Source organism: Ostrinia furnacalis, unplaced genomic scaffold (genome assembly GCF_004193835.3).
Source record: "Ostrinia furnacalis isolate ACB-3 unplaced genomic scaffold, ASM419383v2 OfSCF2378, whole genome shotgun sequence".
Classification (NCBI taxonomy): Eukaryota; Metazoa; Arthropoda; class Insecta; order Lepidoptera; family Crambidae; genus Ostrinia; species Ostrinia furnacalis.
The window spans coordinates 288,249-410,144 of NW_021132617.1; the positions used below are offsets into that span (position 1 = coordinate 288,249).

General features: G+C 35.8%; 5 protein-coding genes across 8 annotated transcripts; 2 read left to right on the forward strand and 3 right to left on the reverse strand.

The window, feature by feature from the left end:
- The first annotated feature begins 19,427 nt into the window (after positions 1-19,427).
- On the forward strand, positions 19,428-21,082 carry Ase (achaete-scute-like protein asense). Its single transcript, XM_028308049.1, has one exon. The coding sequence runs from the start codon at positions 19,603-19,605 to the stop codon at positions 20,785-20,787; it is 1,185 nt and encodes a 394-aa protein (XP_028163850.1). The 5' UTR covers positions 19,428-19,602; the 3' UTR covers positions 20,788-21,082.
- A 10,540-nt stretch (positions 21,083-31,622) lies between these two features.
- Positions 31,623-38,487, reverse strand: LOC114355300 (facilitated trehalose transporter Tret1). 2 transcript variants are annotated; one of them, XM_028308082.1, is made up of 4 exons: positions 38,310-38,487; positions 33,725-33,863; positions 32,196-33,465; positions 31,623-32,005 (listed from the first exon to the last, which is right to left on the reverse strand). In XM_028308082.1, the coding sequence occupies exons 1-3, from the start codon at positions 38,478-38,480 to the stop codon at positions 32,198-32,200; spliced, it is 1,578 nt and encodes a 525-aa protein (XP_028163883.1). In that variant the 5' UTR covers positions 38,481-38,487; the 3' UTR covers positions 31,623-32,005; positions 32,196-32,197. The 2 variants fall into 2 exon arrangements, with proteins under 2 accessions (XP_028163883.1, XP_028163884.1); XM_028308083.1 differs by having other exon boundaries at positions 38,267-38,469.
- A 6,290-nt stretch (positions 38,488-44,777) lies between these two features.
- On the forward strand, positions 44,778-60,198 carry LOC114355246 (uncharacterized). Its single transcript, XM_028307979.1, has 21 exons — positions 44,778-45,122; positions 45,465-45,662; positions 47,184-47,366; positions 47,565-47,634; positions 47,823-47,949; positions 48,091-48,277; positions 48,505-48,617; positions 48,833-49,070; positions 49,361-49,546; positions 50,424-50,606; positions 53,814-53,862; positions 56,082-56,296; positions 56,929-57,126; positions 57,583-57,765; positions 58,247-58,316; positions 58,393-58,519; positions 58,713-58,896; positions 58,971-59,083; positions 59,175-59,412; positions 59,499-59,684; positions 59,903-60,198. Exons 1-21 carry the CDS (start codon positions 44,912-44,914, stop codon positions 60,085-60,087), a joined length of 3,444 nt encoding a protein of 1,147 aa, XP_028163780.1. The 5' UTR covers positions 44,778-44,911; the 3' UTR covers positions 60,088-60,198.
- Positions 60,199-60,381: 183 nt separating this feature from the next.
- LOC114355271 (monocarboxylate transporter 13) lies at positions 60,382-81,985 on the reverse strand. Of its 2 annotated transcripts, none has more exons than XM_028308027.1 (9): positions 81,625-81,985; positions 79,657-79,780; positions 74,526-74,669; positions 72,549-72,824; positions 71,482-71,557; positions 69,833-69,980; positions 64,880-65,024; positions 64,284-64,472; positions 60,382-60,880 (listed from the first exon to the last, which is right to left on the reverse strand). In XM_028308027.1, the coding sequence occupies exons 1-9, from the start codon at positions 81,736-81,738 to the stop codon at positions 60,765-60,767; spliced, it is 1,332 nt and encodes a 443-aa protein (XP_028163828.1). In that variant the 5' UTR covers positions 81,739-81,985; the 3' UTR covers positions 60,382-60,764. The 2 variants fall into 2 exon arrangements, with proteins under 2 accessions (XP_028163828.1, XP_028163827.1); XM_028308026.1 differs by having other exon boundaries at positions 71,482-71,641.
- A 7,999-nt stretch (positions 81,986-89,984) lies between these two features.
- On the reverse strand, positions 89,985-121,671 carry LOC114355269 (uncharacterized). Of its 2 annotated transcripts, none has more exons than XM_028308020.1 (8): positions 121,330-121,671; positions 108,955-109,091; positions 104,224-104,494; positions 101,376-101,659; positions 98,504-98,860; positions 93,532-93,901; positions 92,088-92,279; positions 89,985-91,748 (listed from the first exon to the last, which is right to left on the reverse strand). In XM_028308020.1, exons 2-8 carry the CDS (start codon positions 109,066-109,068, stop codon positions 91,612-91,614), a joined length of 1,725 nt encoding a protein of 574 aa, XP_028163821.1. In that variant the 5' UTR covers positions 109,069-109,091; positions 121,330-121,671; the 3' UTR covers positions 89,985-91,611. The 2 variants fall into 2 exon arrangements, with proteins under 2 accessions (XP_028163821.1, XP_028163822.1); XM_028308021.1 differs by lacking the exon at positions 121,330-121,671 and adding an exon at positions 109,914-110,029.
- Between the last annotated feature and the right edge of the window lie 225 nt (positions 121,672-121,896).

The following is a 121,896-nucleotide window of genomic DNA, read 5'->3' on the forward strand; positions in this document are numbered from 1 at the left end:
TTATTTACGAGCTCTCCTACGATGGGAATCGTCTTCTTTCTATCCTTCCACACTTATTTAAATTGCTGTGTGATAAAGTCTAAAAGGATATTTCATTTTGTACAGTATCTATCCAGATACTCTGACACTAGTGTAAGACAGCTGACAGATCCTCAAATCTACATGATGTTCAAGTCACTTTCTAATATTTCTATGTTTAGTACTAAAGTAGGCATCGTTGTCTACATGAATTGCCTCTTGTACTTCAACTCACTTAACAAGAAGCCATTTACATGCTCGTATCGCACACATTATTCGGTTCTAAGTCTCTTTGCGTCTCACGTTCCGTTTGCGTTAACTCTTCCACGCCTCCAATAGAGCATCTAAAGCTAACGCAAACGCCCGCGTTTGTCATCGGGGCCTGTAATGGATATGATCGGAAACCTGCTGCGGTTACATATTATGTCCATAGCTCCCCGAACTGGTCCCAATCGCTTATTATGTATCGCCTTTGTGTTAATCATATCTTTCGCTCCGTATGGCAACTGTGGTGGCTACCGGTCGTCGGTCTATTAATAAAAGCCAGTCTTCAGCCGACGGAATGCTCGCAACCTGCTATTGTACTCTAGTGGTTAAGGAATTTGTCTTTTTAATCGCACTGCCTTCACTATGCCCAGAGCCTATTATTAGGGTTAATTGGAATTATTAAAGTTTTTTTTTCATAGCAGCTAGGAGTTTTAGCAGATAGTAGTGATGCATGCAAGATAGCTTTGAGAGTAAGGCGAGCTCTTAGATTAATTTATGGTTATAGTGCATGTTATGGAAATTTTAATAGAGTAAGCTTTAAGCTACTCGTGCCAAGGTACGTAATAATTCTCTTTCGCTTCGTCCTCGTTTTTTGTTTGCGTGTAATGTTTTAACGCACTTCAATAAACTAGGGCTGAGAATATCGTTTGTCAACGTGCGACTAGTTTATAGGTGAATTGTAAAACAGCTCATAATTATTAAGTTCAATAATGAAATGAACTAGTGATGCTACATCTTCATTGAGGACTCTCAGCTGCGGCGTAATATGTGCTTGAGTTATTATAAGTGTAAGTGGATGTCTTATTATAAAATTATGTAAAGTGAAAGAACAATTTGTTTCTATTATACTTATTGCCATATTCATAGCCCTTAAAATGTTATTTCTTATTTAAAATCTTAGTTATTTAATATATGAAACCTCAAATTTAGTCCCAATCAATCCAAATTAAACATCGAGAGTTCTATCGGTCGCTATTAATAATAAAATAAAATAATTTTATTTCGTTTACAAGGTTTCTTTAGTTTATAAGTAGATTGGAGCCTCCATTTAAGCAAAAAATGCCTGTGTTTGGAGGGTCCGCTCTTCAATAGATGTATACAATTATTAAACCTTATAATTAATTACATAGTTCTGTTCAATATTAAGTGTTATTGTGCAAGAGAATGTGAATGTGTGTGTGTGTGTGTGTGTGTTTATCTGCGTCGATTACACATAAAAAACAATTGAAAGAGTGTATTTAAATTGCAATCTCCGACTATTACAAAGTAAAAAAACAAGTAGCATTATAATCAAGAGCCAATAAATTGCGTTCAGTTCAGCAATCTCTTTTCACACGCCCTATATTTTTACACAACACTTTAATGCCATGCCACGTGCCTCTGGTAGAATGCGCGTGGGTCGGTTCCCTTTACGAGAAAAAATTGCCGCGAAAGTGCAAATCAACCTAGCATTTACAGGAGATAAATATTCATTCTTGGGTAGTTTTTGTGGTGCAGGACTAGCCCAGCTGCTCTGAAGACCATATCATAAAGTATGTGCAAAAATAAGAACAGAAGCTTTGCAAAATACACATAAATCAGTAAAAAAATAAGACTGAAAAATTCTTAATTCGTGATTGAGTTGATGCTGTAATTAGAATAACGTAACTCTAAAGTTTATTCTTTAGAGTTTTTAGAGTACTGTCTTATTTGGAAGTTACCAAAATAACATAAACAGACCTTAGTATTTAAGATCCATCAATGAGGCATTGACTGCGGTAAATTTAAAGAAACCTTTCGTAAGAAATGTTAATCACCTGTATTAATTGCACAAGTTTTCCACATAGTATTTACCCCCGAAGAGTTATCGAGGGCTAGTACAAGGTGTATTTATAGCGGCACAATGCTCAGACAGGCCGAGGTATTCGATACCTCTGTCATTTCCATGATTATCGACAATTAATCCGTAAAGACCGTGACGGTGCACATTATTAAGGCATAGGTGGAAGAGAAAAGGCAGGTATTGAATCGCACCAAAGAGACGCAAGTTCGTCTTCTTCTTCATTTCAACCAAAAAACGTCCTCTGATGAACAAAGTCCTAGAATTAGAATAGCGCTATCCTGCGCTGCCCGCGTCTAGGCTTTCCGTGTCCTTCAGACGATCACTGCTTCACCGAGCAGTTCAATCTTCCGGTTCACTGAAATAATATTACTTAATTTTTTTTATCCACAGCAAGGAAGCTCTTGGCCTGTATCTCACCTGATGGTAAGTGATGATCAGGCCGAAGGTGGAAGCGAGCTTCACACGGAATTCTCAACCACTGAGGAACTGGCTATCTTACCTCTAACTGCCGTAACACAACAATGCATGCAATGCTGTTAACATTATTGTTATTGCGACAGACTTAGGTAAGATGGTGGTAGCTAGCCAGGTGGATTAGGTGGTAATTAGATGGTAATAAAACATAATATGTAATGATGAATTTAATAAAATCTTTTGTAGGTACCTAATAATATTTTAAAAGAAATTTTAAGTAAGTTATGTATTTAGATGTCGTCGGTCCACCTTGTAGGTGGACGTCCCACGCTGCGTTTTCCGGTACGCGGCCTCCATTCCAGAACCTTTCTGCCCCATCGTAAAGGTAGCAGGGAAGCGCTGGACGCAGGCCGCTACCAATCGATCAACATGGAAAGCATTGGGGGAGGCCTATGTTCAGCAGAGGACGTCCTGTGGCTGAAATGATGATGATGATGATGAATTAAAAAAATATCCTGTCCTGAAGAATCAAAATGTGAGGCCTGTCCAACAACCTGGCGTTTTTGTTTGAACTACAACTTCACCAAGTTTATCGAATCAAATTGCCGGACAATCGAGTATTGGTCTACAATTAAGCAAGCGACGCGATGCAATGTCGCCGATTATAATCGAGTCAAGGTCCCCGATAACTATTACTTAGGTACTTGCCTATTTTATCGATGCTGCATTGGATTTATTTTCTTGAAAGTGCTCATCAGTAAGCCGACCGCGACATCGAAAATGTAAAAATTATATGCTAGTTTTTATTCGTGTGTAAAACGCATTTTCTTTTTTTGTTTCATTTTCTTTCCACTAGGGGCAATGGCATGACGATATTGGCTTCAAACTCTTCCTATTTTGTTCTAATTAATTGTATTAATTAATCTGAAAATTCTGGCTTTACAGGAGTTACAGCAGTGAGAACGAGATGTTGGAGTAGTCATAGTCATAAATTAATGTTTATTGCATTAATGTAGTAGTAGTCCCGTTAATGCTATGACAATGAAAACAGGAATTTTCCCAATGATTATGAAGAACGGTACCATGATACACTATCAGATGATTGCATAAATACTTACCAATATAAACTTTTTACTCTCCTCGCGAGAAGAGACATGTCACAGTAATCACACGTTTATATAAAAAGCTTAATTATACCGTAAAAGGCGAGTTATCACTTTATTCCTTTTAAATTTATTGCACAAATTATGTAAAGTAAGCAAATTATAATTATACCACACGGTATTTATCTGTCAATCTTATATATCGTACCCATTATATTCATTAACTAATACTCGCAAAAAGAACAACTATTATGAATTTAATACACTATATTATAACCTTTTACTATCATAACAGCTAAATCGCTTTACTGACCATAAATATGTATGTACTGACGAATATCTTATTACCTAGTAGGTTTTTAGTAGCACTATTAATATAAAAAATTAAAATATGTCAAATATTTTGATGGAGTATGTGAAATTAAAAACACAAAATTATTGAGAAATTGTAGAAGAGCATGCATGCATGCATTCAATTACAGAAAAAAATAAGTTTATAATAACAAATACAAGGGCTATTAAAGTTATCGCAGTTAAGCAAATACATTAATTTATATTCTTAGAAGTATCAAAAGCATATTTTTAAAGTTATTGAGGAGTCTTATTACAAGCTCACAAAGTTCAATATGGAAATCAATTTGGATTTAGAAAAACTTTCAAAGCATGAATATTAAAGGATAGAAACATATTACCTCAAGGCGACGGCGCTACAAGTTATCTATTAGAATCTCAGTCGGAAACGCTCTTTATCATTAACACAATATAAATATTTATTTATCGATGACCCATCTGAAGGTTTAATTCAGAAGCGGAATATGTAAAGGAGACTGTACACGACGCTTTTAAAGTTTCTCTTTATTATTTTTTAGCCATTAACTTCATATGAACATTTTAGTAAATTGCTCAGTATACTTACAAAGGCGAGATATGTATACGAGGAAGAAGTACATATAAAGGTCAGAACAAAAAGCAAATAACACTATGTATACGGTCATTACAAACGAGCATACATTACAGATACATGGACCTCCACGTCGAAAAGAAACACAGATCACTTTACATCAATAATCGAGATTGTCACACTGCTACTCGATGCGTCGTTTATTCATTCATATACTATTTCTGATGTTTACGTATCTATAACATTTCACAAACATTGCTATGAGGTCTCACAGTGCACGTGGAAGCACAGGGATGTCACACAATCACATAGCTCTATTCAACGCTATGCGTTCGATTTTCTGCTTCACTTAAGCAACCAAATTTTGTGAATACGGGCGTTAATTCATTCGATACGTACCTAATCAAACCATGAACGTGTTTCAACAAAGAGCTGGTTCTGCAAATTCTGAGTTAAAAAATATAATGATGACTTTTAAACGCCTATAACATACATATTTACGTATTAACCGCCGATGATGGCTTAAACAACATTGTGTATAATGTTGTAAGCATACAATACAACACAATGTCTTGCTCCCCCTTAAGACCTACTGCATCGTCTATGAGACAAGGCACGGTGTAGATGCAATCTCGGTACTAGCGCCTCGCTATCTCAATCTGCAATGCTGGGACACTTTCTTAAAGAATATGTCATGTACATCCATCGTTTTTCTAATCCTGGAATAAAACAGTTTCTTTTGAAAAAACAACTTGAAAAACGAAAACTTTCTACAAAAAACTATTAATCTTGCAAAATTTGCAAGTATTTTATATTGCTAAACATACTGTTCTTGTTACTAGGTGATGATTCATATTTTGTTGCTAAAATACATATTTAATTTATTGTTTGGCAAGATAAGACGAGAGAAAAAATTATACTATCGAACAGCGCAATATTTAGCTCAGAATATAAGGTAGCTCTATCAGAAACATACACAAAACACAATTGGAAACGGTCCTTAAAAACAAATGAAGCACTAAATCCAACACCTCATTAAAGATTGGAATGGGTTAAGCGCCCGCGGCGATCGATCGCGACTCTAAAACAAACATCTCTATTAATTCCCGATCCGACCAATCGAAATTACTACCGACCCAGTATCAATCATGCCATATCCAAGCCAACGCAATAATCGATACCGATTGTAACGATTATTCACATCGTGAAACACGGGATGTATCGATTAAGTAACTTATTAAAATTAATGGACATCACTGACGGCAGAATTAACTAAATATTAAGTACTTATACATAAATAAAGTAGGAAAGGTTACAGGGCAAATCGATTGACTTGGAAGCGCTTCGGAGATTATTTAGATGGGGCACATCTGAATAACAGATTTGATGAAGACAGGTTCCCATGACTATAAGTTTATGAGATCATTTAAATTATGGCTGAAACTAAACTCCGCGTTAAAAATAATTACGTTCCAGCAAAATAGTAATAATTAAGGTAAGAACAGGCATTAAAGTAATTTATTAACTCAAATTATGCACAAAATAGCGACTAAAGAGGTTGCTGAGCGTAAAAAGGTATTGGAACTACAATTATGTACTTACATTAGGTAAATGGAGTCTACGGACTAATAAATATTTACGGCCCGTATTTCCGCCGGTAACTGATTTTAATGATGTTTCTAGCAATAAAATCAATAGTTCCTACCGGAGTCAATAGTCTAAAAATACGAGTTTTCTGGAAAAGCTTTTAGTACTTTTTTCGTACTTACTTATTTTAGAATGTGTTTTTGGATGCTGCAAAAATGGCTATTAAAATTAGCGTTTCAATACTTTCAATAAAGTTCTTAAAATGTGATATCTTTAGTGGACGAAATTATTAGTCTTTAAGATAAGCTGCCGCCATAAAAAGAACTGATATTTTATGTTCTACTTAGCGCAAATTCCTTATTGTGAATCCTCGAGTTCGGAACTTCACAAAGTAGGTGTGAAATAACTCGCTAAGTCGGCTAAAGGGTTCATTATCGAATTTAGTGTCGGATCAAATTCGGTAAGCTTGACAAATCTACTTTCTATTGCCTCTTTAGTATGCCTCATTTTCGGCAATATTTAGGATTATATTCAGTAAAATTTATAACTCTGCTTACTGGATAAGTGAGTCTTTAGAAACGGATTTATTACATTTTTGGAGCGATCGTGAGTGAAAAATCATAAGCAGTCTTCAATAGTCTAACTCTACATCACAAAACTCGACAACTACTGTATTGTAAAAAAAACGATAGTGCAAACCTTCTCATTCCAATAAAAATTGCTGGCAGTGAGTTGAAATTCAATAAATAGGTATTAAGGCTTGTTTTAAAGAATTCATGTAAAGAGTAGTTTTATTTTGAGAGTCGTTTCATAAAATGGACCTATGTAAATAATAAAATAATATTTTGTATTTTAATGCATTCAACTTACAATACGCATCACTGTTTCCCCGCTCCGTACACAATCACATTTAAGTAACAATAAAATATTTACATACAAAAGAACGTAGCCGCCGGATGATATACGGATCATAAGAGCCCAAAGGCATCTGATATCAGTTCGGAACAAATCACTGTTTTATCGCTACTCCCATCGTAAAAAATATTGATATCGACATAAAAAGAGGTTCAAAAACAATAGACCGAATGGATTGAAAGGATTCCCGGGTCTGATAACGAGTGTTAGAAAAAAGATATGTATTAATAATAGCTTTGTCTATGGCTTGATCCCGCTGGTCATCTAGAGAGCCATTATGGAATCCAAACTCTATCGAGGCATAGCTGACCGTTTTTGGTACAATAAATATGTGGTTTTATAAGGCGCCATCGATCTGTGGCCATAATTGACACTTGTATAGCTTTAAGAAGGTGTTAATATTGCTTCATTTGTTTTTTAGGTGTTCCTTTTCGGACGAGAACTGACTGCCTCAATTGTCTTAAAGCTGTACGTTCTGATGAGTTGCCTTTTTAAATAAATAGGTTGAAGTAAGAACAATAATACCAATTTCCACAAATGGACGTGCTAATACGTAAACATTACTTACTTTTGGCCTAGCAACTGCTGGCGCCTTACGTCGCCATTTATGTCCATTCCTAATAGTTTTAGTCATCCAGTGTCCAATCATAAGGTCTGACCTTCACAAGCACAATTTCAATAGTTTCAGCCTATAATATCATTTTAGTGTAAAAATGTGAAAATTAACGAGTTATTTCAACGTGGTGGTTTTAAGTAAAATTAAGGATAACTTTTGCTAAATTACTACTTCTACCTGTGCTTCCACTTAACTGTCGAGTCTCTACTCATATCTCATTTATAAAAATTATAATTATACTCAACTTAATAAGAAAAAAAAACCCTAAATGATCAATAAGTTTAATAATCATAATAATACTCCAACAAAACTCAAAGCTATCTGTGAATCCAATAAATTGTAACTAACAAATTGTTATTTCGCAATAAAAGAAATAACCGGCATTAATGTATTCAAGTTCACGGTCCAAATATACTCAATAAGCGATCGAGGATATTTAATAGTAACCATTTGTAATAATTTATAGTGACCTACCTCAATTTGTCGAATGTTTATGCGGTGAGCCATGAGCTTGATAATAATAAATATGAGTCCATTAAAATAGCTGTAAAGAATGGATTCCGTATCAAATCTTTATCTTCACTAAAAAAAAGGAAAAATATGTAGGTCTGTTCTCTGTCTCCTAATGTTTCTATAAGGCTTATCAACAAGGAATATAAAATAAATGTGGTTACAAAATTTTAATAAAATCTTCAAAATATCAGTGAAGTAAGTAGTGAACGTTACATTAATGTTATCAGAAATGATCAACATAATCATTAGACTACGGAACTCTAAACTTAACACCTGTTAACATAAGCCACAATATCTACATCAGTCTTATAAAGATATACTCGTATGAGTATAGCTTCTAGATCAAAATAGATACATATACTTCTCATAAACCTTGAAATTAAAATTTTAGGATTCTGTGATCATACAACAGTATACCTTCTCAACTTTCTGATGATTCTTATTGGAAACTGCATCCAATGACTGCCTCAGACTGCTATCAGAAAAGTATTTTTGAAGAACTTGCTATAGAAATCTCACTCACTCTTTTATACGAAGAACTGTGTTGAATGGAAAATCAATTTTAATCTAAAACATCAGCTCTACCATAATAGACACGGACCTTTATAATCTATAGGTACTAATATTATAAATGCGAAAGTAACTCTGTCTGTCTGTCTCACTTTCACGCCTAAATCACTGAACCGATTTTGATGAAATTTGGCATAGAGATAGTTTGCGTCCCGGGAAAGGACATAGGATAGTTTTTGAAACAGGGACACGCGTGATAAAGTTTTTCTGTGACAGACAAAATTCCACGCGGGCGAAGCCGCGGGCGGAAAGCTAGTAATAACTAATTTGCTTGATTGGATTAAGACATCAAGCGTGCTCGATTTCACGGTCAGCAAAAAGATCATATATCTTTAATAAGGAATTTGTAACGGATACTCTGTTGAGCATTGATATGCATGAATTGATTTGTTTAGGATGATTCTGTTTTGGTTTTATAATAACCAATCAATTTTTAAACGTTTAATAATTAGATGCGTTTCGTTATTGTTTTATGTGGAAAGGTTGCATTAAAAACATAAAAAGAGCTTTAAAGCTCTTACTTAAAATATTATTTGTCCCGTTATTGTAGCTAATTACAAGCTTTTTTTTTAATTTCACTCTTCTCGAAAGAGTCAAAATGGTAAGTATTTTTTGTCTATGAAAATGGGAAATGGACAACTACAATTTATTAATAATGCATTTCGTTTTGGCCACATCTTTCCAATATCTGATTCTGTGTCTTTACTACAAAAGCTTTTTAATATTCAAACGTGTATTTTGTAAACTCTACCACATACCCTCAAAAATATTCCAAAGAGGAAATTCCATTCATAATAATTTTCTTAAAACATACACCTTGACGTGGCAAAGGCAGAACAAAACAGCCATTTACAACATAATTATATCAATCGGCGATTCCTATGCAGCCGATCATTAACAATGCAATTAGCGGTGAAATATCATTCATTAGACCTCGTTAGATATTTAAAACAGCAATGTTTGTAACGAAATGTCTTCATTAATGTAATTACTTCATAATTGTGTTGTCATTTTTTACAAAAACTTAGAGGATTATTAATGACAACTTCATCCGCACTCAGTTATATATTATTTTTATCAACATAATTACGAGTGCATTTTATTTTAAACTACAGTGACATCTAAAATGCGGTTACGGCAAATCGCTCGCCACCAAAGAGTCCTATCGCAAAACCAGAGGCTTATCAGCGCCTTCCCTTGTTCTTCGACGGCAATATATTTTTTAAATATGCCATAATTCTTTGCTTCCTAAGATCTGATCCAGATAAGCGTTATTAGAACACGGGTGGTAGAAACCTGTACGTTATCGCTGTTACAGGTGAACGACAAAAAACTGCCGGTCGCCTTTGGCAAATCGTTAAAATTGTCCCAAATCTTCTGGCTTGTTTGGTTTCTTATCGCCGTTTGTTTAGGAAATAATGAGCGGCCGCGAACTTGTTAACAACTCGCTAACTCGTGTGTTAGTCCGCAGATTAGCTTTACCGAAAGCGAAAATGTTAATTGGAGGCTCTGGAGTGGCACGACCATAAAGTGAAGCATCGAACGTTGTCTTTGGCATTACTTACGCCCACTCGCTTAGCTGAGTACTGTATTAAAGGCGAGTGGCCAGATATTGTTGATATTTGCATAAAGGATTGGCGGTTGAGGGGCCGCGTGTGTGGCGTGCTTCTGTACCGATATGTCAGCAGCCCAGCTAATTGAGGTTTCAGGAACGCTCGTTATGAAATAAGTGCCGCGCCCCGAGCAATGCGGATTTCATTGCGAACGCAAATGCAGCCTGTATTTAAAGTCCGAATCCATCATTTTGATTGTCGGATTTCGTGCTGCATAGATGTTTCGGCGCTAAATTAAGCTATCATCGTGTAACGAGTTAATACATTTCCATCATATTTTAAACATGAACGACACTGCTTTGACGACGGAAAATCGGGATTTCGTAATTGCTGTTTTAAGGGAGGGCAAAAAATTGCGGCGGGTTCCCGGGACGTTTATGAAACATTGTATAAGTGATGCAATAAAGATGTGAATGAATTACGATATCGATATCCAGTTTAGTAAATTAACGATGCAGATCGACGCATCGCGGTGATATTTATGAGGCGAATTTGTCTCCCGGTCGCGCGGCGTCTCATTACGGTCGCCGACAAAGAGCCTGCCGGCCGACATTTGTCACCTGAACAGTTGCAAATAGCTAAATACTTTATAACCAACAATTACAAACTGTGATTTTTACTGGTTAATTAGTGTATCGCGGTTTGCACTTAAGAAGTTGAGTCGGTGTGAGGAAAAATGTTTTAAATTTAAAAAATTGTGCCGCTTAAAAGTTAGGCGTGTGTAATTTTTTGGGTGAATTTTTTTACTAAAGTGGTGTAAGGAATTCGCTTATTAAGTGCGGTCGAGACGTCTATCAATTTTGGAGACGCGTGCCGTTTTAGCATTCGGCGCGCGCGCGGCCGACTCGCGCGCACTTCCGCGCTCCCTCATTATAGTGATGGACTCCTCTTAGCTTGTATCAATATTAATTCACAATTTTGTGAATTCATATCGCATCGCACATCTTATAACAAGTTCCGGAATAATAAAGCAATGAAATTTTATAGCGAGCGCATCAAATCACTGCATCGACTTACGTAGGTGTGTTTATGGGAAAATGTGGTGGCGTTGGTATTTTTTATAATATCGGCTTACTTTGACGACCTCTATATTTTTGCTTTATTATGTTGATTTACTTCATATTGTCTAAATATTTTAACGTCAATTTATCGACAATGTGGAGTCATCTCTACAGTCAGTAAGATAAGGCGGGAAGTAATTTCTCAATTAATTAAGTCCTCAACTTTCCTCCCGTTTTGGACGCGGCACGCGACTTACAAGTTACAACCGGCCATATTTGCCGATTTGCACCGGGAACGGTACTCGGTCTCATAATTTAAGTTAAACGAGAGTTATTATTTTTTTATTATAACCATCAGTATTTTTAAGCAGACATACTTAATGTTGGATAAGTTAATATTTTATACACACTGTCGTTATTACACTTGAATTCGAGTTTTGAGGGACAATGTTTTCGGGTATAGTTATGAACTTTCAACTAAATCTGCAAATGGTAAGGATTAATAGTCGTGATAAGACCATAATCTAACACTAGACGTGGAATGAACCCAATATGAATGCTTCTATAAAATGAAACTGATTGTCCAATGAATTTTATAGAGACGCCTAAAAAATCTGACAGCGGCCTATGTGAGCCAACACAATGGACCTATGACCTGCTGTAAACAAACCCTTACAATGGGGACTATTACCTGCACCGAGCGCTCAGAGGCCGCCATTTAGCGCGGATTCCCAAAGATCCCTCTGTAAATAAGCCTGTTTTATGCCCACGCCCTGAAGGCGGTATGCCATTGTGGCAGCTCTCGAACAAAGTTTATTGGCTAATTTTATTCAATTAAATTGTTCTGTAGCATGCGCACGACCAGCCGTTTTAACGCCTCGGAAATTATTGCAATAGATAACGTAATGGGTGTAGCACACGACGCGAGCTGACGCGCCTTTCTGCTAAAGTGTTGGGAATAGCATTTTGGAATTTTTCAAGTGGGTCTTGACGCAAATTATTTACGGATTTCTTTTTGCTGCTTATCCTTGTTGACAAGATTTGTGGAATGACCAGGGTAAGGCTACAGACACACAGCTATAGTAGCATTCCACGCCAGTTTTTTTTTTAAGATGAGCCGCGCCGCTTTGAACTCATAAGCCATTCGGACATACCAAATATAATGTCTTAATAAGAGTCCAATACCCATGAAAATGAAATAATTATCATTTATGAGCATAATAAGAGATAAGATTTTAATTAATGTCCTGTAGATTGGTGACAAAAATTATTTGAGGATCTGGTATCATAGAGTCATCTTGGTCATTAACTGGCTCCCAATATATTTTCAACGTTTACCATACTAATACAAATCATTGTCAGGCGCCGACAGGTTAGTGTCATGTCGTGAAGATATTCTGTTTTTCTTCTTATTGAAATAATAAAAATTTAGTTTGGCTTCCACTCAATTCAAAGGGTTGAAAATGATCGTAATATGTTAATTTCGGTCAACATTAAACGGGTGGTGGCTTCCAAACGGTGGATGCTCTGCCAACCACATGCTGGGAACACGAAGACGTTTCATCACATCATATTATTGTCAGAGGACAAAACTATTATGATCGACCGTTTTTTACGAAAGTTCATTTTACTAAACGCAGTTCGCGTCATGCTGACAACGCATTTCACAAATCGTTTATAATAGATTTTTATTTTAGCCCCGATGCGTATGCGCTTAGTTGATAGTATCGTGCTGTTATGAATGTTGACATGAATAAACGAAGCCCAAAAGGGTTCGTTGAATTGCTAGCAATTAATCAGCATGATACATTAAATAGCTGGGATTTATTTTGTAGTCATTATATTGTGCCAAAGTTAATTTTAACAAATCTAATGCATCATCCAGTTAAATCTATTATATTTAGGATTTTTAATTAAATGTGAAAAAAGTAGAGCAAAAAATTTACCACATGACATTGTTTTTGCGAAATTGTGATTCTTCAATAGAACTTATAGATGACAAAGAAAGATATCCGGAACAAACGAAAAAACGTAAAATAGTGGATCAGCGCTACCGTACAAAATCGCATCCTCGTAAAACATGTCAAAGCAGGCCGAAGTGTCCGCAAAGACAATAAATCCAAGGACATCGGCGGCCAGCAAGCCCTACAAAAACAAATAAAATTATATTTAATAGTCTCGTGAGAACTGTCGCCCACCACCCACTGCGGAGGTTCGTTAAATATTTTAATTGCGACGCTAAAAAGGTCCCAAAATTTTATATCTCGTAAATCAAAGGTGTGTCCACAGTAGTCCTGTTACCGGTATTTTTTTAAGTTGGGTAATCTGGCATGATAAACCACAGAACAGGCCGACCTTTGGTTCAATCGTACAGAAATTGGAAAGAAAGGTTTTTGGGGCTGTACTATTATTAGCTCGTCATCACTGGGTCGTGAAAGCAGACCGTACAGCGGCGGCATCGATTAGCATCGCTGCCTACTCCCCGTCAGCCCAATTTTTCGCTTCCGAAATTTCTAAAACATGATATGTTTACCGCGATTCGCTATATCGATGCACAGATAAAATTATGTCGTAATTCTGTCTCATTTTTGTAACATAATAGTTTAAATGCCACAATCAGACCTCCCAAGAGACCGCATAAATGAGTTATCATTTTCATCATTGTCTTCTGTCATCAATCGTGAGGATTTGCTAAAAAAGCAGTATGTAATTTTGTCCCATCAGTGTCGGAAGTCTCATTCCGCTGAGTTCGAGAGTCATTCGGAATCCATCATTCACTCCAAACTAGATGTGTAAAAACTGAAATTTCCGAGTCAATAAACGGCTCTGTTTGTTTTTCTAACAGGAAATTTATATAGTTCGGTAAAAAGACTGGTAAAAAAGGCGGGGACCGTGTGGGTTGCTGACGACAGTTTAAGTAGTAATGTGATACTAGTCCAGTTTGTTTTTCTAGCGCACTCAAAATTGTCGGGAGCCAATGAGTTGATTCCGTTTTGCTGATGACATGTCATATAATTTCGGGAATAGGTACTTAAGAAAACCATTTTATAGTATTTACGGAAGTGAGAACCATTTACTGCCACTAAGTTTTTGCCTTTAAAGTCAGTTTTAATTTTTATCATATTGTTGACAAAAGTCAATCATGATCTAGCTTATGTAATTATTTTTGTTTGGTACTTGCACCATAAATCTTTCCATCTATTAAATTATTAACTAGATATCATGTTTAAGGAAAACCACTGATTTCTACTTACTTTACATAATTATTTAAAATGTTCCAAAACCATTATGATAATATGTATAAATATTAACCATAAATAGGTTGGAAGTGGTAATAGGAGTCTTCATCAAGTTATCAAGATATTTATGAAGTAGTGAGGTAAATTTCTTTTTAGAATTAAATAATTGAAGAGATTTCGTACAATGACCATAAATCGCAGAGATTTTTTCCCGTGATCAATAAAATGATCGAGGGTTCCCTTTCTTTGAATGTGTGTGTGGGCGCAAGAGGTCACGTGGCAATACCCTCGTAGCAACCCCTATTGACACAGGGCGTCCTTTTCCTACTTACGGATTTTTTGATGTTGAAAAGAGAGAAAGAACTATGCTTGTGTGAGTAAGGCGGCGCGGGCTCAAACATCTGCCGCCTCTGATATTTTTTCGTTGGTAAAGTTAAAATGGAATAATAATACTTTAATCAAAGTTTTATTGCACTATTTCAATAAGTTGAATCAAGAATTTTCTTTTCTGAAAATGACTTTCTTTCTGTTGATAACTAACTTTGAAGGTATGTGATTTTCTGAACCCTAAATTCTAAATTTTTCTTCCATTAATGTAGAATTAGAAACGTTTTTGTTTTTATCAAAAGACAAAATTAAATATGATTCAATGCTTTCAAATAAAGCGCTGCTTTCTCGCAGGACAAAGTTCGGAATATTATTCCAAAACTGATCCTACCCCGAAATCATGTCCCCCGTGGTCCAGATCGCAAACCTGTGTTCTAATTTAAAATTCCTTTATTCCCATACAAAACCTAGCTCTCAGCATGTAACGGTTTTGCTATAGAAAACGAGACCAAATTGTGCGGTGTTCCCTTGCAGGACTTGATCTTGTATTTTACAAAATTATAGATACCATTGGATTTCAAACTCAATTGCTTATTAAATTGGAATAAGGTCTAGAATGAGATGCCAATTTAAATTGTAAAGGTAGAGTTAAGTTTGTAGGTACAGGAGCTTATTGAAAGTGAATGCAGCAAAAGTCCCAATGTAGGGGAGTCGTTCGTCTGGTGTAAAACAATATATGAAAAGCATAATTGTCTGGACCATAAATGGAATGGAACTGGAATGAAAGCGCAAGCCCGCCGGATATTTTTTGCGAATCCCGACTTTGAAAGAGTGCATAATGTTGCTATGAATGTCAATCTTTACGCCATTGAAGACCAGTCTGGAGAACTTGTATTGGGGTGTACTTACAAATTCATTCTATTCAAAATAATATGACATTTTGAGAGTTAATGTTACGGCTGAGTATCGTAGAGTTAGAAATCTTATTAGAAAACTACAAGTGAGTGAGATGTCACTGGGTCTTACACAAAAGATTACAGATTCTTAAGATTCTCTCAATATTTTGACTCCATGATTACATACGGAGACTTTCTACGCTGTTTTTGTAGACTAAAACTCGTCTCAACTTCAAACTTTCCACGCTCTAAAAATAGTCGTCAATTTTGAAATCCATAATACATCAAGTAAGACTGATAATTTTACTGTCCAATTTACGATAAAATGTAGGTAATCTTTTGTAATAATATAGTAAACAATCTCAAATGAACAATAATAAATGAAGCTAAAGTTTTGTGTAAAATCGCAAGAAAGGAGAAGTTGGGTAAAGGTCGGGATTGAATTCCAATTTGCGTCATTTAATTTTCTATTTTTGAACTTTTATTTTTCTCGTAAATAACGCTATTAAATAAATGTAGCCTGCCAGCATTATTAGAAGCGAAGTACTCGTACTCAATTGTTTTTGTGGCTGACTCCCATTCCCCTTGCATCTATTGAACGCTTAGCCTAGTCACCTAGACGGAGCCTAACCCTTTCTTCGGCGACCTTAGATTTCAAGTTGAAGGTCCCCCTTTATCCGATTCTAATAATGGCCCTGCTCAATGGCTAGTTATTTCAAGGCGACCTGCATTGAGATAGGTCTTAGAAAAAGGTCGCTCTTTCAAAATACAGCTGCCCGATTGACGGATGTGAATGCACAGGTTATGTTTAGATGTTTTGTACCTTTTGCTTCGTCTAGACGACGACTAGCCATTGTTTGTAAACAGTTTTATTAGGCTGTGATGATGATGTGATGGGTGTGTTTTGATTTTGATACTATACTTTTTTACTGTTTTTGAGTCCATGCTTACAATCTCGAAAAAAATAGGCATTTTATGCTCTTTGAACATTTTCAATTTTTAAAATGCTAATTTATTTAGATAAGTATAAATAAAACCTATTAATTGTGAGTATGGTCTAAAGGTACGTAGGAATATTTTTTTATGAAGTAGTAAGATAGAAGCAATCACTAACTTTTAAAATCAAACGGAAGAGCTCTTAAAACAAATATTGCAACTAAAAGGCTTACGGTGTTTTGACAGTCACTTTCTCGAACATGGCACAGATTTGCCCACCCCCCTTAATTCCCCATATGGTCTGGCTAAATTTAGCTCGCAGCATAACCTGACGCCAATAATGAGGCACCACATGTTGCCAAGATGGTGTACATCACCTTACGAGATAGAGAAAAAACCCACATCTTGAATTACAGGATGCACTTTCGAGTATTAGGAACAGTGCCCGAGTAAGACTCCCTAATCCTGCAGTGTTTTATTACATTGAGGATTGCAATAAATTTTAACTGAACGTTAAAAAGCTTAAGTGGAACGCCTTAAAGATGAAGAATATTAAAAACACAGTGCGTAACATTGCTTGCGGTAAACGGATAGGCGTCACGTTCCGTGGAAGAGTGCCTTATTTCTTGTGCCGCAATATGTTTTACAGTTGTGATAATTATGCCAATTGGACATGTTTAAAATATGTAACAAAGAACGTGTTTCGGCGTGGTAAATTAAGTTTTCTCCGATGAAATCTTGAGAATAAAATAATTACGTCACCATAATATTGAGAGATGACACTATAAAATTAAATTAAAAATAATTGAATTAAATTGCAGATTAGGTACTAATTTTATTAATTTAAATTCATTGCTTGTTCTTTCTAAACGAAAACTTGTGCAAAGAAAATTAACAAACGAAACCAAAGAGAGGATAATCAAAAATTTTTCTTTACAACAAAATTTCAAAAGTTAATACGTTACTAAAATCCTTCACTCACTAACGATCAGAGTCATTAAGAAAATTCCTAATCGCGTAAAGACCACGATTTCAAATCCAAACAGTCTAAATGCTCATCGTTAATCTTCTTCAAAGCATTTACTCAAAATGGTTCATACAGCATTGTAATAAAGTCTATTGCTATCAATTGATAGGCTACAAAGGACAGTGGCACGTGCCAATGCGCAGGACAAAAGCTAAAGGGCAGAGCAGCTGGCGTGGGTGAGACTCACACATGCATAGAAATGGAGATAGTTCTCTATACACACATGGTTACATTCAACTTCTAATGCACACTTGGGTGCTTAGATATTAGAAATGATAACGTTTATTACGCCATGTGTCTCGTTGTCAGCTGATGTTTACAATGATGTCAGTAAATGACGTTTTATTTACTTTCCCTTTGTACTTACACGTTTAAGAGTAATTAAAATCTTTCTAAGAGTATTATATTGATACAAAGATTAATATATTTTTTGTATCTATGTAGTAGTTACATGTCCACCTCAGACCAGACCCTTCATAAGGTCTTAGTAATGCTATTGGTAATATTTTTTTTATTGAATGGGTTATAAATTTTTATGTGTCAGAAAGGTTTGCAATTTTCATTTATTTTTTTTATTTTATGGGGCCGAAGAAATCTCTCACACAAATCATAACAACGTACCTACTAATAATGTTAACATTTGTTAATAGTTTTGTAGAAACAACTAAGATTAAATATCTGTATCATGAAGAGATCGTTTCCTAATAATAAGACCGCCTAAATGATGCATTTTCAATTAAAATGAAAGTTTTATGTGGTTTACAATAATGAGTACCTACCTACCTTCTATTTCATTAACTATCAATAAAGGGAGAGAGCTTCTTCTTCTTAAAACAAACATTAATCAAGAAACCTTTACGTGGACAAAAAATAAATGGGTTCTAGGCGCAGCGCCTGCAGTCGTAGCATTTCTTGCGTAGCGTATTCCCTTGAAATTCCACTGAAACACGCAAACGAATAAGTTTATCTAATGATGTGTGTAGGTAGAGAGATAGATTTAACAATTTTAGTCAAACGAAGATACATAAGTAAGTGCTTTCGACTTTACAATGAAGGTTCGTCGGTCACTTTCACAATAAGTACTCGTAAAATTTGGTACGTTACGAACTTAAGCAATGACTTCATACGGCAGCATACTATGTAATACCTATCTAATTAGATTTTAATTATTCGAACCACTTTCGTTCAAAACAATCATATGGAGCCGGCTCCGTTCGTTCATTTAATGCTTATCTACTATGCCTGCTACGACGACTACGTATATTTGCTGAAGCACAAAAGGTAGTTACACTACTTACTGCAAAATTAAGCATGTTTTTGGTAAAATAGTAGTCACATTGGAGTTTGTGAGAGCTTAGAATAAATAAAGTTACATGTAAGGTTGATGATGACATGTAAGGATAAGATTAAATTAATTACTTAATAATTTTTCTATGCATGAGCCTTGATTGGCTCTTCGATCGTGTTTTAAAATCTTGATACTGGATTGAGTCCTATCTGCCGCTAGGAAATGCATCAAAAGAAATCGTAAATTACAAACTGTATCGACGGTGGTGGGGCATGTTATTGTTATTGAAGCAACGCTTCCCCAATCCGCCCCTTTGAAAGAGCATGTGTGCAACTAGCGAGCGTAAGTACCCCTGTTGATCCCCCCGCGAGCGACCCAGGTGCGAGCCGTGGCACGCGCCATTCCCGTCGCGGCCGGCGATCCGACGCCACCTAAACTACCCTGACCTCACTACAGTTATCTCGACGTGACCACAATCCTACTCCACCACCACCGTGACTAACCTACAACAAACAATCAGAACATGTGAAATCGGCAACTCATCCCAAAATGAGCTCGATCGGCGTCGTAGTCTTCCGCAACTCACCGCTACAGGAAACCGTGAATAACACCGTGAACATATCGAACAATGAAGCCAATCAAAACGTCAGGCGAGAAATCATTATCGTGCGGAAGAAACCAAAGGTGCAATCGCCCGCTACAGTTTCAGTGAGTTCGTTAGTTCGCGCCATCGATACGAGTGCTACGACCGTAGTCGCGAAGAGGCCGAGATTACGTGAAAGCAGCACCGAGGAACGTACGCCGACGCCGCTCGCCGTAGCACGCCGGAATGCGCGGGAAAGGAATCGAGTGCGGCAAGTCAACGACGGATTCGCGGCGCTGCGCAAGCACATCCCAGATGAAGTGGCAGCTGCATTCGAAAATGCTAACTCGAATCGAGGTCCAAACAAAAAACTCAGCAAAGTGGAAACTTTGCGCATGGCCGTGGAATATATTAGGAACTTAGAAAGTTTATTGAACATTGGCCACGCAGATAAAGAAAACTCGAGTCGACCATCCATGGAATCTTTCCCGTCACCAGCTTCGTCATCGCCCAGGGAAAACAGCCAGGAGAGGAGTTATTATTCGTTAAATTCACCGGCGCTTGACGACGAAGATATGGACGAAGATGAGATGGATGGTACCTTGCAGCAGATACCTCAGATTCAGTACGTGGAACTGCCTGCTACAGAAACCTTCCAGTTGGTGTCGACCCCTCACTTATATGAAGAAGAAGACTGTACTGGACAGCCTTTGACTCCGTCCTCAGATCTCCTAGCACAAGAGGAAGTGAACTCTCACATTTTAGACGGACATTTCACCTTTCCAAATGCAGCTGAACAGTTCACTGTGATTCCTGAACAACCATATTTAAGTGAGTCGGACATACCTGTGAATGAAAGTGACTTTGAAGTGAAGTATTCTGACTCTATTCATCATCAGATGCACGGTTTCAACGGTGAAGCGGAACTGCCTTTAGAGACAATCAATGCTGAATTGATTTTGTCTCAGAATCAGTACAAGTTTAAGGAGGAAGATAATTTTATTGAAGATCAGCCGTACACTGATGTGGAGCTGAAGAAGGAGCTGCCAGATATCCAAGTGACGCCTGAAGATAGGGAGCAGTTCGAGGAAACCTTGAAGTGGTGGCAGGAAAAAACGAGGCAAACGCGTCCACTTGTTAAAAAGAATTAACGAAATTTCACTTTTGTATTGTAATTTATCTGTGTAAGTAGAAAATTTGAGATATGTATTGTGATGTAATTATAGTATGTAATGAAATGTACAGCTGTGAGTGCCAAAGTCGGTTGCGCGCGCGCAAGGTGTTCCGTAACGGTCAGTAGAATAATGAGCCATGTACACTTTTATTGCCATTTGAGTTAAGTTCAAGCTATTTATTTAATACCGATGGAATTAATTACCATGTTCAGTTTTTAATTATAGATTTATCTTTATTTCGAAAACTTTTAAAATGGTTTTAATATTTTGGCTCTGTAAAGTAAAATAATGTAACTTATATTCTAAGAAAAAAACATGTTTAGTCTGTATGTGAAATACTTAAAAATATTGCTCAGGAATTCCTAGTTATGTTACTATGTACATATTTGTATCAAAAGGGCACCTAAATATAATACAAATTACTATAGCTGATTTAACGTAGTGCCTTTTAGACTTATAAATTATTGTGATGTTAGATTTATAGTTATTTAATGCGACAATGTTGTCATCTTATTACAATAAATATCTAATCTTTGGAAAATATATTTTATTTAGTTTTATTCCTAAAACTCTAAGATTTTTAATAGTATATCTTTAAGTAATTTCAAAGATTTTTTAAAGGGAACAAAAACTGATCTTTTAAAGAATCTAATTTCACCACCACCAGCTAATGATTACAATCAACCCCATTAGAAACACATTCTCCTAATTTCATCCCCATTGAGACAAAAACCCCTATGGTAATCGGCCAAATTATTTGACTATGAATGACCTACTTATAACGCTTGACATCAGCCGCAAGGGCGGGTTATACAAAACGATGTTAACATTCTTAACAACCAGTTAGTCGAGGCCAAACTAAGCCAGCACAGCACAGTAATACACACAGTAGTATAAAATACAAATAGACACATAAAATTCATCCTAAAATATTAACTATCTTAACAAAAACATATTAATCACTCTTCTCTAGAGTCTTTAAGTAATTGAATTCATCATCTCATTTTTACCCGATTCCGCCAAAAGGATGGGGATATTAAATTATTGTTTAGTGTACGACACATATAACGTTAAAACTTTTTTATTTTGTTTTCTATGTCAAAAATCTTGGTGGCCATGCCTTCTAAAACTAAACCGCTCATACTAGCCTTCGTCTAACTTAACCTTTGGTTAGTAGAGCCGGCCCCAGCCGTTAACGGTAAGGCGATATCGCATTGTGATTGTAATGCGCCCGTTACCAAAACCCTGATCCGAGGGAGTCCCAAACGGGTCATTACAATTTCGGGATCGAGTTTTTGAGTTTGATTTTATGCGCTCCGGACCGTTTCTTTTTTAGGACCATTCAAAGTGCCTTTTGAGATGACGTATCAAAAAGTTTGTATGAACTTATTTGGGTGTGGGTAATTTTGCCTTGCAGGATGAATTATCATCAGAAAATTTTTTGATAGATTAAAATATCCCATGTAGAGTTCAAGTAATAAAGATCTTTAAAAAATACTCATTAATCCGTATTTGAAAAACAATTTATTGAAAGTTTCATTAAGACTAAGTATAGTCTTATCCCTTTTTAAACAGGCTTTATCCTTAATTATTCGTGCTAATCGGTAACTTCAAAGGAGTTAATAAGTTGTTGCCGATGCTTTAATAAATGTCGTAAATTAGACTCATCCCCTTCATCCTATCAAACCCATACATCATTTGACATTAGGAAGCCAGGCTGCATTCAGGAATGTGAGCAACGCAAATGTTGATGCAACTCCCATTTCTTGCTTCGTTCCGCACGCTCCCGCGTTTCCGGGTGGAATTTTAATTTCTCCCACAATTTTTTCACGAAATATCCATATTTTACGCACCAACCACACTATTTTGGCTTCCATTTAAATATTTTCCACTCCATTCGTCAGGCACTGTTTCAAATGATTAAACTTTTCGATACACGTGATAGAGCATGTCCATCAAATTTTAAATTTAACGTCATGTAATTCTATGTTAATAGCATCTATAATGGTGCCTAATGGACTCCCGTGGAACTACGATTAACACTTTATACAGCTCGGGAGCCGGTTTTTACCAGTTTTTAGAAATTAAAAGTTACGTTAAAGTTCTAAAATACGCCGAGGCGTCCAATAAGTAGTTATTAGCGTTCATCATGAAACAAGTGTCCCCTGAAGATGGCAGTTATCTCTGGCGCTCCAACCGAGCACGGTAGTGTGTTTACCATTTTAACCATTATCTGTCAGAGATTATTACTGTACTTAAAACACTCGAGCTACCTAGTACTTGTCGGCTGAAACTCGCTTCTCAAAGTTGCAATAAAAAATAATTGTTTCTTGTGACTGACGTTGGTTAATTGATCTGGAAAAGAAAGAAAGGTTACCTATTTAAACTTGGACACATATTATTGCAGATATAGGACAAAAATACAGACAATTAAACCCAAAAAGGCTACATCAAATTAAAAAGTCCTCCTGTCTTTTTTTTTTAATAAGCTCAAGTTGATGTTTTAAATAAAATGATTAGGCTTAAGATGTTTTAATTTAAAAATGTTAAGGCTTAATTAAATTTTAAGCACACGAGACGTTTATGTATTTGAAAGATCTTTATTCAACAATCTCAATAAACAAGTTCTTACATAAATTGTCGTCGTCGAAATGCATGTCTATAATATTTCCCCAAGAGAATAAAAAGGTATTGCACGTGTCTGATCACCGCCGCATCATTGTCAGTTCTACTTATGCGTGGGAAAGCGCGATCCTTTTGCATAACAAACCCGCCACCGCTAGGAAGAAACGCTGATCTAAGCGCGTAAAAAGTCCGTTACGTTACGAGCCGCTATGGCTTTGTCACGGACCTTATACTACGACCAAACGATTTAATCCTTGACAGATTTATTTTAGAATTTTTACACCCTTCCTTCTGATATTTAATGTACTATTACTAGCCATATAATAAAGATATAAAATATAGTTGTAGCATCGTAAAAGTAGGTTGTCATATTTAAGTTCAGTAAGAAAAATATAAGACCTAGTTAACATTTGCGTACTGTGTTTAACGCTGTTTACACCTACTTAAACACAGTTATTTTTGCACCTACATCGTCATTTCGCTATTTGCACCAACTAAAATTAACAGCCTTGACATTCGCGTAAATTAAACATAATTTCCTTTACAACTGTTAGAGTTTTGCTGCGTGTCTGCAACAAAGTTGCGTTCAAGCTTCAGGCAACTTGTGTCGTGGAGTTCGATTTGTAAGTTCGATTTGTGTAAAAATAACAAAAATAAAAAGTGACAGCTTGAAAGTATCAAGACTGTTTACGTTCCCAAGCAGCGATGTAAAGTCAAAGAAGCTACCCCTATTGTTGTGTAATATTTATTCTTGCGCGGATCTCCTTGGCGTTCAGTAAGGTCGACACCATTGTCACAGGGTTCATGGGAACGAGCAAAAAACGGACCTCGCCTTAAGGGAGCCACCGAACTAACGATCAAAACTGAATAACCACTTTTTCTATGCAGTTTCGCTAGGATCCACGTGTTCAAAGATTAGGTGGCATGTTCTATAATCTTCCTTATGAATGCGAACGCCAAAAAACCAGTTTAGTATCAAAGGAATTCTGTTTGTCTAAGTAATTAACAATGGATGTCATCTAACGCATCTTTGTTAATCTTATTTTATGTCTAAGAATGTTTAGATTCGTCTTCCTATAAAATCAAACTGGTAGAGTCGCGATTCACTGTTTACTTTGTCTGGAATAAATTCTGCTCTAAAAACTTTAAGCTCTTATAAATAGGAATCTATGGAGATGGACAAATATTCATTTTATCCATTTATTTGTTTTCTTTGTATTTTTAGGGTTCCGTAGCCAAAATGGCAAAAACGGAACCCTTATAGTTTCGTCATGTCCGTCTGTCCGTCTGTCCGTCTGTCCGTCTGTCCGTCTGTCCGTCTGTCCGTCTGTCCGTCTGTCCGTCTGTCCGTCTGTCCGTCTGTCACAGCCGATTTACTCGGAAACTATAAGTACTACAGTGATGAAATTTGATGGGAATATGTGTTGTATGAACCGCTACAAAATTATGACACTAAATAGTAAAAAAAAGAATTGGGGGTGGGGCCCCCCATACATGTAACTGAGGGATGAAAATTTTTTTTCGATGTACATACCCGTGTGGGGTATCAATGGAAAGGTCTTTTAAAATGATATAAAGTTTTCTAAAAAACATTTTTCTTAAAGTGAACGGTTTTTGAGATATCAGCTCTCAAAGTCGTAAAAAGTATGTCCCCCCCCCTCTATTTTTATAACTACGGGGTATAAAATTCTAAAAAAAATAGAGGTGATGCATGCTAATTAACTCTTTCAACGATTTTTGGTTTGATCAAAGTATCTCTTATAGTTTTTGAGATAGGTTGATTTAACTGTTGCTGCTACGGAACCCTTTGTGCGCGAGCCCGACTCGCACTTGGCCGGTTTTTTGCCTAACGTTGCGATACCTTTTGTTTCTTGGATATTTAAGTTTAAAATCTATATATAATCAAACTCAATTTAATCTCATAAATTATGTCTTGATTATAGTCAAAATCAACAAAAAAGCTTCGATTTATACCTACTTGAAACTGAATCAAGTTTTAAGCTTCGTTTTGCAACACGCATAGTCGCATAAAGATAGTTATGCCATCGAAATTAATTATGATAATACTCAAAGACTGACTCGATCAAACATAGAATAACATTTGACTATGATTTGAGACCTTATTCCTTACTTTCTACAACTCTACCAACCGTTGTGCAAGTAAAACATGTGTAGCCACATAATATGCATGTCTGTAAATTAAAGTTTTTTGCTTTATCAAGGCGTACAGCCAGATTGCTTGATAGTAGACAGAGAAATTGCGCCGGCGCACCATACGGCTTGCGCTGCGCCATCTGGTAGCCCAAAAAACACCAAATTGGCCCAAATAAGGCAGCGAAGTCACGGTGGCATATGCTTTTGTTTGCCCCTAATTATTTAATTCGATTCGAAGTCGATCGGAAACGTAAACGTGTGTTTTTAGTTAGCGTTAGACGCTGAAAAAACGAACAAACAATTTAATTAACGCTTGTCGATGGAGTCCATCTGGTAAATGAAAGATTGCAACCGAAATAAAACTAATTCTAATTATGACCAGATACTAATTTTGACAGAAATGCTAGTCAATACTATTGACATGATAAATAGATTATGTACCTATTAAATAGATATTATAAAAGTTAGAATTTTCCAATTTAGTAGAACTTGTCACTAGGATACTATCTCTACTCAATTCCTCAACCACCAATCATTGGGATTGTTCTTTGGAAGTTAACAAATACATACATTTAGTCACGTACTTAGTTGTTACAAATAGTAGATACCTACTATAGATTTTTACCTTCATAAACTAATAAATATGAATAGACTCATTTTAATACTCGTATAACCTACACAATTTAATAATGACGTTTATAATGCCAATCAAATCTTGCTTACCTCAAACAGTGTTTGCGTCTTGAACTTGTCCCTTCTATTGGTATTAGAATACTGCATTTCCTACTATAAAAGCGGATTGATAAGAAGATTCAAAATTTTGAAACATAATTTAATTTATTTTCCATTTATTCACAAATTAATTGTATTATTTTCTTTTTAGTAGGTAGGTATGACGTTTATGGTCAAAGTCGGAGTTTTAACAACAGATTTACAATCACTGTAAATCGATACTATCGTGATTAATCTGGATGTTAATTTACACGAGTTACGAAGTTGCTTCGCTAATTATTAATTAATAAGACAATGATCTCGCTTAATGTATTATGTGAACATTGTAAATATCATACATTGTTTCATATTAAATATGTATGTTCTAAGTTAATGTCGATATAGGCAATAAATGTAGAGTCATAGAGATAGATAAAGTACTTATCAAAATCTAGTACAATCCTCATAAAACCAATTAATTTCTTGAGTTCAAGTAAACAGCTGTCTATAAAGCGGTTCAAACAAAGATTTGCAATGATTCATCGAATACACATGTTATCTTTACTACACAAATTATTTCATCATGGATAAACAACAAAATAGTCAGATATTGGAGAAAACACTGAGTAATGGTGCCCTAGTTAGCTAATCAAATGTGTTTGGACTATGTAAACAGACACTATGTGCAATAAATGACATTTATGTGAGTCAGTTTTAAAAGTTTGATTTGTTGCTCTTGCTAAAAGATGACTAAAGGACAAGTATTATGCGAACATCAGGTACCTCAAACAATCTTTCTCTTGTATAAATAAAGACAGAGTATGATATGTTGTAAAAATTCAGAACAGAGAATTACCTAAAGCAATCAGATATCTATCACAAATGCCGGAATCTAAACAGAGAGTAATAGAAAACATTCCCATTTTTGCAATAGTTTAGGTACTACATGTTAATTAATTGGATGCAAAAATGTTTTTCTAGGTTAAACAACTATCTACAAAATGATAAGACACAGAGAAATCTTAAAAACACCCAAGGATATGTCTACAATCTATTAAGGTGAAACAGAAAAAAAATCATTGATAATTTTATCACTTCAGCCAATGACAGTCTACGGCTGGAAGGAAACCTTCCCCAAGGAACACCTTCCTGAAGTCACGATTAAAAAAAAGAACCAATTAAGAATAATCAATACTACAACTTTGGTAAACCTGTTTGGCCAGCATGAGGACTGTATGCTAAAATCCTCCATTTGACTCTGGCAAATTAAAGAGGATCGTACTCCAGTAGACTAACATTTTGAATGAAAAGTATTACGTAAAATATATAATCTACGAGTATCCCTCATGGGAAATAACTTACACAAACAAAGAAAAACTGAGATGTTATTCGAATGTCTCAAGCCACATGTGCATGACAAGACCCAATTATAATGTTCAAAAATAGAATGTTGTACACGCACAACATTATAAAAAATATCCTGAATGAAGTAAACAATGTTTTATGTACTTTGTTTCTTATCATACAAACATGCGGTTTCATGCATGTCTGAGTAGACATTGTACCTATACAGAAATGTGTTATTTTGACGCAACAGCCTTTAAGTACTTAAATTACCTTCAGAACTTGAATAAATACTTCTTCTTCTTAGCTGGCACTCTGGTCAGAGTGGTCGTGGTTGCGCTGACGAGGTACACAGTGGGGAGTTGTCATCTCCGAGGGTAGCTCTCCTGGCGATGTGCTTCCATTTCTGACGGTTAGAGGCGTCGCGAGTACACTGGACCATGGTGGACTCAGTAGCCTTTGTGCTACATGTAAGTATTCGACGAAATTGACTCAAAAATGCTACAAATATGTAAATAGCAAAAACATGGTTCATGCGTAATTGAACCCAGCAGTATTCCAACATTTCCAACCGGAATCACGGAGCCATATTCCACATGTCGTTTCAGCGTTTGAACGCACGTCAGCCCCGCTTCCGAAACGCATGTCATGAAATAAATTATTCAACAATACCATCAAGACTTGGTCAATGAACATAAGTAATAAAATGTTATGCCAATAATAAAAACACCAATACATGATAATAAAAATAGGTGAGTAAGTACTAAAATCCAATTAAAATTCGAGTCCATACATTTTAGTAAGTTTGGTTATTTGTTTGTAAGATTGTTTTTTGTGTAGGACCTCAAAGATTTAAGATGGAGACATTAAGAAGACGTTTAGTCTCAAATTCGAAGACTAAACTGGGAAGATTTAGCCCTACTTTCACTATTTCAGTAGTAAACCATGTATTTTTAAGTACTATTTATGTATGTTTTTACTAGGTATGTTGAATTACAATCACGAGTTTGCAAGACATTATTTAAATAATCTAGGTAAGATAAGTATTTTTATAATTTCTCTCGCCCAATATTTACTTTCTAAATATGTTTTATTGTAGAGTACTTGCGATAAGAAAGGAATAGTGTTGATTGTTCCCACTCTTATCAAACGTTAGAATCTTACTGTTAAGTTGTGATAAAGTAACGGCTTTAAAAAATCACATAAGGTCTATATTAGTCTACAACAATAAATGATGTGTTACAAAAATTATTCCTTTCAAAACGTTAATGAAACTCTCAAAAAAAGTTATAATAGGTGTACTCTAGTACCTATCTTAAACAGTAGTATTGTAACATTAAAGTTCAAATTACATCTGCAACTCATTTCTTTATGATAGCATCTTAAACTTTACCACAAATTTTACATCGTCCAAGTAGCGAAAACATCTTAGTTAGTCTAAAATCTCATATCTTTCTAAAAACAACATGCCATGACTTCTTAGCAACAGACACAACAACAATATCGTTTCCATACTGCAGGAAATGCTCATAACATTCATACTCTTCGTAAATATTAAGGGGTTAAAACATTCGCTTTCTATGATTATAAAGGTAGCAACCCCGCCTATTTGAAGGGCAGTCTATACAGTTTTTTATCTTCCATTTCTAATTGATAGCACGTGCATTACTTCCTCCGTGCCACGTGGCCAGCGGAATTATTAAAATATTCGTTCCACAGCTAACCGATATAAGTGGCCCACGCAAACAAAAATACGGGATATAGGAGCTGGTTTGTGCATACGTAAATGCATCAGGGATGTTATGGATATCCGTAACCGCAACCTAAACTTTCGGTTACTTATCCGAAATAAAAAAATATCCGAAACCGTAACCGTAACCGATTCATAAGTTTCCGATAGTTTCGGATGTAGACAGTTTAAATATCTTTTTGTGTATAGCATTATATGTAAAGGCATATGAGCCTGATTAACCTTTATAATGCCATCTAGTACCTATCAATTTTTTTTTTTACTTTTTATCCGACGAAAAGTGTGCGGCCATGAATGAACCCCGTGTTGGACAACTATTATAAATTGCATTCTAAAGCACAGATATCCGTAACCGTAACCGAAACTTTCGGATATCCGAAATAAAAAAATAACCGTAACCGAAACCGGTACAATATTATTCCTATATCCGTAACCGTATCCATAACCGAAACTACATATCCATAACATCCCTAAAATGCATTCTCAAAGACAACCTTCATTTGCCCTTATCTTATTAACTTAATAATGACCCACATTATGCCCAAACATTCAAGAACGTCTATTGTATGTACGCTATCTGTGAACTGATTAGATTGAACATGTCTTTGATGTCCCATTATAATAATAATTACAGCGTGATAATTATCAATTAATTGGACCGTTACCAGGTCAAACTAATAAACAAAATTTCAAGTTAATAGGCCTTGTTACAGTTGTTTGATTTGATATACGAGTATTTAATTCTAGATTATACATATTGTTTGTCAGAATTCAAATTGATTGGGTGTTTAATATCAATTTAAATGTAGGTATGTGATATTTCAAATGATTGAAAATTAATATTTATGAGGTTATTAATATTCCTAGACTTATAAAAAAGGACGACTACTACATTAAACATACTCGTATATATTGTCATTAATGAAGATAAGAAGTAAAGGTCTACCGTACTTCATTCTTTCGCAATAAGACTCATATTATTATTAAACGAGACTCGGGAAATATTTAAGTGAATTATTTCAGACTTGAATCCATTATGTCTTTGAGTAGTTTCATAGGATCCGTATTTTACTGAACGAAGCTCGAAACTCGATTCAAACTCAGTTATTTATAGATTCGGTCCTATATTCAAACAATCTATATGTTTTCTTCCTATGATTCAACCAATCTACGAGTATGCTTGCGATTGAATCTCGTTCGTTCGTTTTTCATACGGACCTCGTCTTGCTATTCATCACAACTTGACGTGCACTTTCATTAATAACTTCCTCGCTCTACTTCATAAACACGTCGAGCCGAAAATAGACGGCCCAGATGTTTTCCTGGCTTTTTTCGCTGTGACAAAAACTTGTCGCGGTCCTACGTGGGAACTTTCGGCTGAAAAAAACGCTTGCAGATGTTGGTAGGCCCTCAATAGATCCTCACGAGACCTCTCCATGTCCGATGCCACGTGTGTCACAGGAAGACAACGTTGCTATTTTTTTTTATTTTCTGCAGACGCGTGCCACTTGTCAGCTAACGGACTGTGAAATAGACCTGTTTTTACGTCGAGGGTGGATAGTCTTTTGTTTTACACGACCGTCAGTTGTTCTCGCTTGTAAGTACAAGTATATTTTAATGATGATAGTAAATAATTACAGGGCTCGTTAGGCACGTGTTTTAATTACTTACAACTTTCTTTCATGTTTATTGTCAATGGTTGAAGGAAAACGATGTAAGGATTTTACTGTCAAGGATTTTGGTGGGGCTAAGGCAAAGAAATGAGTATGTAAAGTCTCACTTTATATTTTCATGTTATTTATACAAACCTTAAGAAAAATCTACTTAGACTTACCCTAATGAAACACTACATATTTACAAAACTAGCAATCTGTATGTAATCTTAGAAGGTGACTTATAGAGTAAATTTTTCCACTTTTTATCATAATCTCATATGTATACAATCTTTTTAATGCATTTTGCATAATGTTTACATTAATTTGTATTTTGAGTTTCAAGATAGTGATAGCTTTACCAATAGTAAAATATTAAGCAGTCTGTGAACAAATACATACAACTGCTTACATAATGATGACCTCGGGTAAATTACTCATTCAAATCACATTAAACTAACATTTGACCCTTACGGATTCGAACCTGCTACCGTAGCCTGGCGTAGTGCTATAATCCGGTAGGCAGGTCAATCACTAGGCCAGACGGCTGTCAAAACTGACCTTGCTTTTTATTAATCATTGGAACAACATAATAAAAATACAGATAACGATTTCGTAATGATAGTAACTACCTATGTCAACATTGATAACTTATGCCTTAGGTTAAACTACATCCGAAAATTATAATTTAAAAACTTATTTCACAATGATTTCATGATATCGACTTTCTATGAACAATTTCCATTGAGTTTCTGATGACCTAAACATAATTAAGTATATGATTTTTACCTCGATTTCATATTAAATTAAATACCTAAAAGAATTTGATTCTACAAATCTAGTTTTAAAGCACGAAAACTGACTATTTTTTATTTGTTCTTATGTTCTAAAATTACAATTTGAATGCATCTAAAGAGATCTCGTTTAATTTCAAATGCTATTAAATTAGAACACATTCAGTGTGCCTACCATGAGTTTACGTTAGGTGAGCTCGCTAGCGAATACGTCAAAAAATTATATGAAGATTTTATTTCTTGAAAGTAGCCGCTAGGGGCGCTGCACAATATGTCATACATTTAAATGTCATTTTATTACGCAGTCGCTAGCGAGCACACCTAACGTAAACTCATGGTAGGCACACTGGTTAATTTCATACAGGCGATTTACCATTAATTTGTGTTTTTTCTTCAATCTCTTCTTTTTTCGATTTCCTAAAGTATTCTTCGATTTGTAACAAAGTTTTCCCTCTAGTTTCGGGGAGGTAGAAGAATAAAAATATCGTGCCTAATAAAGTAGATATGCCATAGAATAAGTAAGCCCCATTATGACCTATGCTCTCGAACATATACGGAGCTGTTTTTATGGTCCCAAAGAAAGCCACTGACGTCATCATCACACTTATACCCGACCCTAATCCCTTAGTTTCCGAGGCAAACAACTCGCCGACCATATTCCAAGGTAACGGCGATATCCCCAAGTTTGATACTATTATGTAAATTGCCATTAGACCTAAAGAAATGACCCTTGACATGTGTCTAATAACACGAGCATCCACCAAGTAGAGGTATACAGCTAAAGTTATCAATGATAAGGTTGTAAAAATTCCACTAAATAGGGCCAGAGGTCGGCGCCCACATTTCCTCAGTACGACACAGGCCGCGACCAGTGACGCACACCGCAAAATATCAACACTTAACATGGCGGCGTACGCAATAGACTTGTCCGTGTGCCTGCCCATTAGCTCCGTCATCATCTCGGTGGTATAAGCACAAATCACATTGATACCAGAAAGCTGCGTAATTAGGAAGAAGATCATCATTATAGCTAACGGCTTCCAAAATTCCGGTTTCTTGATATTTTTCGACAACGCCTGCATCTTTGATTGGGTTCTGTCTTTTTTACTTTGTTCGAAAATCATTCTATCTAGTTCAGTCTTCATTGCTGGACTCGTGCCTCTGTACCATTGGAATGATTTGATACAATCGTCGATTCTGTTTTGGGATGCGTACCAGACTGGGGATTCTGGTGCAAAGTATGTGATGATGGTGCCCACGAGAGGGAATATCGCGCAGAGCAACGCAGCGATGTTCCATCGAAGGAAGGTGCCAAAGAGATGTGATAGGAAGACACCTACAGCTATGCTTAGTGAGAGCGATGCGAGAAGGAACCCTCTGTAGTCTGGGGAGCTCAATTCTGCGACGAACACAGGACTGACAGGCCCCAGCCATCCTTGGCAGAGCCCTGTGATGAACCTTCCCGTCAATATCAATCCTAATACGTCATTCGAGAACGCGATGATCCCCCATCCCAACACAAAACATAGTCCGCACAGAAACTGCGACCTTTTTCGACCGAGTCTGTCCATTAGGTATCCAGATATTATGTTTCCAAATATTAATGCAAATGATGACATGGACGCTGAAACAAAAGGTTAAACGTGTTAATTAAAATTATTAAATTTTAAGCATCCGCGTTGCATAATTTGTTCATTAAATATGGGAAAATGCGGCACCACATTCTTATTACTTAGATAAGTCTTACTTAATAAGTCACCTTTTAATCGTGTGACGTTTCAACTAGATTACACTGCCCGTGGTCAAAGGCTGAATAGGCTTTAATTCTTTTATTAACTCTTAAATTTTAATTGAAGATACTTTTTTTAAACAAATCTTCTTACCTATCCATGATACCATGCCTATTGAATATCTGTGGTGGTGCCCTTTGCCATGTTGTAGTTGTGGAATGAGGATCGCAGAGAAACCAGCCGTCGCTCCGGCAGATAAGGTAAGCAGGAAATTCCCTGTTGAGACTAAAACCTGAAAATAATAAAACAATTTCGTTCTTATTTTGTTCCATGAAAGACTAAATAACCAACTCAGTAAAAGATGTTTTTATCGTACTTGTACTTTTATATGAATTTGAATCTATTTATTGATAGTTAACGTCCTCTAGTGAACATTGGCCTCCCCCAATGATAGCGGCCTGCATTCAGCACCTTTCTGCTACCTTAATGTGGTCGATCCACCTAGGTATATACTCTGCCTAGTATTATAAATTATTTATTTATTAAATATTTATGTAGAGCAGTAAAATTTGCGAAAATAGTATGTATTTGCTTAAGTATCCGACAGTAAAGTTAACAGAGAGTTAAGTTCAGAGGACTAGAGCACGTGTAACCTCGTACTTGCATTTATCATTCAGTAAACATTACATAGTGTATAACTACACTATTTAAAAGTAAAACAAAGAGCATAATGTTGAATCAAATAAAACTTGATTCACCCAAAATGAAAAACACGAAATAAAAGTTATACCTACTCAATTTCGTAACCCCAGTTTTGCTAATGTAATTTTAAGAATATTACACCATAATCAATTTTATCAATTCCCTTTATAATAAACGTAGTTTGTATAAACTCTTCGTTTCCACCAACGAAACAGGTTTTCCTATGTACCTACCTACTACATCCAGATGAAAGTACATACCTAATGACATAAATTAATAACTCCTTACTAACTTCACAAATTGCAAATTCACTAACTCTTAGGCTGGGTTGCACCATCTTACTTTAACTATAACAAACGTCAAAATTCTGTCAAACTCCATACAAAAACACCGGTTATCGTTATATTTACGGTCAAAATTAGGTCGTCTTAGCCGTAGTGAAGAACGCGTGGAAAATAATAATTTAGCTATGTGATAGTGATATGTCATAGATTAGTTTACACAACATGGAAGCCACTGGAATTTTTCATTCAATAATAAACATTTTTTGTATTAGAACCGTTTGATTTGGCCTCTGAAAGTTTTTTGCCCATTAAGAAGATAAGCAAAGATTGGGGACGACATTCGCCAAAACATTTAGTTGATAAAAAATATTATGTTTTGTTATGTAAATGGAACGTGTTGGTATAGGTTAATGTAATAAATAAATAATGGACATAATTTTCGAGAAATATAAGAACACTTTTTATGCTATAAATTATTCTTTAACTTTCGAATATATGAAGTTTTCGCTAATATAAAAGTACAGTTTCTTAAAATTAAACGGTCTACCTATAAGATGTTTTGTTTTTAGATAAGGACGATTGGACAGTAACAATGATATTTAAAAACTAAATAATATGAGCAATGGTAGCGACTTTAAATCTTACTTATACATATGTACAAAATAGTACTATAGATTAGCTTGCGACCTACTTATGAATGACGCCAGCCACATGATTTGCGTAAATAACACCAAATCCTATAACTAATCTTTACAACTTTTCATTAAAATTCTTTTTAAATTGTAGTTTAGTAGTTCTACACATACATACCTACACGGATATGTATGTGATAGTGTTTACGTCAATTTAGTCTAATTCCCCGGAATAGTAATTAATATAATATTTACATACACACTTACCTATATTATATGTCATTCTAAAATCTAAACGAATCACTTAGCTCTTGTGATATGAATAAAACGAGATAAGACGAATCAATTTGCTCTTTGTCTGAAAACCTTGATATTGTAAGTATGTAGGTTCAATCTCAGAGGCTACATTGTTGAGAAAATATCTAACTATATCTCTTATCCGGCATAGACAATACTTTGATAAGTAGACTTGCGTAAGTACCTCATATGAAATCAGATAGAACTCGGTTACATCAAAATTATAAGTAGGTACATACTTAAAATCTCTGCTAATACATTTTGGCGATTTGAACATAGTTATAAAAATCGAGTGAGACAAAGATTAAACTATCATAAAGATTTATTTTATTTACTTTGTCATCAAAGCACTATGCACAGATAATAAAGCACAGCTGATGGAAAAGTAGCATTTTTACAGGCGTGTTATTTTGCATCCAAACTGTATCTTCTGTTCTTTCGACTCTAGGTACCACGCACACACGGGTCATTTTAGTTGTTGAACAATATTATTCCGCAACATGTCGCTACATTTTTCCCCTGGGCTTTGAACTTGTCGTTCCATTTTCCCCCTGGTGCGTCCAAAGCTTTAAACAGCCTAACCCGGAGATCTGAGTTTTGTAATATTTTAATCAAGCATCGTTGTAAAACGTATTTCTTATCTGATAAATACACGAATTTATTGTACACTCGAATGTACTCAACAAAGACGAACTTTGATTGACATTGAACTTTAAACAAACCAGAATGACCTAGAAGTGTAATGTCTGTTCTTTGTCTCTTTATTTTTAACTGAAAGTTTTTATTGATATCTAATCTATCTTCATTAATCTTTGAATCGCCTTTCTAATGCCCGTTTTCACCATCAATCCTTAATTTTTAAGTGACCCCTTCCTGCCTATGCCATGGTAACACATAACAGGTATTTTGTAATCAAAGGGGTCACTTAGAAAACTTCCTTATTGGATTAGTGGGGTAGTAGATTCATTAATGAAATTTTAATTTGAAAATATTATTTTAATTTATGGTCTTAGAAGATGCAATGAAGAATTTAGGAACAGTCAAAGTAAATGATGTCGCAATGAAAGAAAATTAGAGGAAGCTGGCGAAGGAAGTCTAATTGTACTAGATGCTAATAATTGTCTACCGAAGTCAATTCAGTAATTTACTAATCATCGTCAATGACTAATCAGTGCAACTTCATTTGGATGATTCATCATTCATTCATTTACCTACTGTAAAACCCTTTGTTGACAAACTTGTCTTTTGTTAAGAAAATTGAAATGCCGACTTTTGCATTGATTATTTAGAGCACCTACCTATTATATTAAAAGGTGTCTTGTGTGACATTAGTAGGTAAATATTATATTATGTTTGATTGCGAAAGTCATTAAATATTATTAGAAATGCCATCAGTGTTTTATTGGTTAGTTAAATTTAGAGAAATGAAACTGGTGGTTAGTTTTAGATTAGGGATTTTTAATATCATTATGTCTTTTAATTATTTTAATTTCCATACAAATCTGATTTTATAGATTTTATTTTGTATGAAAATTAGAATGATGACTTATCACATTTTTGACTTCACCATACCATTTAATGCTTAATATTATGTTAACATGGGCTAGTGTTGGCTTATAAACCCATTTACCTAACACCCTGTAAAAAGTGTGACCTTAAAACTAATTATTAAAATGCCTACATATTTGTCTTAAAGTCATTGTAAAGATTACCGCGATCATGATCATGAACATGAAGATATAATGTGTCGCTATGTAACTTAAAGATTAAATTGTATGTACGAGTATACTTTTTTATTATTCATAATGTTATGATATTATATTATTTTATAGTAATCGACCGACATATTTTATGAATTTATTTAATTGTGTACAGATAACTTTTTACTCAATATTTTTATTATTTCATGTTGTACAAACGCAGAACAAATATTTTGGAAAAAATTGGTTTTTCAACTTATGTTTTTGTCACATGAACGAACACCCATTTACTAAATCATATTACAAAATATAATATCTAACAGGGGTACTTAATACTTAATAAAATGTAAATTGCTTCAAATTTATGGATATCCAATATATATTTTTCCTTGAAACTGAGATTTCATAAACTAAAAGGTCAAAGAAGAAAAAATACTCATAATACAAAGTGACAATGACCACGGTTGATATTAAAAATCCTATGCATGTTTTAATTTTATAATTTAGACCTTAACACCCAGACATAAGGTGCATTAACTTGCACGATTAAACTGACTTTCTAAAGCACTCAACAAAACTTAACCGCCCAAACCGGTTTCAGTTTTAAAACAAAATACACTTGTCAGTTTGTACGTATTGCATTTCCATGAAGACATTCCTATTAACTTCAAAGAATCGTCACATGATTTAATCGAAAATTATTTCAATACACGTGGCAATTAGTTTAAAATATAATTAATAAACCTATGTTTAAGTTTTCAAACATACGTTACTTGATTTAGAAATAACTGAAAGAAAGTAAACGTCACAGGAAGAAAAGCAGAATTTGTTAAAAAAAGTATTTTAAATTGCTCTTAATCGCCTCTTAATTGCTGTAAATTAAGCTTCGAAACTAAAAACTACTTGATCCCAATTTAAAAAAAAACATAAATAAAAGTGTCTTAAAACTGCTTTTCTTTAAGATAGCATTATCAAAATCTCAAATTGTACACACAAGCACTCAATGAATGAAAAATCGTAATGATACGCACATTTCCTTCGATTGGATATTTATCAATGAGAAAGAAACAAAACACGTACTTTCACACATTCACAAATGACCACATACACTATTTCCACACACCTGTCTCCTGAAATAAGTTGTAGTATCCCGTTCATTACTAAAGTCCGTTTTTTTCTCACATACTCCATTTTCCGTTCCATTTTTGATTATTTTTTCTAACTCGGGCACTCCCTCGTGGTCCATCTTATAAGGTTCGTCACACACTGCACCGCGTTCGGAACCAAACGTCATTCTTATAAACTACAGCGGATCACACTCTATCTTATCGCGCGATGCTTACACTATCCTGTTACGTTTCATTATATTATTTAGGCCCGATTCGACCAAACTTTTATCCGAGAATAACTCCTGGTATTTTCAGTGTGGGAATTAAGTCAAAACTGATGATTTATTCTGATATTAATATTTAGATACTCTTGATTGGTCGAATCCACCCTTAATATTTTTCGTCAGTATCACAGTGGCCTATTCAGTCATAGTCGCACTGAAAAAGAGACTGCTTTTAACTGTCGAGCTGTTTAGAATCAATTAAAAATACGAACAGTATAAACGTGACATTCTTTATCTTTCAAACGTTTTAACTGACGATACAAAAATAGCTAATTTACATGTGACTGGTGACTTCAGAACATTTTTTTGTAGTTCTTTAAAACCAACAACTTCTCAACTTAAATAAATTAACAAAGACTCTTGTCAAGCAGGTGGCGTAATCCCTACAAGACGTTTCCATGCAATTTATCATAAGTTTTCAGGAGTCCAATGAAAGAAAATAAAATACATTACTTGATTTTCCTAAAAATGTCAGCTGCACTGAAGCTGCAAATCAAATCTAATAAATTTAATTTGCGAACATGGGTATTACAAGTAGGTGTTACAAGTATTTTAGTATCTCCATGTTTACCAAGATACCTTTTTGATCGAATGACCTCTGAGAATTTTTATGGTTTTAAAATAAAAGAGCACTGCACTTTGCCTTTGGTATCACATTGGCATCACAAAATGCATTTAATGAATTAAACACAGGTAAGCATTGCAACGGATTAGTAAGCTGAAGTGGCAATGGGCAGGGCATATAGTACGCAGAACTGACGGCCGATGGAAAGCGCAGCGTAGGACGTCCAGTCCACCCACAAGGTGGACCGACTACCTCATAAAGGTAGCGGGAAGGCGTTGGATGCAGGCCGCCACCAACCGGCCACTGTGGAAATCATTGGGGGAGGCCTATATTTAGCAGTGGACTTCCTATGGCTAAAACGATGATGACGATGATGATGATGAAGCATTGCAAGCAACAGGATTTGTTTATCATCAATTAGTAAAAATACGGAGTAGGTACTTACTTCCCGACGATCTGGTGAAGGTCGTGGGAAGTATCTGGATGCGGGCAGCGCAGGACCTGTCGTTATGGAAATCCAAGGGGGAGGCCTTTGTCCTGCAGTGGACGTCATTTGGCTGAAACGAACGAACCTCCCAAGACACCCGAATGAAATTTTTCGTAGAAATCTACACCCTATTACCCCATATCGTATGCACTACTTAAAATTAATCGTTGATTTACTGTTGTAGGTATTTCGTTTGTATAAAGGACAATGACCAAAAGTGGTCCAAATGTCCACCACTAATGAGACCTACATATATTGGCTTATAGTCCATTAAATAGAGATTAACTTTCAGTATGGGACGAAAAAAAAATAAGCTGTCAGTAAAAAGTTATGACTGTATGAAAAATTGTAGTAGTTTACGCGCTAATATCAGGAACTACTAGTCCGATTTGAAAAAATATTTTTGTTATGGATAGCCCATTTATCAAGGATGGTTTAAGGTTATATAATATCACCCTACAACCAATAGGGGCGGAGCAGCGACCACCCGACCATAATTCTAATATTGTTGTCTTTCTTCTGAGCTTTTTTTTTTTCTTTTAGCGAGAATGTAACACGGCACACTAAGCGACATGACATAACATGCATAGATTAATCCAAAATGTGCGATGGATAGAATGATATCAAGAACATTTTTCGGATGAAAAGGTAAAAAACTTGACTTTTCATTCAGTATAACTTTTTACTGACAGTATGTTTTTGATTGCGGTTTGGTTATAATGAATGAGTATTTAGTAGACTATTTTACTACATAGGTCTCGTTAGTGGTGGACATTTGGACCACACTCCATACATTTTTGGTCATTGTCCTTTTGAATAGTAGGTATGTTAAGAAACTAAGTATATTTGAAGGCCTACAAATAATTTATTTGACTAAATATTAAGACTCATTTTTTACCCGATTGCGCAACAAGGAAGGGTTAAAGTGACCTAATTATATTTAAAAAAAAAAGATAAAACTAAACTTCTCATTCGATTGTGAGCTTAAAATAAACTTGAAACTCCTACGAGTTTAATGCTTGCAAATGCTACGATCGAAGACTTAGTCTGAAGATCAATTGGTGATTTACAGGATTAGGTATTTTATGTAGGTACTGTAAAAAAAACGAATTCTTGGTAAGTTTAACTTTTAGTGTTCGAGACAAAAATTGTAATTGCAAATTGAGTGTTACATAACAGAAAAAATAGATAACAAGTAATTGAGCTCGTTACCTTATTTTTAAATATTTCACGGAATATAATTTTGTATCTTCTTAGCCATGTAATATGCGTGTAGAGGCAGACACGCAAAAATTAAATATTAGGTAAACCTTACGTAACTTTGGGAATTAATTGTTTACTTTAAATACAATAATTGCACAAGTGTACAGTTATTATTTCAGATTAGGAATTTCAAGTAGGCACACCTTATATAAATCGTACTCGTATGTACTCGCACTTAATAAGTGTGTAAATTCTTTCGATCTTCTTCTTAATTTATATATTTTTCATACCATGCAATTGACTGTATCTCTAATACAGATATTCTCCAGAGTACAATGATAATGTGAGGTTAATTTAAGCTTGAAATAACACCACACTAGAAACAATTCTTACTTACCTAGAGTGAAAATTGACATAGTTAGACATTGGCAGAAATAAACCTACTAGAGAGGTTTGGTTGCCATAAAAAAAAAAAAAAAACTTACCTAGAGTGACTTTAAATTTCTTGTGTCCCCTCTGAGAATTGAACCCCGGATCCGACTCGAGAAAGCCTTCTAATCACTTGACCACATAATTCCGATGAAAAAGTAAAATAAATACACGAAATAGTCTATCTTCCGCATGCGCTTGCAATGCGACTTGTGTACAGAAAAATTGTACAAATGCAAATAAGTAGTTTGTTCCGTACATAGGCCCCTTCCAGGGCACTTACCTATACACGTCCCAAATATAGCATGGTAGTAGCTGGTGGTAGGGCCACCAGTTCAGGAAAACATATGGACTGGTGCAGAGAAGAAGTGGCGGATGAAACTCAGTCACCTATGTCAGCTGTTTGTGTAGTTCAATCTATCTATCTATCTATATCAGCCTTTAGGGGTTTTGCCTTCGAACATAGGCCTCCTCTTCAACCCTCCACCGACTTCTGTCCCTGGCCACACGCATCCAGTTCACTCCAGCCTGCTGCCGGATGTCGTCCACCGTTTAGGCGGTCTTCCCCTGCCGCGGGTATTGTTGCGGGGTCTCCACTCCAGGGTCTTTCTGGCCCAGCGATCCTGTGCCCCGATTGTGCTAATTTTTAACGTCACCAATTCATTGGCGCTTCTTCTCCAGTTGCGCTCAGTTTTTCATTCTAACTGAGGTTCAAATTCGATATCACGGTCTTAGACGTACCTTCCTAGTATTTTCATTGTCACATAAGATATTTAGCTAAAATCGTAGGTCGATTTCGAAGTTCAAGTGTTGGTTGCACTACCTACTTTTGACAGAAATTAATGACGTTTACTTTGTTTTGAAGAATTTTCTAACTTTACTCGAAGCTGTTTACGTCTATGCTTCGTTTCAACTAACTGTCAAATAGCGAAAGCTTCCTATTGGTTTGCGATGGCATTTTGACTAGACCCACAGATGTTCGTTCGTCGTCCGGGCGCGTTGAAGATGAAAATTTTTAGCGCAATCGGGGCCCTGACTCTTCCGTGCAATGTGCCCTGCCCATCTCCATTTACGGCTCTCAATCTCTTCCACCACGTCGCTACAAGAGAGTTCACGCTTCAAGAGAGAGAGAGTGGTGGAAGAGTAGTTCAATAAAACCTAAAAAAACTAATTAGGTTCCAAATAATTAATATATCAAACAAATAAGCTAAATTCTTTTAATTATAGTCTTATGCATGTATAAATAGGTGCTAATTTATAACAATATGTTTAGTCTGAATTACAAAATATACTAGATAAAATTAACCGATATTTAGAGTTCAAGGCGCCTATGATCGCCTAGATACACACATACAAGGATTTCGTGATTTCTCTTGCTTTAAGACTTGCGTGAATATTTACGATTCGGCCTTTAACCTGCTGTAAAATAATTATAACAATATATTAGACTCGTACATTTTCTTTGGATCTCTCGAACGAGGTAGACATATCGTGGATGCTGATTGAAATCTCAAAATTAAAATTATTTTTGGAGTAAATAAAGTGTATCAGGTATGTGGCTTTATGGGAACACCGAACACGTTATACTTCATAACAAACAATTTATCTAAATTGGAAAACCGCACGAATAAATTTATCGGTTTACCACACCATTAAAACTAAAAAAAAGGGTTAAAATAAACTCAATCTAAAAATTTCCTTGGTTAGGTAACTAATCCATTCTTTATTTATTCTTGGCTACACATTTATAGCGCTGTCTATTTTCAAATGAATTAGACTTAGTTATGTATTCAGCAATTATCTAGTCAACATGAGGACATTGTTGTCACATGAGTTAAGCTTATCTTAAAGTTAATCTTAAGGCTCATTAATTCTTAGCTCTTCAATTAGTACATTTTAGACGACTATGATAGACTGATTTCATATAGAGTTTAAGGCCGAGTTGCACCAACTTATTTTGACCGTAACTTTAACAATAACCGGTGCTTTTTGTATGGATTTTGACAGATTTTTGACGTTTGTCAAAGTTAAAGTAAGATGGTGCAACCCAGCCTAAGGCTCTGTCATGCAGTTTAATTCTATGGCACATCTTTTTTGAAATAAACTATTCTATTATTTTCTAAAATCACTGAATTCTCTTCGTAAATGAATGTAGATACTAAACTATAACTTGATTTTTATTTGTTGAGAAATCAATATAATTGTATAAATTGTGACGTCATTGGCATCGTTGAAAACCTTAAGGATCTCTACATTAAAGTCAAAACTCCCTTTTTTGTGTCTTGTAACTTACCTACATAATACAACGTGAACGGCAAAATAAAAAGATCAAATGTTGAACCCAATACAAATTAAATAAACAGAAACTCCGATAAGAAAACGGCAATTCCAAATAAAGATTATTGTTACTATAATTCCATAGTTTCTTAATATTATGCAATAGACCTCATGAAAAATTCGGCTGAATGTGTACCAAATACCTATTGATTTACGTAACAAAGCTAATGTTTAACAGGTCATATCTAAAAATTGCTGAATAAAAGTAATAATAAGAAAGAAAAACATGTAACCGTCTAATTTAATTATATCTTCAGCAATAGTGTTAAAAATGACTAAAGCGGCTGAATTTGACTGACCGTCATTTACGGTCAAATTGGTCAAAAACTAGTCATAAACTGTCAGTAAAATGTAGTTTTAAAGATGTTTCTTAGATTTTTTGATTGATGAAAGTTTACAACATCTTAATTAAAAATAAAAAGTGGTTTGTAATGATTTATTACAGCTAAACATTTTACAGTGAGCGTACAACCAGTGTAAAAACAATAAGTGTTTTGTAATGATTTATTGCACTCTCTTTCTGTCCCTCCTACATTATTATACTTATGTACCGCGCACGTCGACTTTGATAACGTCTTATACTCTCACAATTTAAATAAATTATTCGGTGCTAGTATTATTATATCTGAGTCAAACTGACTGAATTTGACCGTTTTTGACCGGTCATTTATGCTTTTTGACTATCTTGGCCGGTCAGATTCAGTCAATTTACATCTCTATTAATTTAAGCAATTAAGTTCATATCGCTTATATATTTTTGTATCGGAGTGTACTGACTTAGTTTTTTCTCGATTGCATTGTCAGCGGTTTACATTTTGATTGCTAGTATCTTTTAGGACAAATTGAGATTAGAATTGAACATGAAATAAATCATTGTTCTTTGGGCAGTCACGTAGCATGTGTTAATTTATTCTCCAGTAATTAGAAGTAGCGTAAAAATACCAGTGATTATAAAGGTAGGTTACAATAATAACAAGTAACAAAAAGACAAACAACTTTGTTATCGATCTAGTTTACTATATTGGGACTCATACACTGTAGATATTTATTCGTTTCCAGAGCACATTTAGCGATATTTCGTGTAATTTTCCACCCTCAGTCATCGAGGGCAGTGACCATGTCAAATGTTAATGAAATTCATATCGATTGTTCCCTTACTTTAATTTTATGTGATTTTACCGTTTTTCAGTTGTTCATGTGCTCGAATAACATTAACAACTTCGTTGTCCCAATTCAATTGTTGGAAATTACATTACCTGAATACATAACATTTTCCAGGGTTTGAATTTTTTCAATTATTTCAGCATCGAAATGTCGACCGTCTTAGAAGAGGTCCCAGGCTACCACTTCAGTGCAGGCCGCCTTCTATCCTATGCTCTGATTCTGCTTACCTCTGGGCTGATTCTGCTGTATCGCAAACAGCAGAAATCTAAGCTCTACAGATTAGGCAATAAAATCCCTGGACCAATATCCTTGCCCATATTTGGAAATGCGCTTCTGGCAGTCGGGAAGAAACCATCAGGTAAGATTGTGACCTATTAATTTTTAAACAATTTTCTTAATATTTTCCTGCGCAGCTAACCCTAATTAACTGTCCAAGCATACAAGACACAATTTTGAAGAAAAAACTTAACTTTCAAAAAATCTGTCGTAAAATACAAGATAGGTACTATGCTTTGTTATTTATATGACTTTGCACTACAGATTTTGCGTATAAAATTATCACTTCACGGGATTTTACAACAAAAAATGTATATAGTAATATATTTTATGCAATAGTTTAAAATATTAGATTTAGCGTAACCGAATAAAATTTTCTTTTTATTCAACCTTTTGTAATTTCAATATAATATCATTGTTTCAGAATTAGTAAAAATAAGTTTAGAATATGCGGAAATATACGGCGACGTGGTTCGCGGTTGGCTCGGCTCGAAGCTGTTAATCTTCTTGGTAGACCCCGTCGATGTGGAGGTCATCCTGAACAGCCATGTTCATATTGACAAGTCTTCGGAATACAGATTCTTTAAGCCATGGCTTGGGGAAGGACTGCTAATTAGTTCAGGTATGTCATCCCAACTAATATTATAAATGCGAAAGTAACTCTGTCTGTCTGTCTGTCTGTTACGCTTTCCCGCTTAAACCTCGCAACCGATTTTGATGAAATTTGGCATAGAGATAGTTTGAGTCCCGGGAAAGAACATAGGATAGTTTTTATCCCGGTTTTTGAAACAGGGACGCGCGCGATAAAGTTTTTCTGTGACAGACAAAATTCCACGCGGGCGAAGCCGCGGGCGGAAAGCTAGTTATATTATAGTTCTATAGTAACATCAATATTGAAAGCTTTCATGAGGATTCGCTGCAGGAGAAAGATCTTCTGTAATTATCCAGACGAAAGTTTTTTGGCATACACCTCTTAGCTGCCTAGGGTTGGAGAAACCTGATTTCCACTTACAGTATAGTTTATAATCATCAAATTATCATTAAAACAATCGTTTTAAAGCTGCTCATACATTTTCATATATTTCTTTAACGCTTTTTGTCATTTATCATAGTGCAAAAGTTACAAAAGAAATTAACGTTTTAATTCACTTCGGAGGTGGAATTGTGTAAAGCAATCGTAATCATTTATCAGTTCTTATCGTACGATAAAGTCAGTTAAACAAAGCGTTTGACAGAATAATCGTACGTTATGAACTGTCAAGTGATAACGATTGCTTTACACAATACCACCTCTGGTGTCATTATTAGGTAATAGAAAATAATATTAATAGAACTAGCGGCCGCCCGCGACTTCGTAAGCGTGGATCCCGTTTTACTCCCTTTATCTATCTTACGCGGTTTAGAGTTTTTCATACAAATGTTTTTTCCCGCTAACTCCCGTTCCCGTGAGAATTTTGCAATATCCTGTTGCAACTAAGCTTTAAATTTACTAAGGTACCTGCATGCCAAATTTCAAGCGTCTATCTTACGTGGCTTAGATTTTTTCATACAAATGTTTTTTCCCGCTAACTCCCGTTCCCGTAAGAATTTTGCAATATCCTGTTATAACTAAGCTTTAAGTTTACTAAGGTACCTGCATGCCAAATTTCAAGCGTCTAACTTAAGCGGTTTAGATTTTTCATACAAAAGGATTTTCCCTCTTGTTACCGTTTCCGTGGGAATTTCGGGAATTCCTTGTTGTAACTAAGCTCTAAGTTTACTAAGGTACCTACATGCCAAATTTCAAGCGTCTAACTTAAGCGGTTTAGATTTTACATACAAAAGGATTTTCTCGCTAATTCCCGTTCCCGTGGGAATTCCTAAGTATCCTATAACCTGCCCAGGAGTATGAAGAATAATTGTACCAAGTTTCGTTAAAATCCGTCGAGTAGTTTTTGTTTCTATAAGGAACATACAGACAGACAGACAGACAAAAATTTTACTGATTGCATTTTTGGCATCAGTATCGATCACTAATCACCCCCTGATAGTTATTTTGAAAATATATTTCATGTACAGAATTGACCTCTCTACAGATTTATTATAAGTTTAGATAGGAGTCACAGGACAATTATTATACATATAATAATGAACTAATTTTTAGGTGCCAAATGGAGATCGCACCGAAAAATGATAGCGCCTACATTCCACATCAACATCTTGAAATCCTTCATGGGGGTTTTCAACCAGAACAGCAAAAATGTCGTTGACAAACTGCGATCTGAAGTTGGAAAAACATTCGACGTACACGACCACATGAGCGGTGTCACCGTGGACATTTTACTTGGTAAGCAATTTTAATATTCGGTCAACGATTACTTAGCGCATAATGAATTTTATTTTAAGCTTTGTTGTTGAAAACAAGGCAGTGTCAGCAATGATTAATCACTAATGTTGACACTGATTTCAATATTGCATGCTATTGTTGAAATGTAGGTAATTAGGTAAGTTTTGGGTTGCCTCTTTATTTTGTTATCATTTACAGAAACAGCTATGGGAATTACTAGAAAGACTCAAGATGAATCTGGCTTTGATTATGCTATGGCAGTAATGAAGTAAGTTATTTCTGCTAAGACATTTTTATAATAGCTTAACCTAATGGTACCAATATTCTTATTCTTAAACTATCAGGCATAATTAAGTCTTTTTACTTGTATGTCTGACAACTGAAGTCACAATTTTCGATCAGAAATCACGAGTAGTCACATATTTTAATTAATGACTAATTTTATCTTATTCGCAGGATGTGTGACATTGTCCACCAAAGGCATTATAAATTCTGGCTCCGGCTCGACTTCATTTTTAAACTGACTCCATTCTTCAAAAAACAGACGAAACTGCTGAACATTATACATGGACTCACAAATAAAGTAAGACCATTTTCAAAAATTGTGTAATATAGCAGGTTTTTTTTAATTTGGTCATATTGAAGTTTAGAGAGAGCGCGGCGCTAACGGTTTACGCGTTGCTCTCGCCTCCGTGTAGTAGATTTGATGATTGATCTTTTTTAGGTGATAAAGAGTAAAAAGGAAACTTTCTTAGCAAATAAGGCTAAAGGAATAGTGTCCCCAACTATAGAAGAGTTAACTAAAGACGTTAAGAACAAAAAACCCAATGAAGACCCCAATAAAACGATATCTGATAGTGTATTCAAGGGTCTTCGTGATGATTTGGACTTCATCGATGAAAATGACGTGGGTAAGTGTTATTGTTGCGACAATTCATTGTTTTTATCACTCATAAATATTAATTAGGACAGCCATATCTACATTACAATTAAGGCACCTAATTTACTTGTAAATGACGTTATCCTTTCATTTTGCATTTAATATTCTTAACTTACGAGTACTATTTTTTTAAGTAAGACTATACAGAATAAATAGGTAATACAGAAATTGGTAAAGATTTTTTTTTTATAATTACAGGTGAAAAGAAACGTCTTGCCTTCCTGGATTTGATGATAGAATCCGCTCAGAATGGCACAAACGTCATCACGGATCAAGAGATCAAAGAAGAAGTAGACACCATCATGTTTGAGGTTTGTAAAAAACTCTTAAGAAGTATACAAATGGTCAAAGCATTTTCATACCAAATAATAATAGAGCAAAGCTATCAGAATAAGGCCATACTTTGTTCATCAAAGAGTTTGTCTTATTCATTCGTACTACATATTGATATCTGGAAAAGGCATATTATTTTCTCTACACGACGGACATATTTTTTAAGTTTCACAATCATTTTTGTATTTTCCAGGGTCACGACACCACTGCAGCTGGATCTAGTTTCGTCTTATGCCTTCTAGGAGTCCACCAGGACATCCAAGCAAAGGTCTACGACGAGCTCTATGAAATATTCGGGGACTCTGACCGTCCTGCCACCTTTGACGATACTGTCCACATGAAGTACTTGGAGAGAGTGATTCTGGAAACCCTCAGGATGTACCCACCAGTACCGATCATAGCTAGAAAATTGAATCATGACGTTCAGATCTGTAAGTAGTTTGTTTCTTGAAGTATTTTAGTTGTTATCAATCTAATCACAATATCAGATCAGACACATCGTTACATAAACATCGGAAATATCATAAAACTTATCTTTTTACTACCTTGTGCCTTGTACCTTGTGTTTAAGTACTTTTTTACTATGTTATCATAGTATTAAATTTGATCAATTCTACAAATCTTATCAAAAGCTATAATGACTTGTCTTGCTTGGTTCACCTCGCACTGTCAAATTGTCAAGTGCTCGAATCCTGTATCTTCATATCTGCTTCCTTTTCAGCTACAAACAAGTACGTGCTCCCAGCTGGCGCCACCGTCGTCATAGGAACTTACAGGATTCACAGGAACCCTAAATATTATAAGAACCCCAACGTGTTCAACCCCGACAACTTTTTGCCAGAAAATACCCAGAACCGTCATTATTACAGCTACATACCCTTCAGCGCTGGACCCAGAAGTTGTGTCGGTTAGTTCACTTTTCTACCCCCATACAGGGTGTGGTTTTGTAAAACAACGCCATTCTCAGGGGTGGTAGTATACACGACACTGATGCCAAAAAAAAATATAAAAAATATATTTTAAGTGTTCATGGAAAAATCCATGAAATTAGAAAAATGGTATATTACGCGGGCGAGCTATCGGACAGTCCCCTCGCTCTTTCGGGCCGCATATGCTCGGTGGTGTAGCGGGGTACGCGGGGGTGGTACGGGCGGTAACAAGCGCCGTCTCGAAAGTTTTAGGAGACTTGAACAAGGTTTTTTAGTATTAAAGTAATAGTTAAAATTTTATTTATATTTTTCTTGTAATTACTTTCCTGTATATTACCACCCCTGAAATGGGCGTTGTTTTACAAAACTACACCCTGTACAGCATGAACTGGAAAGCGCAGCGTGTGACGTCCACTCACAAGGTGGTTTGACAAACATGCTGTTGCTGAAATGACGATGATGGCATGAATCATGGATAGCTCAATCGGCCAGATGATTATTTCTGTACCTTCGGAAACAACTAATTGTTGTTATCTTATAAAACAAGTACAAGTTAAACTCTGTAATCTTGTAACTAATCTTAGAAATTTTCTTTTTACAACTTTGTACTCGATTTGAACTCACAAAGTCGTCCCTATTTCCAACTGCTAAATAATAATAAACGGAGGCTTTATTACTAAAAACTAACAAAACGTTAACTCTATTTCCAGTAACTATACTCTAATAATTCCAATTCGTTCTGCAAATCACAATTTAATTTGGCTCGCGTTTATTTATTTCATTTTTGAACAGCCTCATACTCGTATTTTTTAATAATATCTTCATCGTTTACCACTATATCTTTTTTATTTATAGGTCGGAAATACGCTATGCTGAAGCTCAAGGTTCTCCTATCTACCATCCTAAGGAACTACAGGACAATTTCAGAAGTATCTGAGGAAGACTTTGTGCTGCAGGGAGACATAATCCTGAAGAGGACAGACGGCTTCAGGATCAAGGTCGAGCCAAGGAAAAGAGTCCCATTATCAGCTCAACAATAAAATTACAAATTATGCTAACATCTCAATTAATTTTAAGCGTGAAGTGTTTGTGTCTGATTTTACCTAAATAAATGAATGAAACTGATATATTTTTGTATTTAACATTAAAAATCTTCAACGATTGTATTCAGGATCTTTACTTTAAACTAGGTGAAAGTACTTAAGTGTGATGTAAATAAATAGATAATAAAATATTTGTTTTTAATCAATATAGTTTTATTGCATTTATTGAGCGTCATAAAAATAACATTATAATAATAACAACAACCTGTAAGCTATTTTTTCTAGTTCTGTCTCTATACATAATCTTAACTTTAAAAAAAAAGCTTAAACAGGGTATTACGTAGATCTAAAATCAAGAAATCACTACTCTATCGAATCCATGTTAGGCTCCACAATTCAAATTCGTTATAGGTAGATACGAGTTAGATTGCAGATTATAGGTTCGTATAGGACAGCACAGGGAAAAACTTAGCGTGGGACGTCCACCCACAAGGTGGTGGTAAAAGTAGCAGGAAGGCGCTGGACGCAGGCCGCTACCAACCGGGCAACATGGAAAGCATTTGGGGAGGCTTATGTTAAGCAGTGGACGTCCTACGACTGAAATGATGATGATGATGATACGACAGCTTCCTCTGGCGATTACTTAGTCATAGTTTGTTATCCCAAATAAAATAAAATTAAATAGTGGTTAGTGGCTAATAGTGCCACCTTTTTTTTTTCAAAATAAAAAAATAATTATAAATAAATAATTTGAATAACTGCCTAAGACGGGAATAGAACCCACTTATAATAGCAATTAAGGGAACATAATATAAATAATATTTTATGTAAAAATGGAAGGAAGGATGCTGCAACATATCACTATCAACTACCGATACTGTTGCAGTATTAAATTATATACAGTGTGTCCGGGCTTGTAGTGATCAAACTTTAAGGGCAAAATCTAGGGACAATTTTATCGATAAAAATACTTCAAATTTGGGGCCTGACCCATTTCTCGAAAAATTACATCGATTTAAGTTTTTAATTTTTAGTTTACACCTCTTCTTTAAAAAACAAGTGAAAGCGTGGGTAGCTTAACATTAATAGGCAAATATTTTATATCATGCGATAGCCAATAAAATTATCTATTAGTAGAAGAAGAAAGCAAATACAAGTTTCATACATTTTATGGGAGTAAGAATGGATTAAATTAGAAAAATACATTACTTTTTTCACTTCTTTTTCAGTTATTTTCCAACACAAGAAAAACCAGGTCGTTAAGGTATGTTTTATTTGCATTTTATTTTTAGTATTTGAGCTATTCTACAAAACGAATGTAAATTAATTAGTCTACGTCTATTAGTTTCGACGTAATTGTTGAACAAAGATACCCCTTCCCAACGGTTTCCATAGTAATCGGAATAGGTTGTGTGATTCTTTCAGACAGTGCATTTTCGCATGTCGCGTGCGCTATGGAAACCGCTGGGAAGGGGTATCTTTGTTCAACAATTACGTCGAAACTAATAGACGTAGACTAATAAATTTACATTCGTTTTGTAGAATAACTCAAATACTAATAATACAATGCAAATAAAACATACCTTAACGACCTGGTTTTTCTTGTGTTGGAAAATAGCTGAAAAAGAAGTGAAAAAAGTAATGTATTTTTCTAATTCAATCCATTCTTACTCCCATAAAATGTATGAAATTTGTTTATGTTTTCTTCTTCTACTAATAGATAATTTTATTGGCTATCGTATGATATAAAATATTTGCCTATTAATGTTAAGCTACCCACGCTTTCACTTGTTTTTTAAAGAAGAGGTGTAAACTAAAAATTAAAAACTTAAATCGATGTAATTTTTCGAGAAATGGGTCAAGCCCCAAATTTGAAGTATTTTCATCGATAAAATTGTTCATAGATTACGCCTTTAAAGTTTGATCACTACATGCCCGGACACACTGTATATGCACGCACCGATGTTTCGTGCACATAACTCTTATTACCATGCAAAAACAAGGCGGATCGCTTACATAAAATACATAAGCATGCTAAAAAATGCATATAGAAAAATTAAGAGCTAATTTCCATATCTGGAGCACAGGTTTAAGAATACCATAGGCATACCTACGCAACGCAATAACAAAACATATTTAATAACTGGTACTGTAGGTATATTGTCGTAGGTACATGTAATAGTTTTTGATAGGTAATGTATTGTGTTAATACAGGTTTAAACTTTGTCACTTCTCAGAATAAAAATGACGAAAGGAAAATACTGAAATCAACAATTATATTTGCAGATGTATGCATAATTATAATATAGTCATACTAACTACGTCAAACGCTGTTGATCGCGCATTGTGTGGGTCCAACGTGCGACCAAACCAATTTACACATTAATTTGGAAGTTTTACAACCCCTAATTCCAACAAAGTAATTGTTATTTCAAAACGATACTAACTAAAGCTAAAGATATGGTATTCTTTCATGATTAACGCTCGTATTCACAAACGATGCTTGCTTAAGTGAAGCAGCAAATCGAACGCACAGAGTGTAATAAAGCTCTGTGATTAGTTCGTGTGTCACACTGTGCGTCCACGCACACTGTGAGACTTCATAGTAATGTTAGTGAATACGGGAGTCCTTAATTGTTATTTCAAAAAGATACTGACTAAAACTAAAGATATGACATTCTTAACGTGATGTTCTCAAGCCACTGAATTTTTTGATTTCAGTTGTTTAAAATAAAGTTAATTTGTGTTTATACTATGATTATGAATGAGAACCTAAGCTGCCAGAGATGACAATGCCAATATGACTCCAATCTTCCTTCATCCATCCATAATCTTAAAACCTAAAGCCAAAGAGTGTTGAGTCTACTCGCGTCACTTTGTTTTTTTATCAATATGCTGTCAGTATACGATTCAAAATCTATCAGAAAAGGCAAATTACCACAGAATTATTTTTTTCATTTTTGTTTTAGCTATCAATAACAGCCAAAATACGATATTGGTTGGATTTTAGTCAAATTACTCGTAGCTACGTTTACAATGTAGGTACTTTCAGTTTGTACTCGTATATCGTACGGAACCTCAAATTATCCGAAAATTAATGTAACCAGAACAATACCTTGTGAAAACAATAAATCAACAATATCAATGAATCTTACATGATGTCGGGGGTCATCTTTATAAAGCTGTCAATTATGCAAAACAGTCTATCACACGGTCCCCAGCAGTTACAGGAGAGACTGGTATATCGACAGGTAAGGAAATAAAGTACACCTGTTTTTGGCACTAGAATTTGGTAACCAAAAGCATAATTAATTATAGTAACAGTCAGTGAGGAGTCAGCCTGAGGTATGGGAGCGGCACAGTAAGGTGTTTTTGGGACATCAAACGTCAACGAGACTTTAAATGTGCACAGTGGGTCTAGACAAAGTGCAAATTATAATCGCAAACCAGTCGAAAAGTGGTCGAAAAGCTCCTTTTTTGTATGTAGTTTTGACGGATTGGATTTTCGATTCGATCAAAAAGTGCGTTTTGTCTAGGGGGCCAGATTTGTATGCTCTGTCACGGGCTTACGGCATAACATGTCAATGTCATCTCTCCCGTGACGCTCCCATACCTTAGACACTGACTGATTTAACCGCTAGACTAATTGTATTTTTGTAGATAAACCGCGAACTAGCTTAAGGGCTAGGTAATTATTTTTTTACTTAGTAAATGCTTACTCTTTCCGACCTCATAAAGGTAGCAGCAAGGCGCTGGATGCAGGCCGCTAAAAACCGGGCAATATGGAAATCATTGAGGGAGGCCTATATTTTAGCAGTGGCCGTACTGTGATTAAAATGATAATAATAATGACGATCTACTGTTTCAGAAACATGTCGTTGGCTATAGAAGAAGTTTCGGGATATCCCATCAGCATGTCGCGGCTGTTGTTCTACTCCCTGGTATTTCTGGTGACGGGACTCTGGGTCTTGCACCGCAGACGTCAGCAGACCAGACTTGTCAAATTGGGGAACAAAATACCTGGACCTACTGCATATCCATTATTTGGGAATGCGCTCCTTGCGCTCGGGAAAACACCAGCAGGTAAACTTTCTTCTAAAGTCTGAGACAATTTTCTCATTTAGCCTGAAAACCTTATATTGTACATAGAGATTTCCTGCAATGTCAATAAATAAATACCTGCGTGATAGGAACCTAGGCGATATTTTTATCATTTATTTTTTCAATTTCTTAAATATTACGTACGATTCATTTGTATTTAAGTCCTATACGCGCATAATATTCGCATGAACAACATTGTATGTAATAATAACGAGATGTGCGCAATCAATCCATATCCCAATTCTTAATTCGACGTAAATATTTTATGTTTCCGAGTTATTTACAGCAAGCGAGAGCTGAAAATAGTCATTATTTAGGCAATACCTGCAATGGGGCAGCAAGGTTCTGGAGTGGAGGCCACGTACCAGAAAACGCAGCGTGGGACGTCCACCCACAAGGTGGACCGACGACATCATAAAGGTAGCAGGAAGGCGCTGGACGCAGGCCGCTACCAATCGATCAACATNACAGTGGGTCTAGACAAAGTGCAAATTATAATCGCAAACCAGTCGCAAAGTGGTCGAAAAGCCCCTTTTTTGTATGGAGTTTTGACGGATTCGATTTTCGATTCGATCAAAAAGTGCGTTTTGTCTAGGGGGCCAGTGGGTCTAGACAAAGTGCAAATTATAATCGCAAACCAGTCGCAAAGTGGTCGAAAAGCCCCTTTTTTGTATGAAGTTTTGACGGATTCGATTTTCGATTCGATCAAAAAGTGCGTTTTGTCTAGGGGGGCAGATTTGTATGCTCTGTCACGGGCTTACGGCATAACATGTCAATGTCATCTCTCCCGTGACGCTCCCATACCTTAGGCACTGACTGATTTAACCGCTAGACTAATTGTATTTTTGTAGATAAACCTCGAACTAGCTTATGGACTAAGTAGATATTTTTTTTACTTAGTAAGTAATAGTGCTTACTCTTTCCGACCTCATAAAGGTAGCAGTAAGGCGCTGGATGCAGGCCGCTAAAAACCGGGCAATATGGAAATTATTAAAATAAAATTCATAAAATTCATTTATTTTTGCAAATAGGCTTTAAAAAAGCACTTTTCCACGTCCTAATATTAACCCTACTACTGCTTCGGGACAATAAATGGGCCAGTGCTGAGAAGAAGCAGCGCAAGAAACTCAGTCACTATTGTCAGCCTCCTTTTCAAGGGTTTACAGTCTTTAAAATATACAAATTATAGTAATAAGTATTGATGCGAGCGGGGTAGTTAAACATTCCAAACATTTTTATCTTTTATATAATCATCAACTTTATAGTAGCCCTTTTTCATTAAGGTGCTTTTTAATAATTGTGGGAGGCCTATGTTCAACAGTGGACGTCCTGTGGCTGAAATGATAATGATGATAATCTACTGTTTCAGAAACATGTCGTTGGCTCTAGAAGAAGTTTCGGGATACCCCATCAGTATGTCGCGGCTGTTGTTCTACTCCTTGGTGTTCTTGGTCACGGGACTCTGGGTCTTGCACCGCAGACGACAGCAGACCAGACTTGTCAAGTTGGGGAACAAAATACCCGGACCTACTGCATATCCATTGTTTGGGAATGCGCTCCTTGCGCTCGGGAAAACACCAGCAGGTAAACTTTTTTCTAAACCGCAAGTTTTTTTTGTAACCAGCCAGCTTCTTGTAGACAGTAAACCTTTAATAACATTTTCACATAGAGGATTTCCTACACCTGCAGTGTTCAAACTACCTTCAAGGCGATATTTCCATCATTTATATTTTTTAATAGTAGATACTACTATTACGATTTATTTATAGTTGTGTCCTATACGCATTCGCCCATGCATATACGAGCATTCTCATGAGAAACATTGTATGTACTAATAACGAGATGTGCGCAATCAATCCATGTCCTAATTCTTAATTCGACGTAAATATTTTATGTATCCGAGTTATTTACAGCACTGTTAGCTTTATTAGCGAGAGCTGAAAATAGTCATTATTTAGGCAACACTTGCGATGGGGCAGCAAGGTTCTGGAGTGGAGGCCACGTACCAGAAAACGCAGCGTGGGACGTCCACCCACAAGGTGGATCGACGACATCATAAAGGTAGCAGAAAGGCGCTGGACGCAGGCCGCAACCAATCGATCAACATGTAAATCATTGGGGGAGGCCTATGTTCAGCAGTGGACGTCCTACGGCTGAAATAATGATGAGGCAATACTCACTCGTACATCTATTGATCGAAAATCATTTTGCCTCAGAGATAATGGAGCTAAGTCTAGAGTTTGCGAAGCGATACACGAGCGTTGTTCGAGTCTGGCTGGGGACTAGCCTGTACGTCTTCCTGACGGACCCTGATGATGCTGAGCTGATCCTCAACAGCCAGGTCCACATCAACAAGTCTGATGACTACAGCTTCTTCAAACCTTGGCTTGGGGAAGGCTTGCTGATTAGTTCAGGTAACGTTTTTTAAATACTCTACCTATAGAATTTCAAGGCTGAGTTACACCGTCTTGCTTTAACCGTAACTATAGTATTATCTGGTCTTTTTTGTATGAACTTTGATAGGTTTTTGACATTTGTTAAAGTTAACGTAACATGTTGCAACTTAGCTTAATAATATCATTGTGACAATTGTTACAACTATGTTTGTCGAACTACCAAATCGATGTGAAATAAGCCCATAATACGTAACTCTATTCAATTTGGTAGGTAAGCATGAAATATCTCAGCCGGTAAAAAAGTAGCTCTAATTAAATACTTAAGCTATTAATTAATTAGTGAATACTTGTAGCCCATTACTTCCGATTTTACAAAGTTGGAAATGCCAGATTCATATTTACATGAGTACTTATCTATTCTTTGGTATATTTGTTATTGTCTTGATATCCTTAAAAAAGCAATAATTATTTCAGGTGACAAGTGGAGATCACACCGGAAAATGATTGCCCCTACGTTCCATATAAACATATTGAAATCTTTCGTTGGAGTTTTTAACCAAAACAGCAAAAATGTTGTTGACAAAATGAAACCAGAAATCGGAAAAACTTTTGATGTCCACGACTACATGAGTGGTGTCACTGTTGATATTCTTCTTGGTAAGTGTATGATTAATTTTATCTTATTTATTTACTTTAACCGTAACTTTAACAGTAATCGGTGTTTTTATATGGAGTTTGACAGATTGTTGACGTGTGCTAAAGTTAAAGTAAGGTGTTGCAAGTCAGCCTTAGTGACTAAGCCCCAAATTAACTTGAAACCCTATCTAAGAATATACTTAATTTAACTACTTGATTAGTTACATCGCCAAATTCTTAATTTTACGGACTGTACCTACTTAAAATCGTAAACCACAAGATGACCGTCAAAAAGATACTATAAATCGGCAGCAGTCATTCATTACAGGAATATTAATTATTGCACTGTAATTACATTACGGTCAATGTTAATCGTACACAAATTGCACCGGCTTAAATATTGATGAGCACGTTTTGCATTTTAATTAATCTTCGCATGAACAAAGTCCAATTAATATTTCAGTAATAACTGATAATGACAAGCAACATTGTAATGTTTCAGAGACAGCAATGGGAATCACAAGAAAAACACAAGACGAATCAGGGTTTGACTACGCTATGGCTGTTATGAAGCAAGTATTGAACTTCAAACTAAATATGCACTTAAGTTGAAGAAACGAAGTATAAGAAATCATTTATTTGTTCCAGAATGTGCGATATCATACATCAAAGACATTACAAGTTCTGGATGAGACTTGAAGCTATGTTCAAATTCACTGCATCCTTCAAGAAACAACACAAACTTCTTAAAATTATTCACGGCCTTACAAATAAGGTAAAAGAACCATAACATTACTTGAACACCAACTCAAATTACAAATAAGAAAAATAATTCAGTCCCATCACCGTAGTGGACATTAATTTTGCTACAAGATTATCAAATGTCAAATCACTGATTTCGTGATCTTATTTCCTATACACTCCTTTCGCTTATTTTGCCACTTTTTAAATCTTAAGAATATTAACAGGTCATCAAAGAAAAGAAGAAAACCTATATAGAGAACAAAGCAAAAGGCATCATTCCACCCACATTAGAAGAGCTGACACGCTCACCTGATGATAGCACAGACCCTCTTGACACCAAAACTCTTGCTGACAGCGTCTTCAAAGGATTAAAGGATGATCTTGACTTTAATGATGAAAATGACGTTGGTAAGACAACGGCGATTCGTCAAATAAACAAAGTAGAAATAATTAAGCACTATTACACATTGTTCATGTTTTAGGTGAGAAGAAACGACTAGCTTTCTTAGATCTGATGATTGAATCCGCTCAAAATGGAACCAACAACATCACTGATCTTGAAATCAAGGAAGAAGTGGACACTATCATGTTTGAAGTGAGTATTCCCAAGAGAATAATAATAACTGTCAATTGATACTAATAGCTTTGAGTATCTTACTTGTAATGAAATGTGTTTTTCCATCTAGGGTCATGACACAACAGCAGCAGGGTCGAGTTTTGTCCTATGCCTCTTGGGCATCCACCAAAACATTCAAGCCAGGGTCTACGATGAGCTCTTTGAGATCTTTGGTGACTCTGACAGGCCAGCCACCTTTGAAGATACCCTTCGCATGAAGTACTTGGAGAGAGTTATTCTAGAGTCATTGAGGATGTACCCACCAGTGCCCATTATAGCCAGGAAATTGACTCAAGACGTGCAGATTCGTAAGTTTTATGATTTTATCATTGTTAACTGAATGGTGCCAGTTATTTATGATGATAATTTTAGCTGTATGATATTTTTTCAACAGAAACCAACAATTTCGTCCTCCCCGCCGGTTGCACTGTAGTCGTTGGCACTTACAAGATCCACCGCAGCCCTAAATTCTATAACAACCCTGAGGTATTCAACCCTGACAACTTTTTGCCTGAGAACTGCCAGAACCGACACTACTACAGTTTCATACCCTTTAGTGCCGGCCCTAGAAGTTGTGTTGGTAAGTTTTGAGTCAACTTTTACGGAAACATGACCATGAACTTTCGGTAAACGAAACAAATTCAAGCACTGATCACCATTATCATTGATTGCTGGATTTGTTCTAGAATACCTTCCTGTGTTTCTATATTTCAAAAACGAATGTTACTTTGTCTAGTACTGGCAATGACATGACCAACTGGGAGTATAAGCTATAATAAAATTACTTATTTGTTCTAGGTCGCAAATACGCCATGTTGAAACTGAAGATTTTGATCTCAACGGTCCTTCGAAACTACAAGACCATATCCGACGTGCCTGAAAACAAGTTCACCCTTCAAAGCGACATCATTTTGAAGAGGACTGACGGGTTTAGACTCAGGATAGAGCCAAGGAAACGCGTCCCACGCTTCACAGGGGCATAAGTCTTAACAAGACTTTTTCAAAAATCCAAAATTACCAGAATATTACAGATATACTCTTGAATTTATCTGTAAGATGGCCATGAAAACGTTACGAAGGAAGACTTCAATTTTTTTTAGTGAAAAAATATCTAACAATCTGTAACATTAATTTGTTGTTCATCATTCCTAGTGTTAATTAATTTAATGACAAAATATTTGGTTTAATAATAAAATAGATTATACTGCAGTTATTCAATCGAATGTTTTATGTAATATTGAATAAGATGCATTTTTTTAACTAATAAAATCAACTAATACGTATCGTTGTATTTCTTTTTTCAGTAAATCGTTTAGAACTTTATATTTACTTTGTTCTTCCTGAAGGACATTGGGCCATTATGTTCTTTCCGTAGGCATTTAGGACTTAGGAGATAAAATAAATAAAAGTAGGCATTAACTTATCTATTTTATGTAAAAGTAAACAAACACGTAATTATAATTATATTTATATAGATCAACAAAATGGCAATGCTTTGTAGAACATTCTCGAGAACCCGTTTCATATTTTCACAAATATACGTCACTAACTAAATAATAATAACTAAACGAATAATATTCAGCACTATGATAAAAATATAATACTTCCTTACACTGTATTATTAATTTGATAATAATATTGTTTATTGTTCTAATAAGTATTATTTCTTTCTATAGACAAAATACTCGACAGTCCACAACACTACACATATGAGACAGCAAAAACTCATTGCGAAGAAACAAAACACATAGCTTCCAGTTGCTTCATATAGGATACCTGAAAAAATAGAGCAGTAATAAATATGACGATAATTTAGTACTTAATATTAAAACTACGAAAGATTTTTTATGCAGTACAAAGCAGGTATTTGACTGCATTCACATCTCATGAGATGCAGGCTAAGGATTGTAAGTAGGATTTCTGCTCGAGCTTTCTCGAACTCGAGAAAACTCGGGAAATTTGGCTTCATTCGAGACGAGAAAAAAATCACCGGAGCTCGAGAATTCTCGAGTTTCGATTTAGAAGCTTTAATATTCTGTTAAGCCTATTTTCTTAGACAAAAGCTAGTTTTTAATTAAATAAATAATAAATAAATAAATATCCTTGGCCAGTCTAAAAGCCTGGCCTAGTCTTTCCTTTTTGAACTGATTTGATTTGCAAGTAATGATGTCAATCGAAAGTAAGTAATAATGTTCACCAACGAGTATGCTATATTTATTACCTATGTATTTTTATCTCTGACTGATTTACGGCCGAATACTGAAACACTACTCAAATCTGTCACTCAGCTGACGGGCTCCTAAATATAAGTATAGTTCCAAAATACTGAACTGTCCTATCGATGACATTGACAGCGGGGCGCCACCGTCAATACCGAATCGCTGGTTCCAATTTTTGCCATGTTGGAAACCATATAGTTGAACGATGGTAGCGCCCCCCTGTCATTGAGTTTGGCGGGACAGTTCAGCGTGGGTCATCTATATCCTTCAATTTTAAATGGTATTCTCAAACGCTACTCAACGGATTTGAAGCCGTGATCAGCTAAGCAGCTCTCAAATGTTTACATAATGGCAACATTTACCAAAAAAAGTATGTTTTCATTTACACAAATGATAACTTTACGTCTTTTATCCATTACACGCAGCATCGTTTGGGTATGTATTGTCTTTTATGGAAATATACTCAATCAACTTTTAACATAGAACTTTTAGTTTCTATTATATATAAATCTCGTTTTATCATATAAAAATAATGCTTGCATTTTTATTTAATTAAAAAAATAATTTTAAATATGATACTTTTTATTGTTGAAATCTATTAAGTGGCGATCGTGGACCGAAACGTAACCACAATTGACATTTATCATTGTTGACAGCAGAGCATCAAATTGACAAATCAACAACTCTTGGAAATGCTGCTATGCGATGTCCCCTTAATCCTCAGAAATAGGCATGTTTATGTAAAGCGATTTCATAGCAGCTATTTTGGTTGTTACTTCGTGCACTATACGATGCACAGTTGGCTGTTAGATGTGGAAGATATCACCTAGTACACGTTCATAACTTCCCGTTGCGTAGAACAGTAGGGTTATAATAAGTATTTGGTCCACTGGTTGGGTGAGGGGTTTCAAAGAGCTTCCAAATTATGAATCCAGAAACAACACCGTTTCTTTAGAGACGCGGAACCTCGCTCGGAATTGCATGTCATTATAATAATATTTTTCAATAGCGTTCAGCATTATTGCGTTCCTGCGATTAGATCTAGGTATTTCCTCGAGGCTCGAAAGAAATGATAACGATGACACACATTGTTTACCACTATTTAGGTCGTTTTAGGTATAACAATAGGATTTAAGATACCGCGCAAGCACTCTCAAATTTAACAGCTGCTTAAGACGATTTGACAGTTGTTTGAGTAATGCTTAGCGTTGAATGGCGTTGTATGCGAGAATTCATTTATAGTTCCAAAATACTGAACTGTCCTATGCATGACATTGACAGTGGGGCGCCACCGTCAATACCGGATCGCTGGTTCCGATTTTTGCTATGTTGGAAACCATATAGTTGAACGATGGTAGCGCCCCCCTGTCATTGAGTTTGGTGGGACAGTTCAGCGTGGGTCATCTATAAGTGGCGTTTGAGTGCAACTTAATTTGAGAGGTGCTTAAAAATTGAGAACTGCTCAGATATTGTTTTGAGTATGCGAAATGTAAGTTTAGGAGCTGCTTAACTATTTGAGAAGCCGTCAAATATTTAAATGGCGTTTCAGTATTCGGCCGAAGACTGAAATATTTGTTAACTGTCTATTACATTAGGTACTAGTGCCTCCTTGTAAAGTTAATTCAAGTCGTGATCTTTAAGAAAAAACATTTATTAAAAAGTTTTTTTGGTTTATAAAAAAAACTATTTATTGGAATTTGTTATTTGGACTTGTGTTTTTGGAAAACAAGTGATTTAATTGTTGCTCCAGATTTTTATTGCTATTTATCCTTAAAATACACGCGATTTTATGACTTTTGTTATGATTATTAGTTAATATTAATTATGAAAGAAGATTTTATTTTTTGTTACTTTCCTTGCCAAAATAAGTGGTACTAAATTCTAATATTGATTGTTGTGCAATAAAAGTGTATATTAGATTAAAAAACCTGTGTTTTGTATTAAATTTCAAGCGATTTCAACAGTTTTCATTAAAAGACTCGAGACCCGAGAAAACTCGAGACTTTGGCCTCGAGAATTCCCGAAACTCGAGAAAAAAAATAGGTCGAGAAATCAGAAACCCTAATTGTAAGCATGTAGGGATTTTTGTTTCTCTTTCAAGCAAAACTACTGGACGGATTATGGTAAAACAGTGTAAAACTATAAAAGCTCTGTACAACAAATACTCATAATGTAAATTATTGTCTACTAGCTTTCCGCCCGCGGCTTCGCCCGCGTGGAATTTTGTCTGTCACAGAAAAACTTTATCGCGCGCGTCCCTGTTTCAAAAACCGGGATAAAAACTATCCTATGTTCTTTCCCGGGACTCAAACTATCTCTATGCCAAATTTCATCAAAATCGGTTGCGAGGTTTAAGCGGGAAAGCGTAACAGACAGACAGACAGACAGACAGACAGACAGACAGACAGACAGAGTTACTTTCGCATTTATAATATTAGTTGGGAAGAAGGGGAATTCAGCTAGAAATATAAGTAGGCGCCTGTTTAAATTGAATACTAGCTTAATACTACTTGAAGCAAGCATTAGTATCTCTACATTTAAACATTATTAAAGAAAAAAAAACTGATGTGGCAGTGGGCAGGGCACATAGTACGCAGAACTGACGGCCGATGGGGCAGCAAGGTTCTGGAATGGAGGCCGCGTACTGGAAAACGCAGCGTGGTACGTCCACCCACAAGGTGGACCGACGACCTGATAAAGGTAGCAGGAAGACGCTGGATGCAGGCCGCTACCAATCGTGCGATGTGAAAGTTACTGGGGAGGCCTATGTTCAGCAGTGGACGTCCTATGGCTGAAATGACGATGATGAAAGAAAAAAAATATTACAGCTCAATTTATATTAGCTTTATCTAGCCATGATGCCATCATCTTCATTTTCTTGATTAATTTAAGGAAGCCTTGGTTGGATTGATGGTGAAAACGGGCATTAGTTCTACTAGGCTGTACTTTGAACTCCTCACCTATCAAAGGATCCGCCATCAGCATCAGCGCTCCAGAGAAGAGTATATGCAGCGCCAGAGCACCAGGGAAGTTGTCTGGAGCCGCCATCGCCAGCACCAGAGGAAAGAGAACCTGCACCGAGCACCGTACGACGCCTGACACCACGGTTATGGCAAACACGTACCACAGCTCACTTGAGCTCACGAGAGCTGGAAAGGAAATGAAACAAGTCATTTTATAGAAGACTTTTTGAAGTATTCCTTCACACTTAAATGCATTTATCAAAAAGGTTTGATGAAAAGTCTGTAGGTATTTGTATAACTTATAGGTATTAAATAATTTGTAGAAGTTAAACTGAATCGTTTCTCTACATTTACAAAATCTACTTATCTACTTTAATGTAGCACTGGTTTCAAAAACTTAATGTGAACTGATTTTATTTTCATATTTTATTACAGAGACTGTAACAACAGCCGTAATGTCGTCTCAAATAGAGATTTCACTATCTCTATACCTACTTAAATCTATCTTTCATTGAATAATGAAAGAACTGAAAGATGACTACTTTCTTGGAGTATTACCTTACTTAGTGATAAGCTATAATCATAAATCTTACCGACACGCAAAATAACAGTCACACAGGTGCCAGCAAAGAAGATTTTTCTGCTGTCCACTACGTAAAAATACGTAATCACAGCCAGAAGGAATCGAGCTAAAAGGTCTGCCACGGCACCCACCATCACACAAGTTGCTACTTCCATCTAGCAAAGAAAAACAAATTTTATTCATTTGTGTACAGTTACATTTTAATTAGGATTCTTTTTAGGTAGGTTCCACTCGATTTTGAATCACTTTTGAAAAAGTTGCTATCAATGCTTGCTGCCTATGACGGGAAACGTGGATCGCCTTCGGCAGTTCGATTTTTTCATAAAATTTATTTAGTTTTTAGATGCAATTAAATAACTGTACCTACAGAACAGCAGTTTTATTAAAGTTGCATAAAACCCTGATTTTATAGTGATGAGAGCTTTAGGTATAATAAATAGCATAATATCGTCTAGAACATTAGATTGAGACAGACTGCTAGATTATACAGAGATGACATTGATAAGGTTGAATTAACGCTACAATTATCTAGAAAACCCAAAGGAAATAGGTATTTATGTAAATTCACAACCATTAGTTGCTAGTTTTGTAAATGCTAGTATGTCAGATTAAATTATTTATCTTATTTTAATAAACACATACCAAGTCTACGACAGAGTCGCGTTTTGACAGTCCATATCAATTATTTAAACTACCCTATTAGAAAACTTAAAGACATACAAACCGATAGAGCTAACTGCGCACCTGGCTGGAATGCGACTCTCCCTTGCACTCGCTCGCACTCTACCCCGCGTTCGCCCAATCGTCACGTCACGGCAGCCGGGTACGCAGTTATAGCACAGAATAAGCAATAGTACAGGTCAGGGCCGGATTAACCATCTCGGGGCCCCTAGGCACAGCTCGTTTCGGGCCCCCCCCCTTTTTTTTTGTCGCGGAATAAATGTTTTGCGCACCGTCACTACTGTCGGGAAACAGGGTGATGAGTGGGACTCCCGCCGCCCTAAAAAGGGCGCTGCTCCGTCCTGAAAAGGACGGGGTATACCCACTAAAACCTCCGCGGCGTTCCGTCATCGCCCAAGTGGGGGTGTCGCGAGAAACGGGCCGTAGCCTTAGACTTCCGCGACACCACCGGCGACAGCTCGCCTACACGGCGGACCCTACACGCCCCCCTTGTGGGGGTCCGACGGGAATGGCCCGAAACGCCAAGCCGTTCCTGTCAGACGGAGGTGACAAGGGTGCCCCCGCACTCCCGGCCTGCTGGCCGCCACCTGGGGGAGAGTAGAACGGTCGTACAACCGCCTTCTCCACCCCCTTCTCCGCCTGCGGAGCGATGAGGCGAGATGATCGTTCTCCCACTCGCGCTCCGCTGCCTCCTTCTGAAGGATGACCTCTTCGCAAAAGAAGGCAACCGCCATCCAGTATCCTTCACTTCCCAGCATGGCGTTGACCAGGCTCGGAAGCGAAAGAGGACACGGCACTGTTCCCTGTGCAGACCGTGAGGGTGTGCTGCACCGTGTCATCCGCCGCGCCGCATTTGTGGTACAGCGGGGATTCCTCTCGCCCGATCCTATGCAGATACGAACCGAAGCAGCCTTGCCCGGTCAGCACCTGCGCCAGACGGAACGTGAGGAACCCGTGCGGTCGTTCCAACCATTGCTGCATTGGTCCAGAACAGGACCAATGGCGTCCAGAGTGCGGCGGCCAAACTGCGCGCGAGTCATGTCTTCCTCAGCGGTCGATCATGATCTCGCGCTCTTCCTGCCTGACGGCGCTGCGCTCTGGTCTGCCATTCAGTGATAGATNCGTTGACCAGGCTCGGAAGCGAAAGAGGACACGGCACTGTTCCCTGTGCAGACCGCGAGGGTGTGCTGCACCGTGTCATCCGCCGCGCCGCATTTGTGGTACAGCGGGGATTCCTCTCGCCCGATCCTATGCAGATACGAACCGAAGCAGCCTTGCCCGGTCAGCACCTGCGCCAGACGGAACGTGAGGAACCCGTGCGGTCGTTCCAACCATTGCTGCATTGGTCCAGAACAGGACCAATGGCGTCCAGAGTGCGGCGGCCAAACTGCGCGCGAGTCATGTCTTCCTCAGCGGTCGATCATGATCTCGCGCTCTTCCTGCCTGACGGCGCTGCGCTCTGGTCTGCCATTCAGTGATAGATGACAGACAAGACCCCAGCTTTTAGCTCCCAAGGAGGAGTACGAGCGAGAACGCACGCCACAGCGTGCCCTACCGAGCGGTAGGTCCTTGCGACTTTCTGCGCTATGGCCCGCTGGGGCCTGCGCANTTTTGTAAGACGCTTAATTTTTTGAGATTTTTATTTAATTTTTTATATAATTTTTTTTCTTAAAATTACTTATTGCAAAGAAAACGTAATAACTTTTAAACTAAGAGGTATATACTGATAAAATAAAAACAGTGATAATGCTAAATAACAGAAGATACTAAAAAAAATACTAAGAAAATGCCAACAAATAATAAATAAAATGTCTAAGGATATTTATTTATTTATAAATATCCTTAGACATTTTACACTGCGCTTCTAGTCCCAAACTAAGCAAAGCTTGTACTATGAGTACTAGACAACGGATATAAACATACTTAAATACTTTTTTTTTGTAAATACATACTTATTATACATAGAAAACACCCAGTCCAATACAAACAAATACGTTCATGCACACAAATGTTTGTATTGTGCGGGAATCGAACCCGCAACCTCCGGAATAGTAGTCCGTTTCGAACCACTACACCAAACGGCCGACTAATAAAAAATGATACTTTTTGAAAAAAATCTGCTTATAAATTCGTGTTTTTTTGGTTTTCTCCAAAAAATTCCCCTATAACAGGTGGTTTTTATTGCTTTGTGTTACTTATTCTCTATCGTATTACCTTTGTAAAAACCAAAAATCGCATGTCTCTATCCCTATCACAACATTTTCTATGATAGTTTGAACAAAAGGCCTACCACAACATTATTCTCCTCTACAGGTAGGGACAATTTTAATTTTAACTAAAATGCTTATTTTACTTCGAAATCTTTGGTTTTTATTTGAAATCTAACTTGTCTTTATCAAAATTACAAATCTAGAGCTTTTCAGTTTCGTTGTTAACGAAGCGTTGAATGGCGCGCCCGGAGAGGCTTAGTTCAAACGATCATAGCAAATGTTGTGATAGGGATAGAGACATGCGATTTTTGGTTTTACAAAGGTAATACGATAGAGAATAATGAAAAGTAATAAAAACCACCTGGCACAGAATAAGTAATAGTACAGGTACAGAAGGATTACTCCGCAAGACGATTTAAATAAATGCGAGTCTTGCTACGACGCGATACAGTGGAATTCAGCTCGCACAGCACTACGTACCTACAATTTTATTCACCTACAAGTTTTGTCTCTTTCTATCGCGTGCCTCTGAACTCTTCTTACGCTGTTAGGGTTGCTGTCTAGTGAAAAAATAATTAATCTACTTATTTGTAATGAGGTACGTATGTAGGTAAGTATGCATTCATTATGGAAAACCTTGGGAGAGGCCTTTTGCCAGCAGTGGACGTCATTCTAAGCAGTAGTCATAGTAGGTTAGGTTCCTATACTATCCTAAGAATTTATTGATTACCTACATGGCCAACATACCTTTCAGCATCTTTGGGAAGCGAAAAAAAGAGATAAATCCGGTAGATTTCTTTTCGAATTTAAACACCCGAACGCCGCACAATATTTATTTCTTTCTCTTTATGTCCATTTTTAAATAATACTTCGATCATAGAATTATAATCATACTACAACGCACGCCAGCGTCCTGACGAGCGCGCGCGTGACACTCGACTGATATAATACCCGCCGGCGGGGCGCTTCGCTGTAGGTGGGTATTTCGCCAAAAATGGTCGATTTTGCCTAATTTCCTTGGCACGAATTTTTTTTTTGTTTCTAACTATTTTTATTTTCCCATTGCATTAAGAAGCAAAAACTAAGCCAATGTATCTAAAAGGGGTGTCATAATTCGTTTTAGAAACAAAGTTATGAGGTCATGAATTTTTGGTAGCCGAGGAAATTATTATAAATATTGTTTTCTCCAAGTTTTCTTCTATGGTTTGCTTTTTTTTAATTCGACCCATTTTAGTGTACCTTCGCAAGCAAACATACCAATGAATATTATATCNTTTTAAATATCTCAAAAAATTTTTGACCTGTTTTTTGTCGATAAAAATAGATCTAGTTTCACCTAATTTCATATGTGCACTTTATCGTAACTCACACTGTATTAAATACAGAATCGGATCTAATCAAGTATTACGAAGTCATTAACAGCTTAGCTGAAAGTTCTCCTGTTTTAAAAAAAATGTTGATTGGCTAGCTTTATATTATTATTTGTTATTAGTAAATACCTACTTATTATTTTACTTTATTTTAGTATTGTAATAAATTTTTTACAGTTTGTTTCCCATCACCATGATCTAGTCTCGGGCCTCGGGATTGCTATCAGCCACCCGGGCCCTTCCGGCCCAGTCCGACCCTGTATAATATTAGTTGGATAATAGTGTCAACCATTCAACTAAATACTACTTCCTTCTCGTGTATTTCTTTGCAAACTATTACTATAATAACGTACTAAATATAAATAAGTATACGTGGATATCTGTTTTTTTCTTGCATAGTATTAAGAGTAACATTTTTCTATCATAACGAAATAAACGCAACCCTAGCGCGACGGCCGAGCGTGCGAGCGAGAGAGGTATGCAAAGCGAGGTACATACATGAGTTCGCTCGCACTCTACCCCGCGTTCGCCCAATCGTCACGTCACGGCAGCCGGGTACGCAGTTTTAGTTCTTGCAACTCACGAAGACGAGTGAGCATTACTTGTGTGTGTTCTTGTACTTGTAATATCTGTCAAAACTTTAGAAAAATACATGTAAAGCTCACTCGCCATGATGAATTGCAACAACTTATAGCATTTTACCTTAGTGAATCCGTAGGAAAACAGCAACATTGGCTCCATAGCCAAATAGGTAACGTCAGATACGAAGGCGAACCCAAGGCCCACCAAGGTGCTGACGAAACGAGGGTCCCTCAATAGATCCAACTCAATATTTTCGTAAATTACCTTACTGAAAAAACATAGAAATATTTTTAAAATTAATGGAGAAACAAGAACCTATAGAATCCTACTAATATCATAAAGGTCATCGCACATTTATCAACCCGGAAACGTTACGATCCCTCGTAACATTTTGTATGAAACTCCATACTGAAATGCACACTTATCGCGAAAAGCGAAACGGTGTTGATCCCTTTCTATGATAAGTGTGCTATGAGCTTAATAAATGTAAAAATAAGCATGGCTGGTGGTAACTTTTTGACGCAAAAATTACTGAACGGATTTATAAGAAACTTTGACTATCTGAATTTCACGTGAGCAAAGTCGTGTGCAAAAGTTAATATTATTTTAATTTTTTAGAAAAAATACTGCGTATTTGAAAACAACGCGCAACTCAATATAATCTGTCAATATGTAAATTATGTGTAATTGGTCTAAAAATAGAAATTTAACGGCCAAGGACATTTATTTTTAGTTTCTATTTATTTAACATCTAAACTAAAAAATCTCCTATGTTGCACATTATACTAATGGAAACATTATTGTGTTCACAGTGTAAACAAATTTGAAACTAATATTATATAGACACAAAGCTCAAAATCGAATAAATTATACTGAACTTTACAACAACTTCTAATTATTTAATAGCCACACCTATTAGAGAATATAAGGATTCTAGATTTTACCGGTTACTTGTGAATATGGCTCAAATATTTCAAATAATGATATGCACATAGATAACGATCTATGATCTCTATCTATAGATAATCTAATCCGCAGTGTATAAATTTTATGTTGCTTTGAATAGTGAATAAATTATCATAAACATAATTCAATCTTTAACAAATACTATATGAAAAATGTAGCCTATTTTTTATGTTAAATTTTAACGATTTTTGATAAATGGTAATCAATTTGGTCCTAAAGAAAAGATAATTAAAGACCTCAAAATTATGTTCCTGAAAAACTAGTAGGATTATATGATTATAAATGTAGTTTTTAATACATTCACGCTTTTGGTAAGAAGAAATAAAATGTGTTTGTTTATTCACGAGACACGCGATAAAGGCTTTCGTTGTCACGTGGCAAACATCATGCTAGTGAAGTATAAAGGACGAAGCACTTATAAACCTGGAAACGGATCATAATCATATCGACTTGAGGCGCGTAGGCGGTCAGTAGGTATTCTTTGTTTGAAACCTCGTACTGCAACGCACACTTATCCTCACCGTAACGTAAACGCCTCGCCTCACGGTTGACAGCGCGGCAAAAGGTGATACAGTGTCAATCCCTTTCCAGGTTGATAAGTGTGCTATGACATTAAGGCTGAGTTGCACCATCTTACTTTAACTTTGACAAACGTCAAAAATCTGTCAAACTCACTACAAAAAGCACCGGTTACTGTTATAGTTACAGTCAAACGGTGGTGCAAGTCAGCCTAAGTAAGTAGGTAGATGATACTTCTGAGTTCTATCTAGTATTTCAATTTCTCCATGGTAGTTAATACTCACATTATACTTTTTTGTAGTGATTCATGTCGAGTACTCTTAGTTCTACTCTCAACAACTTCTACATCATTGTCATCACCTGTTAACATTTTTATTACAGATTCATCACAGTTTTCAGTCTTTCGTTTTTTCACGTTTCTCACGTCACATGGTTGTGTTAGTTCTGCAAACACACATACAAAGACAACACATAAAGCATGCGGTGATATTAGCAACAATAAAACATGGTGAAAGAGACCAATGACGTCAGTTTGCAAGACAAAAAATAACAACAACTAATTAATAATTGGACACGAAACCAACACCAACATAAATCATGGGCCATTAGTATTAGTTGCCTATTTAAAACAATTTATTTATAGAAATCAAGTTGATTTTAGATATTGACATAATATAATTCAGGACACGAGAAAATGAATCCATGCTACCAATTAAGCTCACATTTTTAAACAGGAATTATTAAAAAACTAAACATGTATATACATATACCTACCTACATCATTGTACAATGTTTGGGTTATTTGACACAAACTTTAAATTCAAATATAAGAATTCGAATTAAATAACTTATCAAGATTGCTTATCTAGTTTTATGCATTAACACTTTACTACCATATTGTTTTGTATGTTAACATAGTCCACCCAAGTTAACATAATAAAGACGACACTGCCTTAAATTAAAACCATCTAATATAAGTAATTTCAATGTCAAAAACCAATAGACATTTTAGAGAGTTAATCCCAACGGTCCTCATTTTCAGTTCATTGTTCTTCTTTTCCCACCGGGTCTATGTTTTAAAATAAGTTTTTACATTTTCTTATGTGAATTCTGGGTCTACGAGATATATCTGTCAATGTGAAATTGGAAACTCTGTGAGTTTATAATATAACGCGTTAGATTGTAAACTAACAGTGGGTTAAGCTAGGTTAGATTGTAATTTAACTACGTCAGATTATAATCTGACGGAATTCACAATTTTACAGTGACATATCCGCTTAATGCTTTATTGTTTTTACTGACGTGGACCAGTTGGGAATCAACTCACATTTTTTAAAACAATAGAGCTTACCTGTTCCTGCATCAGGATCATCAGACTTAACTAAATGCCATTCCACTGGGTGCATGACCAGCATAGCAAACACCAGGTGTAGATCCACAGCCATTATGAGAGCTAGAGTCCATCTGAACCCATATTCAGCCAGGAGATACGTCACAAGCATGGGGAAGGTTATGGACGCCATACTGCTCATGGTCTGGTTGGCACTCATCATCGTAGTTCTTTTTCTAGTGAAATAACAGTTGAAGGCAGTGAAACTGACTGGGATCATCACTCCGAATCCAGCTCCTGAAAATTTTGTGATAGCAATGAGTAAGTGATGTAGAGGCTACATTGTAGACCAACTGTCACATACTCGTAGGTAATAATTATAATTATTTTGCGGTTGGATTCTTGACATGTTTTAAACACAGTCCCTGAACTGAAATATTATAGCAATTCCTTTACAACCTGTATATTAAGCAGATACATAGGCATATACCTACCTACATGAAAACGAAAAGTCATACTCTCTGTAATGTTTTCATTCAGTAGTAATTACATACAAACTAGTAAGTTTCCATCATACTTTTTTAAATAATTTTGCCATAGTTCGCAACTATGGCGCAATAATCCTTTAGTTAAGGAAGGTCGTAGGTAAAATTGATTTACAATTTAAATTGATAAATTATGCGTCATTAAGTTATTTTATCGTATAAATAATAGCCTATCCATCTATAACACTGAACTAAAACTAGTATTTATAACATAATAAAAAAGCTTTTATGATTGTTAAAAGCATTTTTTAAGTTTAGGTACCTACTAAAGTTCCCATGCGTGTGTTAGTTTAAGAGTAAGTTAACGATGATGTGCAGAGAACGAATGGAAATGAACTAGACTAGTAAGTGACATTACTTGAGATTTAATTTCTTTTAATTAAAGAAAAGATAGTTTTAGAAAGTTTCCATATATTTATAATTATAATCCTATAAAATTGCTATTACTTATTACACAACTTGATAGTGTATTAGATTAGAAAACACGTGTGCCTTCAAGATGTGACTGACCCAAATTTCTAGACAAACGTGAAACTAATATCTTAATTGTAATGAATTAAGATAATAACAATTATCTTGTTTTCTCGCGTGAAGTCCATGGCATGTCATGAGGCTCGATTTAGGTGAATCTAGCTCTCTAAAATTGGACAACCGCGAATTATCTGGATTAAACAAATTGGAAATTGGACCAATCGCGCTAAGTACCTAAGTATAGGCTCTCCATCGCTGTTTTAGTCAAAACCGTTTATCGAAATCAAAATATTTATTAGTTTGTACCTAGGACTTGCTCTACCACCATTTCGGGACAACAGCTAGTGCTGAAGAAGTATCGGAAGAAACTCAGTCACTTTGTCAGCCTCTTTTTCAATCATTAGTATTCAATATTCATTAGATGGATTTCTAGGTCAAGCTCTTTTGTCTCTATAATTACAGAGGTGTTTTATAGTGAAAAATTCATAGAGTATCTCTAAAAGATGATTTCATGATAATGATTGGTAGAATGAAGTTACATCACTAAAAACCGAAAGGGTAAGTAGTACCTACCCTGTAAAAAAAGCGTTTCCTGAAATTACTTTTGGTTATTGGTTTTACAAAACTAATCATATTTTTTTTTAAGTAAAAAAGTATTTATTTCTCAAAGATGTCACATGTACAATTTATTCTGGCGGTATCTGCACTAAGCTAGAAAGCTTGTATCGCAGCGGCCAATTCAAACAATGAAACATTATTAAAACGAAGTCAAAATATGTCGCGACAGGCAAAATAAATGATTGTTAATAAAACCGCTTCTAGTCACTGTTCATGGTAAATCTACGTGGATAAGCACGCACAATAACTTTGCTGTTGTGGTTGGTCTGGGTTTGGACCTTAAAAGACAAGCGAATAAAGTCCAAAATATGGTGGGAACTATATTCCCACTGGCACTGCCTTAAGGCTTAACCACTGAACGTACCTCTGACAACTCCGAACGTGAAAACCAGTTGGTACGTCCTTTGCACGAATATTGTCATGACGTCACCGAGCACGAAGAGCCCGGCCCCCACCAGCCCGACTTGTCTGAAGGAGTATTTCTTCAACGCTATGCCACTGAGGAAACCTGAAAAAAAATGTTTTTCTATATGTGCTGTCAGTTATCATTGTAATTTGGGAAAAAATGTGCTAATTTAGTCTATTAGTGCTATAGTTTATCATTTTAGTAAGAAATTAGGAATCATCATTCATCAGCGTCAGCTTTAGTACGTGTATTGTTTTATCCTGAAAAATCCGTGGACCAAACTAAAAGTGGGCCAAGTCACTGGAAGACTCAAAAAATACATGTTTTTTACTCTGCTCATGCTCATTATGAGTCATTACCAGTCAACAATAATACCTACCTACCTAGTGACAAATCAGGAATTGTTATGCCAGATCTAAGACATAAACCTAAGTAATAGACCTCCCCTTAGAAGAGTGACGTTTACGAGGGATTGTTAGAGTTCAAAGTTTCAATACTGTTCTGTCAGTTCTTCGTGCCATTTGCTATGCCTTTGGCATTTAGTGTGCTTAGTTTTTAGATTAGCTGCCATGTCTTACTTGTTATACGCGTATTAATAAAGTTTATTTTTATCATTACTAAATTGACGGTTATGGTGACCTTGATTCCATTAATCACATCTGACTTGTAGCCATGCCGAAACCCCAAAAAACTCTACCGGCAGCTTGAGAAGTAGCATGACGTTGAAGAATATTTATTTAACCGACTATCACACTTGCGATAATGCTATCTGATTTTAGATCTTGTTTAGTTGACTGTACAAATTCATGAAGGTTATTATTACATAATTAGTCTTACAGGGCATTGACCTACAAGTATCTCACGTAATATCAATCGATATGGAGATTATGTAACTATAACGTGGATCAGCTGTCACTGTCACCGTCAATGCTTCCGTAACTACGTACACAGATATCGCGTTACGGAACTTTTGGTTCTATTAATCCTCCGTTTGCCTAAGTTAACAATAAGTATTGAATATCACATAACTGGGCAGTGTGCGTGTGATCAGGAAAAGTAGAGAATACTTGTGTGAATTGTAGTTAAAAATAACTTATGTACAACCTGTCTTAATTTAAATCTCAGGCGACCAACCTCCCAAACCTTTTTTATAACAGTACAACTGGTAGGACAAGTCAGTCAAGTATTGATTTATTTATACCCAAAGATAATTCACGATGTATTCGTCACTGCGAAACTATGGCTCTAATTACTAACTAATAATAATTACAAAGTAACATCGACTCGCTCTCAATCTAGTGTACTGAAATGGATAAAGTAGGCCTACGCCGGTCTCTTTAAGTCAATCAGGCTTCACTGGCCGATAACCCACTCATTAAATACTATGACAATTAAGAACAGTAACTTGAGATCCATATTTGAGCGATTAAGGGTTTTAATTGAACAATTTCTTTTGAATTAAAAAGCGGTTCATCTAATTTCTTTGAAGATTAAACAACAATCAAAAATCATTAGCTAACAAGATCATCTTAAACTTTCTTCATAGCTTTAATTTACACAGAAATTCAAGCTCGTACACTGATTTAAACCAGTGAAAATTAGATAGAGTCAATAAACTCTTCATTGTAATATCGGTGTGTAAAGCTGCCGGGTACTAGTATTATGATATCTGTGATACAGGTTTGTATATACAGGGTGAAAACGATAAGTGATCTCACTCGATTATATGTAAACTATACAAGGTATCGAAAAACTGGTTGATCCTGAAAGTGCTTCACGAGCTCTCTCAAACGGTACCAATAGTAGGTTATACAATAAACTGGATCTATTTGAAAATTCATTTTTTTCAGCGGATACCGTTTAATAGAGCTCATGAAGCACTTTCAGGATTAGTACCTAACCTAAATAATCGAGTGAGATCATTTGTCGTTTCCACCCCGTATATGCGTATAATGATGCATTTGCATGCGTTCTGATATCAATGTTCGCTTAACCATACTGTTAGTACCTACTTGGAACTTTGACGTATTGTGCGGTAGGTCCAGAAGCTTATTGAAATAAATTGAGACAATCACCATATTACACATCGATCGTTAATGTCACAATGGAATTGTTTCGCTAAAGCTTCAATGAATTTGTAGTTGGTAAGGTATGTGTTACATCTGTGTTAGTATTCAATAATAAGCGGTTAACCTTATATATCATTAGATTAGATGTAAAAAAATATATTATCAATGGTAGCTCATTAATAAAATAAATAATTATATTCATTTTATAAATAGAGTCTATAAGCACGAATTTTGTCTCATATTAGGGAATGTCTATGTTATCATGATGAGTAGAGTCATATTTTGTATTTTCATAGATGCCAACGATTTCAATTTCTTTCTATAGGTACTCATTTAAGTGATGCAAATAACAACAGTACCTACTTGTTTACCTCTAAATGAAATATTAATAACTAGCGGCCGCCCGCGACTTCGTACGCGTGGATCCCGTTTTAACCCCTTCATCTATGTATCTTACGCGGTTTAGTTTTTTTCATACAATTTTTTTTCCCGCTAACTCCCGTTCCCGTGGGAGTTTTGCAATATCCTGTTGTAACTAAGCTTTAAATTTACTAAGGTACCTGCATGCCAAATTTCAAGCGTCTATCTTACGCGGTTTAGAGTTTTTCATACAAATGTTTTTTCCAGCTAACTCCCGTTCCCGTAGGAATTTTGCAATATCCTGTTGTAACTAAGCTTTAAGTTTACTAAGGTACCTGCATGCCAAATTTCAAGCGTCTATCTTACGCGGTTTAGAGTTTTTCATACAAATGTTTTTTCCAGCTAACTCCCGTTCCCGTGGGAATTTTGCAATATCCTGTTGTAACTAAGCTTTGAGTTTACTAAGGTACCTGCATGCCAAATTTCAAGCGTCTATCTTACGCGGTTTAGAGTTTTTCATACAAATGTTTTTTCCAGCTAACTCCCGTTCCCGTGGGAATTTTGCAATATCCTGTTGTAACTAAGCTTTGAGTTTACTAAGGTACCTGCATGCCAAATTTCAAGCGTCTATCTTACGCGGTTTAGAGTTTTTCATACAAATGTTTTTTCCAGCTAACTCCCGTTCCCGTGGGAATTTTGCAATATCCTGTTGTAACTAAGCTTTGAGTTTACTAAGGTACCTGCATGCCAAATTTCAAGCGTCTATCTTACGCGGTTTAGAGTTTTTCATACAAATGTTTTTTCCAGCTAACTCCCGTTCCCGTGGGAATTTTGCAATATCCTGTTGTAACTAAGCTTTGAGTTTACTAAGGTACCTGCATGCCAAATTTCAAGCGTCTAACTTAAGCGGTTTAGATTTTTCATACAAAAGGATTTTCCCGCTAATTCCCGTTCCCGTGGGCATTCTTAAGTATCCTATAACCTGCCCAGGAGTACGAAGAATAATTGTACCAAGTTTCGTTAAAATCCGTCGAGTAGTTTTTGTTTCTATAAGGAACATACAGACAGACAGACAAAAATTTTACTGATTGCATTTTTGGCATCAGTATCGATCACTAATCACCCCCTGATAGTTATTTTGAAAATATATTTCATGTACAGAATTGACCTCTCTACAGATTTATTATAAGTATAGATATAGTTTTTGATAACACAAGAAGTTCAAAGCCATATCAATAACTGTTTAAACTTTTCGCGTATTTTTTCCGTCATAATAAATAGATAAACTTGTCAACAAGAGTTAATAGTTTACAGTATTTTAAGGGATCCCTATTCCTGTGCCCTCGACAATGTTACAAACGTAGCCGATGTACCTAATTCCGAGATCGTTTAGCTCCAGAATTTTTTTATGAAAGTAGACTTCGCGATTTTGAAATTTAATCTTTCGTGATTTTCGTAACCTGAGGTAGTTGTTATGTAGAGTTCCTAATAATTAACGTTAGATATTCAGTACCACGGAGTTAACAAATCTTATAGCCTGCATTTGTACTTTCCTTATCAGGAAACAAGCTAATTGTCGGTGTTATTATATTACAATTAAATACATATAGTTTAAGCCACAACCTCTCCTCGAATGTAGGTCAACTACTAAGTTACCTACGGGTTTACAACAATTTTTATTTATTTACAATGTTTTATCGCTCAATTATAAGTAACCAGGGAAAAAGTAATAAATGAACAAACAGACAAGTAAGTTCACAACCTTCAGTTTATTTATGATATGAAATGAGTTAAACCACTCGTTTATAATTTTATTCATCGGTCAACTACCTATCGAGTTACACATAATAAATATGATATTACTAATGACTTTAATTGTTTTATTTCATTGGCCGTTATAAATATTCTCGTATTAGGTAGTTTGCACACTAATCGGTTCCATTAATAGAAATATAGTAATAATGCCTAATTTAAATGCGAAAGTCGAGATGTGGGTCCTACGTTGTTGCATTAAATGACCGGTTCAATTTTGATACATTTTGGTATGCAGCTATCTAGGAGAATGACACAATTGCAAAAATAATTTCCGTTGCAAATAAAAAACCATGTAGATTCACGTACCTACTAATTACCTACTTCTTTGCGATGTTAAATCCTGGGATCCATCTTGATCGAAGAACGTAAACATTCTTTCGACAAAACCCTAAGATGAAGACTATTTCCTTCTCATATATCGTATGGTGGACGACCTATTTGTTACGATACGGATATAAGATACTTTGAACTTTTGAATGCATTTACAACAGAGTTTATTGATCACATATCGCTTGACTTTAAAAAACACTGTGCGATGTGCGTATTTTCAGAATACTAACCTACTTACTAACTAGTTCTCAAGCGACCTATGTCCTTGTAACCTTACAAGTCCACCATCCATATGACAGTTATCTTAGGCTTCTAAATACTTTAAAATGAGATCTTAGGCTTTTAAATACTTGTAAGTATAAGGCTAATTAATACCGACGATCTCATAAAGGTAGCGGGAAGGCGCTGGATGCAGGCCGCTACCAACTGGCCATTGTGGAAATCATTGGGGGAGGCAAATGTTCAGCAGTGGACGTCCTATGGTTGAAATGATGATGACGATAAGGTGAATTTACCTGCTATAGATAAAGCTCCATTATACACCCCGATGACGAGTGGAAGGCCGCTAGCACCACCTTGTTCCATGAAGAAGTTGTTAAAAAGAATGCCGAACGCATTTGATGAGCCAAAACCTAACATCTGAAACATAATTTGAACATATTAAATCAGGCTCCGATTTTCTTTTGGCACTCCGGACGTGCCGAAACTGCCCAAGTGTCTTATCTCAAAAAAAATGTAAGCCAACTGATTTTTTTTATTATTTTGCATATTTCCTTTATTTTAGAGGAATAGGGCCCACTTGACCCCTAAATGCCAGTACGTTAAAGATGACCTTTATTAAATCAGCAGTTCCCTTATTTCCAAATCTAGTTTATTCGCAAAAAAAAACTTATTATAATACGAGTTCCTTAATACTAAAAAAACTAATCTCATTCAAAACATAATCACTCTAATTTTTCACTACCTCCATAATAATATTTCAATCCCTATGATTAATTACATAACTAAGCCTGCAAATTTTTAGTAGTTAAATTATTCTGATAAATGAGAAATTTATTCAATAGTACAGGAACAGAACTACATTTGATTTGGTTAAAAAACGTTAACAAAAAGGGCTCGATTATTTCGAAGTCATTAAGGACAATTTTGTAAATGTTAACCAAATTATTAATTAGGTGCTGTCATGATTAGAATTCCATTTAGTTATATCAGCTTAAATTCGTATGAATCATCTAGTGCTCATGCATGACCAGAGAATAGGTAATCATGTGAGTATGAAAAACAAGTTTTAAATAAGTAGGTTCTACAACTATGTATTATACATATTTACGCTAAAGGTATAAGTATGAAATCATCTAATGTAAAATATTTCTCTTTGAGACTTCATTAGCTTTCTAAAGACAATATTCTTTCACTTTGTTATCATTTTCGTGAAATTTTTGCACGCATACCTAATAAAAAGACAATAGGTAAACGTATCGTATGGCAGACAGGTAAAATATCTGAGTTAGATTTTTACCTAAGTAAGTACCTAATACTTTATATTCTTAATTTTTATTGGTAGGTGTATCTAGGTCTATACGCAAATCAAACGTTTCTTTATGTATTTTCCATTCATTATTAGGAACGGATAAATTGTGCGAACTGACGCATCTAAACTGTTTTGTCAAGCAATTTGATTGTTTTTTAATGTAGAGATTGTTGAATTTAAATTGGTGTTTTGCTTGGAAGACTTTGAACGCATTTGTGATTATTATTACTAGGTAATAAAAATGTTTACTATGTAGAATATTTCCTCATAGGTACATACATGTTGAAACTATTTATCCAAAATATATTCCATCGTTTTCATGCTGACCACATAGTAGGTACTTAAAGTTATACATATTGATGAAAACATTTCAGACCGTAAAATAGCGTATTAAATCGAAAACAAAAGAAGATTCTTGGGATAGGAGATATCTACCAAACAGTTACTTACTAATTTTACTTGGAAATTTCACAAACATAATAACACTATCTAAACTAGGAATAGGAAGTCTAAGAACACACTCGCATTTAAGCTTGCGTAGCATTGCGATTTTGGGAGCAACCTCCTCCCCTGAAAAACTGTCGTACCTAATAAGTTCAAAAAGCTTTGGCGCTTAAATACAGGACGCTTTTACATTTAGAAATCTGGCTTGTTTAGAGATTTTTGAGACGATGATGTTGTCAAAGTAGTATACCACAGTCCTTAAAATATATTTAGTCTGATTTCTGTGACTGTTGTCACTAGTTTCAAATAAGTAAATATAGCTTTACTTTAGGTGTACTAAATATTTATTATGCACTTTCTTTGCGATAAAACTGGCACGACGTAAGAAAAATATAGGTAACTAAAAATTGTAAACATGATACTTTCTCACAGTTACTTCGTCGGTTTCGTAGTCCAACTGTCACATAATTCTAGCTATATTTTAAGGGCTGTAAACTACGATACTCACAAACGTGAATCCTACGCCCACCCCGATCATGTACCCCCAACCTCCGTCGGGAGGGACTAATCCCTTTTTGTGTTTCTTCACACTCCCATCAACGTGCGCGAAAGCCTCATCCATTTTAATTTAAATGTATTTAGTCTTCAGTATTTTGAAACTTTATGCACTTATTTCACGTGTTAAAAATTCAATGTCATTTTAAGCACTTCTTTAAGTTATGTTATAATAGATTTTGTTCACTCTTTGCTAGCATTTTGTATGGCACGTCATGCGCGGATCCGCACTAGTTAGTTTGTGTCGTCGCAGCGTCAGTGTGGCATGGTCGTAAGACAAATGTACTAATAGGAAAGGCACCGAATCCGTGAATGAATTGAAAGCGTGTAATATTATATGCTCGTAAATATAGGGGCTTGTCCACACCAACGTCTAGCTTGGCGACTACGGCGCAGGCGCAAAAAAGCTTCACAAGTCTTATATTACGGCTTGCACTTTTTATATAATTATTAAAATAGTATCATTTTTGTCTCCATTTAGTTACCCAGCAGAATACTTTTTACATTAAACGTTTGTAGCGAAAATACCATAAGTGATTGGTGGTGATTTCAGAAGATGATGCTTTGCATAGGACATTTCCCAACAAATTCGAGATAATAAATAACTATTATCAATCAGAAGAGGACCCGAAACACATGGATGTCCCCCGTAGTAAACAAGGACCTTAAAGAGGCCCAATCCAAGTAAACAGCGAAACGACCCAGGCCGCCTGGAGACGCATGATAGGTACGGAGGGCCGACCCCCAATAAAATGGGAATGGGCCAGGCAAAGAAGAAAAAAGAAGATCAGAATCAAATCAAATCATAAATATTTATTACCCTTCACAATTCAGGTACACAACACAATACAATAGAAATTAAGCTAAGGATTTCTAACCTAAAGTGCGAGGGACTGGTGCCTGAAATAGGATTCAAAAGAGAAACCTGTGCTACGGGTTACCAGCCAATGATATAATTCAGCCGAATGATACTCGTACTAGCCAATCTTGCCAACGATGTAAGTTTTCAGGTACCTACCTACAGTTTAAGCATTCTAATACTTTTAACCACAGAGTAATGATATCAACTTTGCTTTAACTAATAATTATTGTGGTATGGAAACACCCTTACACCTCCCTCCCTACCACTACACACTGCTACGAGTCTCGTAGGTAAACGATCCAGCGTCCTTTGTAACCGCGTGTTACTTAATTCAGAAATTAATCTTTATGGCCATTCAATGATTGTGTATCTTCTTTATTTGTCTATCCTCTTATTATAAGTCTAAGATTGTAAAACAGTGCCGTACTTCTCATGACTTTGTTATCGTGTCAGTATTTCAAGTTAAAACCGGTATAAATGTGAGATTGTTAGAGAAATTAAATGTGAGATTGTTAGAGAAATTACTTATTATTTTTGCAGTTATAAGTGTCCCTAGATAGAAAATTTTGCATCAATATAACTAATAACTACATTANTAATATAAACATTATAAGACAAAATTAGATAAAAGCTTAGATCTACGCAACGGATTTTGATGCGGTTTTTTTAAATAGACAGTGATTCAAGAGGAAGATTTTTAACTAAAATACATTGTACCTGTGCAAAGCAGGGGCGGGTCGCTAGGTGTCGCTAGTTAATATTTGGTATTATAAACAAACGTTGCTTTAACTCCTCACAAAACCTTTTACTTCGTAAATAAGACCTCAGATAGAATTTGCTCCAAATGCTTATGATTGCATTGATGTAACGGTTATACCTACACGTGTGATTATACACTTCACCTAATTAATACCTAATATGTACCTATACTAACCGATACAACTAACTTAGATATTACACATTTCTCAACCGGCCATGATCTCGAGCGGCTGACATACCGGCAGCTTAGTCACCACGCTATCGAGACTCGGGTTACTAAAAATTAGGTGATCCACGAAGCGTGAGAAGCGGGAAACCAATAAAAATAAGTTAATCCGGCTAAATTCGAGGGGTGTTCACTTCGGTACCTCTAGCATGAACAAATTTCGTCTTCGAATCGTTTGCGTATTCGACAAAATTCGATACTCAACTTTCGAATTAAACGATAACGTGACAATTTTGATTCTCAAAATAAGTTTCGTTCAACCATTTCCCATACTAAGTTCACTTTACGACACGTTCACAAGGGCGCTGTTGTAGTTTTCGTACTAAGTAAATATATTTTGATGGCGATTCGAGCACGCAAACGATTTGAACTCGAAAGTTTTTCGTGCTAGTCGTACGGACTTCTCCGGGTTCGATACGGAAGGAATTGTATCATTTCTGAACGATGTCTTTGAAATTAAATTGTTTTAAGCATTAATCAAAAACATAATTGACGTTGGGACTTGGAACATTGAAGATTGATTAACCATTTCAATCGACAACATGCTTATTCAGTACCTAGGGTGGGTGATTTTAAGGGTTCAGTCCATAAATTTTTCATGAGAACCCATATAAAATCGTTCTTAGGCCCGTCTGTCACAGTGCGTTCCCCGTGGTCCCACTGCTTAGCTCTACCAGTTCTACAATTAGGTAATCAGCAATAATTAAGTTTTTCGGGGGTAATTAGGTACCTATTATTTGTAACTACCTTCTAATCTGTGCTTTTAACTATCACAGAAAAAACAAACTATAAGAAAGGTCATGAAAGTAAAAAAACAAACTATAAGGTAGGTAATCACTTTTCGGTAGTAGCAGTAGTAGTAGAACCATTGCCTAGGAAAAAACATGACCAACTATTAAAATAATTGCTCTGAAATAATTTGTAGACTAAAATGTAATTTGGTGTAAAATGTAGCTTATAAAATCAAATGCAAATGTAATAGAAACATCGCGGCAATTTTATAGGGTATTTTATTAATAAATTGTACCTACTATGATTAAGATGTTACATACAGCCTTCAAGTGGTCAGCGAGTAGTTAATAAGTCTCTAAGGACCTACCTAAGTACTTCATAGTAAAGTTCGCATTGGCAGAAAATACATCATAACCAAGTAGAAGGTCTTTCTATAACCGTGCCCGTTTCCTGTAATTACAAAGGGGAAATAATCAACATTAACTCGTTATACATATTAATGACAAATTGTTTAGGTACCTAATGTGTAGGTACAAGATAATCCTAAGCCATTAAAGTAAACGACATCGTTAACTAGTTATACCTACAGGGCGATTATGGGAGTATTTTTCCAATTACTTAGCAACAATGTATCGATTTCTGCTCAGAAAAAATATTTCAATTCAAATCATTCATAGCTTCTTATAGCCTGACCAGGAACATAAAAACCCTCGCCATGTTGCGGAAAACTAATGGTACTAATTTCTTTTAATGGCAACAGTAACTGAAAACTTCATTGACATGTCACCTTGCATGTCAGTCTANTTACAGCATTTTACGCTGTATTGGAATGTCGAACATGAAAAACCTCTCCATACCTACTAATTGATCGATCAGTTGTTTCAATATGAGGAAGTGAATTTAATTTTTATTCCAATGATACCAAAAGTTGACGTAATTAAGTAAGTAAAGGACTGTGGTAGTTGAAGGCTTCGTCCGGATTCTCATAGTTATTCCCACCAAGGCGATCGACGGAGCACCGGGGTTATTTTAGTGGGTATGCCTAAACATTCTGATGAGAGGAGCCCCACATAACCTACCCTGTTCCCGCAGGGTAGATATGCAATTTAATTCATTTTTTCCCGAAAAAAAAAGTAAGTACCAAAATCACCACTTCCAGATGAAAAAAAAAATGTGAAAAAAGAAAGAAAGAGAAGGACAGTAAATAAAACAATTGACTTCGGTAACCACTTATTATTTTCATTCCACTGTCTTTTCTGATATTCACTCATACATAAGGCGTGTTCATGATTGTTCTCTCAACAAATAATCGAAATACATCCATAATATTAAATTATATAACTTGCACCGACGTAATTATTTTGAACTAATGCAAAACATACATTTAAACAATAAAAGCTGCAATTTACATAACTTAACAATGATAATGTCACATAATTGATTCATAAAAAACAAACGGGTATTCGAAAATGTAAAGTTCAAGAGACAAAATGTCATGTAAGTAATTAAAACAATTATCTATAACAAACAATACATGTCACACACAGTGTTACACGAAGGAATAACGAATTATTGTCATATAAAATAAATCATTACCTATAACTCTTCCACTCGACATCAGACTTTAAAATAATCATTAATCAATGTGCAAATTAAGGCACGTAAATCTGTATTAGGAATATATTTAAAATATAATTATATTTACTAAAATATATGGTGATAAACCTATGAAATTGCCGTTTTATGTAGACGATTTAGGAAAACTAAATTTTAGTTAACTAAAGTTACAGATGGCATAATTTTATAAAACATGTATGAATCAGACAACATTAAGCTAACATCAAAATAAATGGATTATGAAAAATGTCATCTGCGAAAAAGATAACAAATCTTATCATGGAAATCACAGAACAGAAAATCTGTGATGGTAATGAATGACATTTAGGACTGTTTTTTTATTGCGTAAACATAAATCCGTGAACCTAAAAAGCATCGGCAATTTCATAGGCATCAACCTTTTGAAACAATACGCGACTTAGCAATTTTAATTAAGAGGCTGCTAAAAGGATTTAAAAAATACTAAGTATAGTTTTAGTGTCATAATTATAATAAAATAAAACAAGTTTGACACTAACATACCAATAATGTCTACACGATAGTTTACGGCCCATTAGCAGCTGCCATTCTACAAATAAATATAATCTACATTTGATTTTAAGATATCACCTTTGTACGTTAATTTAATTGCTTGATATATGTATTTTTAGACAATACAAACTACGTGTTTGTAGGTATAGTATGTGTATTTTACAATAAAAATGTTCGTTATGTGGTCACATGTTGACCATAAGCTGCTTGAACCATTTATTGTTGAATTTTCAACCATTGAGGTAAGTTTTTTTTCCTCAAACATCATAGAATCTAGCAATCTTGGAATCGAGGAAACCCATCTAACTGTACAGTCGATATCATTTTAAGTCGCCTCTATTACAACTGCATAAGATTCAACTTTGTTCAACTTGATATAAAATCGTCTGTTTAACTAGGTATATTAGTTTTACTACGTGGTGTGCTGACCTATCCAAATATCGCAGTCACATTAACAATGTTAATTTCTAGTTGACTTTGTGATATAAATAATACTTCTTTATTACAAAGTAACAATATTGAGTTAATTTATACAGTTAATATTTATCTCATTCACAAGATTACTAAATTCTATTGACTCAAGGTCTGGTGAATTTTTATTGTGTTGTCTTTAGTAAAATTAAGAAATCAGTATAATCGTAGTACTTATTATTATTCTGTGGTATAATTAACACGAATAAGTTGAAAATATCCTTCCTTATCCTCACTCCTTCACTCCTCCTCCAAAACACAGATCACATTTCTGTTCACTGTTCAATTCCTTGCGAAGCATAAATGCTTTATTGCTACATCTCCAATATGTACAGAAAGTACATAATGATTACAGTTTTTCAAGTCTCTGGCATGCAGCTGACGTGACTGTGGCGCGACGTGACGTTTAATTTGACAGCTGTCACCTTGCCAGGTCAGGATATTTTATTAAAAAAATGTCAGGCAGTGCCACAATCGCGCCACAGTCACACCAGATGTGCCAGAGCCTTTATATAAAGACATATACATACACAATTGGCACACACATTTCATGATTGCGACGATTACAAACCTTAAGTACCTTTAAAGATTAAAATTGATAAGTACAAAAATACAACAGACATTTAAAAATGGCACTCCAATGTATTATGGGGCAGTTTCACAAACAATACAAGTACGATAATTGAGTAAGATCGATTAATATACATTTTTATAAAAGTTCCGTAAGTACTTCAATATATTTGGTCAATAAAATCACATCGAGAAGCACATAATGCAATATTGATATAGTTAAATATTTACATTATGATCCTGGAAGACAAAACAGATTAGTGATAGGAGTTTGTGACCTAAAAAACTATGTACGAGTGCCGTACAGTACCGCGACAGTTATCTATACTTATAATAAATCTGTAGAGAGGTCAATTCTGTACATGAAATATATTTTCAAAATAACTATCAGAGGGTGATTAGTGATCGATACTGATGCCAAAAATGCAATCAATAAAATTTTTGTCTGTCTGTCTGTCTGNCCATTAAGATTAGTACAAAAATTCCGGCAAAACTTTTTTAACTTAACACTGTTTTCTTCTGTCAAATGTACCATTTCCTGAAAAAGGTGATTAAAAAAGTTCCTCACTGTCTATCAAAGGTTCAAACGTATTTCTTAACCTTTAACTATGGACGTCGGGTCGCAGAGGCCCACCCCCCTTTTCAATTTCTCGGTTTAAACACCTTCCCGCCACGTGCTGTTCTCGACCATCTCAGTAGCTTCAGTTTTAACTGTGTTTGGACCGAAGAGGCATAAAATCGCGTCTTCCGGCACTTATTACGTGAGTAATAACCATCCAAAATTTTATCGGGGTCTGCGAGACCCGATGACTATAATTTCCATACAAACATACTTGTATGGATGTGACTTGTCAACTATATTTTTTTTATATTTTAACATCATAATATGTTGTAAATTGTTCTAGTTTAAGAATACATAATGGCAGAAAGTATCTGAGTACATCAGCTATATTATCAGCCCAACTATCTAAGTAACATTCCAGAAGTAAGTTTTTACTTGTAGACGATCCTTCTTTTGAGTTTAGATGTCTTAGAAGGTACCATTGCTGCAGATTCCGATTCTAAATGGTGTACATTTTGCCTATAAAAGCTCTCAAAGAAATATGACACATGCCTGTAGAGATAATTTGTCTTTAGTGTTCCACTTTTTATAATTTTAGTAATTTTAACCCTTGTCAAAATTTTCTTTTTATGTCTTTCAGAAATTCTGTTTGTGTTTTTATGTTACACGGTTATTAATTAGCAAGGAAAAAAATATTAGTTTGATTTATTATTAATCGACTGTAATCAAGGAGCCTATATGTGATGCCAAGTCAATTAACACTGAAAAATGTCTATGGTTTGTAAATTTGCCAAAAAATAATTAAATAATGATTAAAAATTTATTACATTTACTACTAGATCCTTCATTAATAGTTATTAGATATAATATAGGTATCAAGTCATTGATAAATTCAAATTGGTTCAGATATAATTATGACAAATTTTAGATAGGGGTCTGTGAGACCCGACGTCCATGGGAGTGTGATTATTTTTTCACGTCCATAGTTAAAGGTTAAGACTACTAACAAATCTATATTATTCACAATAGTTTACATTGTAATTACATGTTGAAAAGGCATTTAAAGTTGAATTTTATTGGTGACGTTACACAGCACAAACTAAATTAAAAAAAAAATAAACAATCCTTATCTGTTTTTTACCCCCACCCCTGACCATTATCTGCTTATTCGCAAAACACGTTAATTACGAGGTATGTGTAACTTCATGGTTGTTTTAAAGTCATGTGCTGATAGGAAAGAAAGGGTTTAACAGATTCTGCGAATAGATAACAATGTCACCTAACGATAAAATCACTTTCTAGAACCGTAATCGACGCTTTTTCTAAAAAAAAGAACTAAAATACAATTACAAGAAGAGTCAATTTTAATTTTTTTTCGGAATCGTTTAACAGGCNATCTATGTTTCAAAGTTTTCACATAATTTCAGATTGAAATTTGAGAGTTGAAGGTCATTTTCGTTTTCGTTTTCGTTTTCGGCCGAAAATGAGACTGCAGCCGAAGCTTCGTTTTCGTTTCCGTTTTCGGCTGAAAATCCATATTCGGTCGGACACTAGAAATAATATTCTACTAAGAATTCATAATTCAATTTTTTGTGTTTTAATGCCGGTTTTCTTTAATCAATCCTTATCAAAAACAACTGTCAAACATCTATGTTTCAAAGTTTTCACATAATTTCAGATTGAAATTTGAGAGTTGAAGGTCATTTTCGTTTTCGTTTTCGTTTTCGGCCGAAAATGAGACTGCAGCCGAAGCTTCGTTTTCGTTTCCGTTTTCGGCTGAAAATCCATATTCGGTCGGACACTACTTTTAACTCTCAAATATGTATCTATATTAGAACCAAGATTGAGCACAAGCAAAATTGAACCTCAATACATAACTGATAAGATACAAATTGGCTTGCTCCTATTTTAATTCAAAAGGATCAACTTGGAATACGAGGGTAGTCTTAGAATAGAATGTACCAATCATTAGTCAATATTAAAAATATAGAATATCTAAATAACATAATTAAATAAATATAAAAGTCAAAATGCTTAATAAGTGTCATCATTAATATTTTAGTCATGTTTAGTTTACCATGTCAAAAATAAAATACGGATTTTACAAATTGCATACTTGCTTTCTAATTTACACAATCTGGCTATTTTTTCCACACAATTAACTAAAATAAAATAAAGGCAAGCTTACAAGATGCAAAAACCGTAGTAAATTCACTAAAATGTCATGATAGTTCCTGGCACTGGATTAGAGAAGTTATGGAAGTAGTTGTTGCATTTATTATCTACTGAGTAAACTAAGTTTCGCTTCAAACAAGGTGGCGTTTATCTTATTATATCACTTTAAGTACATACAGACAGGCTAGATTATAGTAGGTATGTAAACAAGTACATTTAGCCAACTGCGAGCTAATGTGTAAACAGCGCCATCTCTTGAGGAAGCAGAGAAGTGCTCAAGTTGAGAGTTCACTAGCGAAACTGTTAAAATTTTTATTGCTTTCTGTTCGCGCCTGCTTGTTTGAAGAAAATTAACTATTAATTTGTTATAATTAAAATATAGATATACCATAAAGGCATTGACTTTCGTCATCAGTTACGTTTGAAGAACCCGTCTTTTACAAACGCTAAATATCACCACTGATGTACAGATGGCGCCACTTCGAAAATATTTATGAGATCGCCCCTTTACTGCCTAATAAAAGTAAATGTCTAACAACTATTTAGTAAAAAACATATCCTCTTTGAACAACTAAGTACTATTGCAACACAAAATGGATTATTTACTTTATTGTGTCAGTAAAGACGCGCGCATTTTAAAGTTCTAAGAAACTATCGTCAATTTCTACTAAATGTTTTAAGTCGGTGGCGCCATCTACAAAGACATACGTAGTTCTCACAGAAACGGATAGCATACTCTTCAGACACGACAAAAATGTTTCTAAGTACACATCTATTTATAAAATAAACTATTGTAACAAAATGGTCCGTACAAACTACACTATAACCGAGCTGCTGACAATTCAAATTCCTATTTAAAGACGTCGCCATGTTTTATGGTCTTTTCAAATCAATAATGGAACAAGATATACAGCGTGTAATTGAATTAACGCAAAAGTTCAGAACTGTGCTGATTTTTATTGGATTCAATAAAATAATGCAGCATTGATCAAATATTTTTTGAACAAAAAATGGTGATTTAAAAAAAGATTTGTTTTAGATTTTGCGATAATTCAATTACACCCTGTATTTACGGAATACACCGAACGATTTTTCCGACTTTGAGCCCGAGTTGAAACAAACCGAGCACCATATTACACTTCACACAATATCTTTTGACACCACAGCTGTAGAAACACCTTTAACCTTTACATCTTTGGCCGTCTTTAGTGTCTTTACTCTTTTATGAAGACGGTCACGGCTTTTCCCGTCTCTGCTTCATTTTAAGCCTGGTCACACATTCCAGGTTAACAGAAAAGTGACATCTGTCACTTTCATTATTTCTTCGAAGATAGCAACCAGAATCAGCTGCCTGACGGCTCTGTATCACTCGTGCGACCATAGATGTCACTTTCACTAGATCCGCACTGTCTACGTCATACGTCTGACGTCACCACTAAATCTGCACGACCTTGCGCCTCCTAGTGAAGGCAAGCGCGTATTCGATTCCCCAGACAAGGACGCACGACATTATGAGCGCGTTTTGCACGTGGATGCAAATCGCAAAGCTGCCGGTGTAGTCGCGGACGTAACCTAAAAATAGATTTTAATCAGGTTTTTGTAAGCAATTAATCAAATCGCTCTTTTACACCGACGATGGCAAATAATTATTTATCTGACAACACATTTATAACTTGTATTATTTATATTTCTACTAACTATGCTAAAACTAGCATAGCAACTTATGTCAGAAGGAGGTGGAAGGCAGTAATTTTTTTTTCCTATATTTCATATATTTGCAAAACCAAAAAACTTGTGTCGTTTTTAATTGATAAATAATTTATATTTTTAAATTAGTGGTTCCTTTTTTATTTCAAAATCAATAGTACCTTAAATGACACCACTTAATGATTCATCTACTCTAAAACTTACCAATAAGAGGTCCGATGGCAACCACAAAGACTCCTTTGCTGACCATATGCAGACCGAAGGCCGCTGGCAACTTCTCAAGCGGACAGTACTCCGATATCGTCAACGTAAAGTTACTGAGGCACATCCCTCGGAAGAACCCGCAAATTGACAGCCAAATCATGAGTGGCACCCACTCGCTTTGCTCTGCTAATACTGGAAATAAATTAAAAATAAAATTAGTTGTAGGTACAGGTGTAAAAAGTATTGTAGGGATGTGTACGAAAGGCGGAAATAATGACATTAATATTGATAATACTTTTAGAAAATATGTATGAACCAGTTGACTTACTTGAAATTCTATCAGTAATCAGGGGACGTAGTGTGAGTTTACTTCAAACGCATTCGATATCGACTACGTAAAAAAGTGACATTAAAATTGTATGACGGATTGTACAGCGCCCCTAACGGAAACTTTCAGGAACTAAAATCTTCATATATTTTTTGATGCACTCGATATCGAATACATTTGATGTAAACTCACACTAAGCCCCCTGTGCACTTAAGACATCGTAAATCTACGAAGTGGATCGAACCAGTAGTCACAAAATTTACGACTTGATTTTTATGATGATTGAACCGTATCGTTCTAAAGTGTCACTTAATATTAAAATTATACATGTAAATTACCCATAATTTACATAAATATTGGCATACCTATTACTTAATGTAACACTTTAAGATTCAACACAATTCATTCACAATAAGGTAAGTGAGGTAACATAGAGAAAAATAAGATAATATATCAGTCTGCTTCTAAAATAACATGTTTACTCGTATTTTAAACCGTCCGTCATCACAATAAAAGTCAATCATCGCTCTGAAATACGACACCATTTGCATTGTGGCAACGTGATTATCCCGTGACGGACAAACGCTGTCTCGTGCCAAAATGGTAACAATAACTATTATTACTAGATACTTTAATGAGAACATTCTAAGACGGACATGTCACATGAGTATAATAAGTATCCGCAATCCTACAAAGTGAGACAACGTAACGCAGTATTACAAAAGATTAAAGTTTCACTCTCATCGTCATTAACATCTTGATGGCTAGTGATCAGCTACGGTATAAATTTACTGTTTCTAATTTCTTACTTCGTATAAATATTTTGTTTAATGACATAACCATCAGAATTGTTGCATTATTGAGACAGGCAACACATCTGTAACTCTTTTGGTGTTGCTATGTAAATGGGCGGTGGTGATCACTTATTACAAGGTGATCAAAAAACCCCCTCTTATTATCATCATCGTTTCAGCCACAGGACAGGACGTTCACCGCTAAATTCTGTTACCTTATAAAACGACTATAAAACGAATAAGAATAAATAGTATGCAATATATTATGGATACAATAAAGAATTGAGTACATATTTAGTATTGAGTAGAAGCATAAACTCACCTGATCTTGTCGCTGCCAAAAAGAACGCAGATATGAAGAATATCATCTTCTTGGATATAGTAGTCCTATCAAATATGGGGGGTAGTATCAACCGCACCAATATATCGGTGATCGCGGTCATGGATAGGCAAAACGCCGTGTCGTTCATATTGTACCCCAGGCTTCTTATAAAAAAAGGCGTCAACATCCTAAACTGCAGCTCACCACTCCAAAAAAGTGAGAGCCCAAGTAAAAGGTTCAAAAACGACCAGTCTTTCAGTAGATCTAAGTCCATTAGTGCAACGAATCTTTTAAAGAAATTCTTTTTCTTCTCTTGCTCTGGCTCGGCTTTCTTGATTGTTTTCATCTGTATCGCTTCGTCATCGGCTGTCTGGAAAATAATAATTAACTTTTAAAAAAAATAAAACCGACTTCAAATGCGTGAACACAAAAAAAAACTAAAAATTAAAAATATTGCGTATAAAAAAGTTCATCCCCAATTTTCCACCCTTGGGGGTGAAATATTTTCTTCAAATTCGCATGAAACCACCCTTTTGATAATGCCTATTCAACAAAAAAATAATCGTTCNGCTATATGATAATGTATTTTTTTAATGATTTACGCGCATTAATATATAAGGAAATGATAATAAAAAATATCTTCATTTACTTAAGCGGTGTTTACAATTTTTTTTTCAAACTTGGGCGGTGTTTCACACTGTATTTTAATTCTTTTAGGAAGCTATTTGAGTGAAATACACTATTGATGGAGAAGGAATTGATTCTTGAAGTATTCCGAGTTCAGGTGATGAATTTTTATGTGCACAATTACAAGAAGCAGGACATAAACGGCTTAAACAACTGCCCAGGTTTCAATCGAATCGAAGGCTTTCTCATAATCCACAAACGCCAGGCAAAGTGGCTGATTATACTCCTCGCTCTTCTGTATAATCTGCCGCAGCGTATGTATGTGATCTAAGACACTAAAGCCTGCTAGCCAGCCTGGAAACCAGCTTAATCAGGAGGCTGGAAAGCGTCGAGTCGGCGAGCTAGACGATTCATAATTACTCGAAAACAGCTTGTAGACATGATTCAGAAGTTACGAAGTTAGATGGGCCTATAATTCTTCAACAATATTTTATCGCCGTTTTTTGAAGAAGAGGTCTCTCTTCTATGAGGTTATTGATGAGATCAGAGGTCTATTTTTTTCTCTTAAACGACGGGTTTTAAAAACCTTAGACCCAGTCATTTGGACAATTCAAAAGAACCTGCCATTGTACTCTTCCACATTTTTGCAATGTATGGCATTGGAAACGATTTTGCAACTCGAGTTGAGCTTTCGAGTTGGATGGACGCTGGGCGGAGTGTAGACTTTATAAGTCGACATCTATCGATATTCGGACTTATATTTAATGTGCCCCTTACCATTTGGTGATTGCTTCCTGTTTTGAACAAATTGACCACATAGACAACATGCTTCTACGTCGATAAGATGAATTTGATCTCATATATCATAGCGTCATTGGGATGCAACGAAATCTACTTTAGCTGTTTTGGCTTTCTGTAGAAGGAGTTCATCATCCCTCTCCTTAAAGCCAGCCAGCAGTTAGCCACGTGCGTTCCTCTCTTCCAAATTGCCCCACTTCCGGCTCATTGTCGTTTCGTTTGCCCAGTTTCGCGTTGAAGGCCCCCCCTCACAATATTTGATCTACACACTGTGATTCTTAAGATTTAGGTTAAAGATAGGATAGGTCATAGGTTATAATGATTGTTTAATTATTTTTTTTAATAATTCTTCATAAAATTTTTCTTTGTAAATCATCTATTAATACCTTATTCCTTTACATTTCGGCAAACAACACCGCCTAACTCAACAAAAAAATCAGTCAATACCGCTCAAGTCATAAAATATAGGTTAAAATAAAGTAAATCGTCAAATTAAGTATAAATAATTATTTCTTAACCGCTAAATAAAGTATTTAATAAGTAACAATAGGAAAAATCCACCGAATTTTTAAAATAAACAGTTTTTTTCGTCTCCTGTAAAGTTGGTAAAAATGACTTACGCGGTGTTGTTAGCTAAGGGACGATATAGAGAAGTAATTATAAGAAAAATAAGATAATATATCAGTCTGCTTCTAAAATAACATGTTTACTTGCATTTTAAACCGTTCGTCATCACAATAAAAGTCAATCATCGCTCTGAAATACGACACCATTTGCATTGTGGCAACGTGATTATCACGTGACGGACAAACATCGTCTCGTGCCAAAATGGTCACAATAACTAACTTTAATGAGAACATTCTAAGACGGACATGTCATATGAGTATCATGAGTATCCGCGTTACTACAACGTAAGTCAACGTAACGCAGTATTACAAAAGATTAAAGTTTCACTCTCATCGTCATTAACATCTTGATGGCTAGTGATCAGCTACGGTAAGATTCACTCGTTCTAATTCTACAAACTAACAACTCGCAAACATAAACCGATAGCGCCGCGCTCTCTGAATTTCAAAATGCACAAATTAAAAAAAAAAACAAATATTTTGTAAATTCACCTTACCACTATAATAAAATTGTAATTGTTAGTCTATTCCACTTTGATCACCTGGATTAGATCACCCAGGTGATTATAGGTGACAGACACTTTGGTGTCCTTTGATCACCTATAAATAAATCACACCTCTGAATAGTCATAAGTCTAATTTGTTTTTCAGAGGATGCATAAAAGATTGTTCATAGGCCACCACCCCCCAAGCCCTCTCTTTAAATGTTATAACAATAATGTGTGTATATGTCGCAGTCAGATTGTATAATCCGCCGTTTTACATTACAGCTAGGCATTTTGCATTACAGCTCTGTTTTGTAATACGGCGGATTAACGTTTAGCCGGANTTAGAGTTAAAGGTACAGTATTAGTTCACGAAAAGTGTCAAGTCCCTTAACCAAACAATAATTAACAACCTACTACGATCCTCTTGCATTACGAGTGGACCTAAGATGCACATACAATATTCTTAACGCGCCATCATAATTTTTGAACCTACACTTTTAAGGTTAAATTACTATAGACCCCGTTGTTTGAAGATACGTCTACTGAACGTCGCTATGACCTAGATACACGCTTAATTAGATAAAACCTTTCGAAACTACAAACAGCCATCTAAAAATATGATCATTAAAAATCAATTTCTAAAAGTTGGTTACGTTTTAGTTACACGTAAGTGTAGAAAGGGAACGACAGTTGCTACTCACTGGATCCAACTGCATTCATAGAGAAATACTATTTATAACATCCTTTTACGATTTATATCTACCCTCATACTTTTANCAATACCGTGGCGCTGCCGGACAAAGTGGCTATGGATTCTGGTGTTCGGCGGAATCCTACACAATATTATTAGTGTAAAAATATGAAATCATGGCAGTGGCCGGTGAAGATAATTTTATCTTAAAGAAAAATAACCCAGAAAAAATGACTAAAACTTTATTGTTTTGAGTTACCTGTTCCCTTTGATCATTTTTAATGTCTAAAAAAGACTAAAGCCAAATATCTAAATAATTCTTAAAATGTTTAGAAAAGTCTAATTGTTTTGAGTTACTTTTTTTTAGATGGCTATCCCTTGTGATTTATAAATAAGTAAAAAAAAATACTGAAGCCAAATATATTATATAGTATACAGTAACGAAGGTAATAATTCTTAAAATCTGTCTTATTAAAATTTATTTTCATTAAACATTGTTTTATTTTGTAAGTATAGTCACCCTACAATCTATAGAAGTACGATGCGGCTAAACGTGGGCCGCCGTATTGAAGAACATATCGCAATGACAATCCGCCTAAACGTTGAACCGCCGTATTACAAAACAGAGCTGTAATGTAAAATGCCTAGTGGTAATGTAAAACGGCGGATTATACAATCCGACTGCGACATATATATCTAACTCACCTGATCTTGTCGCTGCCAAAAAGAACGCAGATATGAAGAATATCATCTTCTTGGATATAGTAGTCCTATCAAATATGGGGGGTAGTATCAACCGCACCAATATATCGGTGATGGCGGTCATGGATAGGCAAAACGCCGTGTCGTTCATATTGTACCCCAGGCTTCTTATAAAAAAAGGCGTCAACATCCTAAACTGCAGCTCGCCACTCCAAAAAAGTGAGAGCCCAAGTAAAAGGTTCAAAAACGACCAGTCTTTCAGTAGATCTAAGTCCATTAGTGCAACGAATCTTTTAAAGAAATTCTTCTTCTTCTCTTGCTCTGGCTCGGCTTTCTTGATTGTTTTCATCTGTATCGCTTCGTCATCTGCCGTCTGGAAAATAATAAATATTTTATTTAATTATGTCATTCACTGATAACAAGATATTATTTTTATCTACGGACAATACGGTTACTAATCATCAATATAATCGGTTGTATTTTCCAATAGTCGGATTAAAACCGCCTACGAGTAGAAATGATGGATTATCCTTTGTTAGACAATATTGAAGCTCATTATATAGTTTGTTTCAAACATGGAAACGGATGAACGAATGGAAATTTTAATCAAAACACGGTACTTCTAACGTCAGACTACTTGACTGATTACTTCATCTGGTATATACTGTGTTTTCTCAATCATATTCTCTGTGTCAATAAGGGCTATTGTAACTATTTTAACCCCTAGCTTACTGTAGGATACCGTTAGTCGCCAGTGGCGCCAATAGGTAATCACAAATATGATAGTAGACCTTATTCAATTCAATTCGTCTTTAAATAAAAACATGATACATTAAGATCGATTCATACAATTAATAAACATAGTTCAGCCTGGTCTCGTCATATATATGGTAGATTTCATGACCCGAACTGGATATATTCGACGTACGACATAAGCGCCACCTAATTAATGCAAACTAAATTAATAGGACCGTTACGTTTGAAACAAACTATACACACACAACAGAATGAATAAAACAATAAAAAGATCCAATACCTACATCAAGATACAGCTGCAAATAGCTGCCCGTGAAGTCCATGTTGGATATATTCGAAATAACCGAGACTTTTCTCCTTCGGGCGGCTTCGCTCATACTGCCACTTGACGTCACGCGAGGCATCGCGGCCACCGACGCCGCAGTGGTTAACCCTAAACTTAGCCTAGAAGTCTTGTCGAAGTCTTGCAGAGGTTTATCACAGGTCTTCGCTCGCGGGAGGCCGATCGTCCTAACTGACGGATGGTTCATATTAGTGTGAGACCGCTGAGGCGTCAATTTTGGCAACGCGTGGGTGACGAGAGGGTTAATTTCAAACTTGTCGTCCGCTTCTTCGTCGCTTTCGAGGATGCACTCCATTTCCTGGAAATAAAGATGTAGGTATTTGTGTTTATGAAAGGGTACAGTGAGAAATAGGGGTAAAATATCAAAACCAAGTGAAAATGTGGAGTTTGTAGGCATTACATAACAACAAAATTTTAGTGTATTTTTTCTACGTCACTCTTGAAATTATATGTTTAATATTAGTCTGTTTCCAATGCCACACAATTGCATGGTATTTTATATATTCCTATTTTATTTTCAGCAGTACACTTGAAATTATCTACTTTGTTTTCAAATCAACATAAATTACATGGTATTCAGTCCAAGTATTCAATGTAATTACCTACATAATCCTATTTCTTACACTTCAACAATTTTTTTGTTCAGATTGACAGAAATAACTCTAATAATAATTTACAATTGCTAAGGCCGAGTTGCACCATCTTACTTTAACTTTGACAAACGTCAAAAATCTGTCAAATACCATACAAAAATCACCGGTTATTGCTATTGTCATGGTTAAAATAAGGTGGTGCAACTCAGCCTAAGTAAGTATAGTGTTGTATATTCAAAAAATAAAACCGTCACCGTTTCTAATCAGGCATGTTAAAACGATGAGTAATAATTGATAATGTAAGGTACAATGCACTTCGCATCTGTTTTGTAGCGTAACTGATTGTTTTGAACCATTGCTCATTGCATACAAAGCGGACGATTGATTGATAATTAAGAATTTACATAGGGCCTTGGTGAAATGTTACGCGCGAAAAACACCCACGCTATTGGGTTATACGATGCGCTGAAGTTAAAATCAAGTAACTAAGTGTGAATCAAATAACTGTACTTTAAACAGCATAACGGAAACAGACAGAGGACTCCTATAAGACTAATAAGAACATTCAGGAAAAGTCTTCTAGGTAGACTAGATCGATACGGTGTAAGTAGTATTGTACAAAGATCCCTACATAGCTTAGGTAGTAAATAAGTAATTTCTTCATTGCACCATGCGCCAAAATTATGCATTATAGGGAATAATATTCGCAAGAATCAGTGTGATCAATGAGCTTGAATTATTCTACATTATTTAAATGCTATCAACTTCTTCTTCTTTTCGTGTCGACAAACCTACACAGTGTCTATCAACTAAAACTGTGTCTTTTTCTACAATACCTATGAATAATGCTTAAACGCAATCATTTCAGAACTATGTGAAAACATGTTATTTGCTCAGCTGATGCTGAATACAAAATAACAGATTTCTGTTAATGTTTCATTGTTTTGTACTTTTTGTTGCCAATGAAAACTGGAATTATTGTTAATTTATGAAAGGTTGCAAATTGTCTGACGCAAATCTATATTTCAGATTAATTTACATTGAGCCAGTTTTACTGAAATAGGTCAAAGATCTTCAACTGCCAAAATAATTATGGTCTCACTATGAAAAACATCTTCTATGTATATTAAATATTACTGTCCAGAAACGAAATTCATATGATAAAAGCAACTGACAGAAACTTTATTCATCATTAAAATTACAAATCTCAGAATGTGTCAATGATTTTATTGATGTATTGCCCAATTGTATATTACTCAGTATCCTCAATAATAAAACCAGATTGTCAGAATAATGTTCAATTTCGACGATAGACCGTTCACTCGGCGACCGTGTGTTTCAATTACACCGGCAGTGTCCAAAACGGTGATCTAATCAACACAATTCAATTTAACAATTCAATTCAATTATTACATTAACACCGCAATCGTAGCATAATCATGTTATGTAAATGATACCTAGTCGTTGACATTAGATCCTGGGTTCAGAATGAAATTATAAATAACTAGGCGTAATCACCTTTTGGTGCCATAGATGAATCGAAGTTAATATTAGACTCGTGTTAGTAGAAACTAGAAATATTGTGCTATGGTTTTTTATGACTCCTGTTGTTGTGCAAACTCCGTCACATCAGACTAGCATTTTTATTGCAAAATAACTCCTATTACTACTGTCATAAGATGCAACAGTGTTAAGCTTGATGTACCTCCAAACTACGATATAAAGAATGGACTATTGAACGGTCTAGGACTTAGGTATGCCGTAACATTCATTAGATGAACAATGGATGAGTGAGAATATGATACACCTATGTCAATTTATAAACACCATATTGCTTGACATTCCGATTGGACTACGTACCAAGTTGATAAGTGGATAAGTACGGATTTTCATGAAATTATGTTGATTTAACTTCACGTAAACAAGGTCAGGGACTTTCCATAATCTTTACTATATCATTCACATTTCATTTTCGACTTTAAAAATAGACACATAGTCTCACAAAAAGTCAACTGGCGTAACTTGTCGTGAAAAAAATCTATAAAAAACGTGTTTCATCTTGTTAATTATTATGCCAAACAAACAACATTAAATTTTCACAGAATACTGTTGCTTATTTACACGTTTGCGTGGAACGGTAATGCCCCCAAAATGGGCACAGTTCATCTGACTTAAATAGAGTGAGACTATCCAAAGAGTATTTACACAAACGAAACTAACCTTTACTGTCTGCATCTCACAGTCCACTGGCACTTCTTTGAGATGCCTCTTCACTGGTTGTAGCAGACAGGAGCCAAGCACAGCGTGGAAAGCCAAAGCGCCCAGGATGACTACGGTCCATCTGAACCCGTACTCTCCCAGGAGGATCTTGACCAGCTGTGGCATGACCATCAGGCCGAAGCCAGTCCCAGCCATGGACAAGCCGACGGCCTGCCCACGCTTCTTGGAGAAGTAGTGGTTTAGCGACACGAACGATGACGACGAAGCGAGGCCCACTCCAAAACCTGGAAATAAATAATACGAGGTCTGTTAAAAAATGTGGTGATACAAAAAAAGTAAATTGTAAATGAACCTGAGTCGTGTTAACAGTCGCTTCAAGAAGCGAAGTAATTAATAAAATTCGCCGAAGAACAAATGCAAGTCATGATGTTACTATAATATCTAGGCTGACTGGGGCTTGGAGATAAGGCACGCCATATACGGACATAGTATGGACAGCTTCGTCAAGAAGCTGCGACTGCATAGCAAAACTACAGTATTCTACGTACACACATACACGGAACCGCTGGAGCAGTTGTGACTGCTTCGGCAGCACGGTGAATTAACTATGGCTGGGTTGCACCATCTTACTTTAACTTTGACAATCGTCAAAAAACTGTCAAACTCCATACAAAAAACACCGGTTACCGTTAAAGTTACGGTCAAGTTAGGTGGTGCAACTAGCCTATGACTGCAAGAGCGGTCCCTGCATGATTATCACTGGCTAACTGCTCGAGCTCTCCGTGTATGGCGGCCCTAAAATTTGAGATACTTGATTTCGTAATCCGCTACGTCACCTAATTAACAAAGCAGTTTATCAAACCGAAAAGGATAAGTAATCTTACATTACTTACAAGGACTAGTTAGTCACCAGACAGTGACCTCGTTTGCACATATGGCCAACTTTATAAATAAACAAAAAGTCATTACAACGTGTAAGACCTTAAAATAGAACTTGCATTTATTTTCATTCAATTACCAACATATACTCGTACATACGCTTTTTAGGTAATTGTTTTAGGGAAAATTTCTTAGCTGACCATGAGCATCGCTAAAAGACAATACCAAAAANTTGAATCATTCACTGTGTTTAAATGAACAAATTAATGTGTAAAACATTTTTTCATTATAGTTTACTGAGCATTAGTGACTTTTTACAAACGTCTTCAGAAATTCGATACTTATGTCGCCATCTAGTGAGATTGATTTGGAATGATTCAAGATTTATAGGCATCGGGTTCCCGTGCTAATGCTATGTAAGTAGGTATATTAATTAAACGTCATATTTATTACACCGCCTTAATCTCTCTACTCGACCTGTGGTTGACTGGCAGATAATGCCACCTGGCATTAAGTCCGCCACTGTACATATGTATGTGCAAAAGTGTAAATAAAAAAAAAATAAATAAAAGGAATTCTTACGATTATTTTAAAGACAAATACATAAAAACAATATGAAGTTTGTTCAATTGTATTCCCAGAAACTAGATTTCTTAGAACGAGTCTCATGAGCAATTTATTATTCTAAAAACAAAAGTGCCGGCGATGAGGCAAATGATGAAAATAATGGCAAGCAATCAAACACTGATGAGTAGGAAGTTAAAAAACTGTAAGTGTGGGTTTCAATTTGAATATCAATACAAAACTCATTATCAGTAGTTAACTAGGTAATTTACTGTTCAAAAATATCCTCAAATCGTAGGTACTCATACAAGTTTTCAAATGTTAAAAGAAACCATAGTAACGAAAAGCGGATTTAAAACATCAAGTCATTGCCAAAATTAAATTTCAAACGTAAATTAGATTTCATGCTTTCTAATCGCACAGTATAGGACAATCGATGATTGTTATCAATTTAATTACTTGATAGTAAAGTAATAATTTTATAATTATGATCTACATTCACATAATGAGCCTAGCTAGTTGTTGAAATTTTAAATGATTGCACAACAATTACCTAAGTTAACAATTTCCATCCAAAGACACGCCCAATATCGTCAAATTTTGAAAAATGTGAACATAATAATAATCGCTTTTTTAAAGTCCAAAAACAGCACAGTTAACATTATCCAAATCGTAACCATATTCAGTGTGAATGTAACGTTTAAATTAACAAATCATGACCAAGTGCATCGAATGCGGTTCATTGATGAAGTCTTAAGAGCACTCGAATGAACTTCACGTATTAAAATCAATCCCAGTCATCGAACAAAGTCCAAACTCCATGCCAACGAAGTTGCACATCATACACACTTGTGAATCAGTAATCGACCATAGGATCGATTCAGAAGTCACAGCGCATAGCAACTAAAGAACATTATGGTGCGGGTACACTATGCGGGATATTAACCGAGACGAAGCGCGAGCACGCTCACCGAAGTATGGGCGACGCACGGCAAAACTGACTGAAGTGCGTTTTTACACTATACGTCTCGAACAGTTTCCCGCATAGTGTACTTGCGCCTTTATTTAAAATCAAGTACACAAAGGCATATGATTTCGCAAATGAACACAAGTCTGTAACACGCAAGAATACATTATGTGGAAAGGTTAATGTACTTATTGTGTAACAGATTGTTGAAGAGATTTACGCGAAAAAACACTGTTCTTGTTTTCGTTGCTGATTTTGAAGAAACGGATTTCTCCATTTGGAATTGTCAAATGGTATTTCGGTATTGTGTCATCGTTGTCTCAAGAAATATTCCACTGACAAGATACAATGTTATGAAAGAAATGTACTTTAATGTACATGAAATGTACTCTTTTTTGCACACCACACGACACTGACAAAAAAACGTTTATAGCTTACCTCCTAAAGTACTATAAGTCGCCAATATGTGCCCCATGCTGTTTGCTGGAGCCGTGAACAGCAAGCCGAGCGCACATATCGTGGAGCCCACGAAACAGACCTTCCTATATGAGAAGGTCTTGATCACGGGCCCCACGAAGAAGCCAGAGAAGTTGACGACGGAGTCGAGCGTACTCGCGATCACTGAGGCACCGGTGGTGTGGACACCCAAGTCGTCCAGCAAGTCTTTGAAGAGGAGACCGAACGACGGCTCGAGGGACCGCGTTGAAAACTGCAAATAACATGTAAAAACTTTTTTTTATACGTAGACTAATGCCAGAGCCACACATTGGGTATATTGACTCTAAGTTATAGTCTTGGATCCAATACACCAATGTGCAGATCAGTCTTTGGACATAAACGTAAGGCCAATACCGACCATTGGTGTAGGTATTGGATCCAAACCTATAACTTGGAGCCCATAATACCCAATAGGTATGTGGCGTCGGCATAAAGCGTTACACGCCCCTATGTAATTTTAACTCTACCACTGTTCTGGACAATAATGATGGCCAGTTCTTAGTGTTGAGGCTTTTAAAGCGTTTTTGCACGTGCATGTATTTTTACTAACGCTACTGCTTCGGGACGACAATATAGGCCAGCATTGAAAAGAAACAGCGCAAGAAATTCAGCATTTAGGATTTTGAAAAGGAATTAAACACGGGCCAGTCTCATTTTAATAAGGCTGGGTTGCACCATCTTACTTTAACTTCGAGAAATGTCAAAAATCTGTCAAACTCCATACAAAAAGCACCGGTTATCGTCATAGTTACCGTTAAAGTTGGGTGGTGCAACTCAGCCTAACTCTACTACCGCTTTGACAATGACTGTGGGCCAGTGCTATAGATGCAGCGTATAAAACTCAGTCAGCGTTACTATAATTCAACAGTGATCATATTTACGTAGCACTTTTTCATAGTCAGTGATTGTGCTGCGTTACTTATATCCAATTACATTTTGTGCGTGTTCACAGAAGCGGAACGGGCCGGTTGGCGTTGCAAGTTTACTTTCTTTCGAGCGGTCGAATTAAATCCATACAGTATCAAATATTTTATATTTAAAAACTCGACATTAATGATAGATCTATGATTAAGATCATATTCCTCATATTCCAGAGTATGTTAATAATACCTACAACGTAGATAGAGACTGAAAACTCTTTGGAGATATTGTGTCATTAATTTTGATAGAGAATAGAGATGGTAAATTAATTACAGTCCTGTGGGTCTAGACAAAGTGCAAATTATAATCGCAAACCAGTCGAAAAGTGGTCGAGAAGCCCCTTTTTTGTATGGAGTTTTGACGGATTCGATTTTCGATTCGATCAAAAAGTGCGTTTTGTCTAGGGGGGCAGCTCTACGATAATTACGAAAAGGTCAAGGGCCTAGACGTAAAGATCTTACGTCATGCTATTCTGTAGCATTTTAGGTTAACTTTAGTGAATAACAGAGTAAGAAAACAGTGGAAGAACATTAACTTTACGATGTATACTAATCATAATAAAAATAGCAATGAAACACCATTGAACAAAGCTGTAAAAACAGTAATATTTCCCGCGATTAACCACGAAAATAATGTCGCATACGAATGAAATGGTACGAAATGATGCTGAATTACAGTAAAGTGATAGATGAAAATGTAAGTGCTACGTGCAAACGGACACGAGAACAATGTACTATTACAACGCGGTACTTTGTAGTAATTGTGTCATTCATTCAAGAGCATGTGACTTGTTTAGCAATAGTAATTGTCGCTCATATCAGCCACAGTCCGGCAAAGTATTCTGTAGGTAAATATTGAAAGGCTAGCGATAAGATGAGCCTTCGAGTCACGTTTTGCAGATGTGCATCAGTTATCACGAAAGTTAGCAACAATGAGGCTTTACTTTATTAGACCATTACGTTTTTACGACTTCCTACTGTCATTTGTAACGATAATAAATTGTTAATGCGAAATAAAACGATGATATTTTTGCAATAATCTTTCAAATTGTAATAGAATGTACACAATCTATACAAAATAGCAATGTAGTTTATTTTTACGAGATTTCAAAGAGAACTGTTTGTTTTGGAACGCAATTGGGAGTATAACCTTGACACTCGCGACTCAGTTAATAAATTAATTCTCATGCTTTTTATATAAAACTGTCCGAGACTTTATCCACAGTCAATAAATAGTATTGCGTCTGATAGAGTTGATAAACAAAATAAAAAGCGGCTAAATAACCTAAAATAAAGTATCATTAGATTTATCTTCAACGTAAAAATAAATTCCGTACGAAATCGCACGCACGATCGACATCGTTTGAAGATTCGATTCGGTAATTCGGAATGATTTCTTAATTTTTCCACTTCGGAAATCTTCTTAATTATTGACTGAAAAACAAACTGACTCAAAAATCTTGGATTGAAATATTAGATAGGTTTTATTTATTACAATTCCGACCATATTTTGTGAAAATCTTAAGCATCCGATGTTTCTGAAGGCGCGTTAAACGCCCGTTCAATATCACTTGGTAATTTGGTATTTGTCGCTAAGCCTAATCAGAAACCTTGGGTTAGTTTGTAGTCCAGTCATTAAAGCATTATAGATGGAAATCCGTGGAACACAATTTTTGACTTCGGGACTTTATTTAGACTAGTTAGGAGGTGAACATAGCAAAAGTCCCCGCCCTTAGCCCTTGAGCCGGCGGGGAGAGGGGGGTTTAAAGGTACCACTTTTCGGTTTTTCGCTTAATCCTCGGAAACTATGCGTCCTAATAACTAGGGCATGGAATACCGGAATAAGTTTTATACCGGTATTGATACCGGTATTGAAATTTCAATTACCGGTATACCGAAATTTCGGTATTTTTTCGGTATTTCTTGAGATACTGCTATTTACTGTTTAAATGTTTCCAAGAACGATTAGTAAGTCTCGTTTGCGAAAAGTTATTAATAGGCCAGTAGAATAAGACGTGAAAATTAATCAAATCGGAAATAATTCCTAAAGGTTTTGTTTTAATAGCTTCATTTGTTGCTCATTAAGACTATCCTAAGTTTTCGACTTCGACGGAAGTGTGGTGGGGCCCCCCGAAAGGGGCATTTTTCCGGTTTTATGGTTATACCGTATAAATAAAGGACTTGCAGTATAGAAAATTAATCTTCATGGCAGGTGAAGGGCATTTAATCCTGCATTGAATAAGACGAAATTCATATATTTTAGACAAACCGTTTTCGTGTTTATCTTCGACAAAGTAAAAAATATGCGTATAATTAATGACCCTCTCTAAGTTCAATGGCTCGTCACCCGCTGGCTCCCAAGCCTTGAAAAGGGCCACCTTAACCAGCGTATTCCTGTCAAGGCTCGCGAGTTGGATTCGCCTATCCTTATTCATCCCAGCCGTTCCTTTACTACGGTTGCTGCGCCTCTTCCTTGCTCTCTCTTGAACGACTTTCGTGTTATCTACTGTGGCTGCCCCTCTTCCTTGCACCCTCCTGTACGACTGCGTTGCCTNCAATAGAAATCTTCGCTCTAATCAGACTCTTCAGCTTGTCACCCCTCGCCACACCACCGGTTTCATGTCTAACTCCTTCTCAGTCTCAGCAGTACGGCTCTGGAACGGCCTTCCGGCGAGTTTGCGAAAAGCAACCTCCAAATTCACATTTAAAAAGGCTCTGCGCAACTATTTCAAAGACTAAAACTTTTTTTTTTTTTTTTTTTTTTCTTATCTCTGACATGTGTTATGTGTACGCCAATATTAATATGTATTCGTATGTTATTTATTTTATCTAATGCCACAGATAATATAATACTAGTACAGATGCATCATCCCATACTCGAAATGTGGCCGACCTAAGTCTTGAAACTGCTCGGGCCCGCGTGTTTTCCTAGTGGTGATAANATTTAGTCGATTTTCTCCTGATGGGAATATGTAAGACAAAATTAAAATTTCCGATATTACAGACCTTCTAGAGCAGATGCCGCGAAAACTATACAAGTTAAAGAAAAACTTGACCGTCTCACCTGTAGCAAATTGAATAAGCTTTTTTTGGTTCATAGTAGCCATGTCACTAGGACGCATAGTTTCCGAGGATTAAGCGAAAAACCGAAAAGTGGTACCTTTAAACCCCCCTCTCCCCGCCGGCTTAAGGGCTAAGGGCGGGGACTTTTACTATGTTCTCCTCCTAACTAGTCTAAATAAAGTCCCGAGGTCAGAAATTGTGTTCCTGGGATTTCTCTCTACACCGTCGTTAAAGCATTCATTGACTGGACTATTGATAAAATCTAACAGAAAGGTAAAGAAAAGACTTTCCATGTATGTACTTGAATCCTAAGTATAGAGGGGTCTCTACCCAGTGGTAGGCCATATTCCGTGCATATGCCGTGGTGGAATAATATGGCCTAAACAACCTAATTTGGAGTGTGCTGGGGCGCGAAGGAGTATGCTTTAAATTACCCCACAGATGGGGTAAGGCCTGTGCTCTGCAGTAGCAATCTTACTTTACTCTAATTCTAATTTACTTCATCATCCATCATCATCCTTTCAGTCATAGGACGTCCACTGCTGAATATAGGCCTCCCCCAATAATTTCCACAATGGCCGCTTGGTGGCGGCCAGCATCCAGCGCCTTTATGGGGTCGTCGGTCCACCTCCACTCCAGAACCTTGCTGCCCCATCGGCAGTCAGTTCTGATATTCTAATTTACTTACATTGACTAAACTAACTCCGAGGCAGACCATCCACGCCCAGCCGCCGTCCGGAGCCACCTTCTTCGTGGCTGGCGGCATCTTGGTCTTCTGGCCTTTGCTCTTCTCCGCCGTCATTTTAGCTTTTGTCACCTATCCGTCTGAAACAAAGGATATTTTTAATAGTCATTTAAGTTAAACTTGTTCTTTTGTAAGCAGAAGAACTTGAAACATTTTTTTTCGGACTTCGTCTGACTCTGGCTCATCCCAGCGTCATAACCAAACTGGGAATTAACTGAATACAAGTGATTATTATATTATGTGTGTTCAATTTGAGAACTGACATGTACAAATCCTTGAGTCAGAGTTCACTTCTCTAGAGCACTGGACTACGGTGATGACTCTATCTATCTACTATGTAAAAGCTCGCCTAACATTATGAGTCTCTAGATATTAATTAATTAGTAGCTACCTATTAATAAATCAAATCAAAAATTTTGTGGAATTAAAAAGACCTTGGCATTTTTGATGTCATCAACTAACAAGCTAACAAAACAAGCGCTGTAAAGTCCTAGAACCAGTTTTTTGGACAAACAATAACTATCTTCAAGGAATTCATAAATCTCCTTCTTCACTTAAAGCTCATGTAACTGTTAAAAGAGAATGTGTCATTTTGCAGTCGAATTCATATACAGAGAACAGCGCCGAAATTCTTTCGGGTACAAACACAGTTTGCTCACACGGATAGCTTTATCAGTAACGACAACATGTGATTCGATTGCCGGCCGGTCGCGGCTCACTTTAAAAACAAACACTACATGAACTGAGCTTTGTGCAGAGGAGATAGAGCATCATGTAGGTTGTACGCAAGTTGTACCATACAGACCATGCTGGCACCACGTGTTAGCAAACAGGGTTGTCAAATAACCGGTTATAATCACATACTCGAGGTAATAACCAAAAACACCACACCGTTCACTCACTTCAGCAACATAGAGATTTCTTCCAAGTATTTCACAATGTTTAATAATAAAATAACGGTGAACTACACGTGAAGACTGCGACACAAATTAGATTAGTAACGTGACTACGCGACGTCTAGCCACCGATGTTCAACGTATGAAACTAACGCGAATTTTCGTTTGATTTGGTATGTTGACTCGCCGGCCTTCGTATGCGAGACCCATTCGGATAGTCAACCCTGTTAGGCACGTGCGCTTCATCTTAGGTCAGCCGAATACTAAATCATTCGTTATGCCTAATGTGCTTGCCCTATAGTATGTGCCCTTCGCATGTATTCAGGAGTTATGAAATAGGCAATATCCTTGCAAGCAAGGCATTGTTATAGCACATTATTCAAATAGGTCGTAAAACGCTCAGCTGCGTAATAATCTGTTTACATTATTTTTCGTTACGAATGCTAATGACATTTATCGCGTTCACACGAATGGCTGTAGCATAATGTTCATTAGGCCAAATTTTTATCCAGATGTTTATAAAATTAAACGAATCATAGCATTAAAAATGTTTTTACATTATAAAACGCGAGGTGCATTACGATTAAGGTCATTTGTAAGCAGATGAAAAGGTTTTATTGAAAATCCAAAAGTGATTATAAAACATTGCGGAAAAAAAATACCATAACGAAACAAGTCTTTTACCTTAAAATAATTTCTATAGCAATGGTTATAAATACAAAAGTAACAGTTTAAAAATATTATTCATTAATATTCAAAATAACACACTGAAATACAGGTAGTAGCTACTCTCACTAAATAACACAAATAACATTATCTTAATTTTCAGGTAGTTCGCATTATAATAAAGAACACGTATCAATGGTGAGGTAATATCCGTTACCGAACGTAATATTACGCGTTTTTCAAGTGCCCAGACACTGAATTGTTTAAAACCATCGTTCGGCTCACGCTCATTCGAATAGATCATTTCATAATCGTGACCAATCGACTCGCTGGTCATTCACCTCTTGTTTTTAGTTCCCGATAAATAGAGCACAGTGAGGCTATTGATACAGCTGACATAAACATGACCTTTTACCGAAACATAGATTTTATAAACAGTGCATTTCATCAGCGAGTTGGCACGGAACGGACCAAAATAGACCGGTCCACCACTTCACTCGCGCTCGACCTTGCGACACGCTCCCAAGCCTGCTCCTATATCTGACATTGAGTGCCTGCAGGGCTACTCCCAACTTTATTTGAAGTTTCGAATGTTTCAATCAGGTTTCATCCCTCTCACGCAAAGCGAGATGCCTGCATGGATGACGGTGACAACACCAGGGAGAATTCACTGAAATAGTAGACTCGGTCCACCACTTCACTCGCGCTCGACCTTGCGACACGCTACCAAGCCTGCTCCTATATCTGACATTGAGTGCCTGCAGAGCTACTCCCAACTTTATTTGAAGTTTCAGATGTTTCTTTCCCTCTCATGCAAAGCGAGATCCCCGCATGGATGACGGTGACAACACCAGGGAGAATCCACTGAAATAGTCTCCGTCCACCACTTCACTCGCGCTCGACCTTGCGACACGCTTCCAATCCAGGGTCCTATATATCTGACATTGAGTGCCTGCAAAGCTACTCTTAACTTTATTTTGAAGTTCCGATGTTTCCTACCCTCTCACGCATAGCAAGATGCCAGCATGAGCAATAGTGACAGATAGACCCGAGACTACGTAATCGGCGCTAGGAAATAACCCTGCTGGTCTTATATCTGACAATGGGAGTGCCTGCAGGGCTACAGACTCCCAACTTTATTTGAAGTTTTGAATGTTTCCTTCCCTCTCACGCAAAGTAAGATGCCGGCATGAACGACGGTGACAGATGGGTGCTAGGGAATAACCATGCTGGTCCCTTCTATGAAATTGAAAATGATAAGGGGATTTTCAGTATCCAAAGTACCTATTTATTTACAGCAACTCCCATTACTTCAAACAAGAAAAGGATATTATGTAGAGACAAGACTGGTTAAATTATGCCATTCCATTTGTTGTGTTTATTGACAGTTTTGTGTTATTTTAGCTTTTAATCATAATATAGCTATCGAAATATAAAATCCAGAATGTAGAGCTGAAAAAACGGTCTATAAGTTACTAGGAATAATTTAAGGTCAGACAGTAATTAAGAAAAGATGGAAACAATTAATGAATAAGGAATTAGATAATGAGGTCATGCCGACCTACTTCAGTCTGATCATTGTGTTGTGCCAATTTAAAGTAATAATGCAATAAATTCGTATCTAGGATAATGATTAGCCTTGTGTTATCTGCAGATCTAAGGTGATAAGTATTACGCATTTATTCAATATAGGATGTTTTAAAACAAATATTAAATTAAAGTAGCACTTATTATTAAACAATACATAAGATTTTTCCAAAAGACGTCATTACGGTTTACGTATTTTGGACAGTTGAACTCACTGTAAAAAAAAATGATTTAAACGCTATAGCCTGACCAGGAACATAAAAACCCTCGCCATGTTGCGGAAAACTAATGGTACTAATTTCTTTTAATGGCAACAGTAACTGAAAACTTCATTGACATGTCACCTTGCATGTCAGTCTATTGTTGTCAAAGTGTAAAAAAACTTTATTTTAAATGTGTGCAATTGATTTTGTGAATTAAATTGCTAAAATATTTTTATAGTCGTGAAAGAAAAGTGGTTCACGATGTGTTAATGTATTTGTCGAAGAGAAATACTAAGGGTTCGGACAATATTTTCATTGAATAATGTTTCCGACAAAGGTTGTCAAATTGACTGACATGTACTCGCGCTCGACCTTGCGACACGCTACCAAGCCTGCTCCTATATCTGACATTGAGTGCCTGCAGAGCTACTCCCAACTTTATTTGAAGTTTCAGATGTTTCTTTCCCTCTCATGCAAAGCGAGATGCCCGCATGGATGACGGTGACAACACCAGGAAGAATCCACTGAAATAGACTCGGTCCACCACTTCACTCGCGCTTGACCTTGCGACACGCTCCCAAGCCTGCTCCTATATCTGACATTGAGTGTCTGCAGGGCTACTCTAAACTTTATTTGAAGTTTCGAATGTTTCATCCCTCTCACGCAAAGAGAGATTTCCGCATGAGTGACGATGACAACATCAGAGAATATCCACTGAACTAGACTCGGTCCACCACTTCACTCGCGCTCGACCTTGCGACACGCTTCCAATCCAGGGTCCTATATATCTGACATTGAGTGCCTGCAGCTGGTGCTGTCTGAAAAATCAACTATAATGGTCACAGCCGTAGCCTTTGTGTTAAAAATAATCTCCCGTACTATGATAATATCAATCCTCACTTTCCTCACACTTACCTTTCCGTTATCACTGCACTGGTATAATAGTATGTAGAAATAAAAATGTTAATTAAAATAATAATAATCATCATTAGACGTTTAGACATATTCAAGTTCTTTATTTAGTGCTTTCTTCTTATGATATTTTCATTAATACAATGTAATGAAACTATTTTCAACCTTATGTCTTACACATAGAGTTCAAAATTAATTGAAGAAAAAATACAAATCATGGTAGCATGATGTGCCAGAAACTCTAAATAAATTCTTAAATAATAATCTTTACTTGCTTATGAACCAAATAGTATGAATTCATGGATAAAATAAATATTTTTTTCCGACGCGCATTAAAATTCGCCCGCTGTGTCCTGAAGAAAAATTTTTTTTCACCTACTGGTTTCAAAAAAAGTACCATACAATGGTATATATTTATAATCCTGATAAATGTAGCTTTCGGGACATATTTTTTTTATTAGATTATCTCCAGTGGTTTAAAAGTAAACGACGTTTATTTAAAAAAATACTTTTTGGTTTTTGTGAATTTTACTCCATATTTCTATTTTTTTGTATGAAAAGCCAAAAAGTTTGTTCTAGAAATAAATTCACCATCCTTTAATTATCCGAAAATGACACCACACTTGCCCTAATACCCATAGTTTTGAAGATATGGGCCTTAAAGTGAAGCGCGGCAGAAGGAAACTTGCCCCCCCTCCCCCTGCTACCACAGGGGGGGCTCCCGATGTCTACCGACGGAAATCTACTCAGGAGCACCCAAAGAACAACTGGTGCAAAAATGAGCCTTCTATACCAAAGTGGAGGGGTTCTTGCACTAAATTCCCTACTAGAGACAAGACTGGTTAAATTATGCCATTCCATTTGTTGTGTTTATTGACAGTTTTGTGTTATTTTAGCTTTTAATCATAATATAGCTATCGAAATATAAAATCCAGAATTAGCTGAAAAAACGGTCGGAAAACGGAGAAATAGAGCTGAAAAAACGGTCTATAAGTTACTAGGAATAATTTAAGGTCAGACAGTAATTAAGAAAAGATGGAAACAATTAATGAATAAGGAATTAGATAATGAGGTCATGCCGACCTACTTCAGTCTGATCATTGTGTTGTGCCAATTTAAAGTAATAATGCAATAAATTCGTATCTAGGATAATGATTAGCCTTGTGTTATCTGCAGATCTAAGGTGATAAGTATTACGCATTTATTCAATATAGGATGTTTTAAAACAAATATTAAATTAAAGTAGCACTTATTATTAAACAATACATAAGATTTTTCCAAAAGACGTAAACCGTATTACGTCTTTTGGACAGTTGAACTCACTGTAAAAAAAAATTGATTTAAACGCTACCTAAGTATACAGTATTTTATAAATTACTACGAAAACAATCCTACCTGTTCAATGAAGAAATTCTTAACGGCAACTCAATGAGAAATAGACAAGCCTCATTGATCGTAACTCTAAATTTTTTTAGATCATTTTGAGTTATTTATTGATCGGGAAACCTCTTGATAAACGTCATATTATTAATCCAATGACATGACAAACAATCGGGAATTACCTTACTTATCCACTCGAGAAGTAATCTGATGAAAAATAAAATAATGAAAAGATCAGAATAGATCTTGAAAATAAAGTAAATAAGGCCAATAGTTGACGTAAAAGACTTAATATTTATTTATGAAAACCGCTGGATGGTTATTATAACAAATGAAGCTGCCTTAAGACTTTATTTGGTCTTGTAGCTAAGGCTAAGCTCTAATAACGCAAGGAATTTGGGGCAATAAATATGTCATGTGACTCACGATGAAGTAATAACTTTTTATTACAATTATTTATCACAGTGGCTGAAGCCTTTGGCAGTTAATATCTAGATAAGTATCATATTTTACGAGTAGTCAGCATTCTTATTACAAAACTGCTGATTACAATACATTCTCATCACTTCACTGAACTCAACTTTTTTTATTACGAATTTATTTATGTTTCTAAAATCGGTTTTTGTAATTTTACGATATTATGCAGTTTTTCTTTTTTTTGTTTGTTTTTTTTATGGCCTAAAATGTGTGTTATATTTTATTTTCAATGGTGAAACACCAATGTAAGTTACAAAATTATTTATTCGATTCGAACGGTTGTTGTAATTATGTGCGTGCACTATTTCATGAGAGACGTTAACGTTGAATTTAATTAAACATCTGAAGTGTCCAAAATTAGATTTCCGCTCGGGATGTAGGTGGATAGGTATTTTTTGGCTACGGCTACTGATGTAGAGTTGTGGATAGCGGTCACGTGGGCATTGTTGTCTTATCACAAAATCGAAGATCTATTGATTTGATTTAAGTAGGTCGAGTTATCAATATGCGTGCACGCAGGACGTGCTTTTACAAAGAATAGATAATTAGACATCGTCACACAATGAGAACTACATAAGTGCACTAATCGTTTTGTGGGTTCGTCTTTTGTTATTGATCTTTTAATCTTTTGCTAAATGCTATCTAATATTTTACTGGGACAGGACAATAGCTTTGGGAACTTTTGTAATAAAAGAAACTTTAGTATGATAAGGAAGACAGGTACGAAGTTAAGTAGGTTTTTTCAACGAAACGAATAGGGTAAGTGCGCTAGTTTTCGTCCAATTATCGGAGTTGCCAACTTTGTGATGCGAAATGAATATCTTAAAATACCCTTACTCATATGTATGATATGTCATTTTAGTCCTTATATAGTCTACTTTACGTTAATATTATATGACAATAAGTAAATACCACGGGTTTTTTTATAAAAAATATTTTATGCAAAAGAGGCGATTTCACTAGTTTTCGTCCAAAAAAATCAGTTTTCGTCCTAGTGTACGTTAGTTTTCGACCAATGTGTAGAAAAAAGGGTGCAGTTGAATTAACAAAACTGCTGATTACAATACATTCTCATCACTTCACTGAACTCAAACTTTTTTTATTACGAATTTATTTATGTTTCTAAAATCGGTTTTTGTAATTTTACGATATTATGCAGTTTTTCTTTTTTTGTTTGTTTTTTTTATGGCCTGAAATGTGTGTTATATTTTATTTTCAATGGTGAAACACCAATGTAAGTTACAAAATTATTTATTCGATTCGAACGGTTGTTGTAATTATGTGCGTGCACTATTTCATGAGAGACGTTAACGTTGAATTTAATTAAACATCTGAAGTGTCCAAAATTAGATTTCCGCTCGGGATGTAGGTGGATAGGTATTTTTTGGCTACGGCTACTGATGTAGAGTTGTGGATAGCGGTCACGTGGGCATTGTTGTCTTATCACAAAATCGAAGATCTATTGATTTGATTTAAGTAGGTCGAGTTATCAATATGCGTGCACGCAGGACGTGCTTTTACAAAGAATAGATAATTAGACATCGTCACACAATGAGAACTAAGTGCACTAATCGTTTTGTGGGTTCGTCTTTTGTTATTGATCTTTTAATCTTTTGCTAAATGCTATCTAATATTTTACTGGGACAGGACAATAGCTTTGGGAACTTTTGTAATAAAAGAAACTTTAGTATGATAAGGAAGACAGGTACGAAGTTAAGTAGGTTTTTTCAAACGAATACTGAAAGGACGCACTGGAAAATTTGTATATCAGGCAACAACGATTTGCGAACAAAAAACTGGCCTGGCAACAACCGCGGCCGATCACCTGGCTGATGTCAGAGCGCAAAAAACTGCACTCCAGTGCTTAGGCCCCGGTATATGCCACTATTTATCCTTATTCTGTCTGTCTGTTACGCTTTCACGCATACAACACTGAACTGATTTTGATAAAATTTGGTATAGAGATAGAGTCCCGGGAAACGTCATAGGATAGTTTTTATATCGGTTTTTAAAACAGTGACGCCGCACTCGCGGTAAAGTTCTTCTGTGACGGACAAAATTTCACACGGGCGAAGCCGCGGGCAAAAGCTAGGAGAATAAGTAGAAAGCAACGGAATCACACTTCGTGGCGCACTTTCATGCAAATGGAATGTAAACAGATTAACAGACGCTTCGTCGGCTCGGCTTTTACCAAATTCTAGTCACTTTATTGATAGAGCAAGAAGCCTTGAATTTAAAATCTAACAATAGAACCGTTGACACGTTTCCAAATAAACTATCCTTGGTCAACCGTTTCAAGAATCTAAATTACTACTATTTTCAGTTCCGCGTCTTGGAACACGCTCTTTAATCAGTAATTCGCTAATACGTTATCTCAAAGACTTTTAATCCAGCAATACCCCCTCGATAAACTTAATCATTTATCGATTTGCCGATGAACAACTATGTAAATATTTGCGACAATATCAAAGAAAAACAACATAGATATTCTCTTTTGTTGACGAGTGGACCGTACAAATCACGTGAAAATCAGTGGTTGCTATCGATACTGAAGTACGAGTCCAACATGACGACATACTTGATGAGATAGCCCGTTTGTTTGGAAATAAATCAAGAGTCAAACATTCGGTCGGAGCGTGCTTGAGTATGGACACTAAAATGATTCTAAAAACGCCAATTTAACCATGTGACACCAATTTATTTAACTGTCGGAGCTTAAATAATATTTGAGTTCTAATTAGGTACACTACATACCTATTATTGTGACCTAAATATACCTACAATAGGATATGAAACTGATAAATGAATCCGAATAATTAATCTAGTTAATTGCAATTGGATCATGTAAGATTGGCGAGTGTGCGTTAGTTTTTATTGCGTGTAAAAGCTAGTACTAATTAAAATACAGTAATTGAGCTAGCATTCATCGTAAACGGGCTAAAGGCAGACGATCTAGGACTCGTATGTAGGGGACTTTCTAATGCAACTTGTCACAGCTTGGTAACGTTTGTTTACAAACGCAGGCCTTACAGTGTAGTTTACTTTGCTTTAAAAGCTAACTGTAATGGTGCGTCCACACTGGGCGAATATACTCGCGCGGCAAACTCGACATCCTGCTCACCCTGCTCTTGAGTGAGCAAGATGTCGAGTTTGCCGCGCGAGCACCAGCGAGCCCAGTGTGACGCACCATAATAATTAAGTTTCAAGTACAGTAGAACGCCGATTATCCGAACGCCGATTAACCGAATCGCCAATTATCCGAATCAGTCCTAAGCGTAAAATAAAAAATTAAAACCTAGTAATTTTTGATTTGTTTTGATGAAACTCTGATATATTTCAACTGAACGTTATTGTAGCAGTTCTACAATAACGCTCAGTAGAAATATATCTGTTTTTTAAACTTATTAAAGTTTATTCTATGTGTGACAGTTCGTTTTTTCCTATGTTCGATTATCCGAATTTTCGATTATCCTAATCAGCCCCGGTCCCAATTAATTCGGATAATCGGCGTTCTACTGTACATTTTAAGTAAAACATAAAGCGGTGATATAAGGTATACTTACTTAGTATCAGGAGATATCGTGCGAATCATGAATATATTTCATAACATAAATACTGATCTTAATCTATTCAAAATTACAAAATATTAAAATGTTTTGAAATATGACGGCATTACGAATAATACCACTATTGACCACTATGAATTACTACTAACTCAATAGTAGGTGCCTTTTGTAAATGTCATGTTGACAAAAAACGTATTAGTATGCAAGCACAATATGCATTGTTTTATCGGAAATAATGGTGTTATTTTCCATAGAAAAAGCGGATTTCGAGGCCAGGGCGGGCCATGCGCTATGGATATTTTTGAACGCAGTTGCCAACTAATTTTGGATATGAACTGAACTGTGAACATTCAATTAACGCCGAAAACAATTTATTTTCTAATAATAATGTAATTAATTACCTAATATCTAAATGTCTCATCAGCATAGTAAGGTTGAATCTCATTTTACCCCCTTAGAGGTGGAGTTTCGTAAAATCCCGTCTTAGTGAGCAGCTATCTAAAAGGAACCCCCATGCAAAATTCAATACTTGGCACTTGTAATTTCTGAGATTTCGTGATTAGTGAGTGAGTCAGTCATTCAATCAGTGACCTTTCGCTTTTATAGATACAAAAAGTAATTTCTGCGAAAAACATAATGTCGTACCTACGTAGGTACGTGTTTCAAGTCACATAATAAATTCTCAGTCATATCTTCCAGTAAAGTAACAATAACAAACAATAAAAAGAGACGTCCCAAAAAATTAGTATACGTAATCATTGGCGTTAACGCCCACGCGAAGGGATTTACATGCATGAGCAATGAGGTCTCGAATTTAATTTTAGCCTAAAAGACTGAAGAAAGAAGAGAAAGACGAAGAAAGACCTTTCTCAATAAAATAAGTTAATTTACTTACTTCAACTATCACCCTATTAAAAAATATCATCTTAAAATCTTACTGATTTTTCTTTTGTTTTTTAAGTTATTTCAAATTACTTGCCTCAAAAGGGATTAGTTAATTTTTATTTCCAGTTTCAAAATCATTTGAGTAATCATGAAAAAACTCATTCTGACATGGTAGTCTATTTTTTAAAATATTCAAAATTAACTTCTAACTAGTTCTAACTGCTTCATCAGAGTAGAAGTTGATGCATGGCTTTTATTATTTCAAATTATTTTATGTTTATGTTCAAACTTGATCTCCTCATAAGAGCAGACCTATTCATATTTTCTTGCTGTAAATAATAAATTAGAGATCAAATCCATAAATAAAGGACAAATACATCAAGTTTGTCTTACACAACACTGAACAGATAATAAACTGAAAAACATACATGGAGATTTCCATGTATGATACATCTTTCAACAGAGCTTCCGTGAAGTTCATGACACAGTTTAATTTATAGTTATTTACATTAACTGATTCTACAAGTTAAATGAGGGTTTCCTTGTTATCTCCATGGTTGTTAATAGGTACATGAGTTTATGGGTTAAATACCATGTGCTGCCTCAAAGTAATTAATTGATGCTTTTCTGTTTATTAATTAAAAACAATACATTACATGTGTTGACTGGCCTAGTTGATAGTACATTGCTTAAATGCTGGATGTTGCTTGTATTAATTCCAGTTACACAGAATAATGCTGAGTTACACCACCTTATTTTAACCATGACTATAATCATAACAGGTGTTTTGTATGGAGTTTGACATACTTTTGATGTATGTTAAAGTTGCAGTAAGAGGGTATAATACAGCCTTAGAGATACATAATTTTACAGTGCTGGTTACCACCTTGGTCTTTTTTTTTTATTTTAAGAGAAAACATTAAATATTTTATGCCACAGGGCTTAGCCAATACCTCTGTTATTCCAGGAATATCAAACACCTAAGATAACAAGTTGTTTGTCTCATAAAAAATATACATATTATTGAGTAACAGAAAAAACCAGTTAACATTTCATACAATTTTATTGAGTGTAGCAACAATGGCTTTATTTCTACCGTTTAAAAGTGTCAATGTCCGTTGCCTGTGCCACTTAATAAGGCTCCTTCTACTAGTAAATATAGATTCTTTAATAAAAACCAATAATTTCGACGATGATAACAATTACCACATCTGTGTGTTATGAAAATCAAAGCAAATAGGTCAATCACTTTGATTGCATTCAACTGTTTTTATACTTGTTGCTTGATTAAATAAACACACAATTTATGTTTGTAATTAACAAAATATGTAATGAGGCATATATCAATGTTAACTACAACTACTTATTTTTAACTACATACAACCATAATTCACTACTACTCCTTCTTTGTAGGAATAAACTGTTACAAAGTATGTGCTACAGCTAAGTTTAACTTCAATAAACACAGCAATCCAAAAAGAATAAGATGATTGTTTTACTTTGATTTATTTACTTTTTTCTTACCCATTTTATATTAAATAATGAAACTTTTTAACTCATTTATAATTTATGTTATTTATCCTATATTACAAGCCTAATAAAATAAATAAAATATAACTTTCTTGGAATTTATTAAGCCTACAAAGAAAAGTTTTATTTAGTTCATTGCAAATATAACATAATCATGCTAAAACATTAGAAGTTATTATAAAATAAGAAGAAAAGAATAAGAAGTTAAGAACATACCTTGGTGAAGGTTTCCATAAAGTTTCTGTCAACAATACAATATCATTCCACTGTTTTCAAATATGACGACAAAGAATTATTATTCACTGGTTACGAGTTTAGATCAAAGTCACAAAGAAAAGTTCAGTCAAAATATACCCACTTAATTTTAATGCAATTTGATTAAAGAAATACTGACACGAACAGGCTGCACTAAACTGGAATAATGTAAATAAGTCTTGTAAACGTTAGAAAATTAATACAACAAAAGAAATTAAAACATTGGGCATAAAAAATTGGAAGTACGGATTTGTACTGTGCGTGCAAGTGCAACCACAGCCAACAAAAATTACAAATTGACAAATTGAAATAGGAACAAGTTAATGTCAAAATGACAGCTTCGGCCTGCATGACAGCAAAGAGACGTACATCATGAGTATCCCTTTTTTATCGACTATCGATGAATCTGAACAAAAATCGTTAACTGGTGAAGAGAACTGGGTATTAGTTTGAAAATAAAATCATTGCACTATTTTACTGTGTTGTTCATGCTAGCCCGGTCATGATAAAAATAATGTAACTTCGACA

Bases quoted from the DNA above. Each gene is read 5' to 3' on its own strand.
- LOC114355271 (XM_028308026.1), bottom strand. From the start codon at position 81,738: ATGGATGAGGCTTTCGCGCACGTTGATGGGAGTGTGAAGAAACACAAA. The intron at 64,473-64,879 runs GTAAGATTTATG...TTTCCTTTCCAG, and splicing joins GACTGTTATTTTGCGTGTCG to CTCTCGTGAGCTCAAGTGAG. The intron at 60,881-64,283 runs GTGAGGAGTTCA...CTATTTTTTCAG, and splicing joins GATGGCGGATCCTTTGATAG to GTATCCTATATGAAGCAACT.
- LOC114355269 (XM_028308020.1), bottom strand. From the start codon at position 109,068: ATGACGGCGGAGAAGAGCAAAGGCCAGAAGACCAAGATGCCGCCAGCC. The intron at 104,495-108,954 runs GTAAGTAAATTA...TGTTATTTGCAG, and splicing joins TCGGAGTTAGTTTAGTCAAT to TTTTCAACGCGGTCCCTCGA. The intron at 101,660-104,223 runs GTAAGCTATAAA...ATTTATTTCCAG, and splicing joins GACTTATAGTACTTTAGGAG to GTTTTGGAGTGGGCCTCGCT.
- LOC114355246 (XM_028307979.1), top strand. From the start codon at position 44,912: ATGTCGACCGTCTTAGAAGAGGTCCCAGGCTACCACTTCAGTGCAGGC. The intron at 57,127-57,582 runs GTAACGTTTTTT...TAATTATTTCAG, and splicing joins AGGCTTGCTGATTAGTTCAG to GTGACAAGTGGAGATCACAC. The intron at 58,317-58,392 runs GCAAGTATTGAA...TATTTGTTCCAG, and splicing joins TACGCTATGGCTGTTATGAA to AATGTGCGATATCATACATC.
- Ase (XM_028308049.1), top strand. From the start codon at position 19,603: ATGAGCTCGATCGGCGTCGTAGTCTTCCGCAACTCACCGCTACAGGAA.
- LOC114355300 (XM_028308082.1), bottom strand. From the start codon at position 38,480: ATGACGTTTGGTTCCGAACGCGGTGCAGTGTGTGACGAACCTTATAAG. The intron at 33,864-38,309 runs GTGTGTGGAAAT...TATTATTTTCAG, and splicing joins CAACTTATTTCAGGAGACAG to GTTTTAGTCTCAACAGGGAA. The intron at 33,466-33,724 runs GTAAGAAGATTT...CTTTTGTTTCAG, and splicing joins AGGCATGGTATCATGGATAG to CGTCCATGTCATCATTTGCA.